At 42.3% G+C, this 116,903-nt stretch overlaps 11 protein-coding genes across 11 annotated transcripts in view; 4 read left to right on the top strand and 7 right to left on the bottom strand.

The window, feature by feature from the left end:
- Window positions 1-17,222: 17,222 nt before the first annotated feature.
- LOC308155703 (integrin alpha-X-like) lies at window positions 17,223-29,765 on the top strand (the record flags this gene model as incomplete). The annotated part of the gene is made up of 29 exons (XM_080529077.1): window positions 17,223-17,329; window positions 17,809-17,903; window positions 18,199-18,254; window positions 19,056-19,170; window positions 19,398-19,528; window positions 19,628-19,773; window positions 19,986-20,139; window positions 20,352-20,484; window positions 20,798-20,872; window positions 21,422-21,547; window positions 22,253-22,401; window positions 22,897-23,037; window positions 23,426-23,626; window positions 23,739-23,869; window positions 24,145-24,305; window positions 24,436-24,581; window positions 24,745-24,873; window positions 24,984-25,057; window positions 25,172-25,304; window positions 26,726-26,830; window positions 27,007-27,086; window positions 27,226-27,312; window positions 27,509-27,569; window positions 27,697-27,798; window positions 27,975-28,046; window positions 28,796-28,903; window positions 29,044-29,142; window positions 29,361-29,471; window positions 29,642-29,765. The coding sequence occupies 29 exons, from the start codon at window positions 17,223-17,225 to the stop codon at window positions 29,750-29,752; spliced, it is 3,339 nt and encodes a 1,112-aa protein (XP_080385203.1). The 3' UTR covers window positions 29,753-29,765.
- A 570-nt stretch (window positions 29,766-30,335) lies between these two features.
- On the bottom strand, window positions 30,336-36,928 carry acadvl (acyl-CoA dehydrogenase very long chain). The gene is made up of 20 exons (XM_080528373.1): window positions 36,678-36,928; window positions 36,525-36,591; window positions 35,866-35,940; window positions 35,520-35,592; window positions 35,313-35,377; window positions 35,049-35,183; window positions 34,660-34,804; window positions 34,303-34,432; window positions 34,056-34,181; window positions 33,743-33,941; window positions 33,520-33,624; window positions 33,335-33,421; window positions 32,726-32,788; window positions 32,533-32,634; window positions 32,311-32,408; window positions 32,133-32,205; window positions 31,935-32,007; window positions 31,763-31,835; window positions 31,423-31,498; window positions 30,336-31,300 (listed from the first exon to the last, which is right to left on the bottom strand). Exons 1-20 carry the CDS (start codon window positions 36,719-36,721, stop codon window positions 31,163-31,165), a joined length of 1,947 nt encoding a protein of 648 aa, XP_080384499.1. The 5' UTR covers window positions 36,722-36,928; the 3' UTR covers window positions 30,336-31,162.
- Window positions 36,929-40,186: 3,258 nt separating this feature from the next.
- LOC308156921 (segment polarity protein dishevelled homolog DVL-2-like) lies at window positions 40,187-47,853 on the bottom strand (the record flags this gene model as incomplete). The annotated part of the gene is made up of 15 exons (XM_080530374.1): window positions 40,187-40,737; window positions 40,908-41,126; window positions 41,243-41,419; window positions 41,641-41,772; window positions 41,988-42,122; window positions 42,423-42,490; window positions 42,685-42,761; window positions 42,926-43,065; window positions 43,187-43,256; window positions 43,400-43,490; window positions 43,607-43,733; window positions 43,863-43,972; window positions 44,303-44,448; window positions 44,952-45,021; window positions 47,693-47,853. The coding sequence occupies 15 exons, from the start codon at window positions 47,851-47,853 to the stop codon at window positions 40,187-40,189; spliced, it is 2,274 nt and encodes a 757-aa protein (XP_080386500.1).
- A 3,543-nt stretch (window positions 47,854-51,396) lies between these two features.
- Window positions 51,397-53,821, bottom strand: LOC308155702 (zona pellucida sperm-binding protein 3-like; the record flags this gene model as incomplete). The annotated part of the gene is made up of 9 exons (XM_080529076.1): window positions 51,397-51,668; window positions 51,794-51,859; window positions 52,317-52,351; window positions 52,448-52,533; window positions 52,608-52,725; window positions 52,798-52,975; window positions 53,055-53,158; window positions 53,233-53,348; window positions 53,435-53,821. The coding sequence occupies 9 exons, from the start codon at window positions 53,819-53,821 to the stop codon at window positions 51,397-51,399; spliced, it is 1,362 nt and encodes a 453-aa protein (XP_080385202.1).
- An 899-nt stretch (window positions 53,822-54,720) lies between these two features.
- Window positions 54,721-61,165, top strand: taf6 (TAF6 RNA polymerase II, TATA box binding protein (TBP)-associated factor). The gene is made up of 15 exons (XM_080530230.1): window positions 54,721-54,832; window positions 55,763-55,920; window positions 56,599-56,685; window positions 56,866-57,019; window positions 57,173-57,229; window positions 57,351-57,464; window positions 57,639-57,760; window positions 57,910-57,987; window positions 58,354-58,455; window positions 58,584-58,766; window positions 58,999-59,073; window positions 59,163-59,288; window positions 59,449-59,622; window positions 59,792-59,983; window positions 60,795-61,165. The coding sequence occupies exons 2-15, from the start codon at window positions 55,765-55,767 to the stop codon at window positions 61,083-61,085; spliced, it is 1,911 nt and encodes a 636-aa protein (XP_080386356.1). The 5' UTR covers window positions 54,721-54,832; window positions 55,763-55,764; the 3' UTR covers window positions 61,086-61,165.
- A 1,405-nt stretch (window positions 61,166-62,570) lies between these two features.
- LOC308156911 (transmembrane protein 272-like) lies at window positions 62,571-64,638 on the top strand (the record flags this gene model as incomplete). Its single annotated transcript, XM_080530361.1, has 5 exons — window positions 62,571-62,680; window positions 63,462-63,535; window positions 63,868-63,918; window positions 64,013-64,219; window positions 64,430-64,638. The coding sequence occupies exons 2-5, from the start codon at window positions 63,472-63,474 to the stop codon at window positions 64,636-64,638; spliced, it is 531 nt and encodes a 176-aa protein (XP_080386487.1). The 5' UTR covers window positions 62,571-62,680; window positions 63,462-63,471.
- A 12,147-nt stretch (window positions 64,639-76,785) lies between these two features.
- On the bottom strand, window positions 76,786-80,339 carry LOC308155335 (low density lipoprotein receptor adapter protein 1-A-like). Its single transcript, XM_080528641.1, has 3 exons — window positions 80,189-80,339; window positions 78,339-78,987; window positions 76,786-77,865 (listed from the first exon to the last, which is right to left on the bottom strand). The coding sequence occupies exons 2-3, from the start codon at window positions 78,910-78,912 to the stop codon at window positions 77,780-77,782; spliced, it is 660 nt and encodes a 219-aa protein (XP_080384767.1). The 5' UTR covers window positions 78,913-78,987; window positions 80,189-80,339; the 3' UTR covers window positions 76,786-77,779.
- A 1,680-nt stretch (window positions 80,340-82,019) lies between these two features.
- Window positions 82,020-84,643, top strand: sat2b (spermidine/spermine N1-acetyltransferase family member 2b). Its single transcript, XM_080530275.1, has 6 exons — window positions 82,020-82,038; window positions 82,626-82,677; window positions 82,778-82,861; window positions 83,296-83,397; window positions 83,700-83,740; window positions 83,944-84,643. The coding sequence occupies exons 1-6, from the start codon at window positions 82,030-82,032 to the stop codon at window positions 84,121-84,123; spliced, it is 468 nt and encodes a 155-aa protein (XP_080386401.1). The 5' UTR covers window positions 82,020-82,029; the 3' UTR covers window positions 84,124-84,643.
- A 4,597-nt stretch (window positions 84,644-89,240) lies between these two features.
- On the bottom strand, window positions 89,241-94,415 carry LOC308155319 (claudin-15-like; the record flags this gene model as incomplete). Its single annotated transcript, XM_080528620.1, has 5 exons — window positions 89,241-89,340; window positions 89,471-89,581; window positions 89,873-89,954; window positions 90,039-90,203; window positions 94,199-94,415. The coding sequence occupies 5 exons, from the start codon at window positions 94,413-94,415 to the stop codon at window positions 89,241-89,243; spliced, it is 675 nt and encodes a 224-aa protein (XP_080384746.1).
- An 8,903-nt stretch (window positions 94,416-103,318) lies between these two features.
- LOC308155321 (mitochondrial fission 1 protein-like) lies at window positions 103,319-105,814 on the bottom strand (the record flags this gene model as incomplete). Its single annotated transcript, XM_080528622.1, has 5 exons — window positions 103,319-104,767; window positions 105,034-105,139; window positions 105,232-105,308; window positions 105,414-105,546; window positions 105,770-105,814. 5 exons carry the CDS (start codon window positions 105,812-105,814, stop codon window positions 104,673-104,675), a joined length of 456 nt encoding a protein of 151 aa, XP_080384748.1. The 3' UTR covers window positions 103,319-104,672.
- Window positions 105,815-114,647: 8,833 nt separating this feature from the next.
- arhgef15a (Rho guanine nucleotide exchange factor (GEF) 15) overlaps window positions 114,648-116,903 on the bottom strand; it is a gene marked incomplete at both ends in the record, with an annotated part of 4,973 nt that continues 2,717 nt past the window's right edge. The window contains 8 exons of the mRNA XM_080529075.1: window positions 114,648-114,799; window positions 115,144-115,248; window positions 115,380-115,465; window positions 115,600-115,764; window positions 115,868-116,022; window positions 116,145-116,237; window positions 116,390-116,464; window positions 116,609-116,738. Of these exons, the coding sequence (XP_080385201.1) occupies window positions 114,648-114,799; window positions 115,144-115,248; window positions 115,380-115,465; window positions 115,600-115,764; window positions 115,868-116,022; window positions 116,145-116,237; window positions 116,390-116,464; window positions 116,609-116,738 (961 nt within the window). The remainder of the gene's footprint in view (window positions 114,800-115,143; window positions 115,249-115,379; window positions 115,466-115,599; window positions 115,765-115,867; window positions 116,023-116,144; window positions 116,238-116,389; window positions 116,465-116,608; window positions 116,739-116,903) is intronic.

Here is a 116,903-nt window from a genome sequence, read left to right as displayed (position 1 = left end):
CCAGAGACATCTGAATCCCTACAACTACACTTTTTTGAAAAAAATTAGGACACCCCATGAAATATTTAGTTATTTTTTAAGAAATATGGACATGTCAATATTTGATCTTCTTTCAAACAATGTCTATAAATAAAGGTGACGTCTTGAACCAAAAACAATGAACATTTTACTTTGTTAATTTTGCCAATTCCTTCTGAGGAAAACGTTAGGACACCCTATGCTCTAATTGCCCCCTTTGGCTGAAATAACCTCAATTCAACATTTCCTGTAACTGTCTACCAGTCTCTGACATCAACTGTGAGAAAGCTTTACCACTCCTCCATGCAGAACTCTTACAGCTGTGTGATGATTGAGGGGTGTCCTGCATGCACAGCCCATTTCAAATCACCCACAGCATCTCAATAGGATTAAGATCCGGGCTTTGGCTTGGCCATTCCAGAACTATCAATTTCTTACTTTTGAGCCATTCCTTGGTGGATTTACTGGAATGTTGGAGTCATTGTCATGTTGCATGGCCCACATCCGCTTCAGCTTACATTTTTGGACAGATGGTCTCATATTTTCCTCAAGCACCCTCTGATACAATAAAGAATTGATAGTGGATTCTATGATGGTGATCTGGCCAGGCCCTGCTGCAGCAAACCATGACATTTCCACCCCCATGTTTCACAGTTGGTACGAGGTCCTTGTGCTCAAATGCTGTCTTTGGTTTGCGCCAAAGATGTCTTCTGCCTAAATAATTCTACTTTGGAGTAATCTATCCAAAGCACATTGTTCCAGAAGTCCTGTTATTAGGTGTTCTCTGGCAAACTTTAGTCTTGCCCTAATGTTTTTTCTTGGACAGAAAGGGTTTCCTCCTTGCACACCTCCTATGAGAATCAAACTTGTGCAATCTCTTTCTAATGGTAGACGCATGTACTGTGAAATCAACACTGTCAAGAGCTACCTGTAGATCCCGTGATGACATTTTAGGAATGTTGGAGACTTCTTTAAGCATATTGCAGTCTGCTCTTAGGTTGAACTTGCTAGGACGGCCTGACCTGGCCATGTTGGCAGTTGTTTTAAATGTTCTCCACTTGTAAATAATTTTCTGGACAGTGGCTGATTTCTAATTGTTTGGAGATTTTTAAAAATCCCTTCCCAGACTCATATGCACCTACAACCTTCTTTCTAAAGGCCTCGGAGACCTCTTTAGATCTCACCATGGTGACACCATTCACTTCACAACAATCAAGAGCAAACCAAACTAAATGTCAGAGCTTTAAATAGAACAGGCTCCTCCAAAATCCTCTCTAATGATGTTCTGATCATGTGCACCTGATGTGGTGCACTTGGTTCTAATTCTAGCCAATTACTAAGTAGTAATAAATGTGGGGGTGTCCTAACTTTTTCCTCACAAGAAAATTGCATTTCTATTAATTACATTTTACAAATAATTTCTCCAATGTTTTTTTCTGTTTAATTTGTTTTGATAAACCTCCATCTCTCACAATTGTTAACATGAAGATCAAATGTCAAATATGTTGGTTTTTATGGGTTGTCCTATCCTTTTCACATGACTGTACAGTATATACGCTATATGAGGGCTGACCGTGACATGTGTACATCAGCTCCACTTGTAACATTCTGCTCAGTCAGAGACAGTGCTGACTGACCTTTGTCTGCTTAAACACCATGACCGTGTAACACAGATTTATTGCCAAACCTGTAATGACGGATCATTCTAGTTTGAACATAAATTGAGATTCATATGCATCAAAACAGAGAGGAGTTCACCTATGATCCATAAATACAGGACTTCATTCTTAAAATAAATGTTTTAATATTGTGATCATGGAATGCACAAGCATCTTTATTTTGCTAAAAATAAACATGTTCATTAAATTGGAATAAGAATATTAAATTAAATTAATCAGCTTGAGGGGATGTTAGTATGTAAATAGATGTTCTAGTCATCATGTTGTGGCCTTGCTGGTGACAACAGGCCCACCAACCTACTGGTGACAACAGGCACAGCGATCTACTGGTAACAACTGGCAAAGCTAACGTGATTTTACCCACAGGTCACTGACTTTGCATGTAGAGAAAACGTGTGCACATGTATTATTAACCAGCTCTTGAGAGCACTATTTTTGTCCTCTTTGGGCCTCTCCTACTTTGTAGACATTTACAAAGATATATAGTGCCCTCTTGAGCATACTGACAGAACAAAACACTAAACTGCAATGCAAGTAAATACATTTTTACATTACAGCACAATACAATAATTTAGGAATTTGAAACAGATATTAATTTGAATTGAAATAGCAAGAATGTTTTAGGATGAAAGCAAAACCAAAATATTCAGAATAGTGTTAATCAAGCAATGCTTTTCTTTAAGCAATAGGCTATCAAATTGTTTACCAACTTTCTTTACTCTTCTCCATGCTTTGGAAACAGTAATAAATGGTGTGAAAAGGCTTCAACCCTCCCTTAAAGAAGTTGGATCTCATTGATCTCCAGGTACAGGAAGTGAAGGGGCCTTCCTTTTACTCACCCATCACAACTACGCTCTCAACGTAAGCATCATCATCAGCAGAAGCAGCAGTAGCAGCATCCTGCGGAGGGTTGAACAATTCATACTGACATTATTTTTGTTTATTTATCAGGATGCTAAACATTAGAGTTCCGAACAGCTATAGACAGAACTGGAACAACATAAGATCATTTAACAATCAATTAAACTATACCAAGAAACAAGAAAATGCTTTTACACACTATTCATATACAGTCATGTGAAAAAGATAGGACACCCGATGAAAAACCTTGTCTTTTTCAACATATTTATATTTATGGACATTTGATCTTCATTTTAACAATATTGAGAGATGGAGTTAATATAACTAAACAAATTGTTAAAATTAATAGAAATGCAATTGTGACAAGGTCTGGTTAAAAAGTCCTCAAGTACGGCAAGGTCGTTTTCCAGTTTATTCCAGATTATGAAAATGCAGATAGTAAGCTTTCAAATGATGTATCATACATTGAAATCGGAAAATATTTATATTCTTATATTGAAGAAGATATGCTTAATTGAATGTTAGTACACCTCAAACCAAATTACCAGAGAATATCGCTCTGAATCAAAACACACGCAAAACAGTTGCTAATAGCTATAGCAGCTAAAAAGGAACATCGCTCTCAACAGCATGCTAAAAACACATAACTACACATAATTAGATGATCACACAGTCCTTGCTTTTGAACACGTTCTAAAACTTAAGTTTCTTTACAAGCCATGTATCACTTACCCAGTAGCCTAAGGCAGACGAGACAGTGAATCCAATTCACAAATTATAAGTATTTAGTGATCCTAAAACAGTTTTTTGTTATATCGAGTGGGCTCTTCACACTTCAACTTTCATAATATGCAAAAAAAAATAAAAAATCTCATTCTCACGACTTGAGAATTGCCAACATGCAGCCCTTTTCACCAGACCGTGTCACAATTTTCTTGTGAGGAAAAGTTAGGACACATTTATTACATTTATTACTACTTAAAATGCCGAAAATTAGAATCAAGTGCACCACATCAGGTGCAAATGATTAGAACATTGTTAGAGAGCATTTTGGAGCGGCCTGTCTTATTTAAACCTCAGACATTTAGTTTGGTTTGCTCTTGAATGTTGAAGTGAGTGGTATCACCATGGCGAAGGGATTTAAAAAGATCTCCAAACAATTAGAAATCTGCCATTCCACTGTCCGGAAAATAATTTACAAATGGAGAACATTTAAAACAACTGCCAACATGGCCAGGCCAGGCCATCCTAACAAGTTCAGCCAAAGAGCAGACCGATGGTAAGACGATGTTAAAATCCACACAAGCTATTACTTTACGCCTTAAATAATATGTCAGAATGCTGCTGAAGGTTTTATTCACCTCATAAAAGGTCTCCTTCCTGTAATAAAACACCTCATAATGTTTTGCACAATTTATGTTACAGAATAGGCTTGGAGTGTGACAATGGTCAATGGTCAGTTCAGCATAGGGCGGAGAGACGAGCCAGTGGGTAAGTTGACCCACCCCCTGTATCTAGGCAACTGTAGGCTACCCATTTGTTGTCATGTGACCATAAATTCAGGAAGCACCCATCATTTCTATCTGAGCCGACGTATAAAACCATGTGAATCATTTAGCTAAAGATTAGCCTGAATTGCTAAACTAGGCAGTTCTTTCCAAAATGATGGCTATCATTTTTCAGATTCAGATTACAGACATATCTGCCGAAATTGACTTTCTTTTTGATTGAAAAACTTTCTAGCATGTGACAAATACACTTGAAACTTGTTACAATATATACATTATATATATATATATATATATATATATATACTCACGCTTATTCACCGTCAGAACAGGAGTACGGACGATGCCATCGCCGCAGCACTACACCCTGCCCTCTTCCACCTGGACTAGAGAAACATGTATGTTCGTTGACTTCAGCTCGGTGTTTAACATCAAACCCTCCCAGCTGATCCCCAAGCTCCATGACCATAACATCGACCCCTCCCTCTACAACTGGATATTGGACTTTCTGACCAATAGACCCCAGCATGTCAGACTGGGCAGGCACAAGTCCTCCACTACCATCCTGAACACTGGTCTACCACAGGGCTGCGTGCTGAGCCCTCTTCTCTACTCCCTCTCCACCCACGACTGCAAACCGGTGCATGGCTCAAACACCATTGTCAAGTTTGCAGACGACACGACTGTGGTGGGGCTCGTCAGCAACAACGACGAGTCGGCCGACAAAGAAGAGGTCCAGCACCTGGCTGAATGGTGTGCCAACAACAATCTGGCACTCAACACCAAAAAGACAAAGGAGATAGTGGTGGACCTCAGGAAGAACAAGAAGGGCACGCACAGCCCCATCCACATCAATGGGTGTCCACATCTCTGAGGACCTGTCCTGGACCACCAACACCTCGACCCTCGTCAAGAAGGCCCACAAACGCCTCTTCTTCCTGAGGAAACTGGCCAAACTACATCTTTCCCCTCCGGTGCTGGCAAACTTCTACCGCTGCACGATTGAGAGCATTCTTACCACCTGCATCTCAGTCTGGTACGGTAACTGCACTGCCAAGGACCGGAAATCACTGCAGAGGGTGGTGAAAACAGCTCAACGCATCACCAAGACCCCTCTCCCTTCCATCACAACAGTCTACAAGAAGCGGTGCCTACAGAGAGCACGGAACATTATCAGAGACGCTTCTCACCCCAACCATGGACTGTTCACCCTCCTACGTGGTACTCGCTCTGGGGCACGCTACCGCAGCCTACAGGCAGAACCAACAGGACCACCAACAGCCTCTTCCCCTCAGCTGTCAGACTTTTGACTCTAAACTTTACACCGTCTCATTGACCACACAGTTACAGTTGTGTTGAATGTGTTCTGTGTAGATCATGCTGTACATAGCCCATCCCTGTGTATCATAGCTCATAGCACATTGTATATAATCTCAATGTATATATGCCACTGCAGATATACATCCAGTCACCATTGTATGACATGGTATGACATTGCACATCACGCTACCATTTGCACTGTATAGATTGCTGTAAATACTGCTACTTATCACTGCAATATAATTGCTGTTTGTTGCATTTCTGGTTAGACACACAATCATTTCGTTGCATTGTCTTGTACTATGTAATGACAATAAAGCAGTGGTGTGCCGTCAGGGCCAGCAAGGCCTTCTCTGCTGGCCTAAACATCATCAGAATATACATTTTATTTTAATATATTTTTTCCACAAATATGTATTAATGATTCCCCATAGTCTATTCTCTTCATTTCATAGCTTTCCTCTTGGTTGCGCTGCTTCCAGTCTCCGATTGAGATTTGGCGGGCTGGCCTTTATGTTAGAGCTTTTATCCAATCAAAATGTGTTGCCAGGGGGCTCCAAAATCTGCCCGCCTGCACAATAAACCGTGCCGCGGATACCACCTGTAACTTAACGTTGATCGAGAAAACCTGTGGCGTTCCTAGTGGAAACCTACGTAGATTTCGAGTTGGTGAGCAATAGCAACAACGGCGCCTGCTGTAAGGCTCAATGATGTCAGCACCCAGCACGTCTTTTGATTGGATACGCACTATTGATACGCACTATTGATATTCACTATTGAGATGCGTAACTATGCCGGTAGATGTGGGATTTTTGAACACCTTTGGGGACACGCGAGTGGATTTACAGCTCAACGAACAAGTGTCACCCTTTCGTTGACTGATCGATAATACTGATCGATTGTGTCCTGTTTTTGGGTAAACAATAACTTTCATTTAGGGGACACGATGAAAGCCAGATTTACATTACCACCTGTCCACAAACAAAGTGTTTACTGGGACGTCAGGCAAAATACAAAACGACCTGATTTTTGCTATTGCTGAAGTGATGGGAGAAGAGATCAAAATGGAGATTAAAAAGGCACCCTTTGTCGCTATTATGGTGGACAAGACGACAGACGTGGGTAATGTAGCGATCTTAAATATGTTAGTTTAACACTCTTCATTGTAAATGCGGATTTATTGATTAAAAATGCCTCGGAAATATTAATATAACTCTGTTGTACTTGTCTGACTATGTTAAGGTGATGCAACGCCCGGTTATACTGTGTTTCTGTCTAGTTTCTAGAGCCATGGCGTCATAACGATGGTATTAAGAGGTAGAATAATTCAGGTAGGAATGTGTCGGACATCACTGAAGGCCTAGGTGTGAAATGCACCGCCCGCCACTGCAATAAAGTGACTCTAATCTAATAAAAATAATAATTTCCACCGCTTCACTGCTTCTCTGTGCATAGGAACATGTGCATTTTTACAGGTAGTAATGTTTTTGGACCTTTTTAATGCTTTGGACCTTTTCTTCCTCAGCCTCATGGCTTCTTCGTTTCAGAGTTTCAAGTCATTTCAGGCTGCGGAGCCAGACTAATGTACAAGCGGCGCCATACAGCCAGGGCCGGACTTATGCATGGGCTACCCTGGGCTTGAGCCCAGGGGCCCTGGGCTACAAGGGGCCCCAAAATAAATCCAAATGTATGAATAAATATTTGCTCTTTGATTTTGAATTCATAAATCAAATTTGAAAAAAGTGTTTTGTCGCAGCGCAGGGCACGGAAATACAGCCCCCCCCCCTCCCCCGTGGGCATGGAAATACAGCCCCTATCACTATTCCTACTGGACGCTCTGATGAATGACGTGTTTTAATTTGTTTAATTATACTGTATATTTAGGCCAATGGAGAGGTTTACATCGACGCGTCACGCGCAGGGCAGGGGCATCATCTTTGGTGGAGCGATTGTCAATGTCATGATCATGGCGGACAGGAGGAATTACCTGTGGAGAGTGGAGCGCAAAAAAGAAAAATGAAAAATGAAAAAGTGGAACGCGAAAGGGAGACACTGAGAAAAACTCCAAAACTTACTGGGTTTTTCAAAGCAGTCGTAGATGCTTCATGAGTTCAGACACTCGCGCCCAGACACATACTGTAGCTGTCCAATACACACCTCACTTACATTTCGTCTCAGGCACCCACACACTCCCCCCACGTAGGCCCTGTTAGTGTAGGTTTGTTATTTTGTCTGTCTTTATTAAATAAAAATGTTATTATTGTCACCCTTGTCTCTGTGTCCGTCTGTTCTGGGGTTCTGCCACATTTGACCGCTTGGTTCAGGCCTAACACTTGCTTTTTCTTCATGTGCTTTATGCCAATAACATACTCCATTGGGATACGTGTGTTTCTGGTCATAGGTTCTGGTTGGTGTAGTTGTAGCTTATCATTTTTAGTGTAGGTAGGGGCCCGAACAATGACTCAAGCCCAGGGGCCCCCACCCCCCTAAGTCCAGCCCTGCATACAGCTATCATCAGTGGCGGACTGGCCATCGGGCAAGCCTGGCAAATGCCAGGAGGGCCGCGAGACTCTGGGCCGCTCAGAATGTATTATATAAAAAATAAATGAATAACATATTTGTAATTTTGTCTCTGGTGATTTTCATTGAAAATAACTTATTCCAGCAGACCGCGGCCCAAAACATTTTATATCGGCCCGGGCCGTCCGCGCAGGGCTGCGCTCGTAATTTTGCTCTGAGAGTGCCGGAACGCACACTAGATGCAACGTCATAAAGGGACCAAGTAATTTGATTGGATAAGAGGCATTCCATGAGTGGTGATCAGATTTCCAGAGCGTTTTTTACGAACACAGCCTCGATTATCGCTGTTTTGAAATGATCGCTGGTAGCTTTGCGCCGCTCTTTTCCCATTGACATCATGGTGTCAAGTAATGTATAAATAAATGTGCTGAATTTAGATGCCCTTTTGTGTTTTCATGCAGGGATGTTCAAAGTATTTTACTTTCAACCAGGTATTTGATTCTGACCACCTGTAGTCACTTACTTAATGTAGGAACTACTTAATTCTTGTTGCACTGAAGCAGGTGGTTGAATGACAGTGTCTAGCTTTGTCTAAATGTAAGGGGTATCCTATGGTTGTCTAGTGTTGATGTTAGGATTGACTGTGTGTACCCTTGTCTAAATGTAAGAGGTATCCTATGGTTGTCTAGTGGTGATGTTAGGATTGACTGTGTGTACCCTTGTCTAAATGTAAGGGGTATCCTATGGTTGTCTAGTGGTGATGTTAGGATTGACTGTGTGTACCCTTGTCTAAATGTAAGGGGTATCCTATGGTTGTCTAGTGGTGATGTTAGGATTGACTGTGTGTACCCTTGTCTAAATGTAAGGGGTATCCTATGGTTGTCTAGTGGTGATGTTAGGATTGACTGTGTGTACCCTTGTCTAAATGTAAGGGGTATCCTATGGTTGTCTAGTGGTGATGTTAGGACTGACTGTGTGTACCGTTGTCTAAATGTAAGGGGTATCCTATGGTTGTCTAGTGGTGATGTTAGGATTGACTGTGTACCAGTGGAGGCTCCTCCATAGAGGTGGAGGAGGCCTGGCCTCCCCAATAATTTGAGAGAAGAGAGAGAGATTTTAAAAAGCAATAATTATATTTATTTATTTAACAAAACACATATTTTAAAAAATTTAATATTAAGATTATTTCCGTTTTGTTCATAAATCTGAATTTGTCCATGGCTAAAACCCAATATTGCAATTGTAAAGCACCTACAGGCCAGAATCCCTATCCGTTTGTATTGAGGGAGGCCAGGCCTCCCCCAGAAAAGTGGTTTCTCATAGAAGTCAATGTAATGCAATTTTTTTCATGGCAATAATTGTTGCTGTAATCGCAGTTGCTTCTATCTATGATATTTAAGATCACTTATCTAGTTACACAATCTTCAGCATAACAAGTTAATAAGATATGAAAAATGCACAAGCAAAAGGAATGGAATCCAAATTATTTTTTATTCACGGTGGACAGCAGCTCCGGCCAAGGCTGTTTGCAGTTGTGAGCGTCCTCTGGAGGAGTCGGGCGCTAGAGACAGGAGAGAGAGTTCATATGAGCTTCACCAGGCCTATAGCTACAGAATAGAATACTTTATTAGTTTAGTAAGTATGTCCTTGGTCTATGTGTTCTATGTGTTGACTTACCTCTGCTGTGTCCATCGTCGTGAAGACGGTTACTGGGGGGACGGAGGCCGTCTGCCTGGAGAGCAGCTCAGCAGCCCAAGGCTCCTCACAGATGTGAGGATCCTCTGGAGGCGGGAACGCTTCTGTTTCTTTGAAGCTCCGCTCTCCTCACAAGGCGTCGTCTCAGCTGTCACTGGGCTGGCCGCTAGAGAGAGGAGAGAGAGTTCATATGAGCTTCACCAGGCCTTAGCTACAGAATAGAATACTTCATTAGTTTGGTTAGTATGTCCTTGGTCTATGTGTTCTACATGTTGACTTACCTCTGCTGTGTCCATCGTCGTGGGCAACCTCGATGCCCTCCTGTCCTGGGGCTGGAGGCTGGATTCCTACCTTGATGTCCTTCTGTCCTTCAGCTGGAGGCTGGACACCATCATTGATGTCCTCCTGTCCTGGGGCTGGAGGCTGGACACGAGCCTGGTTGGTCCTCTTGCACTATATCAGTTGTTACAGAAGAAGAATCAATGACAGAACATATCTCTTAAAACCCCAGTATTCATACAACAACAATGCATAGCTTGTCTGTTGTTTTACGATAAACTGGTAAGACTTTACCTTTACATTACATTTCCTTAATGTGAAATTATGTGGAATGTGGCTCTCTTATAAATTCACTGTATATTTCTGTTTTACCTTGCGCTTCACCATTGAACAGAATTTCCTGAATTTCCCTTTCTTCTTCTTGTCACAGACAAGACTCCTCTTCTCCTGCTCCATAACATGGACTTTTCTTTTGAGGTCTCTCTCTCTCTGTCTGCTTTCCTCCAACTCCCTGTCAAGCACCTGAGCCTTCTCAGCTGCCGCCAGCTTGTCCTCCAGGGCCTCTTTCTGCAGGGCCTTGATGTGGTCCTCTGCCTCCCTGGTGGCGTTGGCGGTCTCCAGGAGGGTCGCCTTGACCCCGGCCAGGCTCCCCTCAGTCTCTCGCTGGGCAGCGAGGGCCTGGCTCCTCTCCTTCTCCAGGTCGGAGTTGTCACAGACAAGACTCCTCTTCTCCTGCTCCATAACATGGACTTTTCTTTTGAGGTCTCTCTCTCTCTGTCTGCTTTCCTCCACCTCCCTGTCAAGCACCTGAGCCTTCTCAGCTGCCGCCAGCTTGTCCTCCAGGGCCTCTTTCTGCAGGGCCTTGATGTGGTCCTCTGCCTCCCTGGTGGCGTTGGCGGTCTCCAGGAGGGTCGCCTTGACCCCGGCCAGGCTCCCCTCAGTCTCTCGCTGGGCAGCGAGGGCCTGGCTCCTCTCCTTCTCCAGGTCGGAGTTGTCACAGACGAGGCTCCTCTTCTCCTGCTCCATAACGTGGAGTCTTTCTTGGAGGTCGCTCTCTCTCAGTCTGCCTTCTTTCACCTCCTCCCTGCAAAGGACCAGAGCCTCCTCCGCTGCCTCCTTGTCCTCCAGGGCCTCACTCTGCAGACTCTTGTCCTCTGCAGTGACGGTCTCCAGGAGGGCCTGGTACTCCAACAGGGCCATCCACTTCTCCTCCTCCGCTGCCTCCTTGTCCTCCAGGGCCTCACTCTGCAGACTCTTGTCCTCTGCAGTGACCAGGAGGGCCTTGTACTCCAACAGGAACCTGCACTTCTCTACAATGGCTACAATATAAAAAACGGAAGGAAGAGAATGTGAAATTACTTAATGTGAAATTACTACAAGGATACGGCCAAAAAGCCGTATGATGGCTAGAACGTCGGGTTATAAAGCGAAAGCTTCTTTATATAAAAACATTTGTTGGCCTACACTGGATATTCACTTTAATTCTGGACGTTACAATTTGCATTTCTCAAAAACAACAAACTAAACTGTCAACTTCTATGACGTCTTGCCGCAAGGCCTTCTGGGACCTATAACGTTACAACAATCTATTAATACAGGCGGGCCGTCAAGCCCATAGACTTTTACTTGTCAAGGCAAATGTTTTAAACGAAAATCTGTAATTCAAGACTCTCTGGTAATTTACACACAAGACCCACATTGATCTCTACTCAGCGCACACACACACACACACACACACACACACACACAAACACACCTCTGGCCTTCTCAGCCTCAAACGCAGAGACCATGGTCCATGGACACATCGGGTCCGTACGAGACTTCTCCTTCTCGGGGTCTGCTCTCTGGACCTGGGGGGCTGATTTTCAATCATGTAACATATTAGTCAATAATGTAACCTATAAAGTTAATCATGTAACCTACAAAGTTAATCATGTAACCGATAAAGTTAATCATTTAACCTATAAAGTCAATCATGTAACCTATAAAGTTAATCATGTAACCGATAAAGTTACAACAATTCTATTAATCCATTTACACCTAATATTATTTTCAGCTGTATTAAGTTTATTGTTAAGTGTAGTATGTATATTGTGGTATGTAGATCCGCCTTCCCTTATTCTGTTATCCATTTTGGCCTTGTTATGGTTGTGATGTTTTCAATGTTTTCAATTGGCAATGTTTGTCTCCTGTTTGTCTGTGTTTTGTCATGGTTGTGTCTTTTATTGTTTCTCCTTATTATAGTTAGGGAATCTTACCAATAGCTTTTTTCACCAATGGGTTCATATAGGTGAGTCTGCCTTCTTTCACCTCCTCCCTGCAAAGGACCAGAGCCTCCTCCGCTGCCTCCTTGTCCTCCAGGGCCTCACTCTGCAGACTCTTGTCCTCTGCAGTGACGGTCTCCAGGAAGGCCTTGTACTCCAACAGGAACCTGCACTTCTCTACAATGGCTACAATATAAAAAACGGAAGGAAGAGAATGTATGCATGAACGTATGTATAAGAATGTATGCATGAACATTCTTATAACATAGTACATTAATAAATCAATTTTAGCAAGAATACTGATCTGTTTCTTGCATTATGTCTAGTAGGCTACTTCCAACACAAAATAGATAAATAAAATACATTTACAGAATACAGGCGGGCCGTCAAGCCCATAGACTTTTACTTGTCAAGGCACATTTTTAAAGCGCAAATCTGTAATTCAAGACTCTCCGGTAAAGAGATCACACACACACACACACACACACACACACCTCTGGGTTGGTCCTCCGGGCTGGCTGCTCTGTGGGCCTGTGGGGCCGCTCCCTGGGCGATGTCGTCATCGTGCAATTCAGTTTGTTGGAGGTCGCTCTCTCTCAGTCTGCCTTCTTTCACCTCCTCCCTGCAAAGGACCAGAGCCTCCTCCGCTGCCTCCTTGTCCTCCAGGGCCTCACTCTGCAGACTCTTGTCCTCTGCAGTGTAGGTCTCCAGGAAGGCCTTGTACTCCAACAGGAACCTGCACTCCTCTACAATGGCTACAATATAAAAAACGGAAGGAAGAGAATGTATGCATGAACGTATGTATAAGAATGTATGCATGAACATTCTTATAACATAGTACATTAATAAATCAATTTTAGCAAGAATACTGATCTGTTTCTTGCATTATGTCTAGTAGGCTACTTCCAACACAAAATAGATAAATAAAATAAATTTACAGAATACAGGCGGGCCGTCAAGCCCATGGACTTTTACTTGTCAAGGCACATTTTTAAAGCGCAAATCTGTAATTCAAGACTCTCCGGTAATTTACACACAAGACCCACGTTGATCTCTACTCAGCACACACACACACACACACACACACACACACACACCTCTGGGTTGGTCCTCCGGGCTGGCTGCTCTGTGGGCCTGTGGGGCCGCTCCCTGGGCGATGTCGTCATCGTGCAATTCAGTTTCAAGCTGCCAAGCAGACTCGAAATTGAAGTCATCTCCCTGGTTCTTCTTCTTATTTGGCATTTCTATAACTTTCTACAAACAACTGAACAAGGAAGAGAATGTGAAATGACGTATTTTATATGTATATATTATTATTATTCTAGAATGACTTGTCCCCTATGAGTTCATGGATGACTGTGAGGCTGTTTGAACTTCAAAAGTGACTGACGTCGATATTGCGCTGTGACATTGTGATTGAAGCATCACTTGCAGGTGCAGCGTGCCAAAAAGCCATTCTCCTTTTCGTATTTCTACCTTCAAAAAATATGTCTAGGACGTCGGGTTGTAAAGCAAAAGGTTCTTTATATAAGATTCTCTGTTGGCATACACTTTTGATCACTTTCAAACAATAAACGAGTTAGACTTTGACACTCAGCGCGCGCACACACACACACCCGCGCAGCCACATCCAGACCCCCGACGCCGTCCGCGTCCTAACTATTCCCACCGTAGTTGGGTCAGACCACGCCAACTTCTTGAATATGTAGGGGGGTTTTTTCTTCTTTTTTTCCCTCAAACACAAACACAATCACTGACACTAAGAATAGGCGCGCGTTCCAGGGCCCACAGGGCAATGAGAGCCGCGCCCGGCCGCTTGCGGCCGTGCCCGCGGCGAACATTGACCGTTGGCCCGCGGCACACTCAGCGCCGCCGAGTTGCATACATAGATGGGTAACCTATATCTAATTGTGCACCCCGTGTTACGTGAAGAACAAGATACAGAGAACACCCCTACATATTCCAGAAGTTGGCGTGGCGTGGGCGTGGTGTGGGCGTGGTCTGACCCAACTACAGTGGGAATCGTTAGGACGCCCCCCGTCCACAGGCGCTTACCTTGTGATAGCGTGTTGATCCTGATACTGACATCAAACTGGCTCGATCGTCTTTTATAAACCCACATTTGATTGTGACGTTATTATGTCATCTCGACTGTTGTGATTATGACGTCATCCGTCTGAATTTTGTCTGGTCTCAGGAGCTCCATTTTTTTTACCCCCCCCCCCCCCCCCCAAATAATGAAAAACAATTATAATCAGTGTCGGCTGGTGGTGATACTGAGTGGGGGGGGCTAATAAATCCATTAGGTCTAGGGCCTATACCCATCAATAGTTCACACTGCAGCAACAGCAGCATCACATCCGAGATACAGTGCCAACTAAGTTACAGTAATAATGCTCTTTAGAGAAGTAGGCTACCTACAAAAACCTTCTGATGCCAAAGGCGCTCTCTCTTTGTTTCTCTCTCTCTCTCACACACACACACACACACACACACACACACACACACACACACACACACACACACATACATACTTTTCTCAGTACACATTATCCCATGCCATTTTTAACAAAAACACAATGCAAGAATGATGAAATTATTGGCTACATGATAGAAGAGACGCTCTATCATAGCCTAAGCCAACAATATCAGAAAAGGTCCACCTAAAAGGAAAACAGAATATTCAGGCACCAGATGACCAATCAAAATATAATGTAATATAATGCAATATAAGGCTCTCAGGCATTCTGTACTTTCAAATATGTATTCTCCTTGTCCTTGAGCAGTCAACATCAACTATCAGCTATTTCGCTAGCGAAAACGAAAGCTAACTTATTTGCGAAACAGCGCCCCCGCCACCACGTCGGCGCAGTGCCGCAATTGCAGTTTTGTCGGAGGCGGCCGCCTCATAATTCTCTATGCAGGAAAAACCCTGCATATGCACTACCAAACGTGGTCCAATTGTAATATCTGCCAACAACTCAATTGTTGCTTGGGCCTACCTTATTTGAAGAGAAGCTCACATCGCCTTTCTAGGACGCAAACCGGTTAATCACCACATGTCTTAGAATTAATGATAATGATTTTATACATAATGTGATTGGCCAAATCACTGAAAATGGGTGGGCAGAGGAGGCCAACGATTCAAATGTAATATGCACTGTGGCTGGTGTATTGTTTAGGCTCATAGGCCTACATGTGATGGTTCATGTAACTGTAGCTTTTTTTTGCTAACGTTATTGTATTCCGTGTCAGAGCAGCTTCATTTAGCTACACCGAGTCTATATTAACGTAAGCTATTAGGCTTAACTGGGCCTCAAGGTCCTTTTGGCTAAGATAGATGCCACAGTTCAGGTTAAGTCAGTCACTGTGGATTGTTGTCGGCACTCTGAATTCTTCAGCGATTGTAGTGTGTGTCAGTTGCGTGTGTTATGTGTTCCAAATGTCTACATTGGATTCTAGTCAGTCTGATTATCTCAAGCTTTATATGTTAACAATCCGTGTTGCGTGTTGGGTTTGGAAATAGGGCTGTTGTGTCGCAAATGCCAGGGCTGTTTTTTGATTCCATGTCCGCCCCTGGCTATCATTGTGCGTCAGTACACAGCTTCTCACTGTAAAGAGTGGGGGGTTATTTGATGATGGCACTGCATTTTCAAACAGCTTGTAAATCAGGGCAAATGTTGTTTCTGATGTTACACAATAAGTAGCCTACTGGTAGTAAAATACGTTATTTTGAACTTGATTACAAGATTTAGTTATCCTTGTAGGGATTTCAGTGGCAAGGTATTTTTCACTAAGAATTTTTGTTAGTTGAAATAGGGTGATATAGGCTACTGGGCCAGATCGGACTAGTCATGATATGACTTGATTTGGCCGCTATTGTTCATGCTGCTCTCTTTCAAGCTGAACAAATGATCAAAAGGAGTTTGATTTTACTGCATTTTCAAACAGCTTATAAATCAACTCAAATAATCTGATGTTAAGTGCTGGTCCGAATTTTTTTTATTAGTTATTTCAGTGGCAAAGTGTTTTTCTCTAAAATGTATGTTAGTTGAAATAGGGGGATATTCTGGGCCAAATACTATTTGGGCTGACCGTTATTGAGCTGGTCCGGTCCAGGTCCGTCGGTGCTTGCTGGAAGGAGACATCCTGAAATAGATGTCTCGTTTTTCCTAGCCTATAAGACAACATAATTAAAAATTGCCTCATCTTACTCCACCCTCCCCTATTCTAGCTCTATTCATGGTGAGACGTGAACTCTAGCTGCCATAGCACCACCGCCACAATTGCTTACTTTCGACTTCCCTCGGGACAGTGTGCGTAAAAGCGCACGTCTCCAGCAGTTGTCAGGCGACCCACGGCAGGATAATCATCGACTTGTCTCCTTCCCTGAATCAACACAAATGTTACGACTTGGTGCCGATATTTTTCAACTTCTTTGAAGGCTATTATATATGTAGCTAATCGCCATTTCCATTTCAAAATAATAGGCGAGTGCATTATGGACCACCAACTGAAAGTGTTCGAGTTACGATGTTTAATGGGACTTTTGCAATGTAAGTAAGCTTATTTAACCATTGTTACGGTGAATTGAATTAGGCATATGGCCGGAATCCTCATTTGGGATCCGCGCAATGTTCGGCACTTATCTCTCATTGACTTAAATGCGAAATGTATCTAAAGTGAGAGTTACGCGTGGATCTCAAGTTTCGCCCTATGGCTTCTCATCAGAGATTACTCTGATGACCAAATATCTTGTTTATGTTATACATAGCTTTTTGTTTTGGGGTATCAGCAAATCGCTGACTTAACTAAGTTGTTTGTTTGTTATAAGAACTACAATTGGATGCTACATTTAGAGGGGCAATAGGCACCAAAGTCTGGTATGGTCGGGTCGGGTTGTCCTATTGACTTTTTAGTTGGTTGTAACATGATTTGTGGTAGATGTTTGTTCTGTTGAAGAATCTCACATTTCTTGCATGATATAGCCTATACAACAATATTTTTAAATGTATTTTGTCTGATACATATGGAAATGATAGATATCAACTTTTTTTGTTACAGTCGCACAGTTGACCATGGGCTTCAACATAGACATTCGCCATCCCACAATATTCGCTTCCACTGAGGCAAGATCACATTTTGGCCATCGTGTGTGTCAGTTTGGACCAGCACAGGGAGGAAGGTAAGTTACTCATCTGTCATCACATTAAGTTCAGGTGTCATACAAGTATGCCCACGCCAAATTAGTTTTGGGTTGAGTATGAGTTCAGAGAACGATCTTGATACACATTTTTTCAGTACAGTTAACCTTCTCCCAATATCTTGTGGGCTGACTAAAAGAGGAAGGCCAGAGGAACTGGTGATATTGTCACTTCCCCACGGGTATGAATCTCCCACATAGTTTTCTCATGACCAACAGTACTGTCGAAACAATGTGGCATATCCTCTGATGATTCTTATTCAGTGTTAGAACTTTTGGTAATTTGTTATTTTCGTTTTTCATTTCAATCAAAACAAGCTCAAAATCTTAATGCTGTCAGGTTCAGATTAAATGTAGTTTAGTTTGTTAGAATAATAAATAATAATAATAATAAATAATAAAATAAGTCGATTCTCTCCATCTCTAATTATGTCTCTCCTTCACTGGGCCTCTCTCTGTAGTATATTGGTCACTGCTCCCCTCCAAGCTAATGGGACAGGGATGGTGTATAACTGCTCCTACCACAGTAAGCACTGTGAAGCCAGACACGTGCCAGGTAAGTTGTTGTACTCACTACCCTGAAAAAACAAAGAGAACAATAAACACTGAGTGCAGGTTTTCTGTTGAAAAGGTTTTATTTGTGATAACTTCAGTTACACAGCAACATATTTCCTCTTTTCATATGCCCTTTCAACAAATTGAATTGCTTCACTAGTCACACTTCTGTGTGTGTTCACATCTTCTTTATTTCAAGTCATATTTCTCAAGCATGCTTATGACATTCTTCTGAATTCATAAGGGCTGAAGGTTTTGTTCATTGAATCTTAATTGCAAATTCTTTTATTTTTTAGTGGATCCAGACATTGCATTTGGATTGTCACTAGCTTGTAATGCTGACAGAGCAATGGTGAGTTGCAAATATTCAGACATCTTTTAAGCTTTTTATTTAGTTTTAGAGGTCTGTATGCATATGCTTTCTACCTTTTTATTTTTGGTCTCATAAAAAGACTGGCTTACAGGCATGTCACTTCCAAATGTTAAGTCAAAGTTTATAACTTTAATTTATTTGTCCTGTTTTTCATGTGACATCTCCCACTTCAGATAATGATGTTGTAATGAAAATGACAACCACTTTTACGTGAAAATGCGTAAGTGACAAATTTCTGGAGAAGTGACTTCCTAACCAAGGAATCCCCTACTGCCCTCCCATGACATCAGTGCTTCTTTGAGACGGGTTATTTTGTTATCCATTATTTGTAGGGTCGGGATACCTCATTTGTGCTCTGTCAGTTTCTCATGACATCTTCATGATGGACTTGAAAAGGGAAAGCACCTTGTGTATGGAGGAGATCTTTTCCTGTCATTTTTCCTTCCCCTTTGCTATCAGAATCAAGAACATGCTCCTCACAAACATCCCATGCTGCTTTAACATGTGCCATCTATCACAGATACAGTATGACCTGGCAGTATGATCAGCACATCCCTTGTGCGCCACATCAGCTGTTTCCACCATGATCCCTCTGTTGAATAATCACAGCTTAGTTGTGTTTAGATATAGATACACACTCAAAATACCCAAACCGTGGGTATTTCTAGATGAACGACATGACAAATGTATGGTATTGTGTGAATTTCACAATCATAGTCTTGAGTTTGACACTGCTGTGTCTCACAAAATATTCTGTGTCTCTCTCCGTTCCTGGACTAGGTATGTGGACCACATCTATCCCATGGCTGTGATTCTTTAAACTACCTCAATGGACTTTGTGTTGAGCTGGGGACAGAGCTGGCAGTCCTACAACGACTGAAGCCTGCCTTTCAAGGTATTAGGATTTAATTGATGGGATTTCTGTTTTTGTGTGAGCTCTGTTGAGGATAGTAATTGTAACTATACATTAACTGCATTCAGTTCATTAACAAACAATAAACTCTTACTTTTTAAAACCAAAAAAAGTATTTGCATTTGGCAACAGAATCTAGCATGTGTGAGAGCATTGCAGCGGTCAATGTGTCATAGTGTTTTATTTCTCTTTTTGGTTCTGTGCTGTAGAGTGCAGTGACTTTGGCCTGGATGCAGTCATTCTGTTTGACAGCTCTCAAAGTATTATACAAAGGGACTTTGAAACCATGATCGATTTCATTAAAAACATCATCAGAATGTTCACGCCCCCCCGTGCACAGGTGAGTAGCGGAATGTCTGTTTCGCCAATAGCACATGCCACAGGTTGAGACCCGAGCATTTCATTCATATTGTGCCCATTCTTCTCTCACTCCTGACAGGTGGCAGTGGCTCAGTATTCCACTGGCTCACACACAGTCTTCCACTTTGAAAACTTTGCAGTAAATCCAAATGCAGACAACCTGATGAGCTCTGTAGACCATGACCAGGGTGAAACACACACTCCCTCAGCTATTCGCTTTGTGCTGTGAGTCATCTTCCTCATTCCCTACACCACTGTAGATACAAACCTGGGCCTATATTCATCAAGTGTCTCAGATGAGGGGTGCTGAACTAGGATCACTTTTGCCTTTTAGATTACAAGAGTCCATGGCCAGGAGATGTTTTATGAATAGGCCCTGATCATGAGCCTGGAGGACGTCTCCCTAACTCTAACTCTAACTCTGTTCATGATGTCAGTGAGCAGATGATGAGAGAAGACAGAGGGATGAGAAAGAATTCAAGGAAAATGTTGGTTGTGATAACAGACGGCAAATCCAACGACCTCAAAGACACCTTTGACACTGTGATACCATTAGCTGAACGTATGGGTGTCACCAGATTTGCCATTGGGGTGAGATCATCTAATGATATCTATTGTAGATACTTGGATTTGTCTCTGCTACTCTACTGCTACCAACATGGTAGTGTTCAGTGATTGACAGACAGTGTGCTCTCAAATAATTAAGAGCTCTCTGTCTCTCTCTCTCTCTCTCTCTCTCTCTCTCTCTCTCTCTCTCTCTCTCTCTCTCTCTCTCTCTCTCTCTCTCTCTCTCTCACTCCTAGGTCGGAAAGGAAGTCTCTTTTCAGGAGCTTGTCCAAATTGCATCTTCTCCAGAGGTCGTATTTGAAATAAGCAATTTTGAGGCTCTGAACTCAATTCAGAATCAGCTCAGGGAGAAGATCTTTAACATTGAAGGTAAACAAACCGATCAACACTTTACATGATGGTGCCCTTTATTAAAAAAGAGTATACATGATTGATTACTGTATGTGTTTATAAATGCTCATGTTAAGTCTCCCTGAACCCCCTAGCAAGGTTTCGTCTCAATATCTGTCTCCTCAAATCTTCCAAACAGGAAACACTGCTGCCCAATAAATGAGATAAAATAACACTATCAGTGGGGATAGTGGAGAAGTGTCAATCATAAATCTGCAATGGAACTTTGTGTCTTTTCAGATATATTCAGAGAATTCTTGATTATGGTCTCATTTGCATGCTCTCTTCTCAGGTACTAACTCCAACTCCAGTTCTTTTGAGAAGGAACTTTCTCAGGGTGGCTTCAGTGTGACTCTCTCTGGGGTTAGTGACAGCTACTTGTTTGGAATGCAAGATCTTATGTTTAATAAATGTAATGCTTCCTCTTTTTTTTAACATGATCTGCAGAGTTCAAACTGAGAATTAAGGTTAACAAATTACCCAAACCATGGTCATTTACTGGTCATTTTGGAAATCTTGGGAAATTATTAGAAATTGTTTTTAAATAATAAACACTACTGTGTAAATGAAAAATATATTTGATGTATTTAATGTCTTTGCTAGAACATCTTTGCTGGGTGTGAGTTATACATGGTTAAACATTTCTATGCAGTTAATGTTAGCTTGCTTGGTAATTATTTCAGACATTTCCAATATTCCTCTTTTGTGTTTAAAATGTCCAGTAAGCTTTGTAGATCAGTGGGTCAAAAAAAATCTCGATTCAATGTATTTCACTTTCAGACAATGCATTGATAATTTAATAAATTCTGGTAAAACACGAAGGGTCAGAATGGGTTTTCCAGCATTGGAAGTCTTCAAAGATTTGCCCAAGAAAAGAAAGAAACACTTTTCTTTCTACTCTCTTCTCTGAAGGAAGTGTCTTTGTTTGGGGCGGTGGGGGCATACTCATGGTCAGGGGGTATTGAAGAGACAGCCTGGGGGGCAAATGCCACCTTCATCAATGCCTCTGCACTGGAAAGAGACATGGAGGACTCCTATCTGGGTGAGAGTGATTAATATATTTACATTTTAAAGGCTCCTGGTTAACACAGCACAGGGACAATAAAGGACAGAGCTGAGCAAGAGCAAAGTATCTTTTGATAACACTGTAGGATTTCGAGCTGGTACCATTATGTAAGGAAAGGAAGTTTGTGTATGGGTATATGGTGGGTGTATGGGTATATGGTGGGTGTATGGGTATATGGTGGGTGTATGGGTATATGGTGGGTGTTTGGGTATATGGTGGGTGTTTGGGTATATGGTGGGTGTATGGGTATATGGTGGGTGTATGGGTATATGGTGGGTGTTTGGGTATATGGTGGGTGTATGGGTATATGGTGGGTGTTTGGGTATATGGTGGGTGTATGGGTATATGGTGGGTGTATGGGTATATGGTGGGTGTATGGTGGTTAAATACTTGTAGTGAATGTGTTTTTCCACTACATGCTTCTCCTTCCTGTCTTCACACACCTATGGTGTTTGTGGTAAGAGGTTGTATTAAGTCTGGTTATGTATTTGTGGCAATGCACTCTTCTCACACTTAACTCACCATCTATAGTTCACATACGGTATGTGGCTTATTGATAGTATTTATGAAACTGCTCTGTATATCCAGGTTACTTCTGTGTTATGTTCAGTTCAGATTTACTTCTAGGTGGTTTGTGAATATCTCATGGAGAATGTTTCTGTATATTGTTCCCATGTATAGGTTACTCAGTGGCAGTAGCAGAAATGGAGAATGGCAGTTTGTATTTTGCTGGGGCACCCAGGTATAACCACACAGGGCTAGTCCTAGCCTTCCAGAAGGACCCCCTCCACGGAGCGTGGGCAGTCACTCATAGGATTCATGGCTCTCAGGTAAGAAAGAGAATCTGTAAAGCAGAGACTGATAGCAACTGGGAAGCATTATAGAGCATACACTAGATTGTTTTCTCTCCATTGGTAATGCCATCAATGACTAGCAATCTCCAATCACCCCCTTCACCACAACTATGTCTTACCATGATTTGTAATTTTTTGCCATTGCATTAGTTACTTCCCTCTCTACCAATATGTTTGTATGTCTTTCTTCATTTTGCTTATGCTTGATTTAATTGTAAATGTCATGTATTTTTTTTCTTTTAACTTGTGTATTTTAGGGTGCATAATGACAACAGCTGGAAATTAGCCATGTAGGCTAAAGCTGCTCCATTTACGGCACAGTTAATTAATGGGGACTGTCCATGAAACTAAAAACTAAATGAAACTAAACTACCACAGATTAGAGGTATGAGAGATAATAATGCATTGTTCTAGATTAGACTTACAGTAGCATTTATCTTGCACCTTTTCCTTCCCTTTCTCTCTCCTAAGTTGGGCTCCTATTTTGGAGCTGAGCTGTGTGTGTTGAATGTTTCTGGGGAGGGCCATGCTGGGCTGCTGTTGATTGGGGCACCATTGTACCATGCACAGGGGGTCGGGGGGGAGGTCCGCGTCTGCATTCTGGAGACTGGGGTAAGAGTAGCCACATAATACTGAATTCAATTTTAAGATGAACTGAAATCCAATTGATTAATGGAAATATCCTCATAGAAAATAGAAAATATCAATACAGTACAGTAGGTTGAATTTCAATTCAAGCTGCCTGAACTCAAATCGTAATAATGACCCAAACTGTGATATATTTATATAGTATAGTAACAAACACACCAGAGGTCAGATATGTATCAGTCAAACAGGAACTGCTTACCACATGTGAAACTTTCGTTTTGCTGTTTCTGTAGCTGCATCCTGTGTGAAATGCTTTTTAGATTCCAGTTCCTCGTCATTTGTTTCATTATAAAAACAGGTTATTAGATTATAGTTTGAGAAAAAGTTTGATCAAAATGTGTCTAACTCTTAGGTATCCAATTGCTCTCTCTCTCTGCATGGAGCCCATGGGAATGACAATGGTCGGTTTGGGGCATCTCTGTCCCCGTGCCCTGACCTGAATGGGGACGGAGTGCCTGAATTAGCTGTAGGAGCCCCATTGGAGAATCAAGGACAGGGAAGTGTATATATCTTTCTGGGACGCACAGGGGGCATCCAAACCAAATACAGTCAGGTCAGTATCCCTTTGTCTTCACATGAAATAACTAAATAATCTTTCCATGTTGTAACAATTGTAGCTCGTTCCATTGGTCTGAGCTGAGCTGATGTTTATTCTGTCCTGGCAGAGAGTCCAAAGGGTGAACGGAGGCAGTGGACTGCAACACTTTGGGGTATCGGTGCATTCTTCTGGGGACCTGAGCTTAGACGGACTGGCTGACCTGGTGGTGGGAGCTAAGGGGAGTGCTGTTATACTGAGGTGAGTGGATAAATGTTCCTTATTCGAGACATACTAGGAAAATGGCAGCCATTTAAGACATTGAAATACACCATCCATAGAATTTGTATAATATAAATAATATAAACTGAAGGTATTCCAACGTTTCCAATCTATTTCTCAACATTTCTCACCAATTTGGAAGTCCTGATATGACACGGTGATGATGCACGGGTACCGGAAAACACAATGGAGAAGGAATTGAGGAAGTGCGTAAGAGGTGTTTCCTGATTGACCTGTCCTTCTATCTACCTCAGATCCCAGCCAGTGATGCATGTGCTCGTGTCTGTCACTCTGGACCCTCCCATCATTCTCCAGGACGTCTTCCACTGTGCAGGGCCCTTTCTTCTCAACACCCCTGTGTCGACAGTCATTCTGTGTGTCACAGTCCAAAGGACTCACATGGGAAACATACAAGGTGAGGAGTCTTCCTGAAGCACTATTCATACAGCCTGTATACTGAGTTGTAATTTTGTATTTTGTTTAACTTCAATGTGATGTGATTTTGATTCATCTCATCACACAACTGGTATGGGGTTTTGCCATAGCTTCTCTCCAAGCGTCAGTGTCCATGTCTCTGAAGCTGGATTCCCAGATGCCAGCTCGCTTGCTGTTCTACCCCAGCTCAGAATCCTCCCACTGGGCTGAGACTGTCACTGGTACTGTCTGCCACAACATCTCCATCAGCATCCCGGTCAGTGTGCGCTTAAGCCTGTCTCAGTGCATGGTAGTGCTCAGTTACATGCTAGTCTTACTTTGTTTGTGTGTGGATATTGCATACATGTATGTGTTTAAAGATATTTACATTCACTCCACTGAACAACTGTATTGACATGATGTGCCTGTCTTTATCCCAGACATGTATATCAGACTACCATGCCGTGCCACTGTCTGGCCAGCTGTCTGTTGAAGGGCTGGAGATCCCTGGAACAGGTGGGCTGAAGTCAGTCCTGAGTCCAGACAGCCCCACCTCCTTCACCCATATGGTCAGTTCTATATGTGTGTGTTAGTTCTGTTAGTTCTGTGTGTTGTTGTTTTTTCGCTTTGACTTTGACTGATGTTTGTGATAAATGATATGGGTGGTTGTGCGTTTTAGATACTGCTGGAGAAGGTTTGTGGTGAGGACCATGTGTGTGTCTCTGATTTACAAGCATCTGTCAACTTCACCAGGTAAACTATGCATGTTTAATCATAGAGATGTTCTAAATCTATGTGTACTGTTTTTAATGAAGATGCTTTTGTATAATCTGCTTTATTTTTACCCTCTCTCTCTCCCCCCTCAAGTCCAAAGGTGGTGCGTAGCCCAGGTTTTCCAGTGGAGCTGTCTGTGGAAGTAGCCAATAGTGGGGAGGATGCCTCAGGAACTCAGCTGACAGTGGTCCATCCTTCCTCCATATCCTTTGTACGCGCCAAACAGGTCAGAACCTCTGTCTCCTCTGTGGCTCGTAGAGCATGGCGCTAACAACGCTTAGGTTGTGGGTTTGATTCCCGCTAGGACCATATACTGAAATGCAGTGGCGACTGGTGGTGATACTAAGTGGGGGGGCTAATAAATCCATTAGGCCTAGGGTCTATACCAGGGGTGGGCAATTCATTTTCACAATGGGCCACATGAGAACCCGGGACTACCAGTAGGCTGAACTTAATTCTGCTCAATATTACTTTGATCGCTTTATAAAAAGCAGTAAATGATATGGTTTTGACTAGCTGCTACTGGTAAGAATACATGTTACAATAAGGCTATGAAAATGTGGAGTAGGTCAAATATAGAAGAGCAAGAGGACTCATTTAAACACAGGGAAGTAAATGCAGCTATAGTTTTGACCTTTTGCAACATCAGTTTGTGCCTATTATTTATTAATATTACATACATGCAACATTACGAGTCACAGTGTAGTATTTATACCTTCTGAAATGATGGCTAGGACTGGTGATATCAAGCGAAAGGTTCTTTATATACAAATCTGCTGACATACACGTGTGATCACTTTCTTTTTCAATAAAACGAGCTAAGACTTTTATTCTGAAACTTTTTTTTCCATATTACCATATTTTCAGAAACGCTTCTCTATTATACACAACATACCTGGAGCGACCCGGGTCAGTAGGAGGAGTTACGTGTCATAAGAGCACTTCACTTGGACACTACTTAATTTCCAATAATTTTTCAGAGGATGCAAAGTTATAATGTAGCGTAGGCTATGGAGATGTTGTAGTTGATCCCAAAGTCTGTTCACACCCAGGCAGCAATACCAGCAGGAAAACACAACTAGATCTTCTATAATTCTAACTAGATAGTACTTTGTTTCCAATCATAGTTAGCTAGATTACTTACTTAGCTAGCTTACCTTTACTTATCAAATGTCAATTTTGTGATATAAACGCAGTGCACACACACCGACAATGGGAAATCAAGGCGGCGCCAACACATCTGTCAATCACGATGTGACAACAATGATTGGAAGATGATGCTAGGAGTTTTTTGTGACTGTTCGGTGCTGTTGCTGCTCTAGGTTCCACCAAAATCAATCAGTTCTAAGGTTTAACAATTATTATATATGAATTATATTATTCAACAATTATTATATTTTAATATTTCTTTAATTTAATAACTTTCTCATATTTATTGGAAAAAGATAGGGGGGGCTTAGCCCTGCTAGCCCATTGATACCAGCCATCCCTGCTGAAATGTATGAACTCATTGCAATGTAAGTCGCTTTGGATAAAAACGTCAGCTAAATGGCATAGAACCTCCCCTACAGGTCAGAACCTCCCCTCTTGATTTGATAAATGTATTCTTTTTTGGATGCATCATGTTATAATAAAGGTATGTTTTAGTCCTCAGGCCAGGTTGTTTATTGTGAGTCCAACACCACAGGACCTGAAAATCTCACACACACAGTGTGTCCGCTCAGCTCACAAGTCCTCAGACAGGGGGCACAGGTGAGTATCTTCCTCCTTGTTGATACTCTGTAGAGCTGAAAGAGAAACTATTTAAACTGTCGCCAAACAATAATGACTGATACTGACCATCCGTCAGTAATTTGATCATTAGATCTGACTAAAAAAGTGTCCTGCTCTCTAGGGTGAACTCAGTCCCAACTGTGCTCCTCCCTCAGGTGGCCGTACTGATGTCATTCACACTGTCTGACCTTCTGTCTCTGACTGACAGACTGGATGTGAATGTATCAGTCATTAGGTGAGTCAACATTTACTGTACACAGGCGGACATTTTCCAGTTAAGCAGTGATGAGACATACACTCAGAATTTCAATATCTTGATATTGAGTAATTGTGAACTTTAACACCCTTAATTCTTTCATTCATTTGTCCTTCAGCAATAATGAAGAATTGAACAACCTTCAGGATAACTTTGCAAGCTCTTCTGTAGCTGTTAAGCTACCTGTCAATATCATTGTGAAAGAGTGGGTGAATACATGTTACTTCTCAGGCAAACTGTAATTGTTGTACAAGTGGTTGAACTCTACCACATAGTATATGACTGCACTTTTTTTATTATCGTGCTCTTTATTCAATACCAGACTGCACATATTGAGTTATTGTTATAATAATTGGTATTGTTGACAAATCATTTTACATTTATCTATCGTCATATTTCAGTGGAGATTCCACCCAATACATCAGTTTTCCAGACCACAAGATGCTGGAGCACATATATCTGGTAACACAGCCTTTTGATTATACTACATTAGTTTCTGTATAATTCATCCATCCGTATGTTTTCTCAGTACAGTATATCAATCATGTCATATCTGTTCATATAGTTTTTTTCTCACTTCACATCTGAGGTGGAGAATATAGGAGATGTTGCAGCACCAGTGAATGTTACATTTGTAGTTCCAGTGGAAATGAACTCTGGTTACCTGTGGAATGTGTCTCTTCCAGAAACAGTGAGTCCAGCTCAGAAACAGGACATTCCTAACATCACTTAAACATCATTTAGAATAGCCCATCAACACTCTGTCCTTGATCAGTACAGGAGGTCGTATCGGTACCAGGATTACACTTCTATTTCTTATGGTTAACTTACGATTTATTTCTGTGTGTGTGTGTGTGATTGCTGCAGAAATACAGCAGAGGAAAGTGTGTGAGAGAGGGTGTCTGCTCAAAAAAGGACAACAGCATTCCATTTTGTCAGGTGAGACTGAACTCCAACAGATACATTAGGCTAAACATGACAGGGCCACTTGCATCATCGCTAGCATGTTGGCAGATAAATTGCTGTAACTTCCTCTGTCTAGAGGTTTCGGAAACAGTCTGAGTACAGTTTACCACGTTTGCCAAAACACCACATTTATTTTGCAACTGTCATTACTTGCACCCCAACATATGTATGGAATATCAAATACAAACATTTGATCATGCAAAAAAAAGGAAGCTAAAATGCTGCACTTCATTGACCATGCGTTCTAAGTCGTGTACAAGTGTGGCCATTGAGATAGTAGTTAGCCATGCCTTACACCATACTGTATCATATTGATGTACATTAAAATCTTTCATATTTAGTAGACGCTTTTATCCAGTAACTCTACGTCATCGTTTTCAACACACGCTCCCGTATCGCCGACCACACGACACCAAACACCAAATACGATATGAAACACCCTCACAGAGTTATCGTATCGTCGCAGCTGTTGAATTCGGCGGAGTCGTGTAGCCGTGAGGTGCAAGTAGTCCAGCCTAGCCCGATCTAGTTGGCGTGCAGAAGCATCAAAGCATGCAATGTTTTTACCCATATACTTACACTTTTTGGACACACTGTTATGGTAATAAACCGAGGAAGTTACAGCAAAACCTGTATGTTGTAAGTGTTCCGACCATGTTTCTAAATCACATGTCGTTATAAGTCAATAATTATTGTTCCCTTTCTGTCTGATTCCTCCACAGCACTGCAGTGGGGCCATTTGTCATCTGATTGGCTGCACCATAGAAATGTTGACCAGCAATCAGCCAACCATCTTCAAATTTGTTGGAAATATTAGTCGAAAGGCTGAGGTATGAATAATAAAAATATGATCTTCATATGTGGAACACTCTACTGTTTGCAGCACACTGTGTTGTATGGGCCACTGTTAAAAGGATCAGATACAGATTAATGGGATTTGGGGTCATTGTCAGTGGTGCTGTTTTCACAGGGCTCAAAGGAGCAGGTTGTGGTGGTGAGTTGGGGCACATTGTCTTTTGACCAGAGTATCTACACCCAGTACCCAGCCAACAGCTTTCAGAGCCTGACTGTAAGTGAGCTCTGTATTCCTACTGTCTAACCTGTCATGCTGGAATCTTCTCTGTGTGTTCCAATGATGTTATATAGCTTTATCCTCATCATGATCACTTATATCCATTATATCCTCATTTAAATATGTCACTTCCACATTTTCAGCGGTGGATTGGCGTCCTTCTAGTAATTAAACAGTTATGTTTCTTTCACCCACACGTCCTCTCTCCTTTCTAGATCGTGTCAGTCCTGGACACTCCTTCTCAAGTGCCCACCACACTCATCATCTCCCTCACTGTTTTCTGTACACTGTTGGTATTGCTGATTGTCTCTGGGGTTCTCTACAAGGTGAGAGTGCAGCATCCGCCTTACCCTAGCTGTAGAGAGGGCTAGGAATAGTGAGAATATGAGCTAGTGTCAGGGCACCTTCCTGATAGCTTTTAGCACACAGTTGTCTCTATAATTATATTTGTACAAAGATATGTTTGAAAAAAAGATGGATTGTTTTTCGCTTTCAGACTGGATTTTTTGGGAGCAGAGCTCCCCCTAGTGGTGATCGTGATGAGACTGCAGATGCTCCCACCTCTGCTGCAGCTGACAATGCCTCACTGAAGGAGACCATCCTGTAGCCCAGTAGAAACCAAACCTGCCTGTCTGGGTCCACTGGAGGCTTCAACAACAGCCTCACTCTGTACCTGCTGAACCTGACGACTACATGATTATACCTTGTGTGCCAAGGCTCCCTTGAGAACCTTCACAGCCTTCATATTCATGAAAGAGGGTTCTAACCAGGTCTGTCAGGGCCATGGTTATGATTGATAACACGTGAACTCAGATCTTGGTGCTATTATATGACTTTATGACATCTGAAGCTCCAAACTCTTGCATAGTAGAGTTGTGAATTGTAATGTACATTGCCTTATGCCTTAGTACATGGTCCAGCACAACCCCTGGTGTTTGTAAAGACTAAACAAATGGCACATTAACAAATATAATATCTGTAAGTTATTATGTTCGGCGTTTTTACTTTTGCAGTGATTTTCCTGTTTTGTTTACCTCCCCAGTCTTAATTTTGACCACTTCTCATCAACACACATTTATCTGTATTTGGGAATGTATTGTTTCAGTTTACTGTGTATGATGCTTATGGTGAAAGTAGAATAAATGACAAATTAAATTAAGAAAAAGTTTGTACTTTATTTTTTAATTTATTATACTTTATTATAATGTATTCATTAACTTAGACATTACCATGACACATCAACGTAGTTACAAACCATTCTCCATGAATTACTATGGTTAAGGTATAGAAACACAATGCACTATAACTTAAAAACATAAAATAGAGCTGCAACTCCTGCTAAAGGCAATAGCAAAATCAGGCACTGATGTGTGTTTGAGTTGTGTGTTTGTGTTGCACCATTATCCCTGCAGGCTCGTCTCATGGTGTTCACAAACTAGATAACCTGTGTACAATGTGCTTAATGGACCGATACATGATACAACTGTAACATGGAAAGTAAAACATAATAGTGAAGTAGTGGAAGGCAAACTGAAGCTTAATAGCACAGAAAAGCATAGTAAGTGCTGGGAATGTGATATGTTCACACCCACTAGGTTCACCCGGCTATAACTGTAGAGACCATCGTCAGTGCAGCTCACACAACTCAACAAAGGTAGAGAGAAATTAATTACAATGAATGAAAGAAAAAGTAATGCATCAAATAAGTCCAGATGCAGAATGACGATGTAGTCTCCACACAACATACAAAAACCATCATAAGACTGTTAAATACTGTCTTCAAAGACTGTCTTCCTCAACCTCTTGGTCATCTTTATATACCAACATACCAACACCTCATATAACAGTGGGTCGTTCCATACAATATCTTGGACATAATCATTACTGCATTATTGGTTTATAAGGCTGTGTGGATGGACAGGACTTTCTGGTGTGGGGTTCCTGTGAGATATGAAGAGTCTACACAGCAGAGCTCTCTCTCAATGGGTATGGTTATGTGAGTGGGGTCTGGAGATGTTTAGAAGCCCAGAGGGTGAGGAGAGACAATTCCACCGTTCTCAACCACGGCTGAGGAGATGGATCTCATGTTCTTGAACACCTGCATGGTGGAGCTGGACTTGAGATCCTTGACATTCGTCATGATTCTGTCATGGGCCTGGGTGGACGGAAAAGAAAAGAGGTCAGAAGTGTGTTAATGTGTGTGATGTATGTATGCATGCATGTACTATGTCTGTGTTATGAATTCAATGGAGTGTTAAGTTGGTGGGAGACACTCACCTCAATACACCAGGTCTCACACAGAATCTTCTCATGCTGGGCAGAGGCATCACCCTGTCTCAGCGAGCGGGACGCCCTGTGAGAGTCAGACACACAGAATCAGAACTGGCTTGTGGCCGTGTTACATAGGTCTGAGTTATACCACCACTATTCATACCGTGGACCAGAGAAACACTGACCACAGCAAGATGATATCATATTGTAGATAACGGCCGAGGAGTAGGGCATATCATAGGAGGTAGGAACACAAGACGACGCAGATGAGCTAGCTAATGTGCAGTTATAATATTCCCGCAAAGGGGAAGGTCTTTATGTTTGATTGAATGTACATCAGTATTACCTGGACAGGACAACAACCATAGCATACAGGTCAATAGCACTGTCAGCCACTCTCTTCAGCACAAACTGTTCATCTGCATTGGAGAGAAAGAGAATAAGAATCTATGCCGACGTATGCCTTTATACACTATATATGGCCCTATTTAGATATATCTTTGTAACAATGCACTCACCAATGATCTTCTTGCCATGTTTAAGCAGCAGGTCCTCAACAGTGACTCCAAAGTGCTCAATGGCCTTAACCGTCTGGAAGAGACACAGACAAGTCAATCAATTGGGAGGACATGAATGACATAAAGCTACAGCAGACCTACACATATACAGTTAAGGCATTTGGAAGAACTAAATGCCATACATAGACATAGCCTTACCAGATCTCCACTGTGAGCCAGGTCTGGGTGAACGGATCCCTGCAGAGTGAGTCCAGTGCTAAGGCCTGCTCTCCTGAGTGGAGAGTCACAAAAATAGAGATGATTAAAGAGATGAGCACATGGGTGGATAATGTCTTATGTATTGTCAGACTGTCTAGTTTTTACTCCATCCACTTACCTCTTTGCCCTCTTGCTAACCTCACTAGCCAGCAGTCCAGCATTACCCAGTGGATTCTTCAGAGCTTTCTGGAGGGACTTCAGGTGACTCCCTGCGTTCTGAAAACACATGACATGAACATGATTCATCCTACACAATCTCACACAGACATATCTAAGAGACACAGATCAAGCAGTGTGTGTGTGTTCAGTTCAAAACAGGACAGGTAAAGTGTGTCTGTACCTGGAAGCCGTTGAGAGCCACAAACAGCCTGAGAATGTCATTGGTTCCTTCAAAGATACGGAAGATTCTAAGGTCCCTCAATACCCTTTCCACACCAGTATCCTGTATACAAACACATGGAAACAACGTTTAGAGTTCAAAGGCACAGAAAGACTGACAAATATATGAGAAAAATCTGCCATTTCATCTTCACCTTCATGAAGCCCATTCCTCCCAGAACCTGTATGCACTCATCAGTCACTGTCCAGGCTGCCTCCTGCCAAAGGGAGAGAGAAAGAGAGCATGTCAATAAACATTGCAATAGTGTTACTCAGCAATACATACATTTTGTATACTATTATATGCGTTAAGAGCAAGGTGACTGCGACGGATCTCCTGCAATTCGGGGCTGATTGTTGTGATTTTGGGTTTCCATGACCAGCGACTGCTAGAATTTACTCTGCTGCAGAGTAAGTTTTGTTTATTTTCCACTTTTTAAGATTGTCATAATACAACAGAGCAACAGGGCTTTAGAGCGATGAGCGATAGAGGCATTCTTTTTTGCTGACATCACAATATGCTGTTTTGAAAACTGTTAAGAGTACTACGAATGTACTACTACATTTTGTTTTGTAAAGCTATTTTGTAACAATGTCTTACACAATCTTACAATTGTTTCTATTGTACAGGCCTACAAACAAAATTCCATTGAAACTAATTCATAGATGATGATTTAATGTCTGTAAGGACAAGGTGCCGCTAGTATCTGTTCGATCTCTTATCGGAGGATAGACTAGAGAGAGAAGAAGCTGTGCATACTTACAGAGGCAAAAATTTTACTGATGGCAGCTTCAATGTGGAAGTCAGTGGAGCCACTGTCCATGTTACCACTGATCATGTAGGCCATAGACTGGGAGAAAGAGGAAATGGATATTAACATTACAACAGAATGGCAGAGATGGGTCTGATTGCCAGTGGCTGTGTGTCAGGTTTGCCATGTCCCTGTACCTCAGTGACGTAGTGTAGCATGGCCATGCGGGCCACCTTCTCCTGGATGGCCCCATAGGTGTGGATCTTATTCCCAAACTGGGTCCTGTTCACAGCGTGGTCCACCTGAGGGAGGGGACAGGAGTCAGTACAGGTATCCAGTCAAACAGTAAAATAATAGAATTTCTAAAATACTGAGAGAATAGTTCTTGATTCAGGAGGGATCCTTCCTTGAGGGACTTACAGCCTTGGCGATGACTCCCTTCATTGTGCCAGAAAGAGCAGCCGCCATGCCGAAACGGCCATTGTTAAGGATGCTCATGGCCACCTTGAAGCCGCCTCCCACCTCTCCCAACACACAGTCCATGGGCACCTTCACGTTCTCAAAATACACCTCTGCTGTGTTAGATGCCTTGATGCCCATCTTCTTCTCAGGGGGTCCACTAGGGAGAGACACAATAAGAAAGAACGTTAACAAAAATATGTTGACTGATAAATCAGTAATAACCTCCCTCTTCCCACCCCACCCTTTTCCAGTACTTTCATCCCTCACTCACTGTGTCACTCCACCGAAGCTCCTCTCCACAACAAAGGCTGTGATTTTGTCTTTCATCTCTCCGGTTTTCTCATCCTTCATTGGTGTCTTAGCAAACACTGTGAAGATCTCAGCCAGTCCGCCATTGCTGACAAAAACAAAGAAAAAGACACAACAGTCATAATGATAAGAAGAATATTGAATGCTGCATATATCCAGAAGCTTATTGCGTTTCATTACATTTTCCATACAAATCTTCTTGCTAGTACCTGATCCAGATTTTGCCCCCATTGAGGTTGAAGTAGGTTCCACACGGCGAAAGGGTTGCAATGGTCTTGATGGAGGCGGCGTCAGAGCCACTGGCTGGCTCTGTCAGACAGAAAGCAGCAATAGTCTCCCCTACAGAGAAGACACGGGCCAGATGCAGAGATAGAGTAAGAAAAAAACAAAGGGACATTGTAATAGCAGTCATATAACACTAATTACCTTAAGGTCTTAAGATAGTAATGAGCACAATGAAATACAATGCAGCATTAGTGAACAGTGCGGAAATGTAAATGTAAAATGTAAATGTAACAGAGCCAGGGAGTAGAAACATGTGCACTGCATTCCTCCTTGCCTCTCACCTGAGGCCAGTTTGGGCAGGTACTTCTCCTTCTGGGCGGGATTACCAAACAGCAGGATGCCCTTGAAACCAATGGACTGGTGGGCACCAAGGGTGATGCCAACCCCCAGGTCATGCATGCCAACAATTTCCACAAGTCTGGCATACTGTTTGAGAACAACAAAAAAAGTTGTGTTCTTTACCCACAGTGCTTCCACCAAAACATATCAAAGTCTGGTTGTCATTGTCAGACTTTCTTCTGAACTCTGCCCATCCCTTTTAGCTAAGTGTCACAGTTACCCTCTGCTCTTATTCAATCCAACTGTTTACCTGATTGAAAGCCTTCCATGTGTCGTTTTCACCTGTGTGTTTAAGTGTTGTGTGTTGTGTGTCTCAGCTGAGTCAGCTCACCTGTGTGTTGGTGAGGCCGAGGCCTCCCAGGTCAGCAGGCACCTGCAGGCCGAAGGCCCCCATCTCCTTCAGCCCCTCCATGGTGTGGTCCTCCACCTTCTCCAGAGCATCGTTCTTTGCTGCGTCATTCACCTCCTACAATACCAACCAGGCAGGGACGCAGAGGAAATCAATTGGAATCAGAGGAAAGCTATGCTATAAATACAGGTTAAACGTTCATAAAAAGTTAAAACAGTAAAAAGAAATGGAAATATTGCAACTTACATTAAAGAACTTGCAGACGGGTCCAACTAACTCTTGAAGGAACTGGGTCTGCTCCTCATTCATCACTGAAAAAACAGCCACAAGTCATCCATTACACAAATCAAACCTGAGCCATCTACAGTATACATACTCTCTATATAAGTTTCTAGTTCCAACTCATGAGCCATGTGGCAGACACATGTTATCTAAACATAATAGTTCACTCACCTGAGGGGAACGGAAACACTTGTGAAGTACTAAGCTGGCCCTTGAACACGTTGACGGCAAAAGACTTGGACTCCTATAAGAGATAAATATAGCACCATGGATGATACATTATGGTTTCGTCAACTGTCATAAAGAAGCTGTTTCTAAAAACTTAAATAATAAATAAATCATAATAATAAAATAAAATAAAAAATTAAGACCCAAACATTTACAGCATATCATTTGTGTATAGTATGGTCAAATATGTAAAGATCAGATTTATGTTAGCTGAATGAGCTCCATTTTGCAGAGGCAAAAGGCTGACATGGTGATGTTGTGATAGGAAAGAGAACTCTCCCAGGCTTACCACACTCTGCGTCTTCTTCTCAGTGGCAGCCTTGGTGGCCGCGGTGCTGCCAACAGCAGGCTTGTCCAGCACTGCCTGTAGGAGAGGGGCACACACTGTTATACACAGTTTTATTTGAACATCAGAAATGAATCATCTGTGGCAAAATATTAATTAATATTAGTCATATTGAATAGTATTAAAACCAATTAACCATATTTACATTTTATCCAGAGGGCAAATTCAGTCAATTCCCATAAACATGGCATGAAATCACAGGTGTTCCTATCTTTCTTCCAAAGAGGTCACTATTGTGCATGGCAGTGAGTCTGTCCCCTGTCTATCATTGAATGGAAATAGAACTGAACACCACTACCACCTTTAACCTACATTTGAGTCACGTGGTTTCACCGTGAACTTTCCCCTAGTGAATCTTTTTATGGTCATTTCCCTTTATAGTTACGAGTCCGATGTTTACGTCATATATATGTTCGATTTGCCGTATGATTTCCTGCAGATATTTCTTTCATTTGGATACAATTTTCATTCACAAATAATATGACGGAGATAATAATTTGAGGCCACTGATAAGGGCCTACACCTCACCCATAACTCACACAATAATGATCGCTGATACAATATCTCCAAGCTTTTCCAGAAAAAAGAATGAATAGACATACCTCTGCGGTCTGGGTGGCATAGAGACGGGCATTCTGTGTGGCGACGACTGCGATCTGTTTCTGCGCCCTATAATAGTATATAGACAACAACAGTATGAGCAAATGACAAAGATTCAAGTGCTTCTTCGTGCCAGTGAAGAATCAAAGACTTACCCAGAAATTGCTGGACAGAGGCGAAGTGCTTTGCCCAGAAGCATACTGAATTGCCGGTGTTAGGTCTGGCTGTGTGAAACTGAAATACCTAAAATATAAAAGCTATTTCTGGTCCGGTGAGGTCAATGATGTGGACGTCTTTTTCCTTCTGAATCTTAACTTTCTTTGAGCAAGTAGCAATAAGTCAAATATCGTTGTTGACAGTGGTGGTCTCGCCCTTCTGTAGGTAGGAGCTGCCGCTTTATGTAGGCTGCGATCTTCTCAATGTTGAAAATGGCTTATACAACCTTCCTTCCGCCTGACTCCCATTGGACGGGAAATACTGCTTCATACATCTATGTGCAGTAGTGCATTGTGGGAACAGTAGTTCTCTACGGTTAGGGTTATTGTTTATGTTTTGGGTCAGGGTCTCTGATACTGGGGAAATATGGGATTGGTCACATCTTTTTTTTTTTTTTACTTACTTACTTTACTTTTAATTATAGGTTGTATGATATATCATATCAATTATATATATATTCTTCAAGACTATATATGCCTCATTATTAGTTCAACTGCCTTATCCGAACCCAAAATATAGGCTTGTTTTACTCCATTCATTCTAAACAATGTAATTGTAAACAAACACTACATTTACATTTATATTTATTTATTTTTACATTTACATTTACATTTATATGCTCAACACTAGCTTTAAAACATATTTAAAACTATAATGTTGATCTCAAGATAAATGGTAAGTCCTTGCATCCAAAGCCCTGTCTATTAATTTAAGAGTGGTTAAATCCCTCCAGCCCCATCCCTGAGCTGCGGCGATTCTACATTAGGGGCAGGTGGGGCAATGCCCCTTGAGGCCACCAGGTGACGCTGTGGTGCAAGATGCTCGTTACATCTGAATGTTGTGGCAAAATGTATTTTTAAATACAAAATGGAGCTTCAATGGTGAAATTGCTGTGTATAAATATAGTAAACTTGACTCACAATCCAAAAAAGTGGCAGGGAGACTGTTTTGTTGTTGTTGTTTGAATCACATGGGGTATTCCATCAACGTCGTTAAAGGAAAATCTTATCTAGTCTTATTTTGATAAACATTTGGAGTTATCAAAAATAAGTCTGGATTCTCCTTTAGCGACGTTGATGGAATACCTCACAGATTGTCCCTTTAATATTAAACACATTAAATGTTAGGTTAGAATCCTTATATGGCGATAATAAACTGGTCTATTAATAGCCTATGCAGTAGTTCTGTACATTTCCTCATTCTTCACACATTAAGTACGTTTAAGGCTATCATTGGGGGGTAAGGAAAGCAAAAACGAGACCAAACATACATGAACTTTAAATCATAAAAATGTAATTCAGTTGAAAGGTAACTCAAATTACCAAACAAATGCAGTACTTTGTCATAAGTAACATGAATATGATTCTCTTCATCAATTACCTTTAATTAGATTATATAAACGTATACAATGTATTCAGTTACAAAACTGTCGATAGAAGTGCGAGATCAGAGCTATATGAACAATTTCTATTTAAAAAACAACAACATCTTAACCCCCCCCACCCCCCCCCAACTGCTATCCCAAATACTGTTGTACCAGATCCCATCTCCCAGTCATCAACCTGACCAGTGATGTGCAAACAATGACAGTATTAGGATCTTACCATAGAGACCTCCAAATACCTTAGTGTGAGTAGGCCTACATGTAAACACAAACCCAACGCTTTAACAGATATTTGTTTTTTTTTAGCAGTAATATCAAAAGGCAAAATGTGAACACATGAACACACCCATTTCAATAAACATATAACCTTTACCAACTGCCAGTATTTAGTACCATTCCAAGAGATTTTGGTTTCCAACACTACATTTTGCCTTTTATGAGCTATGCTATGCTAAGGACCTGAGAAATTCTTGACCATCTGACCTGTATTATCAATATGTAATTCAAATATTATCCTCAAGGCGGCACTGCTCCTCACTTTAGATGTTAACAGATTCTTGTACCTTTTAACATCTTAAAAGAGATGTTTATATTAATTCTGGTTAAAGGGGAAATCTGGGAATAAAACAATAACAAAGTGGTCACCCAGCTACGTTTTTGGTTAACAGCTGAGGGATAAGGGTGGAGAAGTATAACCACTCTCAAATTCAGACAAAGACCAAAGACCATCCATGCGATCAAAATTATAATTTTAACCCCGTTTTTAAGCCATACAGTATTTGTTTAACAATATATTGTTTCCCAACAATGGAGTAAAACAAGCTTATATTTTGGGTTTTGATGGGGTAAAACAGTTGGATTAACTTCATGAGCCATTTATATGATCAAATCAATGGCTATGGTTAATTGAAAAGTCCCAAAAATGAGGTAACCCAGATTATCCCTTTAAAGTATTGTGAGTGTGTTGTATTACGAGTCTGCAATTTGTGCATCAATGGTTTGAGGAGACACTATGTCATCCTCTTGGTGCTGGGGGATGGTGCTACAAGAGAAAAAACAAGTCAAGAATTTGTCAGGTCCCAATGAATGCACCATATCACAAAAAGGGAATGCAATCTCAATTGTGGGAAAACCACATTTAAAATGCATGTCAAGGAACTACTATTATCTAAGTATATATTACTTAATAGTTGCATTTTGCGTTTTCTTGCCAACAGTAATGATCATGAGATTTATGTTCATGTATGAGCAACATACATGATCAGAAAAATAGGTTTGCGTAACTTTGAGCCAACAGAATTTAATTGATAAGAGTTGATACATTTTTGGAAAAATAAGGAACAAATATTCATTCTCATACTCAGGTGTAGTCTACTCCACCATACTGTATACATCCTTTTAGACTGTTGGCAAAAATCCCCATTCATCCCTGAGGAATTTAGAGTTGCTGCTGGTTATTTCATCCCTTGAGCAATATGCATCGCAATGTGTCCATTGTACCAGATTATAACCTTTATACAACTGTAAATGTAAATGTAAACTACTACCCAGTCTATTTCTGTTCATCAACAGAGCATGTCTGTTGGTCCATGGTACATTGTAAAATTCAATAAAACCAAACATTCTCAGATTATCTTTTGATTTCTTCTACTGTAATCTAATAAAGTACATTCATTTTTGGAACATGGTGCAACACTCTCCAAAGACACTCTGAGGTCATGTTTTGGGTTATAAATTACATTATAACCATGTGATTGCATGACATAAACATGTATACTAACTGCAGAGGTGTGACTTTGTTGAAAGGTCATATCATTGGTTGTACTTCAACTTGTAACATTAGACAGTCTAGAGGAAAAAGAGGACTGTCCTGTCAGGGAAACAGTAATCTCTTTTTTTTGAGTAACTGACATCACAAAGGGTTGAGTTGAGGCTTTAAAGCTTTCACAAAGTTCAACATAAAGCAACTAGAGTTGCTGGTACCCTGAATCCTCTGCTCTCAAGTTGCCTTGTGCTATATGCATCTGTACACTAACTTTCACATACGTAATACCCTCTCCACTTTTACATTACGTCCACAAAGAATTCACTGGGATTCCCCATGGCAAGGTGGAAAGACTGGCGTGAGGCAGTGAGCTCCGGGGGCACAGAGCCTAGGTCACGGGTCGGGGGTGCTCCTGGGGGTCCCCCAGGCGTAGAGCCAGGAGGCAGGCCAGGTAGAGAGGGCCCTAAGTGGAGCTGAGGGTGGGGAGGCCCCAGGCCAGTTAGGGCGTGTGGGTGTGCGTGGGGGTGAGGGTGCTGGGGTACCATCATAAGCATCATGGGGTTGTAGGACATGGGGATGCCAGGTGGGAAGGGGAGGTGAGGAGGCGGGGCACGGTGGTGTGAGCGCTGGCTGAGGTGGCTGTGCTCGCTGGGGGTGGCTGAGCCATGATCTCTCCTCAGGCTGCTCCGTGTCGAGTACTCTGACTCACTGCCGCTGCCAGAACGTGAGTCCGCCCCTCCCCCACCCACTGGAGACTTCTCCTCCCTGCCACTCGTACTGCCCGTCCCTCCACTTTTCCCTCCCCGCCGTCTCTCCCCCTCGCTCCGGGTGGAGCCACTGCTCCGGCTCCCTGCAGAAGAGAAGAGGACAGGACAGAGTGAGAACAAGCCTCTGAACACATGAGGACACCATCAAAATGTAAACCTAGTATGACAGCCTGAACCCTTTTATCTATAATTGTGTTTACATCCTCTTTCCACACACGTGTAACATCCCCCTCCTTGGGCCCTAGTGTCTCACCCTCACTGTGCTGGCTCCCCGTGCTCCCTGGGGCATAGCTGTAGCTGGTAAGCTCATGGTAGGGCGGTGGCTGGCTGGAGTATGGCTGGGGGTACTGGTAGGGGAAGGTGTGCATCAGGGGCCATGGGGTCGCCCCTGGGAGGGGGAGGGGAGCCAACGTATCCTGGTCAGAGGCCCCACTGGAGCCGTCATTGTCATTAAGGGAGAGGTTGGCCATGTCTGGGACAAAAAGATAACACAGAATAATGTCATGTTACTGCTGTATGATGCCTTATTGGCCCTTAGTCCTGCAACCCAAAACAACATCAGATGCCTGGTCCTCCTGTGTAACTCACAGTTCTCACAGTCGCTGAAGTCTCCAAAGATGTAGTAGCACTGTTCAGAGAAGGTGATCTTGTTGACGGTGTGGCGGATAAAGCCGGCCTTCAGCAGGTTACTGGCATATTTACGTGCCTCACGGCGGTCTTGGAAGCCCTCGATGTGATGATAGAGCCATTCCACTACATCAGAACCTGTCAATCATCCACAAGAACCATCCCACACACAGGAGAGGAAGGGGGGGGGGGGGGGCGGGGAGTCATTCTCAAACATCAGCTTCAAAACATCACTAGTATCTACCCCTATCTAATCCCTAAATCCACCACTGATCTACTAAAATCATCTTGAACCCTCAATCATGAGATAGCCCTCAGTCCCTCTACCTTCCCTATATCATGTTCTGCCATGCTCTCACCCAGGAATGCGTTGGGGATGGTGATCTTCAGCCACATCCTGTCTCTAACCTCCAGGCCAGACTCTGGGGAGGCCATGGCCTTGGCCACAGACGCCATGTCAGAGTGCAGAGACAGGTTAAACTCATCAAAGCCTGAGGACACAAACGAGAGAGTTAGAACCTCTACATGAAAATGGCTTCAAGACAACAAAAAGAAAGACAAATACTAAGCCGGTATCAACAGAACTCCTCTTAAGAGAAGGTAAGAGAAATACATGAACATCATGAACAGTCACGGCAGATCCAAATGGTGACAGTGAGGTACAGAGATACACAAAGAGATGGTGGAGACAAACCAGGGAACTCACGCTCAGTCTCAGTGACCGAGGAATTGGAGGTGATGGTGCTGAGGGAGGAGCTGCCAGGGTAGGGTTGGTACGCGCCCGTCAGTGCCACTGAGTGACTCACCCACACCGCAGGGTCAATGGGTCGGATGGGCTCATCTGAAAAGACGAGGCACATCAGGAAGAGGAATAAAGCCTGACATTTTATTTATTTTAGTTTTGTACTTTTGTATTTTTTGGAATGGATATAGACTAGTCTCCCAAGTCAAACATGTTGCCTCCCACAAACGACATACTGTATGCTCCAGGCTAACCATCTCAAATCTGGCGATTGTTATTCCTGAGCCTCCTCCTCTGATTACCCCATTTAATTCTGAACCCCAATTTTCTCCAGCATTAGCTGGTATAGATGGCTAGAGACGACTAGATATACACAATAATAAATAATGAGTTACTTACTACGTGGCAGGGTAAAGTAGCCTTGAGGTGAAGGGTCCCAGCATTTAGCTACTGTGAGGATAATCGGCCTGGGACAGAGATAGAGAAAAATACAGGGTTATGGTCACTTGTTTATCAGATAATATGATCATCATCATTATCATCAGATAATGTGCATCCAACAAACGAATGATGGAGAGAGATGAACACTCCATTGTTCTTCTATTCTTTGATCTAAAAGAAGAGAACATGTTTATGAGTGTCTCAAAACGATGTCACCTACCCAGGTTTATGTACAATCTCCCTCAGCACACGAACTGCATCGTCATTGCTCATGTTCTCAAAGTTGATGTCGTTCACCTATGTCGGAGCAACATGAATGGAATCAGGGTGGGAGATGAAGAGGAGGGAGGGAGTGAAGGAGGGGTGACGGTAGCGGCCACAAATTGGGTGCAGTCAGAACAATGACACAATTTAGAGTGTGTGCCACGATTCTTTTGAATGGGGCCAATCCGTCTACTCACCTGCAGCAGCATGTCTCCTGGTTCGATCCGCCCATCAGCAGCAACAGCTCCACCCTTCATGATGGAGCCGATGTAAATGCCGCCATCGCCCCTTTCATTGCTCTGGCCCACGATGCTGATGCCGAGGAAGTTATATTTCTCTGCCCGTGAGGAAAGAAGAGAAGATTACAGGCGAGCTAATAGCAGGGCGACAGCCGAGCAGTGTTGTCAGTTGTAAGGGAAAGGGGAAATTAGGGAGGAGGGGAAGTCTGAGGAACTCACCCATATTGAGAGTGACTGTTATGATATTAAGTGACATGGTGGAATCCGTTACACTGCTGAATGATGAGGCCTGCAACACAACACACAACAATCACAACCAAAATCCACACATACTTCCTATTACATGATCACATACTGAAACACAAACCACAAAATATATGTTTTTGCTGCCGTATACTGTATATGCATGACTGATTAGTCACTAAGCAGTACCCTCTCCAGCCTAGTGGGGCGCTGCTTCCGGCGTCTGCGGTGTCGCTTCAGGAGACGAGAGGCTGTGCTCTGCTCTGTGGTGCTGCTGAACCTTGGACGAGAAAAGAGAGGTTGTACAACATTAGAAAGCATCTCCACTCTGGGACCGATGGCAGACGGTCCGAATTACATTTCAACAGTCATGTTTCAGTGCCCGTCCTCCCTAACCTGCTCATGGTGTCTTCATCGGAGTCACAGAAGCTAGTGGTCTCCAGCTCGCTGCTCATGACCGTGGAGGCACTCTCATATCCCGCCAGGTGGCGCTCCAGCCGGCTCTGTCCGTTCATACGTGGGCCTGTGTGGGAGAGGAACCATCAATAATATCTCTAAGCGTTACTCCTTCAAGCAGCTGATCCTACAGCATTATGCTGTCATAAGAACCACTGCTTATAGAGTCTACATTTGCAGGTATGATGATCCTCACCATGCTGTTCTAAGCTCTCCCTCCGTCTTGGCCTCTCCCTCCTGAAAGAGACCACAGACTCTGTCTCCGTACGATCGTCCAGGTTCTCCACACTACCCACCGCATTGGGGCTTGGAGAGAGTCGAGAGGGCCGTTAGGTGGAACTACAGCCTTTATTTAGTTACCAGCAATGACACTTGAAGAGGAGGATTGATGTACAATGCCATGTTGATATAGTTAACAGAAATGACTGGAAATCATGCCTCAATATCCTGCTTGGTTTGTTTTCAACAATTAATTTGGTTTCCTGAATGAAAGCATTCAGCACTTCTCTGTCCCTGTCATTGTACCATTAAACCATTCACTGGAGCTGAAACATGAAACTTTGTGTGGTGCCATTTTATTGCACCATTTGCAAACTTTCAGGCCCTAAAGGAAGGGATTGTGGGGCTCAAACCTACTGGAACGAAGGGGGCCTGGAGTCTCCAATGCCCCCAGTCCTCTCCACTGGAGGAGGAGGCAGGGGTGGAGGGGGAGGAGAGGGCTCAGGTCGAACCTCTACTGGCGGTGGGGGGGGCTCAGCCAGGGGGCTGTCTGAAGACACCAGCTAGAGCGGAAGGAGAGACCGAAAGGGAGCGGGAGAGTGTAAGAAATAGAAAGAGGAAATGTAAAAAAGATACACCCCAACCCCAAGTATCCTTTCATCACGAGAATTACATCAAACACATCAATAGAAGCAGGCACACAAAAAACTATGCATGACATTGTTCTTGACCAAGAACTCACTGCATTGACGAAACTGGAAACTGATATTGTCATAATAATTGGTATAACAAAGAAAAAGTATCGATGTTGTGGACAGGCAGTGAGACAAAAAAGACAAGTAGTACAATATATTGAGTTGAAGAGCATCAGGAGACAGGAGAAAATAAGCCTGGATTTTCCTTTAGCGACATTGAAGGAATACCCCCCTCCCTGGTCTCAGCTTCCATTCTTTATGTTTTTGTTCTACAATATACATTGTCCGGGACTTGTCCGGACTTCAAGTGTAAAATTAACTTGTTTTTCTTCTTTTTTTGTATTAAACGGCAACTGAATAAAACATCTTACCCATGACACAACTCTCCCATTGAAGCAAGGTAGTTTGGCAGCATCATCTGAAATCTCCTCCTTCACCACACTATTGACATACAACACAGAGTTCAGGACCACACACACACACACACACACACACACACACACACACACACACACACACACACACACACAGATAATTATCTCATACATGCAATCACTCAGTCACACACTTGCTGGGTTAAACTCACATACCAACCACAGACATACAGCAGAGAGACAGATAAAGAATCTCATACATCAACTCACACACACACACACACACACACACACACACACACACACACACACACACATATTTTCACATTATCTCAAATAAACACAATGGCTGAATGGCGCCTTGAGAGTTTGTGAATGAGGCACACATACCAATCGATAATGCAGCCTTAAGGCTTTGTGTATTTTCAGCATGAAGTAGGCCTACAATACAGGTCATATCTTAATGGTGCACACTAGTGGTCTGTGAAACAAATTCAACCAAATTCTTATCATACAACATCAACCTTCGCTCTCTACACACACACACACACACACACACACACACACACACACACACACACACACACACACACACACACACACACACACACACACACACACACACACACACACACACACACACACACACACACACACACACACACACACACACACACACACACACACACACACACACACACACACACACACACACACACACACACACACACACACACACACACACACACACACACACACACACACACAATTCTGTGGTATCATAACATAGCCTATTCCTTTCCTGTCTGAATTGTGGATGCATGTTATTTGGTCTATATGGGTTTATCCCATCATCTCCACTTTGTGGGAATGCCCGGGTGCCTGCCCATGCCTGCAAGAGTGTGAGATAAGGCATTTTTTTGTCGGGCTAGCCTCCAAATAACATTCAGGTCCTCCCAAAAGCTCAAGAGATGGCGCTGTTCACTGAAGGCTCTTTTAGAGATATATAGCCTAAGCTAAGGGAGGTGGTCCAACAAGAATGTATAGCTCAAACGTATCTAAAACAATCCCCATGTCTGTCATTTCAAGTTCACTTTTTTGGTGGGACAAACTGAGCATGATTCGCTAAAACAGCATAGTTGGTTCTACTAAAGTAAACATCTAGTCTATAGCCATCCAAAATGGATCTAATCTGTAACCTGTGTGAAGTGACGTTGCTCATCATCTTGTTATAAAAAGTCTTGACAGAGCCATAACTGGATTCACTCTACATGAGGTGTCTGAGTGAGTGAGAGTGTCTGTGACTGCAACCTCGTCTTCCTCTCTGGCAGGGGAAGCCTCTCTGAGGTGATGTTTTCTCTTTCCTATGGACTTCGCCTACTGTGACTATTGTATAAATCTATTGTCCATGAGCAATCAGCTGCATTACTCCAAAACTACATGGATTTCAGTTTCATAGATTAGCTGAATGTCTCATGTTTGCCCCTCTAAATTCACAATTTCCCTGTGTTGGCCATGACCATAATCTCTACTACTTCAGTACTATGTTGTTCTTTTCCAAAGACTGCAACAGGATGTTGTTGTAGTTCAAAGCCTACATACTCCAAGTTGTGCTCTCCCTCATACGTAGACTAATGAATGTCAGCACTCCTGTTAAAGTTAAATGTACAGTACAGTGGGCCTCCAGTGTTACTGTGACCCCTTGGATAATTGGCCTGTATGCAGGAAGGGCTGCACAAGGGAGGGCAGTACTCATCAACTAATGGTGTAATAAGATTTCTTTGAGAAAAAATAAAAGAATAGGCCTTCCATGCATACTGTTTAGAAGTCATGTAGGCATGCTAAATCTCTGGAACTGTGAATCTGTGAATCAAACCAGGAGGAAAGGATAATTTGTATAAAACTCAGCTGGCACAAGAGTGTTTTCTCCTGACTCTACTTAAGGCTCGAGAAGGAATGAGGTTCAGGAGGAAGTGCAGCTGCTGTGAAGAGACTGGGAGAATCTGGCATGAAGAGGGGAGAACCTGGCATGAAGCCCAACGTGAAAAAGGGGCTAAAAGACACCCGTGCAGTAGACGAGAACATATTTTCTGGTTAAATCGATTTAAAATAGCACTCTTGAATAGGGAATTATGAATTTTGTTTAAAAAAATTAAATAAATAAAGTAAATATTAAAAAGGTGATGAAAAAAATCTGAGACAGGAAGGAATACAAAGTCTTATGTGAATATGTGACTTCACTTGTTTGCTTATATCTAATAATGTTTCTAAAATAAAGTAGTGAATCACCTCTAAAATCTTCCCCTTGGAGAACCGTAATGCAATTTCATTAATTATGTTAACTTGTTATCATTTCGCTGAGATGCAACGTTGTTATTTGTTGCCAACATCATAAGTTGAATTGCAACATTGTTCCTTATATCAGCCCAGCGGACGCTCAGGTGGATGCTCGTTAGGAGACTGGAGGCAGGGAAAAACAACCAAAACACCCAAAACTCCCTTGGTCAAAGTCAGCTGTACAATTAGAACTATGACAATTGTAAGATAATCAGCTATAGCCTACATAGACTACATAACCTCTGCATCCTCCTCCGTGTTGGTGGAGTTGGATTTAATTTCCTCGTGACAAGTTAATTTAAGAGTTTACAATTCTGTCCAACATCAATTAGACCATTTAGGGCAAAACATCGCCTTGCTAAGGACAGCCTCGCACACTCAGCAGCATCTCAGCAACTCACCCGAAATCCTGATCCATAGATTTAAAGAAAAACTTGTAATTGGGCTTATTTAAAACCTGTTTGAAATCCAACAGAGTGATCTGTTCAGAGGGGATGGGGATCTTCACCAAATACGGAGTCTCCTCTTCGTCGATGTGGTAGATTATTTTGGTTTCCGCCATTTCACCAGCCCTTCTCTCGGTCCCTCCAAACTATCCCGATGGATTACAACAGTACGAGGAGATCAAACCGTAAAGTTACCCTACCCACCAAACTACCAAACCTCCAAAATATAAACCATTTAAATTCTGTAGTAGGGTACTTGAAGCCCATGCACAAATTAAATTCGTAGGTATCCTTCAGCCTTTGTGAAATCCGTTAAATCCCTCAGGTACGCTGACATTCACAGTTCTCCTAAACTTTTTCGGCAGCAACTGTGTAAAGTGAGGGAGGAGGAGGGGGCCCAGAGTTATCCGTGCTGCTCGTAGCCAACGCGGCGTATGACGTTCTACATCTACGCCCCTCCACAGGATCCCCACAAGAACATCACATTGAAATTCCAGAGACAAGACTGTAAGCTACTCATGACCGATTTCACAAATTGATTGTTATACTTGTCTTTATTGTCTATAAGATTTGTCCAAGTCTGCTGTCACAGTTGCCAAGACTTGCATCGACACTCAAAATACAAAAGACTGCATTCATTAAATCAAGGTTTATTAAAGATAAATAACATTCATTATTACGGTCCATTTGATTATTTTCTCTGCAAAATAATCACAGGGCCAAGAGTTACGATGCCACACACTGCCTTGTCTGAAAAGAAAGGATACAAAGTTAATGTTAGATTTATTTTATTTATTGCCTATTTTGGCAGTCTCAAACCACATCCATAGCAGTATTCCAAAAACAAAACTGATCTGCATATTAAAGCCTGCAGTGTGAACCACACAAGTCACATGTGGACAAATACCTTTTGAAATGATGCCCTTTGATTGATCATTCCTGAGCCATTCAACATGTCTTGAGGCACAGGTGTTATCGCAACATTGACACACCCCATCACTCCCATCCACGTTACTCCACCTAAACAGGGAACCACATTAACTGAGCACCATAAGTACCATAAGTTACCAAATTAAGTAACTATTCTTGAACTCACCTTGCATTTATATAATTGCAAGCCTTGCTTTTTAGGCTACTATGGCGTCTCCCATCAGCTCTCAGCTGGCATGTGATATAGATCTAGGGGGCATAGCAATTTCAGAAGAGAATAAGGGGGTATTCCATCAACGTTGCTAAATTAAAATCCAGGCTTATTTTTGATATGTCTCATGAGAGAACCTTACAAGTCTTGTAAGATTCATCACAATAAGCCTGGATTTTCCTTTTGTGACATTGATGGAATACCCCCCAGGACTACAATAGTATTTGGAAACATAACATGTGAAGCTCACAGAGTTCCTGGGATCCTGACGGAACATGAAGGAGCTGAGCTGCAGTTGAAGTATGTGTGCCTTTGTTCGGGAAAGGAATCGAGCATTTGATCCAAAGTCCTTTGCATCAATTAGGCACCTGGGAATGAGATTGATGACATTTAGACATGGCAGGATCTGTGTGTGTGAAAGTGAGTTGAGTGGGTAATTGAGTATCCATCACACCCATAGTTTTCTATGAAGTAGTATCTGGGCACAGAGGTCACATCGGGTTCCAAGGTGGCCACACAGCTTGCAATGAAGAGTCGACGGGGCACATGACTACCATCGCTGAAGGAGGCTTCAAGGTGCAGGATATCTCCAAGAAAGTACTGATTAGAGGACCTCTCACTTTTCCAATCATCTACATAAAGGAAACGTTTTGATACAGCAATTGAGACACCTTACACTCTTGCAGTAGTAAACAAAAGTCCACAGAAACAGCACCATACATACCAGTCATGAGCCTAAGAGAGAAGTCAGACTGCTCCATTGCATAGTCAATAGATGTAGAAGGTGCCACGGTTGGCTGTGCAAGACCACTGCTCACATTGTGCATCCTGTGTCAGGAGAACGAAACAGAGGGAGAGATGTATTGAAAGTTTGCAAACAGCAAATAACGAAAGTAGGATACCATACCTTCTGTAGTAACAGGCAACGGGAATGACAGCACCGTTTATCCGAGTAATACCCTGGTCATTGGCAACTGGCGAAAATACCAATTTGTTTGAGTAGACCATTGAATCACCATCCATCTACAAAATAAATGAAGACCATTTTGAGAACATGTGGTAGGAATTTAGTTTCATGTAGGCCTCCTGGGTCCATCTTATTTGAAGGTAAATTGCAATTGAATAACAGCTGGTTATAATCTTTAAACAAACTTCTACTTACGATCAACTTGGAACCACAGTCGTGCAAACCTGTTTCTATTACAAATTCAGTGTCACTAACAGGAACAGCTTGGCAAATCTCCGATCGTGTGTGCCCTAAAAAGAGTTCATCTGGAGACGCCAACCGGCCGTTATTGTAGAGGTCAGCCTGAATCAGTATAATCATAGTCGTTTCTGTACATTGTAGCCCTACTCGAACAGTGTTCGCGTCGCGTGATGGGCCCACGCCTTCTTCCACGGGAATGTCATCGCTCATTGAAGTAAGTTTATATTGTCTGCCGTCCGGACCCATCATGGGTCCATCCTTCAACACGCGAATGCAGCTTGCAACATAAAACGCCGACGACAAAACCAACAGAATAAAGGTGGCGTGTACTTCTAGGTTTACTCCCATACTGTGTTTTGACCCCCCAAGAAATAGCTAAGATGCATATAATTAGGACGTGGTTTCTTCAGATGAGGTCGGTGGTTCTGTCCTAATGGCTCCCATCCATCCTTCTGTTTTATGTTACAATGTGTGGTAATCACACCTGTTTAGCATAATGAAATCAGAAAAAAGCAGGTGCGGGGACGTGATTATGCGACGTGTTTTAGGCCCTGTCCACACCTATACGTTTTTATAATAAACGTGGATTTTTATATTCGTTTTTGGGGGTTCGTCCAGACGCAAACGAGTTTTTGCCCTCTGAAAACGAAGATGTTTAAAAACGCCTGCCAGACTGTGGGCCACATTACACAGGCGAATGCTAACCATTCAAACAGAAAACCACTGTATACTAGAGCGATACGTCACGTGACTGCTGCATTTGAATATGATTGGGTCATCAATCTATAATTTCACGAGATTTATAGGCAACCAAAATTCATACATTTTATGAATCTCGCTGTAGGCCCTATGCAACCGATGTTTGTTTACCCTTGCCTTTCAAACGTAATAATTACAATGCCAATCAAAATCTGAAAAACACAGGACAGTTTAGACTTTAATTAGGGCATTGAGTTTGATAATCAGGACTAGGTCAGGTCAGAGCATCACCTTTAATTTCCATGTCTGTGTCCAGATATCTCCAAATTATCTGGAAATTGAGTGCACTAACTATCAAGTTAAAGAAACCGGCCAACTGTACCCTGTATGACTATACCTCCCAATTTATGACATGGACTCCCAATCACTTAACATCTACCTCTTCAGCTCACCAACATACAGCATTAGCCTAATATTATGTAAACACTGCAAGAAATTACATCACTCCATTTTAATAATTCTAAGTGACTTGTGCACCCACTATTATTACGAGAAATGAATGAAGACAAGAATTTCATTGACAGTTTCACATTTTTATTTTTCAATCAAGGGTCATCTCTTTATGGGGTCATCTTGTTTTGGGGAAAGATCTCCAGTGTCTGAATCCTTTGTGTTAATCGGCACTGTGGCGGTCACCTCCACGGGAGTCTGATTGTTCCCTTGAGTATGGCTGATACCACCAGGGGGCGCGGTGGCATGGTCTTCCTCAGGACGGCCATCAGGACTGCCACCCTTGTCACTTGGCTGGACTGTTATGTTGAGAGTCTGATTAGTAGGGGATGTCGCAACTGCATCTTCAGTGAAGGTAAGCTCATTCTCCCATTCTACAAACAAAGTTAGAACATGAGTCAGTAGAGATTTCACAACTCAATTCACATAAGAACCATCTCATACGTACCCTTTTCAGAGACTCCATTCTTCCATCTGATGCCTGTCCAAAGATCTTCACCATCCTGTTCATCCAGCCCACCAATCAGGCCCTCTCCCTCTGTACTAAACTCTTCTCCAAGGCCTCCTGGAATGAAAAATACCAATTAACAACTCACTGAATATGTTAGTGGCATTTGTGCATATGAATAGACAAGCACCATTCTTGTAGTCCAGGCTGCTGTCAAGACTGCCAGATGACTGCCAAACTTCTGGTCTGGAGAGAAAAGCAGGGATGCCAAACTTCCCTCTTGGACTCAAAGATACACTCTTCGGTTTGGTTGTGAGGACCAGCATGGGGCCCACAGTAGTCTCTTTTTCCCACCCTAAAAAAAATAAAAAAGGAAAAGGAAAATGTTTATTAACCAACATGCAAGGTCAGTCTGAAATGAATATGCAGTCAAGATGTACCATAGGACTACCTTTGTTTTTATTCATTCCACTTTTCCAATGGGTCTGAGGTTTGCTGCCATCTTGAGTAGGCAGCCTTTGTGGACTGGGGTGAGATGCTGCTTGGTCAACTCTGGGTTGGCTCTGACAGTTACCACATAACAAATCATTCCCATCATTAGACCTCCATCTGGAATTGATGAAAATTTACATGTTAGAGCACACAGCCTATGCTTACTGGAGTCCATAAGTCACAACATCTCAATGTGATGAGACAAAAACTCACCTCCCATCGATGAAGGAGCATGCCTTGTAATGAGGCTCTGCATCACCCCCAACAGGAAATGCAGCAAGGTGACATGTGATGAAGAGCTGTAAAACAGAACAGGATGAGCAAAACCAAATTAACCAGAGCTACACAATATAGTTGCAGAGTAGGCCCTCACCTGTCCCCGGTCCTCATGATGAAACCTGAAGGCATCGATGTGAAACTGGAGCTTGTGATCCTGAGTTCGTGGCATGAACTGAGAGCGTGAGCCTGCCAGCTGGGAATCAACCAAGCACCTGGAGGAAGGTCACCGTGAGAGGACAATGGATTCCTGGGATAAACATTGACTGGTCTTCACCATTACTTACCCATCATTATCAATAAAGACATATCTAGGAAAAGAGTTCCTGTCTGGTTCCAGTGTGGCAACACAGCTTTTCACAAATACTCTGAGCCTCATGTGGTGAGCCACTCGGACAGAGGCTTCGATGCTGATGGGGTCCCCTAGGAAATACACACTAGAGCCCCTCTCATAGAGCCAGTCACCTAGAGAGAAAAAAAGACAGCTCAAGACAATTGTACAAAAACACAGTGGTTGTTATAATTAAATGATATGTACACCCACTTGTCATGATCCTCAGGGAAAACTGCAGGTTCTCTCCAGCAGACTGTGTAGATGTGAAGGGGATCCAGGTTGGTTGGAGAGAACCACTGGTCAAACTGTACTTCCTGAAGCAGAACACCAATTTAACAAAAAGCAGATCAATATGCCGTTTCTGATCATACATCAAGTGAGAACTCACCTGCTGTAATGGCACTCAATTGGTATTACGGCATCTTCCATTCGAATAAGTCCATCTTGAGAGGCCATAGGCGAATATATGAGGAGGTTTGTGTAGATCAAGGAGTCTTCGGACATCTGTGGATGCACAAAAGTGAGCATTGAGAGGCATCGATGCAAGCATATCAGACACATTTCAGTCATTAAGCTTATATTAGGCTCACCCAGCGCTTCATCCCACAATCTGAGAGCGCCGCGAAGATTCTGTACTCATCGGCTGAGAACACCGTGGCTCTGCAGGAGTCCCTGTTTTCAACTCCAAGGCGTAAGTCTTCTCCATCGATAAATGTTCCGAGTTCAAACATATCAGCCTTGACAATAATGTCCACAAAGTCAGGATAGCATGTCACAGAGACAGTCGTCACTAGATCTTGTTTGACAATTGCAGGGCTTTGCTTGGGTTGCTTTGGGAACTGCCGCTGGCTTGAGGACAGAAGCTCATCAATTCGTGGTCGCCTGATTTGAGGTCGCAGCCATGTGTCGTCTCTGGAAGGATACGCAAAGGCGGGAGAGGTAAAGTAGTGTCCACACAGTGACGACAAAACGACCATGTTTACGAATAACCTGACCACATTCTCCATGAGCCCCATCTAAACAAATAATACGATTATGTAGGTTTGATAGCAATTACTGCTGCAGTAGGCCTACAGATCACAAAAACAACATGAACCGAGTTGGCTTTTAAAGACCAACTCATGTTGTCGCCACAGGACTTAAGTGTTTGTAAGATAGACCGCACATTAGAATTCAATTAGGCTCTGATTAGATCCCGCTTATCTTATTGGTTAAGAGATAATGATAGTTCCTTTTGTAGGCTATGCATGTCGTCCAATTATGAACGTTCTCCCTGAAAGCAACCATGGTTAAGAGCCCATGCACACATCCAATGCTTTTGTCAGGGATTTAACAAGTTGTTATCTCATCACAGGATAATATTGATGTCAGTTTGGGATCGCGAGACAATTTTTGGGGGGGAAATCGCTGTAGTCCAATTACATTTAAGATGTACTTCAGAACTGTCATAACTTTACAGGCATTATGCCTGAGTCATATGAGTAATATGTTGCTTGTGCTTTCAGACCTGCAGGAATAGAATAGGAAATGTCTGGGAACGAAATGGAATCAGGCCTATTTTACCGATAGGCAGAACTGTAAGCTGTATAGTAAGACGTTTGCTATGAACCCTATTTGAAACAACCCTATTCTTAAATTTAAAAAAATGTTTTGTATTTACATTTTCAAATAAGATCTAGGTTACAATATATACTGTTACACATTAACGAAGTTCCTTCGGTTCAAAATAAAATATGTCACAATATTCAACTATCAGCTGTGAGGACCTCTCCAACTAAATCAAAATGGCGGAATTTCAGAAAAAGGGGTCAGAACTACATACGATAAAGCAGTTAAAATGAATCTACAGATGGATGTATACTGGCGATAGTTAGATTGACAAACAAATCACTATATATTAATTGATGAAGTGTTTGTGTATTTTTAATTAGTTTAAACTTCCCCTTGTTGCTGTTCAACGACTATTAGTGTGGTGTAACTTTGCAAAGGTAAGAACGCTGGCTAAAGCAAGCTTGCTGCTCAGCTAGCTAGATAGAGATGAAATGCACTCTATAAAAGGGATATGCATTAGCTAACTCGCAAATGTATTATGATAATATATATCTTTTAAATAATGTTAATCATTGTTGCATGTGCGGTCCTTTTGGTCGGACACTGGATAGGGTAACGTTAACTTTGCAAGCTAGCAAGCTAAGTGACGTTAGCCACCGCATTGTGAATGTTGATGCTGACCAGTGTTATGTGAGGGGAAAGTAGCTGTTATTGATTGCATATCAATTCGAAAAATATACTGATGAATTACTATGAGTTCAAAGATTGTTGCCAAATGTAAATGGCTGATTACAGACAGTAGATTAGCTACAGTGTACAGGACTAGCGGCGCATTCCTAAATAAATTGAATGGGGCAGATCCTCAGTCATCTGTCAATATCTTCATCTCAAGAGACAACGTTGCCACTTATCGTTGATGTCTGCGATCTTGATTAATATTTCATAATTATTCACAAGTCTAAATCAATACATGGGTGCATCACAGAAAACATCACATCACATTACAGTTTCGTTTTATTTTCTGTTGATCATGTATACGTCCATGTAATGCCTTAAATGTATTTTGTTATTTTCATTTTTTTTAAGCATGAGGCCCCAAATAAGCCCTTGGGGTTTCAAGCCTGAACCTGCACAATATCTGTTTTGTTTTTTCTCTCATCTATTCACCTTGCTTTTCTCTTGGTCTTGTTTTTAAAGTGCAAACAAACAACATAGAAAACAGTCTGGCCTCAGATGCATGCTTTGTTTTCACAAATTCCTCTTTTAATCTGAACTGACTTTAACATACATCTGAGAATTAGCCCTGTGGATGATGAAGCTTGAAACAACAAACAAGAGTTATAGCCCACCTCATATCTCCCTTACAGCCATGGCAGAGGAGCGGAGGCAGAAGCAGTGCAATGTGGTTCTGCCCACTGAGTCTATGAAGGCCATGGCAGAGTCGGTGGGAGTTGGGCAGTTACAAGAGGAGAGTTGTGTGGCCCTGAGTGATGAGGTCAGCTACAGAATAAAAGAGATTGCCCAGGTAAGGGCGAGTGTGTTCCACCACAACTGATGTCTGTGTGGTTTGAAAGCATGTAAACCTGCTAGGCTCGCACAATGACAAACATGGTGGAAATATCTCAGTTCATGCAATACTAAATCAGTGAGGGTGATTGTTATGAAATTAGGGATGCTCCGATCTGGATTTTTGCGGCCGATACCGATCACCGATTTTTTTCCTCAAGATCAACCGATACCGATACCGATACCGATTTTTTTTAAAATACATAACTGTAGGCCTACTGACTGGATAGCCTACATATTTTTTGCTTTTTAGACAAAAGTTTTGATCCATTAGGCACCAAGCAAACGCAGACCCATTTTTATGGCATAGTAAAGGTCTGGCCTATCACCCAGTTAAGGCCTGAAGCCCAAGTCAGTCGATATGGCTGTATAAAAGACATCATAAACGTGGCCTTCATGGTTTACATACTGTTACGTCCTCCTATGTTTTCTGTTCAGTTATCTGTCTTCCCCAGGAAAAGGGGGGAAAAAAAGAAGAAGAAAAAGGTTTTTGCGATCGGCCATTTTTGCCGATCACCGATCGAGTCATTTGGAGTGAAATCGGCCGATTTAAATCGGTGGCCGATCAATCGGAGCATCCCTATATGAAATGTAGTTCTCCGCTCATCTTTCTTGTTTTTCCCCATTGGTCTTCTAGGATGCACTGAAGTTCATGCACCATGGGAAGAGACGTAAACTGACTACCAGTGACATAGATCATGCTCTTAAATTGAAGAATGTAGAGGTGAGGGAGACTTTATAATAAATGCACCACAATACCTACTCCTTGTCAGGGGAATATTAGGCTATTAGGCTGTGTGTGTGATGATATTTGCAGGTATGCGCTCAGTGGGTGGCTTAGTGGCTACCGCCCCCATCTTAATTACTCTACAGGTATTCAAAGCTCCCTCGTCTATCCCAACAGCCACTGTATGGCTTCCAGGCACAGGAGTTTATCCCGTTCCGCTTTGCGAGTGGAGGTGGGAGGGAGCTTCACTTCTATGAGGAAAAGGAAGTGGACCTCAGTGACATCATCAATACACCCCTCCCTAGAGTCCCACTTGATGTTTCACTCAAAGGTAAAATGTGATTTTAATTGATGTTACATCACAGTAAATTCACACTCCTTATATTATCTATGTGCTATAATTATATTTCTGTTAACAACAGCTTTGGAGTTTGTTAATGCTCATATTCTAGCTCATTTTGGTCCTTTCTTTGTTTCTGCTCAGCTCACTGGTTAAGTATTGATGGTGTACAGCCTGCCATACCAGAGAACCCGCCCCCAGGTGAGACCCTGGTCTGTCTGTGTCCATCTCTCCCCATTGGGATAATGCTGGAACATGTTTTATTTTGTATGCGTTACACTGTACTTACCGCTCCCTTTTGCGCTAATTCACCTTCTCTTAGCACCAAAAGAGCAGCAGAAGGCTGAATCTACAGAGCCACTTAAAGCTGTCAAGCCTGGCCAGGAGGAGGAGGGATCCATCAAGGCTCCGGGGGCTACATCTGCAGAAGGCAAAGGTCAGTGTCTGTATTCCATCTTCAAATGATACATGCACAAGTAGAGATTTGCGTTCCTCTACATCCCTTTTTATTCATATTTGCTGTCTCCCTCTCTCTCCCTCCCTCCAATGTTTTTATTTATTTATTATTATTATTATTATTTAAAAAAAAATAATTTACATCTCACTCCAGGAAAAGACAAGGGTCTGATGAGGATGAAGCCCCGCAGTACTCACGAGCTGTCAGTAGAACAGCAGCTCTACTACAAGGAGATCACAGAGGCCTGTGTGGGATCCTGTGAGGCCAAGAGAGCTGTGAGTGTGTGTGTGTGTGTGTGTGTGTGTGTGTGTGTGTGTGTGTGTGTGTGTGTGTGTGTGTGTGTGTGTGTGTATGTGTGTGAGTTTATAATTGTTGCCTCCATTATCATTGTTGCCACATTGTTTTTCTCTCTTGTCTTCCTCAGGAAGCTTTACAGAGTATTGCCACAGACCCTGGGTTGTACCAGATGCTCCCAAGATTCAGTACTTTTATTTCTGAGGGGGTGAGTTTCTTTCTATCAACTTAGCTTGCCATTTAACCTCCTTGTTGATGTCCATGTGTGAATGAATGAATGAATGGACTTTATTTGTCATTGCTACAGTACAGGTACCAAACAACGAAATTTAGGAGGGGTGGCTCCCCTGGTGTTAGGAAAGGGAAGAAAAAAAAAACATTTTAGAAAAAGCATAAAATCACAAGAAGGTAAGGAGCTGGTTTACATAAATAAAGGCTATGTACACAATCCACTGTACTATACTGCACAGATGTGTGTCAGAATAGTAGAGACCTACAGGGTTTGCATCTTCAATTTAACAGCATTAAGATCAGCTTGTTGTTGTTCTGTGACATTCTCTTCCTCTTCCACCAGGTTCGTGTAAATGTGGTGCAAAACAACCTGGCCCTGCTTATCTACCTTATGCGAATGGTCAAGGCCCTCATGGACAACCCCACACTCTACTTAGAGAAATATGTGAGCCATAAAACAGAACACATCTGTCCGATTTAAACACGGATGAATTTGATACAGTAGATTGATGTCAAAATGTTTACAAATGCCCAATGTGTCCCTCTCTGGCTCTTCTCCCTGTCCTTCTCCAGCTGCATGAGTTGATCCCGGCTGTGGTGACGTGTATTGTCAGTAAGCAGCTGTGTTTGCGGCCAGATGTCGATAACCACTGGGCCCTGCGGGACTTTGCTGCCCGCCTCATGGCCCAGAGCTGTAAGACCTTCAGCACCACTACCAACAACATCCAGTCTCGCATCACCAAGACCTTCACCAAGGTGTTTGTGGGTTGTGTGGGGGGATCATTTGTATGGATGTACTTGGAAATCTCAATATTTCAGAACTCTTAATCATGATCAGAATGAGCCGATCCAATTGGGGAAATCAGCCAGGTCGTTTCGATCCTGGATAACAAAAAAAACAAGATCATTCTGATCCAGATTAAAATCTTTGTAATACTGGGCCTGGTGATTACTAAACAAGGGCATCCCTTCGTCTTTCCTCTCTTAGAGCTGGTTAGATGAGAAGACACAATGGACGACACGCTATGGCTGCATCGCTGGACTTTCTGAACTAGGACCTGATGTGAGTGCCTTTCTGTCTTTCTCAGAGAGATAAATGTTCTTACCCTCCACTTTGTTATATATTTAGTTTTCCTCTTTTTTCTTCTCTAGGTGATTAAGACGTTGATCCTACCTCGGCTTACCATAGAGGGTGCTCGCATCAAAGCAGTGACTGAGGGACCAGTTGTCTCCAACATTGATAAAATAGGGGCAGACCATGTCCAGAGCCTCTTATTGGTGAGTGCTGTTCTAAGTGTATGCTAATGGTAGAACAGATGTGTGCAATAGGCTTTAGACATATTCTAGACTATAAAACACCTCCACATACACTCATCATATCATGTCACAATCCATATTTCCTGTGAATATGCCTTGATTATATCCCCCATGTTCCTAGAAACACTGTGCCATTGTTATTGCAAAGACCCGACCTCTGCCTGACAATGTGGACCAGTACCGGTTGGACTATGGTTACCTTGGACCCATGCTTTGCTCTCATGTAGTAAAGGCCAGGGCCCAAGCAGCATTACAGGCCCAGCAGGTCAACAGAACCACATTAACCATTACACAGGTACTCGCAACCGCTGTTTTGACCCGTTTAAATTTTAGTCAAAAATGTCAAAATGTATGTCAATACAATTTCAGATGCACAGGTGAATTGAAAATATCAGCAACTTACTGTATATCATTCAAACTGCAAAATACAGTCAGAGTAATCAAAAAAGAACTGTCTCTTGCAGCCTCGGCCGACTCTCACAGTCTCTCAGAGTGGATTAGTGGGGTCCGGGGGGTCTCGTACCCCCAGCATCATCAAGATTCCGAGCTCCCTCACGCTCATGTCCACTCGCCCAGGGACCCCCACACAGCCCTCCCCCCCAGCAACAAAATACATTGTCATGGCAACCAGTGCAGGAGCAGCCTCTACCCAACAGGTACTGTGGACAGAAGTCTTATAGTGTGTATAGACTGCATTTTATTGATGTTGTTTTATACATCTTGAAGGTGTGGTAGTAAATGAATGGATCCAGTAAACCAATATCCAGATGCACTGATGAGTAATCTCAAAATCCAGAATCGTATCTCTTGATTGAGATTCTGGGTGCATAGCAAGTAAACACTGGGGATGGGAAGTTAATAATTTATAATTTTAAATAATTTTGCCATTTAGCAGACGCTTTTATCCAAAGCGACTTACAATTACGAATTACAGGGACATTCCCCCTGGAGTAACTGAGGGCTAAGTGCCTTACCCAAGGGCACACTAGTAGTGGTGTGGCTTCAGGCGGGATTTGAACTCACAACCTTCCGATCACAAGTCCAACTCACTATCCACTAGACCACCACTACCCCTGTTGTCGGGACATCTCCACCCCACTAAAGTGTTTACTGTAGCTCTACCTGAGCTAGTTCCGTTCCATTCTGCCCTCTGTTTACCACCCGACCTGTACACATTGCACAAAATTAAAAGTTAAGCTGTTAGCTGAAGATGTTTTCGATGCCCTTATTTCGCAGGTGAGCAGTGTGCATTAAATTGCTTGTTTGAAAGAAAATGCCATTTTAACCCCTGTCTCCATTTCAAGCACCTCCTCAACTCCTCTCTAATCGGGGATAGAATCTGTGGCGCTGGTTAAATTCACTGGATAGATAACCGCCCCACTTGCTTTAGGGTTCACCACCGGACGTTGCGAGAATAACTGATGTGAAGTAGTGTGTAATTTTGTATTTTCCTATTCTGTCTTCAAGGTGATCACCCTAAGCTCCTCCCAGTCTGCCTCCTCAGTCACAAGCACTGTCCCCAGCGCTACCTCCACCCTACAACCCCTGGTTAAACTCGAATCAGGAGGTGGTGGTGGGTTAGGGGGGTCACGACCCCTCCAGAAGTACATTGTGGTGTCTCTTCCCTCATCTGCATCTTCCTCCCTGGAGAGTAAGAGCTCCGGTGTGCTTCCATCCTCCACAACCTCTCCCATCTCATTGGAGGCAGGGATGAAGATGGACCCATCTTCCGGGGCCAACACACAGCCCCCACACTGAAACAGGCCTCTGAAAGGCTGGTGGTGGGGATGAGACCTTTACCTCCCTACTGTGGATAGACACTAACAAAATGGGGGAGAAGGAGGACTTTTGGGGGGGGGGGGGGGGGGTGTAGCAGAATTGTGTATGAAAACAGGGGGATATTGTGAACATACAGTATAATGGGGATGCATGCAATGAAGTGCACAAATTGCATCTCTCTCTTTCCTTATTGTACATACATTCACACTCTTCTAAAACTGTGTGGGCATTTATAATGGATCAGCCAACATTCTAATTGATGTCAATTTTTTTACACTCTATAATAAATCAGATTTTTTTAATGATTTTATGTGGAGTGCATTGTTTCTTCATTGAAGGATTATTAATATAGCTGACAGCACACATGGAAAACCTACAGCAATTGGTTATCACACTTTCAACACAAGTGTGATTCAAGTCTTTTTTGAAAACATTTGTGATGTTTTTTTGTTCATGTCTTGTTTAATGATGAGTGATAGGGTAAATGAGGTCTGGAGACATATTGTATCCAGAGAAGATGTTGCTGAACACTTCTGAATTCATTCTGATGTTGCTATGATTATGAAAAATCCTGAGTTAGTCATGAATAATTAATAATGAGTGATAAAGTTAGAGGCTAGACCAAAATGTGCTAACCTAATCAGCACAAATAGGGGGATGTTTATAGGGAGATTTGGTCTAGCCTCTAACATCACTCGTGGTTTTTCATAATCATGGCAGTATTGGCAACATCAGAATAGTGTTGAGGAAACATCTCTGCTCACTTACTCTAACTTCGTCGCCACATATCATTTGATCTCAAATTGTAATTGCTAGTGAAGCCTGTCCGAGCACTTATTATGGAGGGGCCTATAGGGGAGGATACGTTATTATAACTAACTTGTTGAAAATTGTTAGCACCATTTGCAATACCAATGGACAGTTAAGACTAAACTAGGCCTAAGTAGAATTCGTATGATTTAACATAATTATGCAAAATAAATAATCTCACTGAATTGAGAATATCTCAACTGGTTTCTCTCTCTCTCTCTCTCTCGCTCTCTCTCTCTCTCCCTCTCTCGCCCTCTCTCTCTCTCTCTCTCCCTCTCCCTCTCTCCCTCCCCCTCTCTCTCTCTCCCTCTCTCTCGCCCTCTCTCACTCCCCCTCTCTCTCTCTCCCTCTCTCTCGCCCTCTCTCTCTCTCTCTCTCTCGCCCTCTCTCTCTCTCTCTCTCTCCCTCTCTCGCCCTCTCTCTCTCTCTCTCTCTCGCCCTCTCTCTCTCTCTCTCTCTCGCCCTCTCTCTCTCTCTCTCTCTCTCTCTCTCTCTCTCTCCCTCTCTCGCCCTCTCTCTCTCTCTCTCTCTCTCTCTCTCTCTCTCGCCCTCTCTCTCTCTCTCTCTCTCGCCCTCTCTCTCTCTCTCTCTCTCTCTCTCTCTCTCTCTCACACTAATCAGAGGAAGAGGAAGTTCACCGGCGCCCCGCCTGAACGTAGTTCTCTCTCCCACAGTTTAATCTTCACTTTCACTTTACCCCTGGACTTCAATTTGTCTCAACTTTATGCATCGGAGTTGGACAGTGTCACAACTGTGGCCGACTGGTAAGATTTAAAACATATTTCGCACTAATAGAACTTAATGTTGTAACTTGTACCGTACCTGTTTGTATTTGAGGCCAAACAAGCAGGCAGGAATCGGTACCAGCCAAACCTACTCTGGCTACGATGAGAAGAGACCTTTGATTGTCTCATCACGAGAATTTCTCGTGATTGATTCAGCTGGTTTCTGTTGTTTTAGCATGTTAGCCATTTTAAACTGTATCTTAGCTTTGAATTGTTCAGGCCTACAAATAAGAATAAGATATTAGTCTAGTTCGGAAGACGAGGGGAAATGCAGAATCATGTGATTGGTAAATGTAAAATTACAGCCATTTCACAACAGGATGAGCTTTTCTGATCCCCATCCTGATAACACACTTGTTGGTTGCTGGTTGTTATTTTTAGTGTTAGTACTAACAGTAGGAACAGTATTGTTATTGGTGCTATACATCTTATTATTCTTTTCCCTGCTTTGGTCAAATAGCTCAAAAAGTCCCTGTCCAAAAATGCTATAAAAATGTGCATGCCACAACTAGAGAGCATCAGTAACTATGGCAGAAAGAATGACCATGATTAGACCATAGGTGGCGCTATATTCTCTCAGAGAATAAGATGATTCTAGGGTTCTATCCTGCATAGGCTACTGATCTGCCATGTCTTCCCTCATGGTCTAGATATATATAGATATATAGATATGCTTAGCAGATATCCAAACAGAATTGCCCTGAGGTACTTGGTGTCCTCCTAGCTTGGTGTCCTAACAGCTCACCGCCCAACCTTGCAGGTCAGTCGAGATGGAGGACAGAACTCTCCTGCAGAACATGCGCCAAGCCTCCAAACCTAGTACACCTGTGCTTGGTATGTTACACTATACTGTTTACATCTCACTGACAGACCATGTTTTTTCTTTCAATATGTGGTTTGTGTGTCTCTGTGTTCAGGTGTGTAGGTGTTAATATTCAGTTCATGTTTATCTGAAAAACATGTCACCACATGTTTAATCTGATGTAACTGTTCCTGTTGTTTTGCTCTACCATGAGTATTTTGAAGAAGCATTACCTGAGAAGTTCACCTTTTAGCAAATGACTACTGTAGCTTTACATTGAAAGTTGTATTAGCCATACATCATGACACAAAAAAACCTAAAGAGAACTGATGATCATGTGTCTTATTCTTATGTACCCTTACAGTCATATCCAAACTCATCATGACAGCTTTACCCATTGCCCAGGTCACAATAGGTTGGTACCATATTCTGTGGAGGTGTCACACAAGTACCATTAGTTCAATGTGTTTTTAATATCCTACACACATAATGGACCTGTTTCCTCCCAGGTGTTATGTATCTGGAGAGCTGCCCCCAGCAGCGTTACATTCCTATCTACCTCGTGGTTACGGGGGCTGTTGCTATTGCTCTGGCTGTGCTGTCCTGCCTGCCCTGCACCAGGGAGCCAGAGGATGGGGTGCAGAGCCCTGTCACCAGCCTCTGCACAGCATGGAACTCCCTTATGTCTCTCTTCCTCTTCTGCTGGTTCATTGCGGGTGAGGGGATGAGAATGGGTGTGAAAAGAGAGATAAGCAGCGATAGACAATACTTTTTTTTACAAAAGAGTCATACAGTAATAATTTTTCCATTAGTGAGGACTTGACTAGATTGACAATATCTGTCCTCTGAACATACAGTATATTGATAAGTGGGATCTGCTTTCCCTTATGTTCCTAATTGCTCTCACTCTCATTTTAATTATACAGGCAATGTGTGGATCTACTCCATATACCCTGCAAACTATGATGCCACAACCCATCCTTACTGCGACAAGACCCTCTACCTGTTTGCATTCTGGACGACCACTCTGGTGTACATTTTCCTTGGCATGCTCCTGGTTGGGGGTTGCTGTGCACTTGTCTGCTCGTGTCTGTGTGGGAGGAGTGGGCTGGGGTCATCCGATGAGGATGTCTGAGGGTCTGTCTGGGGGTGAGATATGAGGGGGGTGTTTTATATCCTGCCCCTGGCTGATCTTTGAATAGTGTTTTTTCTATATGGAATTGGTATAGGTGAGAGAACAGTGTTTCCAGTGTTTCTATATTGCACTACCATACTGAACATTTTGTATTAGGTCTTTACATATCCCCTTACCCTGTAACAGCCAACGTTTGTATATATATATATATATATATATATATATATACGTATGCTATAGCTGACATTTGCACTTGTCCTTCTGGTATGCTCTGGTACTCTGTACAGCCAAATATACCGTAGGAATTTGGCTAAATTGAATATTTAAAATGTAAACATTATGCACTAATAGTGGAAACCTAACTCGAGATCTGCGTGTGTAACTCTTCCTTCCTAATGTGCTTGTGCCTCTCTTTCTATCCTTTCACTGTAAAAAAGAAAAGGTTAAGTCCACTTGAAAGAATACATCTGCAATGTGAGTTGTTGTCCTCTGTTGTTTCCTCTTGTGTCCCCTTCCCTCCAGTGAGTTTCTGTGGATTAAATAAACATTCTCGATTGAGTATGAATTAAATATCATGCATCGCCAAACTTTCCTCATGACAAATGTACTAATAAAACATAACTCTTACTCAACAGCTTGACATATCAGATACAGAGATAAGATATCAGTACATTTTGTGCTTTGAAGGGGGTAAGAAAGGAAGTAGGTGAGGTTGATAATGTCAGTACATGCCTCGTCAGATGTTGTCTTGGCCACAAGCCCTGCAAAAAATGTGACCATATTGCCTCAGTAAAACATCAGCATGCTGTTCAGCTGACACATAAACCTACTAATATCAACAAATGTGATTAGAAGCACAGTGTTCGGTAAGGTTAACACATTAGGCTACTACTATTACTTTATTATGTAATTATTTTTGCTACAAACTCTTAAAATGGTTGGTCCACCTTACATATACACACTTTTAAGGCTTCATGATCACGATGCCTTCATGTAAATCTTATGCACAAATGGATAGATGTACAAATTATTTCTAAGAAGATTCTTACTGTAGGCCTATAATGCGTATTATAACAGGTCCATATGTTGCTTTGCCAAAAGTGGCATGGCCATTTTGCCATCCTTGTCCAGAAGGACATTTGCTTATGAATGACTTTCAGTCATCGACAAAAATATTGGCACTTTTGCAAGTATGATTTCTATATTGCCAACACCCGTGACTTGCCACAGGTGAGTTTAAATACAAATTAAAGGAGCATTACATGCTTGAAATACAATTATTTCTTAATTATAAGAAAGATTTTTCTCTGCTTTTGTGTGTTGTTCCAATGCAAACAAAGGAAATAAACATTTGAATACCAAAGTTTTCTGAGATTAGTGGTGCATTATCTGACAGAAGTATATTTTTGTCCATGACTGTATATTGGTCTTATGTCAATTAGTAAGTATGTGTTGCAGCCTGTAGGTTCCATTGACACTTCTATATTGCAATACATGATACATGAGTTTCAAACATGAAAAATGTGTTTGTTGATATCAATTGTTACCAATATGCAGTACTACACACTCTTCGCTGACTTGTTCTCCATTGAAGAGGAGGGTCTGGCAGGTTGCTTGAAGAAAATGTAAATAGTTTGTAACTCAGGCTTTGTCATACTGGCCCTTTCCAGGTCAGAGTCCACCTCAAGTCACCATAAAACTGATATTATATCATGTGTCAAGACCAAAGTAGCTACTGTGTAATCCCCTCATTACAGGTGAAAGCGGCCTCACTTGAGCCAACAAGTATTAACAGAGTTGAGGAGAGGTTAATGAGTATAGACCTATAAACTAAATATCCTACCTTTTCTTTGCAAGTAGAATACTTGATTTTCACACAATCAAAAAGCATTTGTCATGTGTTCATAACAGGAAGGGTATCAGGCTAGATAATACGGGAGCATGCCGTCAAGCGATTATTTAGGGATAATGTGTACTGAGAAAAGTATGTGTGTGTGTGTGTGTGTGTGTGTGTGTGTGTGTGTGTGTGTGTGTGTGTGTGTGTGTGTGTGTGTGTGTGTGTGTGTGTGTGTGTGTGTGTGTGTGTGTGTGTGTGTGTGTGTGTGTGTGTGTGTGTGTGTGTGTGTGTGTGTGTGTGTGTGTGTGTGTGTGTGTGTGTGTGTGTGTGTGTGTGTGTGTGTGTGTGTGTGTGTGTGTGTGTGTGTGTGTGTGTGTGTGTGTGTGTGTGTGTGTGTGTGTGTGTGTGTGTGTGTGTGTGTGTGTGTGTGTGTGTGTGTGTGTGTGTGTGTGTGTGTGTGTGTGTGTGTGTGTGTGTGTGTGTGTGTGTGTGTGTGTGTGTGTGTGTGTGTGTGTGTGTGTGTGTGTGTGTGTGTGTGTGTGTGTGTGTGTGTGTGTGTGTGTGTGTGTGTGTGTGTGTGTGTGTGTGTGTGTGTGTGTGTGTGTGTGTGTGTGTGTGTGTGTGTGTGTGTGTGTGTGTGTGTGTGTGTGTGTGTGTGTGTGTGTGTGTGTGTGTGTGTGTGTGTGTGTGTGTGTGTGTGTGTGTGTGTGTGTGTGTGAGAAACAAAGAGAGAGCGCTTTTGGCATCAGAAGGTTTTTGTAGGTAGCCTACTTCTCTAAAGAGCATTATTACTGTAACTTAGTTGGCACTGTATCTCGGATGTGATGCTGCTGTTGCTGCAGTGTGAACTATTGATGGGTATAGGCCCTAGACCTAATGGATTTATTAGCCCCCCCACTCAGTATCACCACCAGCCGACACTGATTATAATTGTTTTTCATTATTTGGGGGGGGTAAAAAAAATGGAGCTCCTGAGACCAGACAAAATTCAGACGGATGACGTCATAATCACAACAGTCGAGATGACATAACAACGTCACAATCAAATGTGGGTTTATAAAAGACGATCGAGCCAGTTTGATGTCAGTATCAGGATCAACACGCTATCACAAGGTAAGCGCCTGTGGACGGGGGGCGTCCTAACGATTCCCACCGTAGTTGGGTCAGACCACGCCCACACCACGCCCACGCCACGCCAACTTCTGGAATATGTAGGGGTGTTCTCTGTATCTTGTTCTTCACGTAACACGGGGTGCACGATTAGATATAGGTTACCCATCCAGTGTTTCCTCTACATGCATTTCATCGTGGCGGACCGCAGGGCTGGACTGGGACAAAAATTAGGCCCTGGCATTTTTGGCCCAGACAGGCCCACCCCAATCGGTCGGACCACACCCACCAGCACAAAAATACTTGCCTTATATACTCGTCTTATATACTGTGCTGTACAGTCATATGACAAACTGTAGTATTCCCCCAAACCACTACAAAGACGACTACATACAGTAAGCAATGGTACCAGTGCAAGTAGACCAGTGTACTCAATGATCAGATTCCAGAGCGAATTTACGAACGCAGCCTTGTTGTTCTCGATTTTTTTTCCCATTATCAACCTATCATTGCGCTTTAGAGTAAAACAAAGCACGCAACTGTCGCGTCTATCTTTTCATGGCAACTCTACATTGTGATTTACAAGGGATATTAACTAATATTAAGTAATATTATTACTTGGTTACATTTTGCAATTGATCCGCGGTACACATGCGTGCCGAACCGTGGGGGGCGATCCGTTACACCCCTAACAGCTACCTATATTTTCCTTACCGGGTCAACGGTTACAGGGTGACTCGGCCCCGCTTCTTCTGTATCCTCTCTATCCTCTGTATCTGTACCCTGCTCCCGCTCCTCCCTGCCAGCCTCCTCTTCAACCTGTTGCTGTTGCTGCTGTGGTAAACTTGAGGGTGCAGCAAACATGTCCCTAATGTTTACACATTTGGCAGCATCTGCCTCGAGTTTCTTTTAGTTTTTCTCCCTAAGTTTTTCCCAGCCTCCCTTCCGTTTTAGTGTGCTTTTGCGCTCCATCTCTCTCAGTATCTATCTAGTAACTATCCAGGCTAACTAAATTTATTTTGCCGGCCGGCTCGGCCCAAAACTACCGCGAAACTGAGACGGAGGTCTGGTGCTGCGTGCGTGCGTGACCCCTGACCCCCCCCCCACCTTCTCTCTGTTGATTGGGCCAGCCCAGTGTCTGTATAGAAAATTGACCAATGGGCCGCTGTCCCTGATTTGAATGAATGAATGAATGAATGAATGAATGGTCTTTATTGTCATTGCTATAGTACAGGTACCAAACAACGAAATTTAGGAGGGGTGGCTCCCCTGGTGCTAGGAAAGAAAAAAAACGAAAAAAAACACAAGGGAAGGAGCTGGTTTACATAAATAAAGGCTATGTACACTATCCACTATACTATACTGTACAGATAGACGACTAGGGTTGTCATATTGCACATAGTGTTATTGCACATTCATTTGAAGTGTTGCAGTTTGCAGGCTAGAAATGAACATATTTGTGCCTTAGCACTACAGCTGATTTTTTCAGTCCAGCAGCTGCCATCAATCCGTCCAGACTGTCCAGGGCCCAGAACCTAGATCTTTGCTGTGTTCAGGGCCTGGATGGCCCTGGGGTAGAAGCTGTGCTTCAGTCTGTTTGTCCTTGCGGCCATGGTGCTGTACCGCCTTTTCGAGGGCAGCCGGGTAAAGTGTTCGTACCCAGGGTGGGTTGGGTCTCTGGAGATCTTGGAGGCCTTCCTGAGACAGCGTGTGTTGTACAGCTCTTCCAGAGAGGGGAGGGGGGCGCCGGTGATCTTCTGGGCTGTTCTCACGACTCTCTGTAGCGCATTTCTCTCCGCGGTTGTGCAGCTGGAGAACCAGTTGCAGATGCCGTAGGTGAGGATGCTCTCCACTGCGCCGCGGTAGTAGGCCACCATTATCTCCTTTTGGCGAGAGATATACCCAGGATTTGAGGTAAATTAGGCTTAATCCCAAATATATGCCCTATCAATATTGCATTATTATAAATGCATTGTAATGGCCAGTTTTTAGATCTCCATTAAGACAATTTAATAAACCCTCTGACAAATCTCATAATCTGTTTTTCGGTGCAGTACGCCCACTGGATTTTTAAATGTATTCTAAGTATGCATCATTAAACTGAGATTATCCAAAATATATACGTATATAGAGAGAATGATATACAATTTGAGAACAAACTTTAGAAGATAGAATTTTTATTCATAACTCAACAAAAAAAACATCACAGTGTAAATGTTAGAAAACCATGTCAGTAGTCCACTTAGCTTTCACAAATTCAAACAAAAACTCAATCTGACATTAAAATGGATAAGAATAGGAAGTGGAAACTAAAAGACATGCTGGGAGGTGTAAGTAAAAAATACAGCAGCCTACATCAGTTGGTTCTTCTATCATGCTAACATCTGTGATTTGTTATAATGACCTGTGGCAGGGTGGACTGCTCGATGCCTCCCTCTGGTGGCAAGAACCGTGGAGTGATCTTCAACAACCACTTATCCGTTTTTTTATGGGCCGTTCAATGGTAGCTTTCGATTTATGGGCCGTTCGATGGTAGCTATTTTATTTTATTTTGCCGGTCGGCTCGGCCCAAAACTACCGCGGCCCACCGGGCAAATGCCCGGTATGCCAGATGGCCAGTCCAGCCCTGGCGGACCGCCACGATGGAATTTCCTCCGCCACCATTCAGATTTCTCAAAAAAAAAAAAAATTTAGGCCGCTTTTCAGACCTTCACATCGCTAGACACACCCACAAGTGCGAAGCGACGCGCTTGCAAAACTGTTTTGTGATTGGTCGAATACATCTAGGCTGCGTGTAGTCTACAAACTACTTCAAATGTTACAATATGCGCGACGACGGTGCTGGATCCTGGATCTGTGCATCGGTGTGCAGGAAGAACACGGAGCAGGCGCCAGACCAGACTAGATGATCGTGGAGCGAAGATATTATGAAAGTGTACGTGCTTGTCGATCACCCGTCGCATCGCGTACGCTTTAATAATCTCTTCACTCCACAATCATCTAGTCTGGTCTGGCGCCTGCTCCGTCTGTTTTTCTTCCTGCACACAGGTAAACAGATCCAGGATCCAGCAGCGTCTTCGGGCTCGCGCAAACAAACCCGGCGAATTTTTTAACTTGCCCCAGGCAAGCGTTACTGTTGAACCCTGCTGATACATGATTCTTCCCTGCACATTGACAATGTTTTCTCTCTCCTCTTTCTTCTGCGTTGTGAAGGGATCCACTGCAGCGTACACGAAAAGCGGCTACTGTGTCAACCGCTTCCCATAATAGTTACAACAACCATAAAGCCTCCATAATGATAATGAAAAGAAGGGGAGACGAATTTTTTATTGACAACGGAATTACATGCTGGAAAAACATGCAGACACAGACAATAAGAGACACACAGGAGAAGTACGGGAAAATATTTTATTTTTTTGGGCCATCCTCGAGTTTTGGCTGAAATTACGTCGTTGTTTTGAGCGCGCGTGCGCGTTTCATGCGCGTGCACGCGGAAAAAATCGCGAGTCAACGCTACCCGCCACCATTGTAAAAAATCCTGGAGGAAACACTGCCATCTATGTATGCAACTCGGCGGCGCTGAGTGTGCCGCGGGCCAACGGTCAATGTTCGCCGCGGGCACGGCCGCAAGCGGCCGGGCGCGGCTCTCATTGCCCTGTGGGCCCTGGAACGCGCGCCTATTCTTAGTGTCAGTGATTGTGTTTGTGTTTGAGGAAAAAAAGAAGAAAAAAACCCCCTACATATTCAAGAAGTTGGCGTGGTCTGACCCAACTACGGTGGGAATAGTTAGGACGCGGACGGCGTCGGGGGTCTGGATGTGGCTGCGCGGGTGTGTGTGTGTGCGCGCGCTGAGTGTCAAAGTCTAACTCGTTTATTGTTTGAAAGTGATCAAAAGTGTATGCCAACAGAGAATCTTATATAAAGAACCTTTTGCTTTACAACCCGACGTCCTAGACATATTTTTTGAAGGTAGAAATACGAAAAGGAGAATGGCTTTTTGGCACGCTGCACCTGCAAGTGATGCTTCAATCACAATGTCACAGCGCAATATCGACGTCAGTCACTTTTGAAGTTCAAACAGCCTCACAGTCATCCATGAACTCATAGGGGACAAGTCATTCTAGAATAATAATAATATATACATATAAAATACGTCATTTCACATTCTCTTCCTTGTTCAGTTGTTTGTAGAAAGTTATAGAAATGCCAAATAAGAAGAAGAACCAGGGAGATGACTTCAATTTCGAGTCTGCTTGGCAGCTTGAAACTGAATTGCACGATGACGACATCGCCCAGGGAGCGGCCCCACAGGCCCACAGAGCAGCCAGCCCGGAGGACCAACCCAGAGGTGTGTGTGTGTGTGTGTGTGTGTGTGTGTGTGCGCTGAGTAGAGATCAACGTGGGTCTTGTGTGTAAATTACCGGAGAGTCTTGAATTACAGATTTGCGCTTTAAAAATGTGCCTTGACAAGTAAAAGTCTATGGGCTTGACGGCCCGCCTGTATTCTGTAAATTTATTTTATTTATCTATTTTGTGTTGGAAGTAGCCTACTAGACATAATGCAAGAAACAGATCAGTATTCTTGCTAAAATTGATTTATTAATGTACTATGTTATAAGAATGTTCATGCATACATTCTTATACATACGTTCATGCATACATTCTCTTCCTTCCGTTTTTTATATTGTAGCCATTGTAGAGGAGTGCAGGTTCCTGTTGGAGTACAAGGCCTTCCTGGAGACCTACACTGCAGAGGACAAGAGTCTGCAGAGTGAGGCCCTGGAGGACAAGGAGGCAGCGGAGGAGGCTCTGGTCCTTTGCAGGGAGGAGGTGAAAGAAGGCAGACTGAGAGAGAGCGACCTCCAACAAACTGAATTGCACGATGACGACATCGCCCAGGGAGCGGCCCCACAGGCCCACAGAGCAGCCAGCCCGGAGGACCAACCCAGAGGTGTGTGTGTGTGTGTGTGTGTGTGTGTGTGTGTGTGTGATCTCTTTACCGGAGAGTCTTGAATTACAGATTTGCGCTTTAAAAATGTGCCTTGACAAGTAAAAGTCTATGGGCTTGACGGCCCGCCTGTATTCTGTAAATGTATTTTATTTATCTATTTTGTGTTGGAAGTAGCCTACTAGACATAATGCAAGAAACAGATCAGTATTCTTGCTAAAATTTATTTATTAATGTACTATGTTATAAGAATGTTCATGCATACATTCTTATACATACGTTCATGCATACATTCTCTTCCTTCCGTTTTTTATATTGTAACCATTGTAGAGGAGTGCAGGTTCCTGTTGGAGTACAAGGCCTTCCTGGAGACCTACACTGCAGAGGACAAGAGTCTGCAGAGTGAGGCCTTGGAGGACAAGGAGGCAGCGGAGGAGGCTCTGGTCCTTTGCAGGGAGGAGGTGAAAGAAGGCAGACTGAGAGAGAGCGACGTCATAGAAGGCAAGACGTCATAGAAGTTGACAGTTTAGTTTGTTGTTTTTGAGAAATGCAAATTGTAACGTCCAGAATTAAAGTGAATATCCAGTGTAGGCCAACACATTTTTTTATATAAAGAAGCTTTCGCTTTATAACCCGACGTTCTAGCCATCATACGGCTTTTTGGCCGTATCCTTGTAGTAATTTCACATTAAGTAATTTCACATTCTCTTCCTTCCATTTTTTATATTGTAGCCATTGTAGAGAAGTGCAGGTTCCTGTTGGAGTACAAGGCCCTCCTGGTCACTGCAGAGGACAAGAGTCTGCAGAGTGAGGCCCTGGAGGACAAGAAGGCAGCGGAGGAGGAGAAGTGGATGGCCCTGTTGGAGTACCAGGCCCTCCTGGAGACCGTCACTGCAGAGGACAAGAGTCTGCAGAGTGAGGCCCTGGAGGACAAGGAGGCAGCGGAGGAGGCTCTGGTCCTTTGCAGGGAGGAGGTGAAAGAAGGCAGACTGAGAGAGAGCGACCTCCAACAAAAACTCCACGTTATGGAGCAGGAGAAGAGGAGCCTCGTCTGTGACAACTCCGACCTGGAGAAGGAGAGGAGCCAGGCCCTCGCTGCCCAGCGAGAGACTGAGGGGAGCCTGGTCGGGGTCAAGGCGACCCTCCTGGAGACCGCCAACGCCACCAGGGAGGCAGAGGACCACATCAAGGCCCTGCAGAAAGAGGCCCTGGAGGACAAGCTGGCGGCAGCTGAGAAGGCTCAGGTGCTTGACAGGGAGGTGGAGGAAAGCAGACAGAGAGAGAGAGACCTCAAAAGAAAAGTCCATGTTATGGAGCAGGAGAAGAGGAGTCTTGTCTGTGACAACTCCGACCTGGAGAAGGAGAGGAGCCAGGCCCTCGCTGCCCAGCGAGAGACTGAGGGGAGCCTGGCCGGGGTCAAGGCGACCCTCCTGGAGACCGCCAACGCCACCAGGGAGGCAGAGGACCACATCAAGGCCCTGCAGAAAGAGGCCCTGGAGGACAAGCTGGCGGCAGCTGAGAAGGCTCAGGTGCTTGACAGGGAGTTGGAGGAAAGCAGACAGAGAGAGAGAGACCTCAAAAGAAAAGTCCATGTTATGGAGCAGGAGAAGAGGAGTCTTGTCTGTGACAAGAAGAAGAAAGGGAAATTCAGGAAATTCTGTTCAATGGTGAAGCGCAAGGTAAAACAGAAATATACAGTGAATTTATAAGAGAGCCACATTCCACATAATTTCACATTAAGGAAATGTAATGTAAAGGTAAAGTCTTACCAGTTTATCGTAAAACAACAGACAAGCTATGCATTGTTGTTGTATGAATACTGGGGTTTTAAGAGATATGTTCTGTCATTGATTCTTCTTCTGTAACAACTGATATAGTGCAAGAGGACCAACCAGGCTCGTGTCCAGCCTCCAGCCCCAGGACAGGAGGACATCAATGATGGTGTCCAGCCTCCAGCTGAAGGACAGAAGGACATCAAGGTAGGAATCCAGCCTCCAGCCCCAGGACAGGAGGGCATCGAGGTTGCCCACGACGATGGACACAGCAGAGGTAAGTCAACATGTAGAACACATAGACCAAGGACATACTAACCAAACTAATGAAGTATTCTATTCTGTAGCTAAGGCCTGGTGAAGCTCATATGAACTCTCTCTCCTCTCTCTAGCGGCCAGCCCAGTGACAGCTGAGACGACGCCTTGTGAGGAGAGCGGAGCTTCAAAGAAACAGAAGCGTTCCCGCCTCCAGAGGATCCTCACATCTGTGAGGAGCCTTGGGCTGCTGAGCTGCTCTCCAGGCAGACGGCCTCCGTCCCCCCAGTAACCGTCTTCACGACGATGGACACAGCAGAGGTAAGTAAACACATAGAACACATAGACCAAGGACATACTTACTAAACTAATAAAGTATTCTATTCTGTAGCTATATGCCTGGTGAAGCTCATATGAACTCTCTCTCCTGTCCCTAGCGCCCGACTCCTCCAGAGGACGCTCACAACTGCAAACAGCCTTGGCCGGAGCTGCTGTCCACCGTGAATAAAAAATAATTTGGATTCCATTCCTTTTGCTTGTGCATTTTTCATATCTTATGAACTTGTTATGCTGAAGATTGTGTAACTAGATAAGTGATCTTAAATATCATAGATAGAAGCAACTGCGATTACAGCAACAATTATTGCCATGAAAAAAATTGCATTACATTGACTTCTATGAGAAACCACTTTCCTGGGGGAGGCCTGGCCTCCCTCAATACAAACAGATAGGGATTCTGGCCTGTAGGTGCTTTACAATTGCAATATTGGGTTTTAGCCATGGAAAAATTCAGATTTATGAACAAAACGGAAATAATATTAATATAAAAAATAAAAAAAAGTTTTTTGTTAAATAAATAAATATAATTATTGCTTTTTTAAATCTCTCTCTCTTCTCTCAAATTATTGGGGAGGCCAGGCCTCCTCCACCTCTATGGAGGAGCCTCCACTGGTACACAGTCAATCCTAACATCACCACTAGACAACCATAGGATACCCCTTACATTTAGACTGTACACGATGGCAGCTACTAGATTGAAATCAAGTGCAATACTGAAACACAACTGTGAACATTTCAAACCTGCAAACTGCGACACTTTAAATGAATGTGCAATAACACTATGTGCAATATGACAACCCTCGGGTACATAAGGTTCAGAGATAGGAAATGTTAGAATAGGTATAGCATAGCATAGAGTACAGCACAGTGTTTTATTTGTATAGTATAGTATAGTGGATAGTGTACATAGCCTTTATTTATGTAAACCAGCTCTTTTCCCTTCTTGTTTTTAGTTTTTTTTCCTAGCACCAGGGGAGCCCCCCCCTCCCAAATGTCGTTGTTTGGTACCTGTACTATATCAATGACAATAAAGACCATTCATTCATTCACAGTCAATCCTAACATCACCACTAGACAACCATAGGCTACCCCTTACATTTAGACAAGGGTACACACAGTCAATCCTAACATCACCACTAGACAACCATAGGATACCCCTTACATTTAGACAAGGGTACACACAGTCAATCCTAACATCACCACTAGACAACCATAGGATACCCCTTACATTTAGACAAGGGTACACACAGTCAATCCTAACATCACCACTAGACAACCATAGGATACCCCTTACATTTAGACAAGGGTACACACAGTCAATCCTAACATCACCACTAGACAACCATAGGATACCCCTTACATTTAGACAAGGGTACACACAGTCAATCCTAACATCACCACTAGACAACCATAGGATACCTCTTACATTTAGACAAGGGTACACACAGTCAATCCTAACATCAACACTAGACAACCATAGGATACCCCTTACATTTAGACAAAGCTAGACACTGTCATTCAACCACCTGCTTCAGTGCAACAAGAATTAAGTAGTTCCTACATTAAGTAAGTGACTACAGGTGGTCAGAATCAGATACCTGGTTGAAAGTAAAATACTTTGAATATCCCTGCATGAAAACACAAAAGGGCATCTAAATTCAGCACATTTATTTATACATTACTTGACACCATGATGTCAATGGGAAAAGAGCGGCACAAAGCTACCAGCGATCATTTCAAAACAGCGATAATCGAGGCTGTGTTCGTAAAAAACGCTCTGGAAATCTGATCACCACTCATGGAATGCCTCTTATCCAATCAAATTACTTGTTCCCTTTATGACGTTTTCAATGAAAATCACCAGAGACAAAATTACAAATATGTTATTCATTTATTTTTTATATAATACATTCTGAGCGGCCCAGAGTCTCGCGGCCCTCCTGGCATTTGCCAGGCTTGCCCGATGGCCAGTCACAGCCACTGCTGTACTATAGCAATGACAATAAAGACCATTCATTCAAATACATTTAAATTCACAAAAATAGATATGGAATCTGACGATTTAGTGTGAGAACCTACTAATTAATTAAATTAAATTATAACCTACTAAGTGGCAAACTACTACCTCATGCAGGAAATGGCAAAGCAGTAACTCACACAGTCTGGTCTGATGGTAAGATGGTCTGTGCAAAAGTAGCAACCCTGTACCACTTGGTGGTGCCAAAACATTTGAGTGTGATATAGCCTATCAGAAACTTCTACTCCCTCCTCTGATGTCAGCTTGTGAACTGTATACTGACATCTGGGCTTTTGTTACAGTAGTACTAACCAAGTAAGTAGTCATCATGTATGGCTCTGCATGGTGGTGTAGAAGGTCCTCACTTAATTACAGCACCTCATCACTATGGTCTAAGTTGCCTGGGTGTCACAAGGATATGTTGTTATAAGGATAGTGCAATCATGGTGCAATCAACCACATCTATAGCTAAAACCACAGCATGGTGTTGCTCAATAATTTGACCCATTCAAATTTGACCCATTCCTCATGAATACAAAGATAGGGCTGGCAGTAGCAGCTCCGCAGTTAGAGCCACAGAAGCCACACACGCTCCCAGCATGGAAGCCGCAGCAGTTCCACCATGTACACGCGCTACAGAGGTTGACGCTTGCTGTGTATTTTCGGCATTTGGTAAACCAAATTGAAAAAAACAAAACAAGTGAGGCTCTGTTGCAGGGGGGACATTTTTTTAATTTAGTTTCCACCCCTCCTTGAAGCCATGTCCATGAGAAAAGTCAATTTGGCTGTGATCCAGTTTCATCAATGGTGGGAAGAGGTTGATGAAGCACTGCTAGACCCACTGGATTGACAGTAATAGTCTGTCAAACGTTATTTGACTGTCTGCTTGTCTTCCTCCTCATCACTTTCAGAGGACTGCGAGAGACCAAGCCCCTCTTCCTCCAGTGACCTGTCATCACAACGAGAGGAACAGGACCATATTAATGACACAATTGCAAAGATGTTATTTTAGCATTATCAGCTCACAAACATATGTCACATGGTCTGGTAAAAGAGGGCAAAGTCGGTGAAAGTCGGCAACCAATCAAAATGTTCAGACTTTTATTTTGAAACACAGAAATACGTTTCAACATTGTTGAAAATCACAACACACACTCGCTAGTCAAGCCAAAATATTGCAATGCAATGGATTCGGTGAGTAATCCCACTGCTACCTAGTTAACTATAACACTACTTCACATTTTTAGCAGGCTCACAAAACATGCTGTGTTAGTTGACTAGCGAGTGTGTCATTGATTTTCAACAATGCTGAAATGTATTTACATTTTTCTAAATAAAAGTCTGAACATTAAATGGGCTGCCGACTTGTTACCCCTTACACCACCAGACCATGTCATATTATGCTCCAAATACTAATCTCACCTTTCCTGAGATCCTCTGGAAGTTTGGAATGAAGGTTAGGGATCATTGAGAGCCCATTACTTGTGGATCCCTGAGTGTGATCAGCCACACTGCCTTGCCAATCATTCAGAGCTGTTTGGAAGGAGCGTGCCAGGCAGGCAGTTATGTCTTTAGCCTGTTCAGCACTACTGCACCAGAACCCTCTGCACTGCAGCTGCTGGCCCTGCTGCTTGCATATGTACAGGAACACATTAGGATTCTCTGTGTCAGCTGCGCAATACGCAATATCTCTCAGGTAGGTCTTTGTGAGCTGCCTGCCTGTGCTGATCTCCTTTACTTCCACATAGCGTGGTCGTACCACCAGCGCATGCTCCTTGCTCCGTTTCTCGGAGGCTTGCTGTAGCAGCTTACCTATGGTACTCTTGGCATGCTCTAAATCAAGGGAGTAGATTTTCATAGTGCCCAAGTAGTGCACCTTAAAGAGGGGGTCTCCTTGGGAGAGGATCTTGGTGTGGTCACGGTTAAATCGTCGGTGGAACACAGCAGGAGACTTCCTCAAAGTCTGCAAGAGCTGGAAGGAGCCACCTAGAGGCATGGCTTTGACGTTCAATTGCTGTTACTTCCTTGAAGACTCAGTTGCACCGCATAGAGAGATATCCACTTACTGTATCTGGAGGTTAAAAGGGAAGGGTTGATTAAAAATGGTTGATTGTTCAAAATGTTCAGGGGGGCTTATTATTGCTCAGTATTATGATGGCGAAAAGCACAAAGCTTAAACTAATCTTTGAGGCAGTATGTGTGATTTTGTGCATGAGGGGTGTTTAGAAAATGGAGAGAATCTCAGCATCTGAAAATGCTTTTCCATTGTTTTAGCTATGTGGAGAAAGGTAAATGAAACATGAGGAAGTTGTCATTACTTTAAAAGGAAAGGTTCAAGACTTCATAAAGAGTTTACATTAAAGTCACTGTAGTGACATTAATACAAGAGATCCCATGCTACCTTTTATAAATGATCAAGTGGTTAGTCGTGTAGTTGCAAAACCCTACAAATATCAACAACCCTACAAATATCAGCAGTGTTTGGTAAGGTTAACATGTTAGGCTACTATTACATTATTAAGTAATTATTTTTTGCTACAAACTCTTAAAATGGTTGGTCCACCTTAACAGATACACACTTTTAAGGCTTCATGATCATAATGCCTTCATATAAATCCTATGCACAAATGGATAGATGCACAAATTATTTCTAAGAGGATTCTTACTGTAGGCCTAAGCATATTATAACAGGTCCATATGTTGCTTTGCCAAAAGTGACATGGCCATTTTGCCATCTTTTGTAAAGAAGGGGTCATTTATTGGGACCAAATAATTTAAATACTGAAAGAAAACGCTCTCATTGCATAGTTCAAGGCCCACTGGTATTACACAAGCTGATTTCCTCCTCCTATGAGGTGGCTCTGCATGTTTCAAATTCTAAAAGCCCCCATGCCGTCATCTCAAGGTCTTATCTGTACAATTCTGATGGTGTGTAGTAAGAGTGGTAAAGTGTGATAATGAATGGTGACCAAACAAATAGGCTATAGTCCTAATACTCAGACAACAAATGATCAATGTTTACTTCTGAGGGTTTAAATAAATAACTGTGATTAAACATACACAAACATACTATTCAATGTGGGTAGCCTCCTTACTGCTGCACAATGATTTGGCTCAAACTACCTTGTGCACAAAAAGAAACGTTTTAAAATCATATTCTACGGAACAAATGTAACTATCATATCTCCATCTATCTTCACATTGCTATTAATTTGGAGCAGACACATATTGTAATGTAGGTTAAATTTGGAGTTAATGGATGTTTTACTTACTGCTTCTCCAGTGTAAAATGGCTCAAAAAGTCATAAAGCTATATTGTCAGTGTTTCCAAAGCAACTATAGTCCGATACTCCGTCTTATTTGTTATATTATACAGTATATGTAACCTAACATTTCATGTTTTGGAGAGTGCGTAGTGAAGTCTGTCCCGTTCAGTGGTAGATAAGTTATTTGAAGGTTTTTTTGACAGTGAAAGAGGAGGAGGGGGCGGGATTAGGCTAGCCAGATCTCTGTACTATGCAACAGGTCCTCTAAATCTAATTTAGGAATTATAGTTGGATGTTCATTAACCTGGTCATTGTTGGTATCAGTAACCTATTACAGTACATATATTGGTCTTATGTCAATTAGTAAGTATGTGTTGCCTATCACACCCTGTAGATTCCATTGACACTTCTGCATTGCAATATGATACATGAGTTTCATACATTAAAAATGTGTTGTTTGTTGATATCAATTGTTACCAATATGCACATTACTACACATTCTTCACTGACTTGTTTAATTATATATATAATCTATAATATATTGAAGAGGAGGGTCTGTCAGGTTGCTTGAAGACATTTTAAATGGTTTGTAACTCAGGCTTTGTCATACTGGCCCTTTCCAGGTCAGAGTCCACCCCAAGTCACCATGATATGGACATTATATCATGTGTCTAGACCAAAGTAGCTACTGTGTAATCCCCCCATTACAGGTGAAAGCGGCCTCACTTGGGTCAGCAAACATTAACAGAGTTGAGGAAAGGTTAATGTGTCCCTTTAATATAGACCTAAGTCTACAAACTGAATAGCCTACATTTTCTTTGCCAGTAGAATACTTGATTTTCACACAATCAAAAAGCATTTGTCACATGTTCATAACGGGAAAGGTATAAGGGTATCAGGCTACTTCCTCAAATCCTCAGATTAACCTTTAGTCCAATGCATGATATAGCCTACTTAAAGGTACATTCTGAACGTTTTTTGCTAACCATTTTGTCATGACATGATAGAAGATGTCTTGCTGAAAAGACAATGTAACTTATTTATACAAATGTATTTCACATACCCAGTTGAATTAACCTACCAGCTGGCTAGGCCTACTTTATGAGCTATTATTGATGAAACCTTGGATTGACCATGGTACTGCTGGAGAGTCTGTGAATCTGTGACATGACATTTTGTAAATATCCATCCATAATCCTAAACAGTACTACTACTTCCATAATAATGTGCACTTTCATAAATTCCTACTGTACTTAAATTAAAAGTGTCTTTTAACTCAAAGGGTTAGGCCTATGCCAGTGATGGGCTGCGCAAATAATGTGAGGTTAGGATGCCCTTGAATAACATTTCTCCAGAAACGCGGTTGTAGTTCCTACTCTAGTAGTAGAACTGTAGTGGGCAGAGGTTATCATTGTCCCAGTTGCACGTAGCCTACGACAACAACTTGAAAATGGATTTCAGAATACGGGCTGCAAGACAAGATGACTGTAAAGGGCTCTGCACACAGCGTGCGATTTCTGTTGCGCATCAACGTTCCATTTTGAAGTTTGAATGGAAGTCTATGAGAACATCGCATTTACCCACACACGGCCCCGATTTTAATCGCACGGCGAACATTCGATTCCATTCATTTTGAATGGGACAAAGCAGTGCGACAAAACTCGCACGCCGTGTGCTTTGTCCCATTCAAAATGAATGGAATCGAATGTTCGCCGTGCGATTAAAATCGGGGCCGTGTGTGGGTAAATGCGATGTTCTCATAGACTTCCATTCAAACTTCAAAATGGAACGTTGATGCGCAACAGAAATCGCACGCTGTGTGCAGAGCCCTTAAGGACATATCTAGAATGATAATGGTGAGTTTCCCGAGCTAGTTTGTAATCTACTGTAACTCTTGGTACTGATTTGTACATTCTTCTCCACCTATCTGGAGCACGTTTGCAGGAAAAGCGCTATACAAATAAAAAGTTATTATTATTATTATATATAACTTTATTATTATTATTATCATGTTCACTGAAAGATATTTTGTCGCGATTTTAATTGTATCATACTGTTCCGTTTTACCATTGATCATAAAACACTGTCTGTGTTCGAAATGCCATACTAACATACTGCCTACTAAATTCATATTATACAAGTACAACGGATAGATCCGGTCCATTGTCTCTATTGGTCAGTTTGCGTTCCAGCCGTGCCGATATCCACGATACACGCACGGCTAAATGGAATGTTGACACATCTTTTCATATTACTCCGCGTTTGTAGGCTATTATATTACCGTTATCGAAGTTACATTCTTACCGTTCAGCTGATGAATACACTTACAATAAAACATAGGTCCATTAAAATACATTAATTAAAAGTTTGTCTGGTCTTTCTTTTGTGAAATATTGATAGATAAATGTGGTAACCGTTGTATAAAATTGTCTTGTGTTCTTAGGAGTTGGCAGTATATGAAAAAATGCCGGACCAAGTGAAGATTTCTCATAAAGGTTCTTTGTTTTTGCCTTTCATAATAGTAATATCGGATGTCTCTGTCAACACATGAACTGGATAATCAACCACTTGTCTTAATATTTCTGTTTTACGTAGAGTTGGAACGTGATGGGTTCTCCCCAAATCCCTTCTTTGAATGCCTAATAGCGGAAGTGCCTGATGAGCTCAAGACCAAAGATGGTAAATACTGTATCATCACGCCTGTGCATTACAAACTGATTTTACATTTATAAAACTATAATGTTTTATGACTAAAGTAGTCCCACAAATCTCATTTGCAGGTAGATTATGAACATAATGTGTGCATAATGTTAAGGTATACAAATCTGTAAACGCTGTGATGTTTAACTTACATCAGAAACAAATGTAAAATATTCCACAATTGCGTGCCAGGAATTATTTAGTTTTGAGTGGGTCTCCTGACCAAACCTCAAAAGTCTAGACCTAACAATCCGTATTAGTAATAATACAAGTTGTGTGAAGAAAAGCTATAGGATCACAGACTCCTGTAGCTCATTATAAGTGATGTTTGATTAATAGTCTCATTTGTTAGCCCACCCACACTCTTCATGTTTGGCTATATTTTGACATGGCCTCAGCTTGTTTGTACATAGGGCACACCTTGGTTGGGTATGCCCTTTTCTTTTACACATACAGCACATGGAAAGGACGGTCAGTGTACATGGAGGACCTCTATGTGATGCCTGAGTTCCGAGGTAAATATACATATATGTGGACAGTTCTGCTAAGCCTGGTAGTGATTTAACTAAATGCTCTCATCCAGATGTGTGGGATGTGTGCGGTGCATATTAATGTAGCCATAATGTCAATGCTGATCCCTGTTGAGGTCAGAGATCATACACCCAACTGTGGTAAAGGTAAACCTAAGGTAAAGGAGATGGTTCTGATGAAGGTCTTGTGACCTAAAGCACAATACATTTAAATTACGCATTGATGCATTGAAGTGTGCATAGACTCCCTTCGTTCACAACCTTACATCTGTTTGTTGTCACTGCAGGGAAAGGCATCGGAAAGGCGCTGATGAGCAAAGTAGCTCAGGTGAATACCCTTTAGTGTTCAATACAGTTCAATTAAACTATGTCGCTAAAACATGAAGTTCCTGTGTTGATTGTATAAAATAATAATTTGTGTGGTTGTGTGATAAGGGTTGGGATTAGGGTCTATGTTACTAGCAATAAACCACTGCTCTGTAAAGGAGTGAATTGTAGTCTGATGGTGGTATTGTTTTTGTGCATGTCTAGGTGGGGAAAGAGAAGCAATGTGTAAGGCTGCAATTGTCAGTCCTTGATTGGAACACACCTTCACTAGACTTCTATATCACCAAGGGAGCTCAGGACCTGACTGCCAGTGAAGGTTGGCACTTCATTCGATTTGATGGCGAAGCCTTGGACAAATTAGCAGAGGAGGCACCTAAAGATTAGAAACTATAAGCACACCTCCTAACCCTAACTTCTCAAGATGAAAGATTGTATATTTGTAATAGTTTTAGTGGAACTGTATCATTTTGGCCGAAAGTTCCAAATCTCTGTCAGTCTCGTAAAGTTGGTTTCTCTATTGAGATGACTTGCCTTTACGAGCCGTTGGCGTGTGGTGAAATAGGCTTCTCTGGTTTGAACTAATCCCACCTTTCCATTTTTGCTAAATTACGAAGGGAAACAAGTGCTGGAATCTACCGTTAAAGAGTACTTGTTTGTTATGTTTGTATGCATTCAAATATACACAGATATGAATAAAGCTTAGTTCTTTAGGTCAGTCAAGATTTCTGGTGACATTTTTGTTTTGTCTCATGTTGTAAAAGAAGATGTTGGTGATGCAAACAAATTCATTTTGCATTCCTTTTCATAGATTAGGACAGATTAACCAGCAACAAAATGAGTTTATTTATAAATCAGTCAATGTTTTCTCAAAAAGCTGTTTTTGAAAGCTAAAATGATTCTATGTAAAAACAAAAACAAAATTAAACATAAAAAAAAACTGGTTAGGTGGCAGTGTTTCATTGTTCATTTGGTTCACAATTGTGTGAATTGGTTACCAGCCTCCTATTCACAGAAATGGATATGGAATCTGACGATTTAGTGTGAGAACCTACTTAGGTGCAAACTACTACCTCATATAGGAAATGTATATTCTGCAAAGCACAATGACGGTAAGATGGTCTGTGCAAAAATATCAACCTTGTACCACTTGGTGGTGCAAAAACATTTGAGTGTAACCCATAAAATAGGCCGCAAGCGTCAACCTCAACAGCGCGTGTGCATGGCGGAACTGCTGCGGCTCTCACTGTTGCGGCTTCCACACTGGCTGCGTGTCTTTTGTGGCTCTAACTGTGGAGCTGCTACTGCCAGCCCTATCTTTGTACATTGAGTTTTGCCTGCAACGCATGCGGCCCGTGGAAAAAATAGGCGAGAGTCCTAATCTCTAGATAGCGTGCCACGGCAGCCAGCGTGAGACACGCTTGAGATGCGCACCTCCTGTATGCCTCACTGTATGGCTTCTCTAACCCTTTAGTAGGGATGTAACGAGAAAGTATTGAAAGTATTGTTGCTGATATGTAGTTCCTTAAGCAAACTGAAGACATGTCATAGTCTGATCATGACATGTCATAACATGATCTATGTGCATGTTAAAACGCATTTCCCTCTTAGTTTACATTTTGATTATGATGACCTTGCATGGAGAATCACTTACAACTGCATTCGAAATATCAATGTAGCTAGCTAGTTTAGCTGTACACTTACAATAACACACTTAACACACCACATACAATGCACACTTCGACAACAGCATTGCAAGCAGGGTTCGAGTTATAAGCTGAACTCTGTGGGGGTCTCCAAAATAACAGTGCGAAATGTTCTCATGCACGCGCGAATCATGCCCACACAGCGATGGGACTTACAAGTTTTAATTAGCTATAGGCAGTAGCGGATTAAGGTGGTCAGTGGCCCTAGGCTACTCCTTTGTGTGAGGACCCCCCGCCCCCATACACAAGCCTCCCCCCTCCCCAAAATATACAACTCACGAGCACCCTGCACACACACACCACTCATAATGCTTTACCATAAAACACTTAAACACTTTAATAACACAATAACACAACAGTGTTAATAATGCAAAGAATAAAAAAAAGGTTCAGTGCATTCAGTTGTCTCTATTGCTCTCCTCTCCCGTTGTCTCTCTGTTACTGTCCTGTTGTCTGTCTCTCTGTTGCTGTCCTGTTGTCCGTCTCTCTGTTGCTCCCCTCAGCTCTAAATGACAGAAATGAATTAGCTAATTAGTTGGCATGTAAACATATAGTTAGGGTTGGGTACAGTTTGGGTTTTATTCGATACCGGTGACAAATCGATACTTTAAAAACGGTACCGATACCGAAACATCATCCTCATCCTCAAATCCCAACATATCCTGACGCTACAGCTGCAGGCTACTCATTTCACCACATCAACAGCCCCACATGAAACAACAGCTATAAAAGCGATAGTCACACATGTATCTCGGCCAATAATTGTGTTATTTTTGCTATTACAGAAGGAGCGAAAAATACATTAGGTTAGTTAGTACACTAGGTTAGTAAAAAGTAAAAGCCACCTTACCTTTACGGAGACAGGATAGACCAAAGTGGTCTGTTTTCAGTAGGCTGCGGTCGCGGTCCTGGAACCCATGATGCTGACGTCCGATGTCCTTTCTTTATCCAAGATTGGATGAACGGGAGAGGGTCAAATTTGTCTTTGATAAAAACCCGAAATTTTCTAGGCTTGATGACCCGGTCGGCAGCAGTGGCCTTTTTTTGGGCGGCATGGTAGCTACTACTGTATGTATATACTCCTGTATAGCTAATGAATGAATGTTTGCTTCTCAATAATAGGCTAGGTGCACGATCTCACTACTTCCTGAAAGGCAACTGGTGTCTCACTCTATTGGTTTAATTGATTAATCAGCTGTGCACTGTGTGTTCCAACGGTTTACCGCACAGCTGATTAATCAACCTTTTGCTGTTGCACAATATTCTACTGCGCCCCATGGTGTCTTGGTGGTGAAGTGCAGGCAGTCAAAGGCATACTGTCATTCACAGGAGATTAATGGTGGGCGAAGTTCTTTTGGAAAACGTGTTTATTTTACAATATTTATAATATAAATTAAATAATATTCATTACATTGACATTTTGATCAAATAATAGTTGTGGTAATGTACTATTAGCGACCCCCACAGATTTTTGATTTTACTGCCTTCATGGGAGCTCAGAGAGCCTCAGACCATCTCTATGGGAGCTCAGCTCCCATTGGCTCCCACATAACTCGAACCCTGATTGCAAGACTAGTGCAGCGAGCTACAGCAATAACAGTTTAACCTTAAAGCCCAACAACATGGATAGATAACCAACAGGCTAGCTAGTTAGCCTAGCTACATCATTTTTGCATGTAATGGGCAATCAAGAATCATGGGCTCAAAACACTACAAATATAGCTCTGCATGTTTTAAATTGCACAATGCTATTAGCTACAAGACATTCACAAAAAGCATTCTAGGATAAGTTACGAACACAGCGGTTGCTGTGGAACCGGTGCCGCATCAATATGCCGACAGCCCTCCCTGCATGTGAGCTCTCCGCTTCTCTGTTACGGTACATGTGGGAAGACGGTACATGTGGGAAAACTAGGGTTAGGGTTAGGTGCTACGTCGACTTGGTACATGCTGGCATGTCTAACCCTAACCCTAATCCTATCCCTACCCCTAACCCCAACCCTAACCTTAACCGTAGCACCCTAGCACCTAACCCTAACCCTAGTTTTCCCACATGTACCGTCTTGTCAGCTCTCACAGAAATCTGCTAATAAACTGTCGGCATCGTGGTCCGTCGGCATCATGGTCCGTCGGCACAGCGGGTGGGCCCCGTGGAACCTCTGTGGCAGAAGGCTGCAACCTGCCTCCCCAGACCCAGCAAGCAGCTGAAGCGGGGTACACTCAACCGCCGGCCAAGTTTAACGTGGGGACGAAACACTATAATATGGTGATATGATATGGTTATAGCCCAGACTCTCTCACTGCAACGTCCATATTCCTTGCATTGTCCGAAACATACAATATACACAATATCTTGATTATTTTTTCATCTTACCGATTTAAATCGTCACATATTTGTATCGATAATTAACTGCATCGCGATGCATTATTACATCCCTACCCGTTAACATGGGCGCCGAAATGAAACGCACACGCACTGCTGAGGTTGACGCTTGCGGTGTATTTTCGCCGTGAAGTAGCCTACAGAAACTTCTACTCCCTCCTTTGATGTCAGCTTGTGAGCTGTAAACAGTGTACTGACATCTGGGATCCAGGGCTTTTGTTACAGTAGTACTAACCAAGAGAGTATAATTTATGGCTCTGCATGGTGGTGTTTTGAAAATAGAAGGTCCTCTTCAGTTAATTACAGCACCTCATTACTATGGTCTAAGTTGCCTGGTTGTCACTTTAAAAAAGGATCGTGCAATCATGGTGCAATGAACCACATTATAGCTAAAACCACACCATGGTGTTGCTCAATAATTTGACCAATTCCTTTAATCAATACAAAGAGCAACATTTATTTACCTATAAAAATAAAGAAAACAAGATATTTAAAATCAGTACATTTTGTGAGACAAAAGAGTTGTAATCTTGACCTTAAAATACACAATGTTCAGACATTTAAAGAGAACATATGTTAAAAATCATGTGATGCTACAGTATATACATATAGTAAAAAAGAAAGTGATAATATAGGCAGGGACTACACTAGTATTATTCTAATAATAATAATAATAATAATAATAGTTATTATTATTATCATTATCATTACTGTTACTATTATTGTTATTATTAATAATAATAATTGGTTTTAATTCTGTTTAAGTGATATCTTATTATGAAAATGTTTCCCATCATACACCCATCAGACATTAATCAAATTATATATTATTTAATTTCCCATTGAATATACTAATCAGATTTGCCTTTGATCATGGTACAACTATTTATAGTATGACTGATCCATATGTACTGTACGTAAATCATAATATGTCAGAGAAGACTGAATATCTCTCTTGGAAACACATATCCCTGGAGAAAAACTTTGGTTGTTGTCCACTAGTAGGCCTACATCTGTACATGGTTGATTTGCCAGAAAACGTTGTAGCACTTATCTTTCGTGGCCTATTATAGATTTAAGATTATTTTAGTGTTACAAAGCTTTTGAAACTCACCCCAGTCTAGTAAGATTGAGTTAAGAGTCAATGTCAATTCAATTTAGAATTCAGAATTGAAATGTTGTTGTAAACTCACATTCAATTCTTGAAAACAAGTCAAAGTAAAGTTCATTTTGAATTCAATTTGAATGAGATGAAAATTCATAAAACCATTCAATGCTAGTATAATACCACACATATTGGTAATATGCAAATAAGGTACTTATTCCCCTCCTTCCAAGTGCTATTCCCTTGAACTCAATTTGAGTTTACCACATCATCCTGAATTGACCTCAACCCTGACAAGTTCACCCCCCTCCTAGACGTATGCATTTCTTCCATAGTGGCTGGGGGCACTCTGAGAAACAGCTGCTGTGGAATACACTGTCCCCCTGGTAGGTGGTTGGTATGGATATGGCCTGGTAGTGAGGAAATTAGTGGGGGTCAGATGAATGCAAAGTAATTTACTTACCGAGAAGTCTGACATTTTTGTAAACTATGAACAACACATATTGATAAACAAACATGCATTTAGCCACACAAACTCACATTTTGTCCTCGGCTGTCCCTAGTTTGCATGCACATAGCAGGCATGCACCTCCACAAATGGCAAGTACAGCTGAGCACCAGCCGATGTACAGGCCCTCTCCAATCTCATACCTGTAATACAGTCAACATGATAGCCCACTGCTAAACAGAGGAGAGGACTCTAATGTTACAATAAACAATAAGCATTCCATACAATTTAATGAGTGTTTTTTTTGTGTGTTTTGCATTAATTTAGCTGCAAATAAGTAATTCATTCATTACAAAACCTTATCTCCAGAAATAATACCGGTGCACATTACATTGCTGGTGGCTGTGTACCATGAAAAGTCATGTTATCTTATTATTCAGGTATCTCCATCTTATTAGGGAGAGTCAGAATTTAATCTGTTTGATTGTACTTACTTTGTCCCTGGATAGTATGGGTCGAAGAACTCCTGGGTGATGTTGAAAGCATACCAAGACACAGCGATCATAGTACAGAGTCCTGTATGACATACACAGTTTTAGGAGACACCAGACAAATTCAGAGGGGTGCAGTAATGTTTGTAGAAATTGGAGGTGCTGTTACCCTGAAGAAGGAAGAACACTCCCCCGATGCCAGCGATCCTGCCCTTCAGAACGTAGTTCTCTCCTCCTACTTTAGAGCACTGCACTCCTACCAGAGTTGCCACGATTCCAAAAGTCCCCATCACAATGGCAGCAATCATTAGTGCACGAGATGCCTGTATGTACCCTGCGCAGGAGTAATGACAGTTAGTGTTCAAATAAAACTGCAGGAAAACCATGGCATAGCCATTTGTGAGACCAACTGCCAATCCTGCACACACTTGGGAAGATGTAGTATGTGTAAATAGGGCAAGGTTTCTGCTATTGTAATGTAATCCCCTCTTATAGGGAAGCCTTTCTGCCGCCCATCCTCGCACCACAGTCCAGCAAATAGCGAGTCCAAAGTTCAAACCCTTCACCCTTTACTTTGATGGCAAGGATTGCTTTTCTTAGAGGCTTTAATTGGCTAATGTATGACAGTGTACATTACTTACGGAGGTAAGATTGTGAAAGGCTCAAATGATTGACTTTAGTATTTGTTCGTTTTAAGGGACAATCTGGGATTCTCCCCGCCACTTTTTTGGTAAACAGCTGAGAAATGGGGCTGGAGAAATGTAACCACTCTCAATTTCATAAACAGCCATGCAAGCAAGGACTGACCATCCATGAGTTGATATCTTTTGAGATGATAGCTTTTTAACCATGTTTTGAAGATATGGTGTTTGTTTACAATTACATAGTTTACAAACAATGGCGTAAAATAACCTCATATTTTTTTGTTCTGATAGAGCAAGACAGTTGAACTAAGCTCATTAGGCATTTGATCCACTGGTACCAGTTCATTTATAAATCCATCATCGACAACCCCCCACCCCCTCACCCCCACCCCCACCCCCCGTACAGCCGCCCTCCGCTCACTACTGAACATTTCCACCAGCAAACCCAATCTACTGTATGTTCCAGCAAACTCATCACTATGGTCATCCCATCCAGTTTTACACAGCCATCATAGTCCATCCTCACCCACTCCATCATCACCTGGTTCCCCGCTGCAACGACCAAGGACAAGGCCAAGTTGCAGCGGGTGATACGTTCAGCAGAGAGGGTGATCGGCTGTCCCTTGCCCTCCCTCAACTCCCTGCACGACACCAGGGCTCTGAGGAGGGCAAGGAAGATCATGGCCGACCCCTTCCACCCCGGTCACGGCCTCCTCACCCTGCTTCCCTCTGGGAGAAGGTTGCGGCTGCCTAAGACAGTAAAGGCCCGCCACAGGCTCAGTTTCTTCCCCTCAGCCGCCAGGCTGCTAAATGACTCTGGCTTCCCCCTCCCCCCCGCCCCCAAGTCTGCCCAGGACTGAATATGCACTGGACCTTGAATAACTCTGCACTGCACTTTATACACAGCACTATCCATGCACTGTCTGTCCTGTGTTGTCCTGTTTTTGCCTGTTTTTGCATTTGTATTTGTACTTGTTTTTGTTCATGTATAGTGAAAAATGCATAAATGCACCTTCTGTAATGCCAAAACAAATTCCTATATGTGTCAAGCATAATGGCAATAAACGTTATCTGAATCTGAATCTGAATCTGAATCTGAATCTGAATCTGAATCTGAATCCCCAAAGTCCGCACCTCCTTTCCATCACTGTTTCCAGTTTGCTGCCCCTACTGACTGGAATGAGTTGCAAAAGACACTAAAACTCCACACCTTCATTTCAATACCATCTTTTAAAAACTCATTACACGCTATAGTCTCTGATCACTGCACCTGCTTTTGAAATAACTTCCCCCTGGTCCATAGTACTTAGATCCTTGCTGTTTTATATACTGTATATATTGTGATGTTGTATATGTTAGGATGTTATTAAAATGGACTCTTGTTGTTTATTGTACTTATGTTCTATATTTTATATACTGTATATAAAGTTGTTATGTTGTGTTGTACAGACTTGCCTTTTGCATTACCTCTTGGCCAGGTCGTCATTGAGAATTGGTTAAAATCTCCTTAAATAAAGGTTAAATTAAACAAATAAATAAATAAAAGTCTATATAATAAAAGGCTATATTCATTTAGAAGTCCAGAAATGGATGATCCAATCCCAATGCCCCTCTAACTCTATCAAAAAGGTATTTTTTGTCCCACGATTTGTCAAGCATGGTCCCTGGGTCCTGGCTAACTGATCCCACTGACAAACGATACTTTGTATCATCACTATATGGCCTACACAGATGCCTCACAAATCAAAACCCTACTACTGTATATAAAGTCCAATTTAACAGGTAGCCTACTTTTCTGCTTGGCCAACTGGCATAACCTTTTTGACATTCTTTGCTTATCAATCAATCTGTGAAGCTACAGACCTCAGAAAGTGTGTATGAATGCTTCATGACGCCTTCAAAGTTGTCCTTCATTTATAGGGGACCTCTAGTCTATAGTCATCACTGGTTCATAAAAGCAGGGTCAATAGACGTCGATTGACACATATTTCCTATGTGAATCACGTACCAGAGAGAGCAAGTAAAGATGGAAAGTCACGGCAATTGTGAACCCCTGTGGAGTCGGTTGCGCAGGACATCCATAGGTTTTCATAGATGGTTGATGTGGTGATCACGTTGCCTTCCACAGTTGAGACCTTCCAGTATCGATTCGGCAGGGCAACCCCAACCATCACCCAGCCCAGGAAACCAAGAAGAAACGCAACAACCTCCACAATTGCATTCATCTTTTCCTCCGTTTCTTTTTCGAATATCTGCCGTGTTTTCCCCGGAAAAAGAAGGAATAATTGACAGACTCCTCTTGCCTTACAATACAGCGTTTACCCTCGTCTCTCTCTTTGCGCAGTAAATGTGTGGGTTTTCCGAAGGCACGCACTCTTTCAGCGCGCCAGATATTGCGCAGCGCGGTTCTGATGTTGCGGTGATGCTTCAGAAAGTTTAGCAATCAATGATTAATTTCACCTTTCCAACATCTCTACCACTCCTTTCTTTTTCTATTTATTACCATACCATCTCTATTGATTGTTGAACCTTTTCAATGATACGCAATGGTTTATCGAGAAGAGACGTCAGAGGTCCAACGTTCAACCTGTTATGAAGCTATGTCTATATACTTTTTTGTCCATTTATCACTTAAAGACGTTTTACCTTGAACGTACCGGTGATGAATCATCATGATTAATCAGTCACGTTTATCCTTTGTTCATTTAAAAAAAAAAAACAGTGATGTCTATCCAACACTTGTGACTGGCCTTAATAATTTCTTGGCCACACAGACATGATAGCCTATGACATCATATCCACATTTATAGTAGCCTATAACCTCGTTGAACCTGAAAATAAGCATTAGATGCCACTTAAGGGTTTAAAGGGTGTGTAAAGAGTTTATTGTTGTTATTAATGGTATAATAAATCAGTACGCGTTTCATCCCTTATCTACCCGATTGAATTCAGGGCATCTGAGCATGAGCATAGGACCTAGGCTGCAGCCTACACACATCTCTGCCCTCACTGAAACTATTCATCAGTTTCAACCGATAAGTTTTATTGCTCCTTAATAAACCATCAATAAACGTATTATTCATAGTCTGCTTATACACTGCTTATACATAACTGCTTATACTTAATTGAAAAATCTTTACACGAAATATTTCATATAAACGTCAGGTATTCTGAACAGTAAAAAAATAAATCCTAGTTTATATGTATAATGTCACCCACCGACAGGTGCTGATATCAAGCTATTTTCACTATGTTTAATGACCAAATGACACTAATTTGCCCACTTCCTCTAGATTGGCACATATTGAGAATAAATGGGGTATGGGTTATATTTATGATTGATCTCAAATGAATAATTTAAACCCAAATTTGGCTATAACCAAACATAAATGTCCTCAGTCTGTCAAATCTTGAGATAAGCTTGGACATTTCATAGAAAATGCTAACTCAGCTGTTATTTGCAGCATGCCCTGCGCCTTACAATCATTAGAGCGCACAATAGTGAAAACGGTTGCCTACTTAGGCTACTTATGTGTAATGTTAAAAATACCAAACAAGCAATTGAAGCAAAATGCTATTGATAATACTACTACTACTACTAACAATAATAATGATAATAATAACACTAATATTAACAATAATAATAATAATAATCATATCAATTAAATAAGATGTTAATGCTTACCAGGTAGTGCAAACATAGATGGAAAGTCGCGACAGTTGTAGATCCCCGTTGAATCGCTGGCACAAGACATCCAGAGATTCTCATAGATGGTGGAAGTGGTGATCACGCTGCCCTCCGTGGTGGATTCTTTCCAATACTGATCTTGCAGTGATATCCCAACCATTACCCAGCCCGCAAAACCCAAGAAAAGTGCCACGACTTCGGCGATCTCATTCATCTTCAATGTATTATTTGAAACGAACAAAGTATAAAATATGAGTCCAGTGTCACTTGGTTCCGTGCCTGTATCAGTGCAGTACTCTGGACTACATGTTGCGACGAGTAAAGACACTCCTAGGTTTTTTTTCTTCATGTAGGCCTATCCTTATCAACATGGACTTATTTGAACCTTGATTTTCTAGGCCGCAGCTAATCATGCTCTTTCCTGCCCAAAGAGACTTGCAAGTTCCTTGGTATCATGTAATTGGTGTCGTTCTATGGATGCAGCCTATAGTTTATTTAATTTATTTGTTTATTATTGTTAAAATTCCTCATGAAAATGTGTCTAATGACCATCGAGTCATCCATTGTTTTTAGTTCCTGAATCTTATAGATTCATAATTCCATACTAACATTTCAACAATGACCGTGTCACCTGTACAGTAGACTAAAAGACAAACACAGATCATACATTTCTGTTTAACCTGCTAAAGAACGCATCGTTTATTATACCTGAGACAACTGCAAGATGCAAATAGGTATTGTATAAGATGGTAAGAATAAGAATTGTGAATTTGTGTTCAGTTCTGTCTTGCACTTGCAGATCATCATATAAACTAATATGCATGACCAACTCTAAAATACTCTTATTACCCCCCTTTAACCTCACTTTCATCATTCACCACTTGATCTTGTCCTCCTGTTTCTCACCTCTAGAGGTAGAGGAATTGGTAACTTGTGGTTTTGCGATGTTGCAGAGCCAAATGAAGTGATAACTAGGGCGGTGCAGATTCATAGATTAATCAATTAATGCTTTAGTTGACAACACATTTTTTTGTTCTTTATATCAGACCAAGTAAAAGAAGTTAAAGCTATGAATGACATGGAACCAAGTAAAGAGTGTTGTACCAAGGAGACTTGGTTTAAGCCATTAGCAACGTTTTGGGAATGATGGGAATGTCAATTTGCATATTTGATGTTAAGGCCATCATTGCATTGTTAACTTGTAAAACGCCCTACTACTCCCTCACTAATTGTTTAGGCACCCCTTTGGTTTCCTGTATATTTCATGTTAAGAAAATTGCTGACCACCTTAATTGCATGGTAAAAAAAAAAAAAGTCTAAAAAACACCATTCCACAACAGATTCAACTAATAGAAAAACATGCATCAACTAATTGTCTTAATCGACTGACAGCCCTAGTAAATACTTAAAGAATGGAATTAATGGAAGACAGAGTAAACATTTCAAAGCTGGCTTTGTCTAGTAATGTGTAGGTGATCAATCCAAGGTAATAAAGTATCCCTGTTTACAGTGGTTAAGCATTAACACGTTTTAAGTGAGACAAAAGATGTGTTCAAACACCTTACCTTTTTGTGCGCATACTCTGTTTGTATAAGAGGGAACAGCTTTAGCAATGTCAGTCCTTTTTAAACTTTTTGTTGAATTAATATAGTACCATGTTAAAGAAAAAGAGGAATGGTGCATTGGTCAAAAGGCAGGCGGCTGTTTCAAAGATGCCTCCTTTACCTATTAGTCCACCCTTATATAATCATCTCAGAGGAGGGATATTTAGCAAACAAATCTGAATGCAAGGATTAGTTTCAATGATGTTCATTGTAGATTTTTTTACAGTAAGTTGCATATTCAGAAACTTGCACCTGTAGCTTACGTTTTTGTGTCAGTGTCTTTGATAAAGGAGCACAGTTCAAAGCTCTACCATCATTTATAGTGAGGCTGGCATCCATCATTTTCTCATAATCATTTGTCTTTTAATGTTATGGACAACCCATCCCACAACTAACCAAGATTTCAGATGAAGTGTGTCCACATTCACCTCCCTTTTCCAAATAATAATAATAATAATAATAATAATTATAACTTTTATTTGTATAGCACTTTTCCTGCGTTGCAGCTCAAAGTGCTCCAATCATTATATAATCATAATTAAATTATGTAGTCATTTAAAGGCAATATTAAAAAGATGGGAGGGTTTTTAGTCTTGACTTGAACATATTTGCTGAGGTTGCATTCCTAATGTAAACTGGCAGTGCATTCCACAATTTGGGTGCATAAAATGAGAATGCAGCCTCACCAAATCACTTCTTTCGTACATGTGGTACACAGAGAAAACCAGCGTCAGAAGACCTGAGAGCTCTATTGGGCTGATATGCTAGTAAAAGGTCTTTCAGATATTCTGGTGCTGTGCCAGTGAGAGCTTTATAAACAAGCAGAAGGATCTACCTGACCTTACTGTAAATTGAACTGTAGTCAGCTTTTACCGCTTGTACAGTTTTTTTTGTTGGACCTTAAAACCCCATTTTGGTTATTTAAAACATTGGATGCTTACTGTATATATTCTAAGAGTAATTTGCAAAGTGACACATTTTGCTGCGCCCACATTACTTTCAGACATTCAGAGCTAGTTTCCTGGACATCGATTCAGCCTAGTCTTGGACTAAATACAATTTTCAACCGAAAATCTCATGCTCAGTGTCATAGCGAGAATGAGAATGCAGTTACTCATGACCCAGTAAAATGTATTTATTTTCCCTTTAATTCCCTGTGATTTCTTTTCCCTGTCCATTTCCAATCTCTTTCTGGATTATCAAAGATACAACCTAATTGAGACCAGGCTTCCCTAGTTCAGAATACCTGGGGAAGTCTGTTGCAGAAAGTAGCTAAAAGGATGGAAACCCATTTGATATGAACGTTAAACCAATCGAATAACCTGCGTGGGCGGAGCTCCATTTTCTTTAATGTTGCAAGCTAACATAGGCAACAACTCTCTGCAAAATAGTCCTACACGGTCGGAAAGACGACACACATAACAGAAATGGCACTAAAATGAGGGACCACATCTCCCCTGTCCTCATCTCCCTTCACTGGCTCCCAGTAAAGAAGAGAGTGAAGTTCAAGATCTGCACCTTTGTCTACAAAGCTCTCAACAGTCTCGCCCCATCCTACATCAAGGACCTCCTGGACCTGTCTTCCACCTCAAGGCCCAGGCTCAGGTCCGACGCCCAACTTAGCCTGAGGGTCCCCCGCACCAACCTCAAGAGGAAGGGTGACCGTGCCTTTGCGGTGATAGCACCGACCCTGTGAAACGCGCTCCCTTCCGCCATCAAGTCTGCCCCCACTCTGGACTCCTTTAGAGTTAAAATCCAAGTTAAAATCCCACCTCTTCGTCAATGATGTTCCCTAAGTCTACTCCCTATTTGTTGTGAATTGTATCCCTTGAGATGTTCGTTTAAGTCGTCTGTGTCTGTTTGCTTTCTGTGTTCCTTGTCCTTGTCCTTGTCTTTATCTGTTCCTTTACCCGGGCTGCGCCCCGGGCCGATGTAAAAGTTGGATGGGGGGCGCATTATAAATAAAATTAACATAACATAACATAACAACAAGCAACCATTCTACGAGCATGTCGGGGGAGGGTTCTTGGAATGTAACATCCAATGAAATTGAGAGCACATTCTCCCATCGCTCCGTCCAGTTCAATCCAAGCCAGAACGGCTAATCTAAAATAAAGTTTGAATGTCATCTAAAATTCTCCAGACATCCAAAAGAATTGTGAGAACAACATGATTTGGAGGTATGGCTACATGAGACTGTCAAATGCATAATTTGTTCCTTCACTTTCATCAGTTGATACAAAACAACAGAATTTTAGTTTTTTTCTCTTTTCAAGCAATGGTCTTGTGTTCCCGTTAAGATGGTTCACTTGATACAACAGTGCTCCCACTAAGACCAGCATGAAGACTGGAAGAGACTGGAAGAGCTGTACAACACACGCTGTCTCAGGAAGGCCTCCAAGATCTCCAGAGACCCAACCCACCCTGGGTACGAACACTTTGCCCGCCTGCCCTCGAAAAGGCGGTACAGGACCATGGCCGCAAGGACAAACAGACTGAAGCACAGCTTCTACCCCAGGGCCATCCAGGCCCTGAACACAGCAAAGACCTAGGTTCTGGGCCCTGGACAGTCTGGACGGATTGATGGCAGCTGCTGGATTGAAAAAATCAGGTGTAGTGCTGAGACACAAATGTGTACATTTCAAGCCTGCAAACTGCGACACTTTAAATTAATGTGCAATAACACTATGTGCAATATGACAACCCTAGTCGTCTTATCTGTACAGTATAGTATAGTGGATAGTGTACATAGCCTTTATTTATGTAAACCAGCTCCTTTCCCTTCTTGTTTTTTTAGTTTTTTTTTCTTTCCTAGCACCAGGGGAGCCACCCCTCCCAAATTTCGTTGTTTGGTACCTGTACTATAGCAATGACAATAAAGACCATTCATTCATTCATTCATTCATTCATTCATTCATTCATTCATTCATTCAAGACCTTTCAATAATGCGTTAAGGGCAATGGCATGCCAGTGTCAGAGGAGGCCCCGCCCTCTTCAGGGTATATACCCTGGCACTGCTGCCGTTTCCTCAGTCCTTATGCCCTTTATCTTGCTGAGCTGATCTCTTACGCCACGAAGTGTACAAAGAGTTTTTGCTAAACTCTGTTACTGCAAACATTTGCCCATGACAGTGCTCATAGGTGGTAAGCATGATGCTGTCTGTGCAAAGTTTTGCTCTGTTAGTTTCATAGCTTCATAGCTACTTCCATTCTTGTTTAGCTACGCTAACTAGTATTAGCAATGGCCAGCTGAAGGAAAAGCGACCAAATCATGTTTGTGTCCTTGTCCTTATACATGCGGTTTCTCTTCCTGCCCTGTGTGCCCCGGAATTGTGCATCCTAACACAGCCATTGCCAAACCGGATTTGTGTGTGCACTGTTGCCATCTCTACAGATTCACATTGGAAAGGCGTTCCTCATGAATATACTGGGTGAAGCCACACGGTGAGGCTGGCATAGAGGATATGGATGTGGGTGACTGGTTGGACCAGCTGGAACTTTCCTCCCAAATCTGGGATAGTAAGACTTTGGATTTCATGGTTACTGGTCTCGAGAATGCTGATGGCAAACTTGAGGTTTGAGTGTGTCTGGGGGACTCGAGGGATGAGAAGAATGGGGCTCTTGAGGCTGATCAAACATCTGTCTCGAATGAGACTATCATGACCTTGGAGCCCCTTCAAAGTATGACCACCTCTTCCATCAATCTGTGACATGGGGCTGCCAAGTGTATATCTGTGGAGTGGCCGTCACCTCCCCCTCAGCCCAAGAAGACAGTGTTCGGTGGTCATTTTCTCCCTCCCTCGAAAACACGGTTAAACACGCCTACCAATCTTTCCGGATTTATTTGACGAGATAACTAATTCCTGGGCTAACCCCCACACTGCGCAAGCCTTCCTTCTCGGTTTCTCCCAGTTCCTGGATCTGGACCAGCTGACAAGGGGTTAGTCAATACTCCACCCATGGAGGGTGATTGTCTCAAGATATTTGGCATCCGACAGCCAGTTGGATAAGATTCATAGTGTGCAGGGAGGCTTTGTTTCAAGTTTATTTAGTTTGAAAGTGCATTATCACCAGGGTCTCAACAAACTGTACATCATATAAAACCAAAACACATGAACAAAACACATTACATAAATAAAAGCTTATACATGGGGTACCCAGACATATTGACATGAGGTATGGCAGTAGGGAGGAGGAGTTGCTACTTGAAGTTAGATGGGTTAGAGGGCAGGCAGGCTATTCCACAGAAGTGTTTTTTTATGCGGGGGATGACAAGCAATCCAGCATCTTTAGATCTGACGGTGCGAGTGGGTTGGTAGGATTTTATCAAATCTGCTAAATAATCGGGTGCAAGACCGTTTAGGGCTGGGTTGCACCAACATGGTTTAAATTTTAAACTGGTTTGAATCAAGGCTTATCTACTAATCCTGTTCCACAAAACTTTAAACCTAGTTTAAGCCTGGATTTACTAGCCTGGATTAAGCCTAATGATTAATTTAAACCAGGTTGATGCAACCCAGTCTATGTGTTAAAAGCAAGACCTTGATGTCAGCTACAGTTTTACTGGAGGCCAATGCAACACAGCGGTAATATATCACATTCTGGTTCTTCTTTTCAGTCTGGCGGCTGCATTTTGGACTAGTGGTAGACTTAACATGGCTATTATGATGGATAATAAAAAATGCATTGCAGTAATCAAGTCTAGATTAAAAGTGTGAATACATTTTTCAGCATCTTGTAGTGAAAGAGAATTTATTTAGTTTTGCAATATTGCATAGGTGGAAATAAGATATTCTGCACATGTTCTCAATGTGATCTTCCATTAGAGTTAAGGAAATCATTGAGCTGTTGAGCAATCACTTTCTCCAATATTTTAGAGAAAAATGTTAGATTGGAAATAGGCCTGTAATTCTGGCAAATAGGCCTGTAAAACATCAGGGTCAATATAGTTATTTCAGCAGGGGCTTAATTACAGCCACATTCAGTGGGTTGGGAACATAGCCAGTAATGAGAGATCCATTTATGATGGAGAAGATTGAGTAGGCAAGGACTGGAAGACGCTCCTTTAAAACAGTTGTAGGAAGGGTGTCTAGGATGCAGGAAGACAGTTTAGCACAAGATAATATGTCAAGAGAAATAGGTGAAACATTCAAGAGTCACAGGTGATCTTTGAGCCTCTTAGTCCTATGCTATCTGAGTGCTGGGGGGTATTGATTTTTAGTGGAGGATAGAGTGATTTGGTCTTTGAACCGTGACTATGCTGCAAAAATGCCAGGCAGACAAGCTCTGTGACATGCATGGCCCTCTCCATGGGAGAGGACCACCAAGAGCTGCTGGAGGAAAATCGTGTGACTGCAGATTTCGTCCTTAGACTGTTTTGGAGCACTGTCCCTTGGCACCTGTTGCCCCCTCCAAAAGACTTATGTGAGTACCTCTGCCTCTGAGTACCGCAGTGTGGGGCAGGTGCATAGTTCACAGTCTCCCCAAAGCACAATGCTTGTTTGTTACAGAACCGCATCTCTAGTGCCTCTGTTAAGCCCCATATATGTTTGTTTGGGCCAAATTAAGGTTAAGTTTCTCTGTTTCCCAGAGAATAAAACCATCCTCGCTTTGTCCACGAGAGGGCCCCCTCAGATAGCTTCTCCAGTCAGGAGGATGGCTAATTGACAGCAGTACGATTACAAGCTACAATTCATAGTTTACGCTTTGCAGTGGTCATTACATCCTCAGACCGGGAGAATCCAGCCCCAGTGTTGAGAGAGGAAATCTTTCTTCTCCAGGAGCAGGCAATATTTATGGTACCCTCAGAGGAGGCTCTAGGCACATTAGGCCCGATTTTAAACGTTCCCAGCTCCTGGCTTGGTAGGGTCTTTCTCCTTCAATGTCTGCATGTGTGCTGTTACACAGGGAGTCATTTCATGTACCTCATAGCTATGCTGTATCGAGTGAACTGGCTCAAAGGGAACGTAAGGTTACAAATGTGATCTACCAATTGGATTATTTAAAGCAAGCACCATTTCCTACCTAAATAAACATGTTGATTTTGTCATGAAAGCAAACCTCACTGCAAGTGTTTATGAGCACTACCCATCAGCTTTTTGCAGCAGGGGTCTCCTCCAAGGGGTTTTGAGGCTCTGTTTTGTGAGATGCCTGCCAATGGATAGGGTTCATTGAGTGGAGGCCAAAGCAGATGATGTCACACATTCAACCTCAGATTTGGCAGAACCACGGCAACCAAAACCAAGCTTCATTGCCGGATGTTTTTTTTGTTGTCCTCTTCTCTGCCGCATTTTTTTCGTGCATGACTCGTTTCCAGGGTGATGGTCCTTTGTTGCTTCTGCATTTGTCTTGTTTGATTCTCACTTTTGGAACCATGTGTGGTATTTTTTTTGCCAAACTGTTGGGGGAGGACGTGAAAGACACACTTGGTTGTTTATATCCCTTGTTCTCCACACATTTGTTCGTCTTATAGAAAGTTGTTACATCATGAAAAACACCCTCAAGCAAAGGAGAGAAAGGATAGCAAGCACTCATCCCAGTTTATCTCCAACATTCAGATGTGACCACTACTTCACTTTAGCCTATCCCTGGGATTAGAAGCACTGGTTACTTTATAACAGAGGAGTCTTTCACATTAGGCTATACCTATACCTTGTGTAAACCTGGCGTTGCTTTGTCAGTCTGACAGTAATAGCTGATGCCTTAACTGTCAGGGGAAGACTTGGGCCCTAACTACATACATGCATTCAAATGTTAAAGCATGTCTATCATTAACATCAACATTTAGTCCTCTTCCATTGATATAATGTTATCCTTAACCTGCAATTGTGCACAGACACTGTGAGACATGAGTGAGTAGGTTTTTTTGTGTGCCGTAAATAAAAGCCAACAATGTGTTATTAATCAAAGTTCGTTTGCTCAACCCTGAATAGTCAGTGTTTGTGCATTTGCTAGAGTTTCGGTAGAGTCATTGCCTCAAGCCAGGGTCCAATCAATCAACAGAATCAAGCCTAGCAATGGCACACGCACACACACACACACCACTATTTGTTTCTCTGGTCATAGCTTTCCACATATAAAGCAACTTGGTGGTTTCCTTGCCATTCTTATTCATGTACAGTATATTCCTTTTGTGCAGCCTATCAAAAATAGATATTACCTCATTGTTAAATATACCAAGCATGACTAATGGTTCGAAATACATATTCCTTGCCCTATTCTTACTCTTATCCTCTGGTGAGCAAATAAAACATGACTTGGTCAAAGAATTCTAAAATTGTAACCCCCTCCCAATTTTGACCACACAATTACACAGAAATACCCAATAAGTAAACACAAGTAAAATGTTCTTGCAAAGTATGTTATTCAATCCAACCCTGTCATAGAAAATATTGACCAGATAACTACAACAAATATCAATGATATTATATCATATTATCATCATTTCTTTGTGGGGTTTGATTGAATTCCAAATATTGATAAAAAGAAAAGGATTATAAAGGGTACAGTCATTTTATTCCAATGTAAATGTTTATTTACAATATCCATATGTTGGCTCTGTGGCAGCATTAATCCTTTCTGTATGCATTCCAAAAATATATATCAGTATGTTAAAAGTAAAAACAAAACAAGTTATAAAAACAACATTAAGTTAATTGTTCCTACTGTTCAAATGCTCAAACTGGTTTCACATGTTCTTAAATTATATATATATATATAACAACTTAACAATGCCACTGAACAACCATTCTACTATTCCTTTCAGTCTTATTGGCACTTCAACTACATCTTAGTGCTGAATAATGATGTTGAGATTAGCAGCAAATACCGCAGATCGAACAAAGCTTCCTCTGAGCCCGCATCCTCCCAGCCCATCAGAGCCCCTCTTCTGCAGTTCATCCAAAACATCTGTGCAATAGGACAATAGCTGTGGCTACAGAAACACTGTTTGTTTTTTCAGGCAACTTTCTCATCACTTTCAAGAATCCCCAAAGTGATTGCTTGAGGATGCTACCTTAAAAAGGTATACTTTACTCAAAATACAATTTAACATGACATACCACACACCTTGTGGTTTGTTTTTCTTGCTCATTTGTATTTGGAGTAAACTATCCCTTTAGTGCAAAGTTGGCAACATCTCTCTCTGTTGGTTGAGGACCAGAATTACAACAACATAAGACTGGAAAAATTACAGAAGGCATGTGGCCCTACTTCAACCAATTGCAGTTAGCAGATTAAACAGTCCATGTGTAACATCACATAGCAAAAAAATAGTTCACTGTTTATGTGTTTCTTTCATCAATTCTCAACAGCCCACCTGCATTACTTACCATTACTCATTAGGATTCAAATTCCTCATAGTAAAGTATGTAAGTATGGCTAACATGGTACAATCCACATTTTTAAAAGGTAAGTGCATAAGCATAACATAAGCAAATCTACTGAAATAGTGTTAGGAGTACCGATTCTGCTGAGTGTCAGGACTGTCAAATAGAACACTGGGTGGATTTATAACATTAAGGTGGTTCAATTTAAATAGACCCAGAAAAGATAATAATGTCAATGGTCAAATCAAATAACTGCATCTCTAGATATTGACTATTAGTCAAACTAGTGCTTCTATGCAGTGACGGTATCAGACTATTTTGCTCCTGGTAATAGTAGTAATACAAACTGTTGCATGTCAATGTTTAGTAAGCTGTCCCTTTTACAATGTAATTGCACTTCTGGTTGGTTTTAAGAGGGAAGAATATTGAGTGTATATTTGATCAAGTGTTATATTGTATTCAGAGAGTAATATTGTGGCATTAAGGGAGGGGGAGAATTGGGGGCTTGAGGATGGTGGCGTTCAGTTCTCCAATGCATTTTCAAATCTTCTTTGACACAGCCAAGCCAATGAGTCCAGCCAATCCAGCAACACCAAGGCCTATTCCACCAACAATTGCCATGCCAACCAAACCATCTGGAGAAAAAGAATCCGAGATAAATGACATGCTACCAATCCCTGTAGTTAGGCTAGTATATAACCAAATGAAGTAAAGCATTTAATTTAATCTCATTACTAAGCCTGCCGGTGTTCAATCACTCCATTATTGGTCTGGATGTTGATTACTCACAACTAAAACAATACAGATTGATGGTTGAACACCAAATATTGCTGCTGGACAAGGCATATCTGCAGTTAACTCCTGGCTGCTAAAACACATTACTGCCCCACCCTGACCTCACCTCTTCTCATTGCCTTCTCAATAAGTTTCTCCAGGTCAAGAGCCTGTGTGTTTCCTGGTTCATTTTTCAGCAGAGTCCGGATGTATTTCAGGCCTCTCTCATATTCCTGTGGAAAACCGAAAAAGAGAAAGATGGAACAGGAGCAGGATATAGGCTGAGTCTGTAATAAAAATATACAATAGTCTACATTCACAGCACCTTCACTTTGTAGTTTCCAATAGCCAGGTAAAACAAGTAGTCCCTCTGATCGTCCTTTGTGCCCTTGTGTATCAGCTCTGTGTAAATGGAATGTCAATTATCATTACCATCTTACACTGCAATAAAGACTTTCAAATAAAATAAATGGTGAACGCAATGGCTAGGCCTAGGTTTTTGTTTACCATCAAGTAGAACTATGCCCTTCTTGATGTCCTCCGACACCTTGCTCCTGATGAGACACCATGCATACTCGAACTTTGTGTCCTTGCTCACATCTCCTTTAGCCAACTCTGCATTATACTTCTTTTCAAATGTCTGTAAGAAGGTAGATAAATAGAAGGTAGATAAATAGATAGATAGAAGTAGCTAGCTAACTACTGACGTCGATGGAAAGTAATACGATGCAACAGTCAGTGTGCAGTTAACAATAGCGAAGGATACAGATAGCTAATGAATATCAAATAAATGATACATCTATCCATGAAGAAACGGTCAATGTCACTTCGTCCTAAAGTCAAAACAATGGAACAACACCCACCAAGAGATCCTCTGCTGACACAACATCACCAACTACAGCCTCCATGTTTCCGGATGTAGTAACAGCATTTCTTGACGTCATCGGAAAACATGATCACATGACCTTTATAGATCTCAATTTACCCAGGCAGTTTCAACCAATCACATGTATTTGTATATGTTTCTTACGAAGCGACATGAACAATAATATTTATGAACTAACACCCTGACCGTAGACCAACACAAAACAAGCCAAGAAAGTGAGAAGAAAACCTGACTGGGCACAGTGTTAGTGTTATCAATACGTGCCTTTTCTCATGTAGACCTAAGCATGACAAGTTGCGATACATGATGTGCATCATTAATTGCTTAATTGCCATATTTGCTGATTCACATGTCACAGAAATCAATTAGGTGACACACCTCCCCAGGTGTGCTGTTCCCACCCTGTCAAAATGGCATCTGATAAAAACCATTTACCTGATTCAAATGCACTGCGAAAAGAAAAAAACACGAAATTACGAAATTTGAGTTCATTTGACAAAATTCTATTAACTGAATTAATTAACTAAAAGATGCCTGGTGAAAGAGTTATCTGGTAAGCAACATGATATCTGGTGTTATCTGTTGTTCAACATGAAGCCATTGTTACAGATGTCCTAATTGTCTAAAGAGGAATTAGCCCAATGTACAGTATGTGAAGTCCAACTTGGGCTAAGGGGGGAATAACTTGTCGTGGCTACCTTCTTTTGTACTTTTTTTCAGCATACTTTTGCTCTGTCTGCTACCCATCTGTGCAGCTGACACCATAGGCCTACCTATTGGTAGGTTTGTATCAGACCATCAATCCAGAGCCATTTTTAGACACTTGATTTGAGATTTTGTGACATGTTACCTCTCATTTCTTGTAAAGGGATGTTTCGAACTGAATGTCAGGGTCGCCATTTCTGGCTTGCTGTTAGGTCAAGCCTCCTTGGTCAGAAGTTTCGATTCAATGTTGAAGGTGAGTGGTGTGATACTTTAGTGGTTTATTCACATATGAGGGACTGCAAACCATTGGCACCAAGTTTAGGAAATTCACTAGTTTTTTTCCCTTTTCCTTTGCTTCTGTATTTGATTTCCACTAGACAGCAGTGGGGTCCACACTCTGTCAGGCCAATGGGCTGCAGAGTGCGGCTACACAATGGTGCTGGATTCCTGGGGGGACTTGGTCCTCCGAGCCTCTTTCTTGGCATGCTATGTAGAAAACGAGGTAATGATTGCTTTCAGTTGTATGTATGTTTATATGTATGTATGAACTGGGTTTTATGTATGAACTCTTACTCCAGTTTGTATTTCAGAAGGACTCTGAGTTCAGACTGCTTGTCTGGTTTGTTAACCAAGATGTTGATGGTGAAGAGACCACCTACCCTCTGCAACTGACCTGTCCTTTGCACCACCCATGGGCACCCCGTGAGATTGTCTGTGAGGAGAACTACATGGAGGTTAAGAGAGCTTGAAAACTTGAGTAATCATACAGTAGCTATTCCTCTGTGATGTTACTATCTGGGGTGAAATGATTCAAATGTCTCTAAAGTCAGCATATATTTGATATAAATGTTAAAATATCTTATCTACATAACTAGGTGTCTGTGGTGAAACAGGTCCCCACTTCCAATTACAAGGGTATGGAATGGATGACACCACCACCTGTGGTATGTGGATATTCCCTGTTTTCTTTGTCCCTCGTATTTTCTTAATGTTTACATTGTTGTAAATTCTTAGTTGTAAATCATCTCTTTTCAGTGGTCAGACGAAGGGCTCAGGGAGTGGCGTGTGGTGTTCCGTATGCCGAGTCACTCCCAGCGGTCTGGAGACCCTTTCATGAAGGAGGAGACTGTGCCTGTGGAGATGGCGCGCCTCCTGGGGTATCACATCAACACCACAAAGACCCGCATCCTCTTGCGCTGCGCCTACGGTTCCCGCCTCTCCTACACTTTGCTGGTCAGACCCAGTTCTGTTTTAAACAGTTTGAGTGTTTTTTTTAATGTTTTGCTTCTTTCAATTACTGATCAGACTCTCCAATTGTGTGTGTAAACCTCTATTCCAGGAGAAAGGTATTGAGGTGGAGGTCATCAGTGCGACCATTCTTTACAAACATCAGTGGACGCTTCTTCGAGTGGACACTTCAGTGGCCTGCACCAAAAGTATGTCTCTTTATGAATTGGAGATGGATGGATAATAGAATTTCATAAATATGACTAGATGCACCTTCTTTTCAAGGCAAGGCCAGCATGGATGGTGCCAACATTCTGTGGACGTTCCCTAAGGTTCTTTCCCCCTTGGTGCAGCCCCCCATCATCGACAGGGGTTTGAGAGTAGGTGTGGAAGGACGCTTTTTCAGCAACTGTGTAGCCCACCGCAGGGGCTATCAAATTGAGGAGCAAGATGGAACGGTGGAAATTAGGATTCCATTTGGTGCAGAAGGAGGTTACATCAAGGTACAAACGAAGATTTAGATAATTCTATATAATAATAATAGTTTTCAATCATGCACTGTATCTTTCAACTGCACCTCCTTATGCTTTTATAATGCCTTTTCCATTTATTTCTCTCACTCAGAGTCATGCAGTGGATGGTCAATACTCCCAGTCCTATTTCATTGACCTATTCTACATCCATCATTGGGAGGACGCTCAGTGGAACCTGACTGAATACCGCTCCTTCAGACCCCTGTCCATCATCCATCTCCCTCGAATACCCAGCCTCATCAATGGTAAGTGCTCACAACATTGGTCACTTCAAACCAATTGTTTTACTAATCAATAGATGGCACTCGTATAAATACTGTCATCGAGAATGTTTTTTCCATACCACGCTCTGTAAGTGATCTGTGTTTTTTCTGTGTTCTTATTCCTTATGCAGAAACTGTCCCCTTAGATGGCATGTTCTCGGTGGCCCTTGGCCCTTTCCCACGTGATGTGTCCCTATATAACGTCACTGTGGGGAACACGCCCATGTCCTGGGCTGAGGCAGAGGAACTTGGGTTTCAGATCTCACAAGTCCCCTTTCCAAATGGTACCCATTCCTTTCAACTCCAAACCCCCTTCTCACACCCCCTCGTCTCCCAGAAGGTGAGGTCACAGAGTCAGGGAGGGATATAATTACATCCCCTTTCTTTTTTACTATGCCAGAGCTACAGTAGAGCACAATGTAGGACACACCAGATAATGTGAACTCCCTCTAATAGTGACAACTTGACAAACAACACCCATACTGCAACTATCAGGTACTGGTGTGTCTAAGATATGGGTTCCAGGATCTTGTATAGGTCTATACAGATCTACACTCACTGAACACTTTATTAGGAACACTATACTATTACTGGGTAGGGCCTCCCTTTGCTCAATTCAGCCTCAATTCTTCATGGAATTGATTCCACAACATGTTGGAAACATCCCTTTGGGATTCTGCTTCATGATGACATGATTGCATCACACAATACCTGCAGATTTTTCAGGTGCACTTTCAAGCTGTGAATCTCCCGTTCTACCACATCCCAAATGTGTTTTGTTATTGCCAATACTATGATGACGATACTTTGATGGCTGCACATCCCTGGTTAATGTGATCACTCTATAACCTTTGCAGTACTGATGTTTACATTACTACCTTTGCACATGTCTCCTGATATAGCTTATTTTATACTTCTTAGATACTGTACATAAACTACCTCACTGTACATAGCTCATAACTGTATATACCCCATGACTGTATATACTGCTAAACTAAACTGATGTTTACAATACTACCTCTGCATATACTGTATATTGCATTGTTACCTATCACTACCATTCTTGTTTGTGCTCTTGTATTACTATTTGCACTTTCGGTTGGATGCTAAACTGCATTTCATTGTATAGTACTTGTACTCTGCGATGACAAAGTTAAATCTAATCTAATCTAATTGGATTCAGATCCGGACTGGGAAGGCCACTGAAGAACACTGAATTCATTGTCATGTTCATGAAACCAGTTTGAAATTACTTTTGCTTTGTGACACGGTGCATTATCATGCTGGAAGTAGCCTTTAAATGATGGGTACATTGTGACCATGAAGGTATTCACATGGTCAGCAAGAATACTCAAATAGGCTGTGGCGTTCAAGCAATGGTTGATTGGTATTAATGGGCCCAAGGTGCCAAGAAAACATTCCGACAACACACCCACCTGAATGAATGAGAAGGTGTACAAGTGTTTCTAATGGGAAACAGGACATTGATTAGAAGTTTATGTAGCCTGTATGATACACTTGATCACCTGTTCATGTTCTTTTCTGTGTTTCTCTTTCTTCTCTTTTAGTACATTGGAGACGGGCACAGGAGCTACACATTGGCAGTGACTTTCACCCTAGTCATATCTCCCGATGCTGAAATCTATCACCACCGTGCCACTGTGGAGTGTGTCCTACAGGACGTTGGTATGTATGCCTAGTCCTCTCAACTCAGTGATATTGCCCTAACAAGCAGCAAACTCTCCTGTCATCCATTCTCTCATTGCCCCTTGTTCTGCAGTTCTCCCAAGGATGGAGGGGGAGTGCACTGCTGAAGGTGTACGGCTGCTGTTGTACTATGGGAGCATGGACTCCCAGTGGGAGGTGTATGTTGGGGGCCGCAGGCTGGACTGGGAGCTGGTAGAGCTGGGTGCCTATGGACTGGAGAACCGGGAGGACTACTTCAGCATAAGGGTCCCCTTGTACGGTCTCGGCATGTCCTATGAGGTGAGGAGACTGCCAATGTTTATCTGTTTTTAATATTTATCTGTTAATCAAAGGAGGAGGTAAGCTGGTTGCCCATATGTTGTCCTGATCTCTTGATCCTAGTTCCCCCCCTCTGTCTCCTGCAGGGTATCAGTCTGGAGGGTCTGATGGTTACTGTGCTAGTGACGGTCGAGGACAGGGAGAAAGCCAAAGTTGAGCAGACGTTCACCCAGCATTGCCTCTTCCCTGTGAGGGAATTACTCGGTAACCCAACTATAGTCAGTCCCAACCCTATCCCTAAACTAATAGTATAAATGTTCACTGGAGCTTACATGCTAAGTAGTTCTGTTGCTTCTCTCTGCCCTGGATGCTTCTCCTGCTCTCTGTGCCCTGCAGTGTGTCTACCAGATGGTAGGATGGTGGTGATGGTGGACACTTCTAGAGTTTCCTCAGCCATCGATCCCAAACACACGTCCTTGCTGGATCCCACCTGTGTTCCCCTGGAGACTAATGGCACGCGGGCTCTTTACAACTTCACTCTAGACTCCTGTGGCACCATCCTAACTGTGAGAGGACTGCGTCTGTCTACCTTCTTTCAGCTTATTATCAGAACTGTACAAATATGTCAGTGAATGTCCTTTACTCCGCTGAATCTACCTGGGATACATGGGTTATTGATTGGTGTCATGAATTGAATAGGACAGATAGATGTTAGATAATGTCTAATGGTTGAGGATCCTGAGGTTTGGTGAAGAACCCTTGCTCTTGTGTATTATTGTGCTACATGCTATTCCTATTTCATTTGGTCCACCACCTGGTGACTTCTTAGTTGGAGGAGGATTACCTGGTGTATACCAATGAAGTGAGGTACAGCCCAACGCTCCTTCTGGATCTGAACATCCTCAGCTCCCCATACCCCCAATTCAGGTAAGAATTAGTTTTCTTCACTACTCCTTATTCTTTACTAGTGTTTTGGACAATTATTGTCTTATTTTGTACACACAGAATTCCGATTGGTTGTGTCCATCCGGTGAATGGAACCCGTACCATGACAATCTACCAACCCCAGGCCCTCCCGTTCTGGCTCCGCAGTCGAGCGTCCCGCTCCCACCACACTGGGACTCAGCAGTACCCCTTCATCCAAGGTCAGCTGCCCAGAGCCCATGCCTGTGGTGACAGGAACCTGCTCTACACCGCTCTACATACCTGCTCTACATACCTGCTCTACATACCTCCTCTACATACCTGCTCTACATACCTGCTCTACTTACCTGTTCTACATACCTGCTCTACATACCTGCTCTACATACCTGTTCTACATACCTCCTCTACATACCTGTTCTACATACCTGCTCTACATACCTCCTCTACATACCTGCTCTACATACCTGCTCTACTTACCTGTTCTACATACCTGCTCTACATACCTCCTCTACATACCTGCTCTACATACCTGCTCTACTTACCTGTTCTACATACCTGCTCTACATACCTGCTCTACATACCTGTTCTACATACCTGCTCTACTTACCTGTTCTACATACCTGCTCTACTTACCTGTTCTACATACCTGCTCTACTTACCTGTTCTACATACCTGCTCTACTTACCTGTTCTACATACCTGCTCTACATACCTGCTCTACATACCTGCTCTACTTACCTGCTCTACATACCTGCTCTACTTACCTGTTCTACATACCTGCTCTACTTACCTGTTCTACATACCTGCTCTACTTACCTGTTCTACATACCTGCTCTACATACCTGCTCTACATACCTGCTCTACATACCTGCTCTACATACCTGTTCTACATACCTCCTCTACATACCTGCTCTACATACCTGCTCTACTTACCTGTTCTACATACCTGCTCTACATACCTGCTCTACATACCTGCTCTACTTACCTGCTCTACATACCTGTTCTACTTACCTGTTCTACATACCTGTTCTACTTACCTGTTCTACATACCTGCTCTACATACCTGCTCTACATACCTGTTCTACATACCTGTTCTACATACCTGTTCTACATACCTCCTCTACATACCTGCTCTACATACCTGCTCTACATACCTGCTCTACATACCTGCTCTACATACCTGCTCTACATACCTGCTCTACATACCTGCTCTACATACCTGCTCTACATACCTGCTCTACATACCTGCTCTACTTACCTGCTCTACATACCTGCTCTACATACCTGTTCTGCTTACCTGTTCTACATACCTGCTCTACATACCTGCTCTACATACCTGTTCTACATACCTGTTCTACATACCTGCTCTACTTACCTGTTCTACTTACCTGTTCTACATACCTGCTCTACATACCTGTTCTACATACCTGCTCTACATACCTGTTCTACGCCGCTCTACATACCTGCTCTACATACCTGCTCTACATACCTGTTCTACATACCTGCTCTACATACCTGTTCTACATACCTGTTCTACATACCTGTTCTACTTACCTGTTCTACGCCGCTCTACATACCTGCTCTACATACCTGTTCTACATACCTGCTCTACATACCTGCTCTACATACCTGCTCTACTTACCTGTTCTACATACCTGCTCTACATACCTGCTCTACATACCTGCTCTACATACCTGCTCTACTTACCTGCTCTACATACCTGCTCTACATACCTGTTCTGCTTACCTGTTCTACATACCTGCTCTACATACCTGCTCTACATACCTGTTCTACATACCTGTTCTACATACCTGCTCTACTTACCTGTTCTACTTACCTGTTCTACATACCTGCTCTACATACCTGTTCTACATACCTGTTCTACATACCTGCTCTACATACCTGTTCTACGCCGCTCTACATACCTGCTCTACATACCTGCTCTACATACCTGCTCTACATACCTGTTCTACATACCTGTTCTACATACCTGTTCTACTTACCTGTTCTACGCCGCTCTACATACCTGTTCTACATACCTGCTCTACATACCTGCTCTACATACCTGCTCTACATACCTGCTCTACATACCTGCTCTACATACCTGCTCTACATACCTGTTCTACATACCTGTTCTACATACCTGTTCTACTTACCTGTTCTACGCCGCTCTACATACCTGCTCTACATACCTGCTCTACATACCTGCTCTACATACCTGCTCTACATACCTGTTCTACATACCTGCTCTACATACCAGTTCTACATACCTGCTCTACATACCTGCTCTACATACCTGTTCTACATACCTGCTCTACACTGCTCTACATACCTGCTCTACACTGCTCTACATAACTGCTCTACATACCTGCTCTACACCGCTCTACATACCTGCTCTACACCGCTCTATTCACACATGGTGATGACAGAGATCACATTCTAACCACCTGTCCCCTTCTACTGTGCGTGGTCCCACAGGAAGAAAACGGCGTAGGTTTCCAAATGGTGGATGACATCTTTAGTAGGTACTGTATGTATATCTCTCTCTAATTTATCTTTTACTGTTTATAATACCTTGTTTAACACTTTCTCTTCAGCAGCTGAACACATTTTTTGCTTAGTGTTTCAAGTTCTTAAATCATATCAACCGGTGTCAAGGGTCATTCAGCTTTAGAGTAGGGTCGAAGGGAATTTTGACTTTCTCTTCTGTTTTGTTTTGCATGGTGTTTGAAGGCTGCCTGTCCTCTGACGTGTGCCTCTACTGTTGACCGTGATGCTGGAGAGTTCTGGCATTGTCATACATTGGGCTGGCCCTGAGTCAAGCGTTCGACCATGTGACACGTAATATCTGTCAAATAAAATATTGAGTGTGCATTAAGATGTGTTGTTTCTTGCTTTATATTTTACGGAAATACATTCCCATTAGTAACACATCAACAAGTGGATGGAAAGGATTTGGTGGCAGGTTTAGGTAAAAAATAGCATATCACTAGAGTTGAATTCACAGCTTTTAATGTATTCAGTTTATTTTACCATGTCACTACTCCTAGATGACCTCTATACGTATGTATATATACTTTTGTATGTATTTTTGAAAAAGCATTTTAGACAGCAGGACTAAAATCAGAGGTCAGCTGGGTCTGGTGACAAGTCAATTAAAATGTTGCCATGTCGCAATTGACCCTGGGTGAAGGGATTACCAGGAAGAAAAATCATTGTATTGGCAATCAGGAATCTTGTTAATCATTTGTTACTTTAGCTGCTGCTTGAGCAATCCGGTATTGCTCACGTAGATTACGCCTCCTCAAGTGCTCATTTGTTATCTCCATCACATTCTGGGCTGGGAACCAGCCCTTTTCTCCATCAGAGAGACGGATCCCCTCGTACCAACCTAAAGGAGTTGGGGAATTCAGACATGGCATTGGCTGTGTTCCAGACCTTTTACATTACAGTTATGCGCCAGTCTCACAGTGCTTGTATAAGTGTTTAACATGTCAGTGACACATCAATATGGTATAGCAATCTACTGCGCTAACCCTAATTGCATTGTAGATGATGTGAAACATGATCATTGAGTCTGCTTGGCAGACTAGTCTGGAATGCTGCCATTGTTTTTTGAGGGAAAGGGAGATGGGGTCGTGACAGAAAATATACATAACAGATGCCAACTACTATCGACATACCATAAAGATGCTAGGCAGTTCATTGAAGGTCACTTTTGTTTCTTCTACTCACCCTCATGGGTCTTGCGTAGAACGTTGATGATGTCAGCAGGCTCCAAGGTAAGCTCATCAGTCTGCAGGGCAGTATATTGTTCCAAACACTGCACCTGTGGGCAATCTGAAACATGCAGTACCATAAAAATGATTTAGGGAGATAATAGCCACATATTTGGCCTCCATAATTTCACTCCTCATTTTAGCAAGTTAATCAATGCTCTTATACTGGGTCAGTCAGGTGTGTTTACCTACCAAAGTCCTCATAAACCACCTCCTCCCCATCTCTATGTGAGTTATTCAGGGTGGGGAATGCTGCCATCCATCTGTGCATATCTGACCTAGAGAGGGCAAGTGAGAAAATGAAGAATCCTCTGATACAAAGGAGTGTGTAGCAGGGTCTCTGCTGTGTTCTTTTGTTTGGTGCCTGTAGTACAATAGATATGGGCTAGGTTTGGTGGTCATATGTGCTCACTCTGAGGGGGCCTTCAGCAGGTGCTCACAGGCCAGACCCCTGTGGTTCTCCAGCAGCAGCAGACAGAAGGAGTGCTCAAACCTGGGCCCTGTCTCACCAGTCTCCATGGCCATGACCTGCACCAGAGAGCGGTGGGCATGATCTGTCACCATGTAGCGCTCTGAACTGCTGAGGACGGGGGGGAAAATATACCTACTTAGATGTTTAACATTCATGGGGAGCAACAAGATTAAAGCATGGTCAATGTTTGCAGTATTTTGTCACTTACCTCTTTTTGTAGGTGATGATGAGGAGGTCATTGAAGAGGAAGAGGTAGATAGGAGTGAGTTTGAATCGGATGCTGAAGAGGGAACCCCCCTTGGACAGCTCATGTAGCTCTCCACACTTTTCAAGGTAGCGAGTCCTTGAGACGATGGGAACAGCCTGTAGACAGGGTGGAGGATGGTGATGTCAGAGGCTGCATCGGGTAGCCTTAGCTAGCATACATTCAAGACATCTAGGTTATGCATCCATGATACTGTGATTTATTCAAACAAAGTATGCACCTTGAGTTTGTGAAACTCCAGATTGTTAGCAATGTTTATGAGCTCCTCCATCTGTTTCATCTGGCCCACCTGTGTGTTGGATTCCTTGATGATCTGAATGTGGAAGAATAACAAGGATATATTGAGAGGGGGTGAAGGTGAGGCACGGTTAGCTTTGAAAGTTGAGGACTAATCATACTAATCGTATACTCTTTTCATACTGAAGTTTGGTTAGATGTAGGGTGAGTGGGGGAAATGAGTTTGACCTGAGACACTGAGGCTAGAGCTCTGGAGGCATTACTCTCCTCCTTGGAGCCTTCCTGGGTCCTCTTCAGGATGTTCTGTGAAAACCAGTGACCACACCAGTAAAGCACTGAGCAGCAGAACTACTATCTCCTATCTCATTGTTTTGAAGATAGTTCAATGCCACACTCAAAGGTTTGGAGTTCTGTCCAGCCCAGAGGGGAAGAGAACGTGCCGCTCACCTGGATGAGGACCTTAATGCGGGTGATCCTTTGAAAAGGCAGTAACAGGAATGAGGAAAAGGGGAGACGGCGACAGAAGGGAGACTCCTCCAACCTTCGCATCACAACTGCAAATGATCTGTTTGTCTGCCTGCGCAATCAATTAGGTTAATGAGTCAGTGATTTGTGGAAATGGAGCACACACTGTTTGTTATTTGTGACTGATCAATCAGCACAATCAATCAATCAAATTCACAGGGTCACAGGGTGACATTGTGAGTGTCATATGTGTAGGGTGTGTGTGCTTTGTGAGCAC

This window comes from Nansenia antarctica (genome assembly GCF_963989245.1).
Source record: "Nansenia antarctica genome assembly, chromosome: 4".
Classification (NCBI taxonomy): Eukaryota; Metazoa; Chordata; class Actinopteri; order Argentiniformes; family Microstomatidae; genus Nansenia; species Nansenia antarctica.
This window is presented reverse-complemented; position numbering and strand designations above follow the sequence as displayed.

Excerpts from the sequence above, each read along its gene's own strand:
- acadvl (XM_080528373.1), bottom strand. The coding sequence starts at position 36,721 with ATGCTTCTGGGCAAAGCACTTCGCCTCTGTCCAGCAATTTCTGG. Across the intron at positions 32,206-32,310 it reads GTTAGCAAGAGGGCAAAGAG|GAGAGCAGGCCTTAGCACTG; the intron begins GTAAGTGGATGG and ends CTCTCCACTCAG. Across the intron at positions 32,008-32,132 it reads TGGCTCACAGTGGAGATCTG|ACGGTTAAGGCCATTGAGCA; the intron begins GTAAGGCTATGT and ends TGTCTCTTCCAG.
- LOC308155335 (XM_080528641.1), bottom strand. The coding sequence starts at position 78,912 with ATGCCTCTAGGTGGCTCCTTCCAGCTCTTGCAGACTTTGAGGAAGTCT. Across the intron at positions 77,866-78,338 it reads TCCAGAGGATCTCAGGAAAG|GTCACTGGAGGAAGAGGGGC; the intron begins GTGAGATTAGTA and ends TTGTGATGACAG.
- taf6 (XM_080530230.1), top strand. The coding sequence starts at position 55,765 with ATGGCAGAGGAGCGGAGGCAGAAGCAGTGCAATGTGGTTCTGCCCACT. Across the intron at positions 56,686-56,865 it reads TTAAATTGAAGAATGTAGAG|CCACTGTATGGCTTCCAGGC; the intron begins GTGAGGGAGACT and ends CTATCCCAACAG. Across the intron at positions 57,230-57,350 it reads ACCAGAGAACCCGCCCCCAG|CACCAAAAGAGCAGCAGAAG; the intron begins GTGAGACCCTGG and ends ACCTTCTCTTAG.
- sat2b (XM_080530275.1), top strand. Across the intron at positions 83,398-83,699 it reads TGTGATGCCTGAGTTCCGAG|GGAAAGGCATCGGAAAGGCG; the intron begins GTAAATATACAT and ends TTGTCACTGCAG. Across the intron at positions 83,741-83,943 it reads TGATGAGCAAAGTAGCTCAG|GTGGGGAAAGAGAAGCAATG; the intron begins GTGAATACCCTT and ends GTGCATGTCTAG.